The 139,747-nt window shown below is 38.9% G+C and overlaps 16 protein-coding genes, 1 long non-coding RNA gene and 2 pseudogenes across 22 annotated transcripts; 11 read left to right on the top strand and 8 right to left on the bottom strand.

The window, feature by feature from the left end:
* The first annotated feature begins 1,950 nt into the window (after nt 1–1,950).
* On the top strand, nt 1,951–8,453 carry LOC103437848 (uncharacterized). The gene is made up of 20 exons (XM_008376352.4): nt 1,951–2,191; nt 2,299–2,368; nt 2,500–2,542; nt 2,941–3,018; nt 3,151–3,235; nt 3,372–3,454; nt 3,761–3,818; nt 4,257–4,367; nt 4,774–4,831; nt 5,058–5,154; nt 5,403–5,438; nt 5,579–5,715; nt 5,939–6,009; nt 6,096–6,149; nt 6,459–6,601; nt 6,866–7,006; nt 7,101–7,334; nt 7,462–7,521; nt 7,603–7,854; nt 7,965–8,453. The coding sequence occupies exons 1-20, from the start codon at nt 2,047–2,049 to the stop codon at nt 8,091–8,093; spliced, it is 2,085 nt and encodes a 694-aa protein (XP_008374574.2). The 5' UTR covers nt 1,951–2,046; the 3' UTR covers nt 8,094–8,453.
* Nucleotides 8,454–9,654: 1,201 nt separating this feature from the next.
* On the top strand, nt 9,655–13,058 carry LOC103437847 (ribulose-phosphate 3-epimerase, chloroplastic-like). Its single transcript, XM_008376351.4, has 10 exons — nt 9,655–10,086; nt 10,476–10,590; nt 10,799–10,939; nt 11,025–11,138; nt 11,463–11,541; nt 11,876–11,985; nt 12,105–12,161; nt 12,367–12,436; nt 12,531–12,624; nt 12,848–13,058. Exons 1-9 carry the CDS (start codon nt 9,968–9,970, stop codon nt 12,578–12,580), a joined length of 855 nt encoding a protein of 284 aa, XP_008374573.1. The 5' UTR covers nt 9,655–9,967; the 3' UTR covers nt 12,581–12,624; nt 12,848–13,058.
* A 935-nt stretch (nt 13,059–13,993) lies between these two features.
* LOC103437846 (NEP1-interacting protein-like 2) lies at nt 13,994–16,443 on the bottom strand (annotated as a pseudogene).
* Nucleotides 16,444–16,608: 165 nt separating this feature from the next.
* LOC103438180 (putative pentatricopeptide repeat-containing protein At1g74400) lies at nt 16,609–18,361 on the bottom strand (annotated as a pseudogene).
* Nucleotides 18,362–18,895: 534 nt separating this feature from the next.
* LOC103437845 (pentatricopeptide repeat-containing protein At5g66520-like) lies at nt 18,896–20,539 on the top strand. Its single transcript, XM_008376349.4, has one exon. It carries the CDS (start codon nt 18,896–18,898, stop codon nt 20,537–20,539), a length of 1,644 nt encoding a protein of 547 aa, XP_008374571.1.
* Nucleotides 20,540–21,394: 855 nt separating this feature from the next.
* LOC103437844 (protein NEN1-like) lies at nt 21,395–24,376 on the top strand. The gene is made up of 6 exons (XM_008376348.4): nt 21,395–21,792; nt 22,175–22,332; nt 22,502–22,548; nt 22,641–22,704; nt 23,065–23,795; nt 23,923–24,376. The coding sequence occupies exons 1-6, from the start codon at nt 21,510–21,512 to the stop codon at nt 24,155–24,157; spliced, it is 1,518 nt and encodes a 505-aa protein (XP_008374570.1). The 5' UTR covers nt 21,395–21,509; the 3' UTR covers nt 24,158–24,376.
* A 4,447-nt stretch (nt 24,377–28,823) lies between these two features.
* Nucleotides 28,824–33,347, top strand: LOC103437843 (two-component response regulator-like APRR1). Its single transcript, XM_008376347.4, has 6 exons — nt 28,824–29,471; nt 30,001–30,162; nt 30,265–30,398; nt 30,855–31,010; nt 31,686–31,776; nt 32,014–33,347. Exons 1-6 carry the CDS (start codon nt 29,273–29,275, stop codon nt 32,964–32,966), a joined length of 1,695 nt encoding a protein of 564 aa, XP_008374569.1. The 5' UTR covers nt 28,824–29,272; the 3' UTR covers nt 32,967–33,347.
* A 555-nt stretch (nt 33,348–33,902) lies between these two features.
* LOC114825504 (vesicle transport v-SNARE 13-like) lies at nt 33,903–34,591 on the bottom strand. Its single transcript, XM_029104243.1, has 3 exons — nt 34,427–34,591; nt 34,196–34,339; nt 33,903–34,040 (listed from the first exon to the last, which is right to left on the bottom strand). The coding sequence occupies exons 1-3, from the start codon at nt 34,589–34,591 to the stop codon at nt 33,903–33,905; spliced, it is 447 nt and encodes a 148-aa protein (XP_028960076.1).
* A 1,084-nt stretch (nt 34,592–35,675) lies between these two features.
* On the top strand, nt 35,676–37,926 carry LOC103437842 (pentatricopeptide repeat-containing protein At5g61370, mitochondrial). The gene has a single exon (XM_008376345.4). The coding sequence runs from the start codon at nt 36,219–36,221 to the stop codon at nt 37,722–37,724; it is 1,506 nt and encodes a 501-aa protein (XP_008374567.1). The 5' UTR covers nt 35,676–36,218; the 3' UTR covers nt 37,725–37,926.
* Nucleotides 37,927–39,940: 2,014 nt separating this feature from the next.
* Nucleotides 39,941–41,780, top strand: LOC103437841 (probable xyloglucan 6-xylosyltransferase 5). The gene has a single exon (XM_008376344.4). The coding sequence runs from the start codon at nt 40,220–40,222 to the stop codon at nt 41,594–41,596; it is 1,377 nt and encodes a 458-aa protein (XP_008374566.1). The 5' UTR covers nt 39,941–40,219; the 3' UTR covers nt 41,597–41,780.
* Nucleotides 41,781–43,401: 1,621 nt separating this feature from the next.
* LOC103437840 (uncharacterized) lies at nt 43,402–44,833 on the top strand. Its single transcript, XM_008376343.4, has 2 exons — nt 43,402–44,037; nt 44,289–44,833. The coding sequence occupies exons 1-2, from the start codon at nt 43,504–43,506 to the stop codon at nt 44,376–44,378; spliced, it is 624 nt and encodes a 207-aa protein (XP_008374565.1). The 5' UTR covers nt 43,402–43,503; the 3' UTR covers nt 44,379–44,833.
* Nucleotides 44,834–51,283: 6,450 nt separating this feature from the next.
* On the bottom strand, nt 51,284–57,223 carry LOC103428311 (uncharacterized). Its single transcript, XM_008366416.4, has 18 exons — nt 56,923–57,223; nt 55,987–56,088; nt 55,085–55,167; nt 54,854–54,938; nt 54,665–54,751; nt 54,357–54,418; nt 54,034–54,227; nt 53,881–53,941; nt 53,370–53,547; nt 53,129–53,167; nt 52,956–53,017; nt 52,774–52,810; nt 52,624–52,673; nt 52,459–52,525; nt 52,272–52,347; nt 52,077–52,156; nt 51,759–51,827; nt 51,284–51,545 (listed from the first exon to the last, which is right to left on the bottom strand). The coding sequence occupies exons 1-18, from the start codon at nt 56,995–56,997 to the stop codon at nt 51,486–51,488; spliced, it is 1,467 nt and encodes a 488-aa protein (XP_008364638.1). The 5' UTR covers nt 56,998–57,223; the 3' UTR covers nt 51,284–51,485.
* Nucleotides 57,224–76,237: 19,014 nt separating this feature from the next.
* Nucleotides 76,238–77,827, top strand: LOC103437852 (uncharacterized). The gene has a single exon (XM_008376356.4). It carries the CDS (start codon nt 76,599–76,601, stop codon nt 77,556–77,558), a length of 960 nt encoding a protein of 319 aa, XP_008374578.1. The 5' UTR covers nt 76,238–76,598; the 3' UTR covers nt 77,559–77,827.
* A 1,050-nt stretch (nt 77,828–78,877) lies between these two features.
* Nucleotides 78,878–88,346, bottom strand: LOC103437854 (formin-like protein 20). Of its 3 annotated transcripts, none has more exons than XR_003774165.2 (17): nt 87,833–88,343; nt 86,843–87,546; nt 86,542–86,763; nt 83,984–86,466; nt 83,693–83,819; nt 83,261–83,332; nt 82,990–83,088; nt 82,823–82,864; nt 81,918–82,003; nt 81,778–81,828; nt 81,613–81,694; nt 81,006–81,100; nt 80,642–80,713; nt 80,447–80,563; nt 80,257–80,325; nt 80,105–80,171; nt 78,878–79,916 (listed from the first exon to the last, which is right to left on the bottom strand). XR_003774165.2 is itself a non-coding variant. In XM_008376359.4 (17 exons), exons 1-17 carry the CDS (start codon nt 87,903–87,905, stop codon nt 79,765–79,767), a joined length of 4,608 nt encoding a protein of 1,535 aa, XP_008374581.3. In that variant the 5' UTR covers nt 87,906–88,346; the 3' UTR covers nt 78,878–79,764. The 3 variants fall into 3 exon arrangements, 2 of the variants coding, with proteins under 2 accessions (XP_008374581.3, XP_070680281.1); XM_008376359.4 differs by having other exon boundaries at nt 81,923–82,003; nt 87,833–88,346; XM_070824180.1 differs by lacking the exon at nt 87,833–88,343 and having other exon boundaries at nt 81,923–82,003; nt 86,542–86,759; nt 86,843–87,126.
* Nucleotides 88,347–94,036: 5,690 nt separating this feature from the next.
* LOC103437855 (protein IMPAIRED IN BABA-INDUCED STERILITY 1) lies at nt 94,037–98,722 on the bottom strand. Of its 4 annotated transcripts, none has more exons than XM_008376361.4 (9): nt 97,894–98,722; nt 97,026–97,310; nt 96,559–96,876; nt 96,072–96,299; nt 95,883–95,980; nt 95,714–95,801; nt 95,082–95,612; nt 94,698–94,836; nt 94,037–94,546 (listed from the first exon to the last, which is right to left on the bottom strand). In XM_008376361.4, exons 1-9 carry the CDS (start codon nt 98,275–98,277, stop codon nt 94,527–94,529), a joined length of 2,091 nt encoding a protein of 696 aa, XP_008374583.3. In that variant the 5' UTR covers nt 98,278–98,722; the 3' UTR covers nt 94,037–94,526. The 4 variants fall into 4 exon arrangements, with proteins under 4 accessions (XP_008374583.3, XP_008374582.3, XP_017188540.3 ...); XM_008376360.4 differs by having other exon boundaries at nt 94,698–94,839; nt 97,894–98,613; XM_017333051.3 differs by having other exon boundaries at nt 95,082–95,624; nt 97,894–98,613.
* Nucleotides 98,723–111,369: 12,647 nt separating this feature from the next.
* LOC139197131 (uncharacterized) lies at nt 111,370–112,299 on the bottom strand. Its single transcript, XR_011582257.1, has 2 exons — nt 112,155–112,299; nt 111,370–111,640 (listed from the first exon to the last, which is right to left on the bottom strand). It is a non-coding gene; the product is annotated as an uncharacterized lncRNA (long non-coding RNA).
* A 7,549-nt stretch (nt 112,300–119,848) lies between these two features.
* On the top strand, nt 119,849–121,366 carry LOC108170726 (uncharacterized). Its single transcript, XM_029104244.1, has 2 exons — nt 119,849–119,876; nt 120,720–121,366. Exons 1-2 carry the CDS (start codon nt 119,849–119,851, stop codon nt 121,364–121,366), a joined length of 675 nt encoding a protein of 224 aa, XP_028960077.1.
* A 4,994-nt stretch (nt 121,367–126,360) lies between these two features.
* On the bottom strand, nt 126,361–128,171 carry LOC103437856 (uncharacterized protein At5g01610-like). The gene is made up of 3 exons (XM_029104025.2): nt 127,848–128,171; nt 127,556–127,610; nt 126,361–126,858 (listed from the first exon to the last, which is right to left on the bottom strand). Exons 1-3 carry the CDS (start codon nt 128,094–128,096, stop codon nt 126,479–126,481), a joined length of 684 nt encoding a protein of 227 aa, XP_028959858.1. The 5' UTR covers nt 128,097–128,171; the 3' UTR covers nt 126,361–126,478.
* Nucleotides 128,172–129,212: 1,041 nt separating this feature from the next.
* Nucleotides 129,213–132,151, top strand: LOC103438185 (WEB family protein At5g55860-like). Its single transcript, XM_017332726.3, has 2 exons — nt 129,213–129,535; nt 130,287–132,151. Exons 1-2 carry the CDS (start codon nt 129,434–129,436, stop codon nt 132,018–132,020), a joined length of 1,836 nt encoding a protein of 611 aa, XP_017188215.2. The 5' UTR covers nt 129,213–129,433; the 3' UTR covers nt 132,021–132,151.
* The last annotated feature ends 7,596 nt before the right edge of the window (nt 132,152–139,747 follow it).

A 139,747-nucleotide genomic window follows, 5' to 3' on the forward strand; every position in this document is an offset into this window, starting at 1 on the left:
AGATTTGTAGCGGGTTGAGCTTGTAAATTTGACCCGTGGACAATAGTTTTGGATGATTTTTTATTAAACTTTGAGCCCTTTTGGTTAAATAATATTTTTGGATGGTTTTTGGTTAAATATTTGTTGGCCCAAGCCCTTTTCATTAAAACTCCCTTATTTTTTTAGGTACGAGTTATAACAGACATTAATATTGTTTACATTTTTTGAGACTTTTTATCCTTTAAAATTTCGCTCCTCCCCTCATCAATTCTAAACTTCGCCACTGTATATTTAGATTGACCGCAATATGTATGACAATATATAAATCACATGCATCTGTGGATATTTTCATGTATTAATGTTGTCTTTCACCCCAGATACATATGGACCATGCTAGCTATGACTTATGACATGCATATGTGAGCTGACTACATCGTTGATTATTTATTCAACTATGTACGTGTGTCCCGCCATGCATGCCCTGAAATGGTAAACTGTTTTATTTGTTTAGTTAAGTTCTGCCTTGGCCTTCACAAGCTTCAAAATTAAAGCCTTCGTATTGATAAGTCATCTTCATGTAACTTGGCGTACGTAGGGTTCCACACCATCAAATCGCCAAATATATAACACCAACAGGCAAGCATTGTGTCGGTCTATTGCCGTTTCTGATGGGTACAGTTAATTAGTTAATCTTCTTGTGAAATATTATATGGCGGATCAGTTGGCAAACTAGCTAAAGTAATAATATAGATATTGGCCTTCATGTGTTTGATAATTAATCCCCTACTTGGATTGGATCGCCTCTCACAGATGATAATTTTGGGGTGTCTCAGACTTCTTGTGTTTTCTGTGATGTTTGAGTTAGATGTTGGGTTGTTTTTCCTCGTTCTTTACCCCCAAAAGAGAAAAACAATCAAGAAAAATTGAAACTTGAACTTTCAACATAGAAAGAGGAATAACACTAATGGGAGAAGGCTCTTTCGGTTATGTATTCAATAACCAAAATATTAGACAAAAAGAACTTTATCTTACAAGATTATAATAGTAAAGAAGCATCTAAAACCTGTAAAAACGAAAGAGACACATAAAAGAGACAATTGTAAAAGGCAAGAAGCACACATTTGATGTAGCTGCGAATTAGATTGAAAATCACATAGTACATAGTAATATATATGATATATATGATATATATGATATATATTGTTGAATATAATCACCGGTTGAGTGGTTGCACATTACAGCTTTTCAAGAATTTTAGCGGGTGATCCTGAGCCGCTTTAAAGACTATATATTATACTAATATACAATATAACTCGACAATCTGATACATAAGCAAACATAATGCATTAAAATTAAAAAACAAATAAAGTTTATACGCACGCGCCAAACTATTGTTTACAAGCAGCAGATTTCTTAGTCCTTACATGTTAAGAAGCCAAGTATGTTCCGTTAAGGATTGAGATCCTCTCCGGATCTCACACTCTAGAGCCTGGGGATGGTTTAATTTAAATCTTGCGGTCCCCATTAACACATCTCACTGGCCTACTTTACACACAATCTTTATATTCAAAGCTTATATATCTCTCTCTTGAACGTTGCGAATTGCCTGATCTGTGAACTCCAGAATGTGAGATCTAGAGAAAATCTCAATCCTTCAGTTATGTTAATTAGTTATGGCAACGAATACACTAAGCCATGGATGCAAATTGAACTAGAGAAGACATCATGGGCCTAAGCATTATTGGTCGTGATCCGTTTAACAATATAGGCCCAAATAGTTTAGTTTTAAGCCCAAAAGTGGTACTTAGCGTGTATCACAAACATTCCAAACGTGTTCTTCAACCCCAAATTCCGTTGACTCTCCGTCAAAAAACCAATCACCTCCTCACACGTGTCAAGTTCCGGTAAGCAGATCGCTCTCCACCAATGCGCGAGTAGAAGTGGACGCTCCTGTTTGTCGTCACTTGCGCCATAATATTGGGCTCACCGCTACTCGCAGACGGCAGTCTCTTCGTCACTCTCTTCTCTGCAACTGGAACCAGAAATTTTCCGCTACGGTTGAGCTCCATGGCAAAGCCTGCGTCTCCGGCCGCGACGAAGTCGACGGCGTCGGTAATCAAAGCCTACTCTTTGCCTCTGATTCTCTTTGCTGCCGCCATGTTCTTCCAGCTCTTCGTTATTCCCAAATCCTTCCCTCCCTCTCACTACGACAGTAATTCTCTCTCTCTCCCTATCTATCTACACACACACACACACACACACTTATATTTGTATGAATGTGGATTGCGAACGATTGCTTTGTTGATTGAATTGTTGCAGTTCTTGGTATAAGGAGCTATAGCTCCGTTAAAGAAGTGAAAGAGGCGTATGAAAATATTTCTTCGGTCTGGTATGTCGTTTTAATGGCTGAAATTGGTCAATTTGATTGGTTTTGGTAATTTCCGGAAGAAGAAGAAGGCTCTGTGTGTCAAAGTTTGAAAAAGCACAATCTGAAACGCTTCAAATTTTCATGCTTTTCAGGAATTCAGAAGGGCAGGCTCCGGATACTTCTGATTTTATCAAGGTTAGTGAACTCCGTGGTTTTTCCGCGGGGCGGAGTTTTATTGTTACATGTAGATGAAAAACTTCATGTAGCCTGATTTATCAAATATGCAATCTGATGATAAAATTATATGGCTTTACCAAAGAATGAGAGAAAATATGTTGAATTGGGCATTTTTTTATTACTAATATTTTGAATACATTATGCGAAAATGGTTGTTTTCTATATAACAAGGAAAAGATGCATCTTTTACTTAAAAAATATGAGTTTTTTGTTCACTATTTTCGAATAGAAGTAATATGATAACTGCTGTGTCAATGCTTTTAGAATGAATAGTTTTCGTATTCAGTATTTTGGCTTGCTCTCTGTTCTTTCGTTTATACTATTGGTCTAAGTATGACATCGGGATGTATGTCCAGATTCAATATGCTTATGAGTTGCTGACAAATCCAGTGTGGAAAAGAAACTATGACATATTCGGCATCGATGAGCAAATAGTGAGTTCTCCCTCCCATTCCAAGGCTTATCGACATCTTATGTGTCCAGCTCGTAGTTCCATCCATGTTCATTTTTTGCTAACCTATGCGGCGTGCTCAACTGTCCTATTAATTTCCCTTTTTTGACCTTAGGATGTAGTTGAGAAGGTCACAGAGCAATATAAAGGAGAAAGCTTTTCGAAGATAGACCTTCCTTTGCTAGAGTCTGTTGCTTCTGGTTGGAACTTAATCTTTTCATCATGTTAACGTTTCAGTTACATTAACATTGTGTTTTTTTTTTTCTTAGAATAATTATTAAAGGATTTCCATTATTTCTACACTGATTAATAAGTGTAATCTTTTCTTTTTAATAGAAACTGAAGACCATGATGGTACAGTCATGACCTCCAAGGATTTTCAGACTATGTTCGAGGGTAACAAACCATGGCTGATTCAGGTAAAGCCACGTTATAAACGATGCCTTGCATGCCATGACAATTTGTCCAGCATATGCTTATGTCTTCTCTTTGGTTTATCTCCCCTTCCATTAGATTTTTACTTTAAATTAATGAGGGACATGCATAACCTGACAGACAAACCTATTTTGTTATAAAGTTCTAGCCAACACATAACTAGAATGTGCGTACATATTCAGTCTTAAAATAGCCTTATTTATATTTCTTGTCGTATTTTGTTATCAAGATAACTTCTTTTATTTATCTTTTAATAGTATACTGACACTGCTTGTTGGAATTTGGACCAGGTGTGCTCATTTGGGAGCAAAAGCTGCTATCAGTTTTCTGATATGTGGAAGAAAATTGGTACGATTTCAGTTTGGAGAACCTGATTTAAGATTCTTTACCTGTATTTGAAATGGTTTCATGAAAGGTGAATACATATTAAGTGGCTAATTCATGCACTAAACAGAGTGGAGACCGTGTTTTACCAATTGATTAGTTGGTTTTGTCTCCATAAGTTTAACCATTCAGATTGGCTGGGAAAATTTTCTCTCTTCTACGTTCTGATCCAGGATTGTATGTTTAAAGTTGTTTATTCCTTTTAAGAAATAAATATTCATACATTCGAAGCATTATAGTCACAACTTTACAACCCATTCTTTCCCTTCTTTTCTTTGTTTCCCTCTTTAAATTCCAATATTTGACTCACTCTTTAAATTCCAATATTTGACTCAAAATATATTTTTTATTTATGATAATTTTTGTTTGAGAATATGATCATTTTGTTTTGTTACCCTCTAGCTGTTTTTTTGGATGGTGTGGCAAATACTGGCATGTTGGAACTTGGAGAGCTTCAGCTAGCGACACATTTTGCTGAGAGAAAACCAACTGGACAACCTTTCTTCAGGAATGGTAAGTGGTTTGATAATGATCAATGTTACCTGCTGTTATTTTCCAAAGATTCGATTCTTATTTAATTGCAGGTCTTGGAATTTGTGAATGTGAACTAAAAAACTGCTCAAGAATATGCATATTTTGATAAATAAATGGTTGGCAATAGACGAAGTTAGGGGCATAGCAGGCTTTAGAAATAAGATCTTTAAACTTGAGGGATATTCATTACCCATAATACTGCATCTTTTATCCCTTATCCCGGGGCATTGTATCTATTGTGCCAACTGGTACCAGGACTATGGGGCTGCTGAACTACTAAGCAATCGTAAATTTGACCATGAATTTTTTGGCACGGAAACTGTTTCGTGATGAAGTATTTTCATTTCTTGTTTCATGTTTCTAACTGCATATCAATCTCTTACAGGCATTCCTTCTCTTGTTGCTTTTCCACCGGGGTGTAAAACTGCCAATTGTTTTATTAGGTGAGGTTTTCAGTAAGCTGTAAGATTACTACTACATGTAGTAGACATGCACAATATTGTAAAGATTGATTTTTTATTTCCATGGCAGAAGATTTTAGATACTATGCTATATCTACATATAAGGGCAAGTTTTTCTTTCTGTCTTCCTTCTTGCTTGATATGATCAAGCACGTCATGTTTCCTTCATTTGTTATGGAATGACATCTTAGTCTGATTCTTGTCTCAGGTATGAAGGAGATCTCTCTGTTGATTCAGTCACAGATTGGTTTGCAACAACCATACTTGGTTTGCCTCGTATTCTTTACTACTCAAAGGAGACACTGGTAATTCAATGAGAAGATTTCTTTCCTTCTCCTCTCTAACTTAAGATTAAATACAACTTTGTTCAAAATATAAGTTTGATGCAGTATAAGGTTATCCAATCTGTTTTTGTCATCTAATTTTACTTTTGATTCACTGATTTAGGCGTATTATTAATTCACCTTTCATTTTTTTTCACTTTTCTGCTCTTTATTTTCCGTCACCCTTTAACATACCTCAAAATGATATGAATGCATACTTCAATTTTCAGGGGCAGAAGTTTCTAGCAAAAGTTAGTCTTCATAAGGTACACTTGCAGATTCAATATTTTTCTAATGCATTTAAATTGAATAACGTATAAATAGATGCCTCCGCAACATGCTGCTATCTATTGCTAATATTTTTGACCTGCCACTTGGATAATGGTTTTGTTCTTCTGGCTCATAGGTAAGAGTCATTTTCTTCTCAAAAACAGGGGTGCGTGCTGCTCCATTCATACGCCAAGCTGCTAAAAATTATTGGGCTCATGCTTCTTTTGCATTCGTGCTGTGGCAAGAAGAGGAATCTTCCTTTTGGTTTAATTCGTGAGTGGCTAATCTAATAATTTTTTTTTTTGGTGAAGAGTGGCTAATCTAATATTAATCCTCCTGAAAGAGTACAGTTTCAGATTTTCAAAATTTTTATATGAACTGAGTCTATAATAACACAAACACCACTATTGTGAGTTGGAACTTGAACTATTGCCATAAGTTGGATACCAAAATTTATGCATCTGTGATTCAGAAGAACTCTTATGCTTTCCAACAGGTTTGAGGTGGAATCTGCACCTGCTATAGTGATTTTGAAAGATCCTGGTGTCAAACCTGTTGTGTACCACGGTACGTAACTCTCTTAACCCTCTATAACAATTTTATAAACTTTTGTGCTTCATGTGATAACCAAAGCCATATGTTTTGATTTGCAGGATCTGTTAACTACTTACAGTTCTTACATATTATGGAGCAAAATAAACAACAAGGTACTGTTATCTTCTTGCGACATTCTTCATTTAATATGAAAGAGTGCATTACAAAGCTTACATAGGTTGGCATTGACCTTAACCTATTAGCAATATACCTGGACTCTCAAAAAGTAGTTCAGAGAACTTCAGACAATACAATATATTCAATAAGCTGCTTTGGATTCCCTATTCATTTACTAGTGGATCTACGTAACAAAAAATAATGCATCAAATTTTCTGGTGGTAGTGAATTGTACTTTAGAACTTTTTGTAGTAATATGCAGTAAGACTAATTAATTCCCATTTATTTCTCACACATTCTTTCAGAGCTACCTCAGTTGAGGAGTACAACATCCATGGAATTGGGTTGTGATTCTCGAGGTTATTCTCGTGCTGGATATGATACCGTGACTTGGTATTGTGCTGTTATAGCAGGGAGGCATAGCCCAGAACTCAGTAACATGCGTGGAGTAAGTGTCTTTCCTGTCAATTTTTTTTTTCACAATATTGCTCTAATTTTTGGTTTGTGTCTATTGTTTAGAGTTGTTTCAGATGTCGGCTGTAGATCAACAAGTTATGTCTATAGAAATCCTAAACCCAATATGCATGCATTCTAAAAAGTTACTATATTCAGAGAAGCAATCAAAACTTCTGACTTTATGAGTTTTCTATGCAATCTAACCTTCAAGTTTTTCAAAACTTAGCAATTGGTGTGAATGACATAAGTTTGATAGGCCATTCGCAGGGTTCAAGAGAAATTGTCAAATGAAGTTGAGTCAAGGTCAGCTGATGAAGAGCAATCTATAGCACGAGCAGCAGAAGCGCTTAAAAGCAAACGACTGACATTTGCTTGGCTTGACGGAGAAGCCCAAAAGGTGAACCTTTGTGTGTTGTTTGCCTTTCTAACTGTTATATCATTAAGTGTGGTCTTGAAACTTTTGTGTGACAAATGATTTAATTTTTGTTCAGAAATATTGCCTCTTCTTCCTCCAATCTGAAAACAGTCATGAAACTTGTGGAGAAAGGACAGATATGACTGATGTTCCTCAGTTATTTATTGTACGCTATAAGAGGAATGTGACAGAAGAGAGTGAGAAGCCCGAGAAGAAGCCAAAAAGCATATGGGATGCAGTGCAAGACCAGGAATTAGATCCTGCATCACAGCTTGTGGCAAAGTACAATGGTTCAGATGATACTCAGGAGGTATCTAACTCTGTTTTGAGAATTCCTTGAGTTTGCGTAATACTTTAAGCTACAATCGATGCCTCAGACGTCACAGAATACAAATTTTCTCTAAGTTGGTTGCTTCATTTTCACCTTTTTCATGCAGATTACTAAATGGATCTCGCAAATAATCAACGATGGCGACTCCAGAGATCTTCCTGATTATGTAAATATACTTGACCTTCTCATACGAGCAGTTTCATAAACTACTTTTTTTCAGGAGCTTTACTTTATGTTCCCGTTGCAGAGAACAAGAACTCCTCATTTGGTTCCTGAGGATTCAGAGCCAATATGGTCAGCTGGTGTCCAAAGAATTCCTTCAACAAACACGATCATGCAGAGCATCCGTGGAATGTTACGCGGAGTCTATGATCGCATTGGAGATCCAAGGTTTGGTCCAATGCTGCTTCTAGCCGCATTGATGTCTTTCGGTACCATCTGGCTTCGGAGGAGTCAAGCAACTCCAGTGTCAAGTCAACCAAATCAGCCAAATTCCACGGTGAGCATTAAGAGCAAAAAAAATAACAGACCAACTTAGTACTTAAGTACACTTCACCCATGTTTTTGGTCTAGATCATTCCGATGACATGTTTAATCTCCGTCTTACAGGATGAAAGTAGACGAAGAAGGAGAGACCGGGCTAGAAACGTGCTTAATCAAGACCTACCCCCTTCCATCACCGATATGGAACCAAGAGACTCCTATGAAATGCCACTGTCAGGTTCCGACTCCGAGTAGCGGATGCTGCTAGCTTTTTGAAGGTTTGAAAGAAACCAAATCCCTGCTGATGTTGCAGGGTTCAGGTGCAAACATAATCGTTGAACCAAGCTGTCGCGAAATACATGGGAACCATGGCTTGTGATTCTCAAATGCAGGCACGGAACCTCCCTTAAACATAGCCTGCAAGTTATAAGGAAAAAACTCGTAGGTTGGCAAGTAAGCAAAAATAATATTTTCTCAATTCAATTTAGACCGTTCATTTTCTGTACTACGAGGTAGTCTGGACTAGACTTTGAGAGGAGAGATGATGTGAATGCGGGACGAAGTAGGTGGAAAGAAGATGAAGGCCTATAAACCACTTGCTTGTTTGTTTTAACATTTTTATTCTCTCTTTTTTTGTTTATTTTAATTATTCTTTTATTTTTTGTTATTTTATTATGGAGGGAATGGTGGTTCAAACTTTAAACTTAAGAGAAAGAGACACACTGCTCCTCACCGGATGGTGCAACCCACAACTGCAATATTAGATACTGAATTCGTTATCTATGAGAGTCGAACATGACCCCTCTTAGCTTCAAGTGGATAATAGTGCTAATGGCTCGATTACTTGGGCAATGTTTGATGCCAAGTTTTGAACTAATAGATCATAAAATGTTATGAAGAGAGGATTAAAAAAGCCCGCATGATTGAGGCATGTGAGCGAGATTTGTAGATAACACCTCCCAAGTAGGGTATGGATTAGCAAATTCCTCTTATATACATGCACGTAATTATATTTGACGGAGGAAATTGGCCAACAAATTTAATTTGAGTCTTTAATTTTCTCAATAAGTTCATAGGGAAAATCAGACAAATTTTGATAGTTTACTCTTCCACTAAACTCAACGATTTATAACACAAACTACAACTCTATAACTCATCGTAATGATTGGCCATTGAATTATTAGGCAAGTAAATCTAATTAGATATTAACGAAGATATTTTGTTCATAACTAAGAAAATCTAATGATTAATAGTATGAAGAGCCTGAATGGTTCATGGTTTTAAGGAAATTCTAATTTAGGGAGATTAGACATTGCCAAATATACTAATCCATTGTTCAAAGAGTCGTTTTCCTTAAAAGAGAAACATACCTATCGGGTGTTGGTAACTGAGATTAGACATGGACGAAATTGAATCCAAACCAGTCTTATAGAATATCACCCCTCTCAAATGACTTATAAGACACGATATGTTATACTGTTATTCAATTTCACAAGTTCAATCTCAACACTCATAAGTTCATCAAACAAAGATCAAAACATTATTTCGATGTAATTGAAATGGTCAAGTCCAAACTGATCTGCGAAATAGTTATGAAACAACCTAAGAAATGAGTGGACTAACGTTAACAAACTAGGAATGAGGTTCACTCTGGACCTTTGTGTCTGGAATTCTGGACCAAGAGATTTAGACGGTTCGGTCATTCATTTTTTCAAAAAGTGGGCTGGTAAGATGTGTTAATAGGAACAGTAAGATTAAAATTGAATGGTCCGAATCTTTTAGTTCGCAAACTCCAAACACACAGAATTCCATAGTAGATCTCGATCCAATAAACTAAGCCATAAATCCCCACGTAGGCAAAAAGGCCTCTACTTTACTTCAAGAGCCACTTTGAACAAACGTTAACAAACTGTCGTTGCCCACTTGCAAGTTTACACAATCACAAGCAAGCACAATAGAGCGCCAACCATTGCAGATAAGAAAAATCCCCAACGAAAACCGCGAACTACACGTGTCGGCCACGCGTTTTTTCTTCCTGAATTTCTCCGAGATTTTTCAATCCTCTCTGCAGCACTGCGCCACCAGCTGACCGTTGAAGCCAGAGAGACAGAGATTCGGGGAAGGGAAAGATGTCGGCTGCTTCACTTTGTTCGTCAACTCTCAAGTCCCAGCAGATCAGCGGACTCGGCGGAGGTCTTAAGCTTCAAAAACCATCTGTTTCTCAACCCACTTCTCTGACCTTCACAAGGTATTGTTTTTTTTATTTGGCTAACGTTGTTTCGTTTGAATTCCATTTGGGTTTGGTTTTGTTTATCGGGTTTTCAGTTCCAGGATAGAAAAACTCGTGCTTTCGGATGAAACCCAGCTGAGGAAAGTAGTACAACGTTAAGAAATTGTTGGAAATTTGAGATGGGAGATCGTGGGAGTGTATTCATTTGACTTTGTTTGTGAAAAGCAGAGTTCTTTGCTCGAATGGATGTTATGGTCATTGAATTTAGTGAATTGGTATTTGAAATTTGTGCCTGATGATTTGCAATTAAGCTTGGCTGAACTTGAAGTGCAAATAATTATCCGGAAGAAGGAAAAGAATGATCATTTGCATTTCTGATGTTGCTTCTGTTATCGTTTCGGTTTTAGGAGGAGATGTAGGACTCTGGTGAAGGCTTCATCTCGGGTTGATAAATTCTCGAAAAGTGACATCATTGTTTCACCATCTATTCTTTCTGCTAACTTTGCCAAGTTGGGAGAGCAGGTTCTATTTTTTTTTCAATCTTTGTCAGCATGTATTTCTTTTTCGGTTTCTGGATTATAGGCGAAATCACGGATTATGTAAACCTTGAAATGTTTGTATTATGTTTTACTGCAAAAACGTTGTTTAAAAATTGTTGCATCAGATTTTCCAGTGTTGAATTATAAGATTGAAACTCTTAGCATTAGAGTTTGACTCTCACTTGATCCAGGTAAAAGCTGTAGAGTTGGCAGGTTGTGACTGGATTCATGTCGATGTGATGGATGGCCGTTTTGTTCCAAATATTACCATTGGACCTCTTGTGGTTGATGCTTTGCGTCCTGTGACAGACCTTCCCTTGGACGTGCATCTGGTATTTTTCATTCTGCTGGTTTTGGTATCTATTAGATAGGCTTTGAATAAAGAGCAATGGCTAATGTGAAATTGAAGCGCTGCAGATGATCGTGGAGCCTGAACAGCGAGTGCCAGATTTTATCAAAGCTGGAGCAGACATAGTCAGTGTTCATGCTGAACAATCTTCCACCATCCATTTACACCGTTCAGTTAATCTGGTAAGGTTTCCCTCATATCCTCGTAATGGCATACTTGTTAAAGAACTGATGCAGCTGCGTTACTGTTCTGAATTTGGTTTGTGTTATCTTGTCTCTACTACGAATTCATGGGATGTAATATTCCTGTGGTGGTGAGAAGTGAAGAAGTATGATATACATAGATGGTGAAGCAAAGCTAGGGCTACACGATCCAATTTAGTTGCTTTTCCTTTTTCAAGAGAATGCATTTAAGCTTATCCCTGCAATCATGAAAGTATTACCAGAAAATAATATGGTTGTACGACAAGTTCATTTTAGTAATCCTATACTTTTGTTGTAATTCAGATAAAGAGTCTGGGAGCTAAAGCTGGAGTTGTGCTCAACCCTGGCACCCCTCTAACGGCAATTGAGTATATCCTCGATGGTGAGCTTCTCTTTTGGATATTATATACGTTCTGATTCATTTGGGGAATATAATCATGGTGGTGCTTTATAAAATTGATTCATAGTGATATTATATGGTCAAGGATCGTCCCCCTACGTGGTGTATTTTACTTGTATGGGATCACAAAGGCCAACTTATATTCGAAATTCTGCCAGAATACTCCTGTTCTCAAGCAATTTTGCATTTTACATGATGAGTTAATGCATGGGAAGGGAGAGTACAAAAAGAAAAGACGATTGTTGCTTATTGTTAACTCATCTGATATATCATCTCGTGAAATGGGGTGATATTGACTTTCTTTTTCATGATTCAGTGGTCGATCTGGTCTTGATTATGTCGGTAAACCCTGGCTTTGGTGGGCAGAGCTTCATAGAAAGCCAAGTGAAGAAAATTGCAGACTTGAGAAGAATGTGTGTGGAGAAAGTATAATCCCAATTCACCTTGATTCAATCTCTCTCTCCCTCTCTCCCGCTGTGGGATTCCGTTCAGACACTTTATGTGAACGCAAGAGGTATTCACAGTTTTGCTTGTTATTACTGCAGGGAGTGAACCCATGGATTGAAGTGGATGGCGGAGTTGGTCCAGCAAATGCGTACAAGGTATGTGGACCAAGTTTCAATGTACCCCGTTATAAATAATTTGACATGTGTCGTGCTGAGAGCTTTCCTAGGATGTAATTATATCAACAAAAAGAACAAATTAGTCGTGTTGATTAATGGAACACGAACACATTCATTGAGTGTGAAAATAGTTGCACGATTTAGGATGTAAGAATCCGGTTCCAAACATTTTCTGTCGTGGCAGGTTATTGAGGCCGGAGCTAATGCTCTTGTTGCTGGTTCTGCTGTCTTTGGAGCTAAAGATTACGCTGAAGGTACGGATCACACAGATTTCAGAACCTATGTTATTAGTCCAGACGAGCTAATTAACTTGCATCTTAACATTGGCTTTTATTTTCAATCCTGCAGCTATTAAAGGAATCAAGACCAGCAAAAGGCCTGTAGCAGTTGCAGTGTGAAATGACGTCCAAATGATCGTGTTGTTGCTGTTCATCATTGCCATGTAAGCCATCTTCTCGCTCATTCGAGTTTCTGATATACGAAAACCTACAAGCATTTTCTTTGAGTCCTTTCACCGACGAGCTGCATAAGTTGCCTTCTTAAAATTCATATGGTTGATGGACTTGAATTTCCGCACATGATGAACGGCTATTTGAAGCACGAGTTTGGTTTTGTTCTGAAATTTTTTACCACTAACCCAAATAAGTTAATCCACATCTTTGCAGAAATTTACGTCCGACCTAGGAAGCATACTCATCACATCTTCTTCTCCTCGGATGTCCTTTCGGTTCGTGCAATATGTCTTGTACTAAAAAATGCAGAGAAACTGATAAGCAACTAAGCCTGCGGTTCGCCTAGGACACATAGGTTCTGTACCAGTTCCTTGGCTATGTATGTAAGAGATCACTCCAATCTTAATGAAGCATTTTTCTTGTCTTTCTTGCTTTGATCGTTTTCCTTATCCAGTCTAAAATCAAACAAATGGTTGTTAAAATATTTGGACTTGTTTGAAAGTGCTTTTAAAATAACTGAAAGCGTTTTTGGTGAAAATGTTTAAAAGCAGTTTCGGCCGTTATCTGCAAGAGTTTGTAGCTCAAGTAATTAAGAGGAGTATCCTTGCCCCGAAGTTCAGTGTCGAGTCCTCCCTCCCTTAATATACGTAAACCGTTCAGTAGGAGATGTTCTTTAGTCCGGATGTCCGTACCACGTGATTGTTCAATCACGACTCGTAAGTTAACGCTGGATCAAGGAGTGGGTGTGGGTCGGACGGAGTGAGGTGGTATGGCCACCCGTACCTCAGAATTCTCCGTCGACGTATAATGGGCCATGAGCCAACTGGACTTTGAGGGCCCAAAGGAGTCGAAAATGGAGTCAGTGGGTGACTTCATCATTGCTATACACCTTACTAAGGGCCGAGAAGACTCACAAAAATATTTCAACCTCTTTTTGACCATTGTCGCATACAATGCTTCCAACAAGATGAGTTGTTGAGGATATTTTGATGGTCCAATGCAAATGAATTCATGAAATGTTTTATGATAATTAAATCAACATATTGAGCAGATAAGACATCAATTACCTGTTAGGGAATCTCAGATGGATGCAGCAACAAACAAGTTTATCATATAGTAGAGATAAACAAGATACTGTGATCCAATAGAATGAAACACACGACCCCGAGAGAATCAAACACAGGACCTCGTTCTCGATTCAATTCAACGATCAGAAAAGGAATATTCATCACACATGCCAAAAGATTCAGTTTATTATATTTTCAAAAAAAATTTGTTCAATTTTCTTAGATAAAATATTCTTGTTCAATATCCGGTCCATCTCTAAAGGGAGCAAATACACAAGAACATCTTCAATACTCACCACAAACTATGACTAAGCTATTTACAGCTTACACAAATCTAAAACCTGAATTTACATAAACAGTAAGGGGATAAAAACTTGGGAGTTTTAACGAAACACTCATGGTACTATTCACTTTTAACGAAAAATGATATTTTTAATCTAAAAAGTCACTTCTGGTACTATTTACTCAACATTTTTTTGTCTTCTTGATTAAAACTCAAAGTTTTCAAGCTTTTTTCATTAGTTTTTCTTAAAAACTTTACTTCGAAAGACCTTGGTGATAAAAATCAACCTGTGTTTTGTTCACAAATCTCGCCGGCATAAAGGGCACGAACCGTGTCTGCTGAGCCACTTGTCCACGCACGCCAAGTGAAACGTATGCTGACACATGGGCAGCGTCCTCGCAGTTTCTCCTTCTTAAACATCCTGCAGAAGCCACATTGTTGTTGTTATGATTTCAGATAGTGTCCCCTTGAGTTGAAAACAAGTGATTTTTTCGTTGACAAACGATAGCATTAGTGAGTTAAATTGTTAGTTGTTAGGAGGCAGGGGGATTGAACCCGCACCAGGATTCATAAACATGATTGCTTTCCGCCATCAATGAAAACAATATTAAGATTTGAGTATTGATTAACCAGTTACCATAGTTTAATCTTCCAAATATGTGAATGTATCTATCTATTTTATCACAAACACTTTCAAACTAAAACGGACAAAATGTTCAAGTCGTCTTAGAAAGAGTTACGACCTGCAAACATATCGTACAACAGCAACCCCGAGCTGCCTTGGTATCCTTCAAGATCACATCAGATGGTAGTTTCTTCAGAACATCCCTTGACAGCCCTCTGGTTTCCGCTCCTCCATCGACATCATGACGAAGATTAGCAAGGGTAACCTGCTCATTCCAGCTTCATAAAATCAGATAAAAAGCAATTGCGCAAAGGAACATCACAGTTTTGATCACTAAACTTGTTCCATCATTAACTTTCAAAACAATAAAACTGGTAAGATGCACCAGTCCCCGGGGAACCCCTTCCTCTCGTAAGCACAGGACGGAGGCTGAGGTTCTGAATCCAACAACAAACTTGCAAAACCATTTGCTATCATCCAACTAAACTGGAAATTTATTTATTGCTTTGTAAACTAAAGCATGTGGAAAAAAGAGTGGAAACCTGGTTAGCAATTACCACTTCCGGCGGTGCTAAGTTTTCCTCCTCAAATCTCCAACAAATAAGCTCCTCTGTGATTTTTGCATGACCGGAAAAAGAGAAACTCGGTCCACAGATGAAGAGTTAAGACTACTTCCATAAAACTGATACAGAACTATGTAGTTGCAACACTATGCATGCATATCCTTAACTATGCGTCCATCGTTATAGGCTTCAACGGAAATATCATATTTTTAAAAGAAAAACTAATGAAAAAGGTTTGAAAATTTGAGTTTTAACTATAAAGACAAAATAAATGGTAAAATGAATCGTATTATGATTGACTTTTTAGTGTAAAAATATGGTTTTTCGTTAAAGTGAACAATACCGCGAGTTTTTTTGTTGAAGTTCACATTTTTAAAACCATGGATCATTCAATTTAACCAAAAAACGAGATCATCTCCGGTTCTTGGCAGGTCACATTCTATCATAACAGCTACACAGGTGAAATAAATAACGAGAAACGGATACCTCAGAGCTTAATAGCTCACCATCAATGAAGATCTCCGCCAGCCAGGGCGGCCTAGCCGCAGTAGATCACGCGACGCCTCCAAAATCTCGACGGAGAGCACAGCCCCAGCAACAGCACCCAATCCAGCTCCACGTACAACACCTCTATCAGAAGCCTTCCCAGCTAAAGCACCAGCAATACCTCCTGTGAAAAATCCAGCTGCAAGAAAAAAAAAATGTAAAAATGCATATCAAACTCCATTAATTTAAAAAAAAAAAAACATAAATTATTAGCAACGTTGAATTTATGGGAACAATAACATCAATTATATAGACATTTAAAATTATCAAATTCCACACTGGGGCATTTATAATTCAACCAAAATAATTGATCACAAAAAAAAATCAACAAAAAATTATTTCAATAAATTAAAACACCCTTTAAAAATAAACAAAATAAAAATACCAAGAGCAAAAAGCAAAACCAGAGCCCCAGCAACTAAGTTGACGACGAGGAGCGGAAGACGTTGAACGACTCCAACTCTTTGAAGCCCAACGCTCTCCATAGCGGGTCAAAACGGCGGCGGATTGGTCGAAAGTGGGGGGCTTTTTGCTGCTGCTGCTGCAGAGAACCGGTTGTCCGGAATCAAGTACAGGGAACGGAGAGATTATAAAATATTAAATATTTGGGAAAATACCATTTCTGTAAATAATGGAATTGGAAAATTTAATTGCACGGATTTTTTTTTTTAAATTAGGGAGAGAAAAGTTGGAGATAAATGCGAAGGAGAGAGGGACTGAGAGAGAGGAAACGCCAGAGCGGAAGGAGAATTTAGATTTTATAATTAAGGTGGAATTATCTTTTTATTCTCTTTTAAAATACGAGAAGATTTTATTAATAAGTAGTTTAGATTTTTACCGATTTACGGAGCTTCATGCCATATAAAAGTTTTTTGTGGGTGACTTGAGAATGAAGAGTGCAAAGGATGTTTTAAACCATATGGAATTATAGTACAAATGCTTTAAATCTTTGTTCTCTCCCTTCAACACCCGTTTAGGCTTGAAAGCTCCGGAGAGTAGCTGTAAGCTTTCATACTTGCAATCAACTGCCGAAGAATCTGATAAATTTCAGTCCTCAAAGGGTGGTCGACATCGGCCGAAACAAATTCACTGATACTCCTTCCCACCTCAATCAAACTGCAACCCGGCGACCTTCGTTGCTTCATTCGATCTCTAACAATCGTCTTCCTATCCCACATGCCTTTGGCAGCATGGATGTTGGACAAAGTAACATCATCACCAGCATAACTAGGCTCTAACTTGCGAGCCAAGTTTAATGTCTCCGTGGAGGCTGCATGCGCCGAGCAAAGTCCTCCACACCACTGCATTTGAAGGCCCTGCCATCTTCAGAGCAAAGTAATAAGCTTCCTGTAAGAGCCCGGCTCGGCAGAACAGATCCACCATGCACCCAAAATGAGCTTCGCGGGGTTTCAACCCGTATTCTTGGCTCATGCTTCTGAAATGCCGCTTCCCTTCCTCCATCATCCTCGCGTGGCTGCAAGCCATCAAAACTCCTATGAAAGTAACATCGTTAGGGACAACTAAGGCGCTTCCAAACTCACCATTCTTCTTGTTCTTCCTGGTGTTTTTACTTGCTTCTTTCATTCTTCCGAAAAGGGTAAGCGCTTCTTCTGCTTGTCCATGTAGTGCATGCCCCCACGATCATCGATGTACATGTCATAACATCCTTCTCTCGTATGTTGTCGAACAATCTCCTCGCCGTTCCAATGTCCCCGCATTTCGCATACATGTTGACAAGCGCATTGTTCAAGCATAAATCTGTATCAAACCCATGCTTATGACAGACATAAGCGTCAATCCACTCTCCCATTTCTAACGCTCCGAGATCAGCGCACGCTGAGAGAGCCACCGTCAATGTAACTTGATCGGGTTCCACATTGTGCATCTGCATCTGCCTGAACAGCTGAAGAGCTTCGTTAGGTTGTCGACATAAGCAGAAACCAATGTGGTCCAGCAAACTACATTCTTGGAGGGTATTTCATCAAACACCAGGCGTGCATTCACAGCATCACCTGTCGCAGAATACATGTTCATATAAGAAGTTTGCAGGTAAAATATGGATTCAAATCCATATTTAAGCACAAGGGCATGCAGTTGCTTTCCCTCGAGACGGACTTTTGGGTGCAAGCTTTGATGATGACAAACAAGAGAGCGTAGGTATCCGTTGTGGATGGACTTTTACGCAGTACGTCTCGGAACAGCAAGAGAGCTTTGGTGGCGGAGTTGGATTTAAGGTATCTCTTAAGTGTCTGGTTTGCTTTCGGCTGTTTGCGGTTTGTGCGGAGTTGGGTTTTCGGAAGATGAAACCGCGGAGATGGATTCGCTACCCTTGTTTTGCCGCGGCCGAGTTGAAGAGCTCCAGTGCTCGGGTTGCAAATGGTGCTCCTGGAATCGGATGCCGGAGAAGACGAGGAAGAAGAAAATGGTCTTGATATGGTGGTAGTGGAAGTGGAAGTGGAGGAGGTGAAGACGAGTGTGTGTTTTGGACGGAAGAATTGCTTCATGAGAGTGTTGCGTCGTCCCTATAGTTTCAAGTGTTAAACAATATTCTTAAGACTAATGGGAGGGAAAATTGAACTTTTACGATGGAGATTTGAACTTAAGTGCAAGAGATCTCTGAGACATTGGTCTGATTTATTCGCGTATGCTTAAAGTCGAAGCTAAAGGTTTGCTGATTATGAGTATTACATTTTAAATATCACGATTTACAATAAGTTTGTAACTCAAATGATTATTAATATTTTTCCTGCATTGAGATTTAAATGCTAATTTTTTGCCACTTACGTGCTAATTTTGCTGAATGTACTGATGTAATCAAATAAACTACAAAATATAAATTGACACAATTGAAACTACACTGATCAAAACGGAGTTTCAAATATATTACTCACATGCTAATTTTATTGAGTGTATTGACGTAACTAGATAAATGACAATACAACATGGTCTAAATGACATGAAAGTTGATGATTGAATTATTATTTAAGCGTTGATAAACGTGTTCATATCTATTTGTGACACATCATTTAATTTATAAATTTTATCTACAAATTTAATCTCCCTAACATTGGCGGTATTTTTTAACATGTTTTTGCATGCAGAACGGAAAAGTATTTTGCAAAATGTTAATTACATGCCCTTGTTTTGCTTTGCTTTCACAAAACAGAAGGGTTTCAAATGTCAGTTGAGGAACCCCTTCCCGCCAACCCCACAACCTCCAGAGCTCTGCAACAACGCCTCTTCTCTCTACTACAGAGCTGCAACTCGATCAAAAAACTCACCCAAATTCACACCCAAATAACAATTCACGGACTCACACAAAAAAGCTACATTCTTGTTCGGATTTTATCACTCTATGTTGCTTCTGGGTGTCTCGATCATGCCCGCAAAGTTTTCGAAAATGTCGAAAACCCAAGTACTACTGTGTGGAACCAGATGATCAGAGGCCACGCTCGGAGCGAAACTCCGCGGAAATCTGTTGAATTGTATAAACGGCTGGTGGGTTCGGAGGCGGAGGCTGATGGGTTTACTTATTCATATGTTCTTAGTGCTTGTGCGAGGTCGGGGTTGGTGAGAGAAGGGGAACAGGTGCACGGGAGGGTTTTGGGAAGTGGGTTTGATTCCAATTTGTTTGTTCAGACCAGTTTGGTTAATTTGTATGCGACGGGTGGAGGGTCGGCTGGTGGTGTTGAGTATGCACGCCGGGTGTTTGATGGTATGCGTGAGAGGAGTGTTGTGAGTTGGAATTCGCTGCTTGTGGGGTATATAAGGTGTCGGGATGTTGATGGGGCGCGGAGGATTTTTGACGAGATGCGGGAGAGGAATGTTGTTTCATGGACCACCATGATTGCGGGGTGTGCTCAGAGTGGGAGGTGTAAGCAAGCTTTGTCTTTGTTTGGTCAGATGAGGAGGGCCGGTGTGGAACTGGATCAGGTGGCGCTAGTGGCAGCATTATCAGCCTGTGCTGAAATAGGGGACTTGAAACTGGGAAGGTGGATTCACTGGTACATCGAAGAGCAATTGTGGATGAAGTCGCAGCCACGGTTGGTGACTCTGTACAATGCACTCATACACATGTACGCCAGCTGTGGTTTAATTGATGATGCCTATAAGTTATTCAAGCAGATGCCAAGAAGAAGCACTGTCTCATGGACCAGCATCATCGTTGGATTTGCAAAACAAGGTCGCGGGGAGGAAGCTCTTCGTATCTTTCAGTTGATGCTAAGCTCGGGAGTTGATTATGTAAGACCTGATGAAATCACTTTCATTGGTGTCCTGTGTGCTTGTAGCCATGCTGGATTAGTTGAGGAGGGCCGCCAGCTTTTCAAGTTCATGACCCAATCTTGCGGACTCACCCCGAGGATTGAGCACTATGGGTGCATGGTTGATCTCTTGAGCCGAGCAGGTTTTCTAGATGAAGCGCATATGCTTGTGGAGAGTATTCCTATGAATCCAAACGAAGCTGTTTGGGGTGCTCTCCTTGGCGGTTGTAGGCTTCACAAGCACGCTGAACTCGCATCAAAAGCGGCTCAAAAATTAACAGTTACACTTGACCCTGACCAGGCTGCAGGATATCTTGTGCTCTTGTCAAACGTGTATGCCTCCGCTAAAAGATGGCTAGATGTTGCTTGTGTGAGACAGAAAATGGTTAAGATGGGCGCGAAAAAGCCCCCGGGTCGAAGTTGGGTTCAAATCAATGGAGCTGTTCATAGTTTTGTGGCAGGTGATAGGACCCATAAGGATGGATCTTTGATCTACGAGATGCTTGGTGAGATCACTAAACCAGACATATCAGATGTGCTTTTCCATATTGAAGAATAGGAAAAGAGAAAATCCTTAGCTTCCCTAAGACTGGAAGGGTAAATCCGACAGAAGCTCGAAGGGCTTGCATGAAACGGGAGCGCTGCATGGAAAAATTAAAACATGTGGCGACGCGTGATAAGTTTGAGACATTGCCACCTTGATGTCCCCTTTCTCGGAACATAAGCATGTCCTCAATTTTCTCTAGAGGTTTTTACCCTTTAAAGTTAAAACTCTTTGTAAATTAAATAGATTTACCATTCTTTGTATTTGTAATTAGTGGGGTTGCATTACAAAGAATGCAACTAGACGTGGGAAATGGGGCTACATGTGGCTTTGCAGTTAGGGTTTTGTATCAAGCTTTGGTCACACACCAAGGCGAGGAATTAGATACCAAACCTACATTCCCCTATTGCTTCTTTACTCATATTACCTACCTTTATTCATGCATGAAATACCAACGTTTTTATTTGTCATGTGCAAATCACAGTCTGACACGTATACAAATGAATTTTATTAAAATCATAAAAACAAAACTTTATATACATAAGGAGTTGAGTTCCTCTTCCTACCTCACTGTCTGGAGCCTAAGAACCATCAAATCTGAACCAATCAAGAGAGAGAGATTCGAACCCTTGATTTGTGTGAAGTATATCAATAGTATGAGTTAATGGAACTGTTGAAATTAATTTGAACAGTTTAAATTTATTGATCCTCGAGCTATGGACAATAAGTTTCGGAAATGATCTCAACTCAAAATGTCCCTTCAACATATGTAGATAAATGGATGACAAACCCTCCGAACGGACACAAGAATTTCTCCTCGTGTCACTTTTAGATTCGCCCAAAGTTTAATGAAACCAAAACTTAACGAGGAAGCAAAGGCCCTGTTGTACAGCTAGTTTATATAGAAGCGGGGGCTTGGGTTTTGGCATGGCAGGTTATTATTTGTGCACCAAATCAAAACCGTTGAACCGCTGAAGATAAAAAAATGGCGAGTCGGAGCGAGGACCGGTTCGAAATAGCCTTCTTCGACGTGGAGACGACGGTGCCGACGCGACCCCGGCAGGGCTTCGCTATCTTGGAATTCGGGTCGATTCTCGTTTGCCCTAGGAAGCTGGTGGAGCTCGACAGCTACTCCACCCTGGTCCGACCCGCCGACCTCTCCGCCATCAACTCCTTGTCCGTGCGCTGCAACGGCATTACCCGCGACGCCGTTGTCGCCGCCCCTTCTTTTCAAGACATCGCCGATAAGGTCTACGACATTCTCCACGGTTAGTTCCTTGCCTTTAGTTTTTGTTTTCTCAGTTTAACTCTATGCGTTTGGGTGTTTGGCTGCCGAGAAAATTGAGGGAAGAGAAGAAGCTAAATTTTGGACTTTTATTTTAATTTTGTACGAATGATTTGAATTTTAACATGAAGGTTTGATATTTATGGTTGATTGTGTGTCTGGTTGCCGAGAAATGGAAGGAAATTAGATGCAATGCAAGTAAATTAGCTCAATTTGATTTTTGTGGGTTGCTTTGGATTTCATTTCTGTGGTTGTTGGCGATGATGGATAATTTGAGATTCATATTTCATTAATGGTATGAAGAATTTTGGTTGATTTGCAGTTTTGATGAGTGGAATTTGATTTTATGGTTGTTTTTTGTATAGGACGTATATGGGCTGGTCACAACATTCTGAGGTTTGATTGTGCTCGGATTCGGGAGGCTTTCACACAAATTGGTCGGCCTGCTCCAGAACCGAAAGGTACAATTGATTCCTTGGCATTGTTGACACAGCGGTTCGGAAGGAGAGCTGGTAACATGAAGGTATTTATTTTCTCTCCATCTGTCAGTAAATGTTACCGGTTAGATTTTGATCCGAATAAGTTCGTTAAATTATTCAAATCCATATTTAAAGGACAAAAAGAAATATGGAATTGTGATTTTGGTGAATGTTAATCGTTTATACATACATGACACGTATTATTTTGCGCAGATGGCCACTCTTGCAACCTATTTCGGGCTTGGACAGCAGAAACACAGGTATTTCTGGAAACGTACTTCAAGTTTAAACTAATTACTCTTGCCTTCAATTTGGTTTCCTTGAACTAATCTTTTATGTAATGGTTTGTCAGGAGTTTGGATGATGTTCGAATGAATCTTGAAGTTCTGAAATACTGTGCAACCGTTTTATTCTTGGTAATGATTCGATTTTGAAAGGAATGGTGAACCCATTCATTCTTGAATAACAAAGCATTTATTGAATTTCATGTGGTTTTCTAATGGTGGTGAGGAGCTCACACGTGAAGGGGCGGGGTGTTACCATGTTAGATTATAAATCAGTTGTATTTTATTTTCAATTTTGAAATGTGTAGTTTCTTTATTTATAAGGGTCATAATGCACAGTATGAGGCTCGAGATTAGACATAAGACTAATATTCTTAAAACAGTACTTGGCTCACATCCTTTGAGTTAGACCTTTTGAAGCTCAAGTTGAGCTGCTCAACTCACCAAATATATCAAAAGTAAGAACTTAACTATAGTCTGATCTACTCACAGGAGTCGAGTCTCCCAGACATATTCACGGAGAACAGTTGGGTTTCTCCAAATGCTATCACAAGAAGTCGTAGTGATGGGAAATCTTCTGCTGAGGGGGCTCGCATAAACATGAATACTCAGCATGAGAATGGTCAGATGTTATCTTCTACAAATCAAAGAACAGGGGAGAATCATCCAATAATATCTCTTAGGGATAACAATACCGAAGAAGTCTCTAATCTGGTTGAATTGAGCACAGCTCGACCAGATCCCTTTGACATGGGCCCACTTGGCGATGTAGTGATGAAAGAGTTTAATCAGCCAGACATCACATTGAGAGAAATACCTGTGGAGGAGTCTATTGAGAGTTCTCCACCTGCTGCATTGGGGAGCTCCAATGGCACTGTGGAGTTTTTACAGCCTGATGAAGTTTCCATTCCTTCTATCTGTGCTTCCCTTGTTCCGTTGTATCGCGGTAGTCAGAGGATAAAGTTGTTGCACAAAGATGTAACTTTGCAGATTTGCTGTAGGCATATGAAATTGCGGTTTGGAATCAATGGAAAGTATTTTGATCATGCTGGCCGGCCACGATTGAATATTGTTGGTTACGCATCACCAAGTTTGTGCAAAGTTCTTGATGCATGTGATGGCATTGCACAAAAGTTGTCTATGGATTCTGGTAGCAGCTCCGAATGGAGGCGTGCTGTTTTCCGAAACGAGGGTTTCTATAACTGTCCTACAGTGAGATTACAGTAAGTTTCTCTCTCTCTCACACACACACACACATAAGAAAACACAATTTTACTGCAGTTTATTGGCTACTCAAAAGGAGGACTCATCTGATTATGTACTGTTTCTTTGTATAATTTGTTTCTGCAGTATACCGACAGCAGTATGTGGGGATATTGCAATATACGCCACAGAGATATATCAGAAAGAGCCTTCGGGCACCGAGCAGAGGCTCGTCTTCACCAAGTTTGATTCTTCGGAACTTAGCACCCTTTTCAAACCGGGGACTTTTATGGATGCGTTCTTCTCCTTGGATCCGTACGACTATCAGCAGAGAGCAGGCATTAGGTTGGTGGCAAAGAAATTGATTCTTCATTCCAATTGACAATTGAATTTGGATCTCTGATTTATTTGATGTGGGGAAGTTGATCTGTAAATCTGGCCAAGTAGATTGACATATTCAGAAGATTAGTTTTTCAATTTCATAAATAAAAGTGGAAATTAGGGGATGCTGATGGTTGTGACATGTAATTCAAGCATGTGTTAATGTTAATTCTTTGTTATTAAAAATTTATGCTACCATATATGTTCTTTGACTATGCAATCTGATCAATTTATCTTATTAGTATGAAGTTATTATTACGGAAAATATGATTTTCGCACTCAGCTTTTCTCCGTATGCAATCCTTCATTTTGTCCTAGCATTCAAGGATTTGGCTATAATACTTACATGTATTTAATACAATTATGATGGTCAGATGGTGATTATATTAATATATATATTCGCTTGAGTTATGCTAGCCGTTAAATCATAATTGTATCGAATACATGCAAGTATCGTAATCAGTCTCATCATTCAAATTCAATAAAACAACCAAAACATTGGAAATGAGTGCAGAAAGAGAAAACGGGGCGTGAAAATGAGAACTCTCTTATCATTGTAAACAAAGTGAAATGATGGGGCCCACCTTGAGATTTGAGGTTGTGAGCACGGAAAAGGTAAACTTTTATACTAATAAAAGCCAAAAATGACCTTTTAATCAAACCTTCAAAATTCATAATCCTTGTTCTTTAGAACGATCACCAGATTATGAGACGGCTCCTCCTGCATGCAGGCCCTGCCCTGTTTTAATCAAACCTTCAAAATTCATAATCCTTATTCATATTCATATGCTTAATTTGATGGGGTAGGTGGCAAATCAACCCATCGGATTGTTAAAGCGTACCCGTTAAGATCCGTTTAATTTGGTATCACCATAATATAGAAGGAAGATTGATACTGGTGATGATGGTGTAAGTTGAAATCAAACAAAATGAGTCTTAGGGACGGAGGCCGCTGGTAATAATATAGATCCGAAGCAGCCAAAGGACAATTTCGAGCATGCTGTGGCCACTGTGAAGGAGGAGGAGGAGGAGTTAGATGAAGCAACTATTCTTGCTACGAAAAGAAGGATTCTCTCTCTAGCTTAACTCAAGCAGGGACCAATTTCTTTTGGACGTTCAAAAAAGGGTGAACAATGTCGCTGAACACTTCAAATCAACTCTCAAGTGATTGCCCGCAGTGGAGACAATGTCGCTGAACATTCGAGGATGGAAGAGAAACATCAAGCACTTGGTTACCAAGTGGTTGATGATCCGCAAGTACAAGGAAGTGGAGAGGAAGGAGATGACTTGCCGAGCAGTACCAGTGTCGACCTAGATTCTCTTTCGCTGGAGAGATCTCGTTCCCCACCGGGATCAATGAAACTTCAACGTCAAAAGAATTTCGAGGAAGACCAATCCTCACAACTGCGTTTGCATCCAAGAAGAGAAATTCAACATGATGTTTCCAGCTTACCTGGCCAAGCTGCCTAATAAGCAGCTGCATAGTAAGCGCCTGAATGTTTACATATAAGCATCATCAGTTCATCGTCTTAAAACTTGCTCATGATTTTTTATCATATGGACTAGTTGAAATCGGCTACAAATTTAGCAGATCTTTAGATTTATGAGTTGTGAGCAGTGTTTTAAAAAACTTGGCTTGGGACATGCCTAGGCAGCCTTGGAAGCGGGGCTTTAACGTTTTTGCCTCTGTTTTGTGGGAGTCGGTGAAATACTCGTTTAGGCTTCGAGGGGCATGCCTGAGGCGTCCTCTTTTCATTTTTAAGTTGCAGAAATCTAGAATTTTTTGAGCTGTAGAGTCTGCCCAGCGAAAAAGATGAAGATAGCTAGGGTTTTTTTGTCTTTCTACCTTTTCATTTTTCTAAACTTTATTACCCACTTTGTTGGTATTTATTACTCTACTATCTTCCTTTCTCTTCACTTTTTGTTTTTCTATACTTTTTATTACCCCACTTTCCTATCATTTATTATCTCATTTTGCTGATAATTATTACCCCACTATCTTCCATTCTATTCACTTTTTATAAGAGTTTTTGCAAAGCTTTCACTTAGACAGGGTTATTCATGAAACGTTCTTCGTCTTTTGAAACATTGGTTGTGAGCAAATTCGTCAATGTCCGTCACATATTCGCCTACTTGCAATGGTATAAATTTTGGTTAGGCAATGAGACCGATAACATGTGCTATCAGAATGTTGATAAGTAGAGAGTTTGTTGACCGATAACCATAGATACTTCGACAACGCCCTTAACAAACCTTTCCTTACATGTTAGAAGCAAGGACTTATCGCTCAAATGGTAAAGCGCTGCACATATCTCCTACATTTAGCGTAAATGTCCGATTAATCTTATCTTTCTTGGAGTAAAATGGCAAGATCTTTTGGTGCTCTTAGTGGACGAGGGACTGAACTCCCGATAAATAGGAAGGAAACTGAGCAATTCTAGCAAGATCAACTTCTGATCATGTACCGTAACATATCGCGTTAGCTTTGTTGATCGACAGGGAAAGTAGGAAAGCTAGCTACAAATGTGACTGGTTAGGCAATCGCAGCAGCTCAGCTTCATCCATGTCATGGTACTGTAAGATGGTCCCAGTCCCCCCTAACTCTCAGCGTGCGAAAGATTTACGTACGTTGGTTCTGGAATATATCATGTCCTTTGTAATTTCAACTTTTTAGATGGAAATCCATGTGCTTAATGTGCTTGAAACTTGATGTGGTAAAGGATGTGACAGACACCTGCTTGTGCTATCAGTTTGGTAAAATAGCATGTGGAGATAAAATCTTGGAGAAGAAGAGTATAGGCTAGTTAGCAGCTACATCCCCTCCCATAAAGTTGTATGATTCTTTTTCTACTGGTTTCCAGCAATACACATGCAGACATTCTGCTTATGTTTTCTATGATTCCAGCGATGGTCTACATTAAACTAACCTAACTACGGAGAGGGGATTTAAATTATTGTGCACTCAGTTGATGTACAAAGTCGAATCAACCTTAAACCAGCTTAGATCTAACCGTAAAATCATACAAACACAAGAACACACAAGATCTATCGTGATTCACCTCAAGTTGGGACTGCGTCACTACGTCCACATTGGTGTAGATCTGATTTCACTAAATAAGAGTTACATTGTACATGGAGACTTGTTACCTTTAAGAGAGTAGAGAGGCTAGGATTTCCTGGAGAGGCTAGAGATTTTGAATGAGAGCTCTCCTAAGACAAGGGTGACGGATCCCCTTTGTAGGATTAGGGTTTCCCTCCCCTTTACATAGTTCATGGACTAAAGAATGAGGTCTAAATAAGGTACAACATACTCTCTACAAGTATATTTTTCTTTTTAAATATAAAAAATTTAAAATACACGGGAAGAATATTCGAGGGCTAATAATAAGGGAACTTTAACGAAAAGCTCATAGTACTGTTCACTTTAATGAAAAACCACATTTTTACACTAAAAAGTCAATCATGGTACTATTCACTTTACCCTTTATTTTGTCCTTATCATTAAAACTCAAAGTTTCCAAACCCTTTTCATTAATTTTCCTTAATAATAATTCCACTTCTAAATTTTTGTTTGCAACAAATAGGTAGTGCAAGCTCTACCCCTTCATCATTGCATCCCAAAATTCGAGTCGCGCTAAACCAATATAAGACTACAGTTCATATTGACTTAGTTCCTGCATTAAACTAGTTATATAATAGAACCAGACTGTTCGTTCAATTATTGGTTTAGTTTAGTTTCGTTCGGTTATTTTCATTCAGAACATATTACATATTATATTATTTATGTTAGTTCATGCGGAAAACTGAACAGTAGTTGAGAAAAAATTTTACTATCAGAAGTTGAGAAATTTTAACATTCTATTCTAGGATTACATATTTTTTAATGTAAAAATTGAACTATTTAGTTCGTTTTTAGTTTTGTTCTACTGGTGTGAACAATTTAGACAATTTTAGGTCCACCTTAATCAATTGTAATACAATCCAACAACTTATCTTATAATGTGGTCTAATTATCTATAATCTAGTCTGATTATCCACTTTCTAAACTTAAACTACATAATCATATTGGAGCTTAATCCCCACCAAAACTCAAGCAGTTATCAATTCATTGCCAATTTGATGCATGGACAATAAAAGCAAACATATGCCAAATTTCATGTGTTTCATTCACTTTCCCAAAATGGAATAAAAACAGTTTAAGAAATAACTAAAAATAAACAGTTTAAAATATGGTTTTTTTCTCTTGGAAAAGCCAAAAAATAAGAAAAACAACAACAAAGTTTTATCTTGAGGTCGGTTGTATGGATCTTAGAACGCTACTGTGTTAGATTTTATGCCAAGTTTTCCGGCAATTTCAAATGCTCTATATCTTTTTTTAGCAATGTTTTTCTCTGCCCCTTTTGCCTTAGACTTCTATATCATAATCACATCTTCTAATCAGACCATCTGTAAATCTTCAGTTCACATGTCAACACTAAAAAAACAAAAAAACAAAAAAAAACAAAAAAATGAGTCCTCACTGTCTTTACCAAATACGCCCACCTTTTTGCTCTTTTCTTTTCTGTCGGTCCAATCCTCCACGTCTCTCCTCATCTTTATCCTACGCCCACTACACCCCCACGCGCACGTTAGCTGGCGTGACGCGTATCCTCCACTATGTTGATATAGAAGGTGATAGGTGGACTGAGAGTTTATTTAAAAGTCCACTTTTTTCTGCCAACTGTTCTTTTTCGGTTTTTTGTTCTCTTTTTCGGAGGCCGAGTCGGACCGATTTCGGCTGGTGCTAACGTGCGCCGCGGTGGCCGGTGATCCGAACTCGGAACTCCTTTTACTATTTAAGTATCTAATTCTATCAGCTTCTTCCGCGTTCGTCTCAAATTCCGAACCTTCCGATCATCTCACAGTCTCAGCTCGCTTGGAGTCCGTGGTTGTACGGACGGGGGTTTGGGGGTTTTGACTGAGAAATGGAGTCAGCGCTCGGAGTTGGGGATTGGGGACCGGAAAAACCCTGATTTGGGACTCTGATTGCGGCCTTGGAGATGGAACGGTGAGTGTTTTGATTGGAGTTGTGGAGGTTTTGTAGAATCGGAGTGTTTTTGGGGGCTTTTGCTTTGATATGGAGCCGAAGGAGCTGAATTTGAACAGGGACTATGAAACTGGTAGCAGTGGCGGCGGGGGTGGAGGTTGTGGCGGCGGCGGTGGTGGTGGTGCTGATGGGTTCATCGACAGGAGCAGAGTGAGGATTTTACTGTGCGATAACAACGGGTCCAGTTCGGAAGAGGTTTTCACGCTTCTTGTGAAATGCTCTTACCAGGGTATGAACATATTTTATTTATTTTATTTTTGTAAAAGTTCATTACTTTGATCGTATCTTCTGTTTTCGAAGTTTGGAAATTGTTAAAGCTTATCACTTGTTTGGCTTCTAAGAAAATGGAGGGAAAATTCTGTGAAAGATAGTAAATGAATTGATCCGAAATTTAACTTTTTGATGACCTGAGAAAGGAAAAAACAAAGTTAAGAGTTGCTTTGTGGTGTCTCTTGTTTTCAATCTACAAAGATAAGGTGCACCGAGTTGTGCCAATTGTGAATTGATTGTCGTTGTGGATGTTTGATCGTTTCTAACTTTCTCGAGTTTCCAAATGAATCCTTAGAGTTTAGGTGAAAGATGGTGTGAATTTATTCGAATAAGTAAATTTTTTGTGAAGAGTAATGCTAAACATGCCACCTGAACAGTGCGACAAGGTTTAGGAAGGCCAAGATGAGAAGCCAACGCTTGAAGATGTTGTGTATGTTCAATTCTGACTCTTGATTTCTTTGCTGACTCGTGATTTCTTTGCTTTACAGTTATTTCCGTGAAGTCTCCTCGACAGGTGATTGATGCATTGAATGCAGAGGGACCTGATATCGATCTCATACTTGCCGAAGTTGACCTTCCAATGCGCAAAGGCATGAAATTGTTGAAGTACATCACACGGGACAGAGAGTTAAGGCGCATTCCTGTAATCAGTAAGCATGTCTTTTCTTAATACTATTTTCACTTAATGTTAAATATTTCCTATCAGGGAAAATTATAGTCTTAACTTCACTGCTGAACCTTTTTTTGGCCAGTGATGTCGGCAGAAGATGAGGTCTCTACTGTTGTGAAGTGCTTGAAGCTTGGAGCAGCAGACTATCTTGTAAAGCCTTTACGAACTAATGAGCTTCTGAACTTGTGGACGCACATGTGGAGAAGAAGGCGCATGGTTTGTTTGCATGACTTTGATGCTTTTGTTTCTGAGCTGTTCTTGTAATTACCCGCACACCCCTCTTCCATACCAGTCAATCTTCTCCTGCCCCTTGCTTTATCAAAATCTTTGCTGATAGAAATAAACACAGTAGGGATGCCTAGCAAGCTAGCAAGTCAGTAAGTGATCGTCATGTAGGAGTTGATGTTTCTTTTGGGCTGTTAGTATCTTTATATATCCTCTTAGGTGCATCTACTATCTTGGATAGTTCAGAAGAAAGCATGCAACCAAATTACTTGCCTTCTCACTTCTGAAGCTAAAGTTCGTAACCTTTATTTCAAGGGGCCACGTCTATTCATCAGTAATACCTCTTTTTTTCAAGTTCCTCATTACTAACTGATGCATGTGCACTAGGATACTACCATATCCTCTCAAATTAGTAACTAATCATTTTTTATTTACTGTATTTGGCAGCTTGGGCTGGCAGAGAAGAACCTTATAAATTATGTTGATCTGGTGATATCAGACCCTAGCGGATCCAATACGAACAGTACTACTTTATTCTCGGATGACGCAGATGATAAATCTGGCAATCCCGAGACAGGAACCTCAGCTCCTGAGGAAGATAAGGTGACTGTATACTAATTATTTTCTTTTTAAAGTTTTTTTTGGTCGTCATGTAAGATATTTATTAAATATAGAGTTAAGCTTGATTGTTAAGTGTATGCAACTTAAAAAATCTGTTCACTCATCACTGTGAGACTATTAGCTCCACTGACGCCGGATCTGTGTTAAGTCTTTACCGTTGTATTGGTCTGGGAGGGGTCTCATATGTAACACATGCAAAATGTCAAATGTCTACTTTATACGTTGTTTTGAGTTTCATTTGGGAGCTACGGAAACGGTTTTACATGGAATTAGAAGAGTGCATAATTCTAAATGAAGTAGTTGTCGGAGAATAGAATTGTAGATTAAGCATACTACCGAAGCATACATATATGAAGTTATCTGAGGTGTGTGATCCCACTGTTTTAGGGCCGTGTTATCTGGGAAAGCACATTGGAGATGTTATTTTAACCAATCACAATATTTAGAATGTACTTTAATATAAATTTAATTCATTACAAATCTCTTTAGTTGTTATTCTATTTTCCTCTACATCATATACTCTGGAACAACTGACTCATGCTTAACGAGATTTGAGATGAAACCGATATTAGAATCTGAAAACTCATTTAGGACTCAAGATGAATCTTTTCTTCTTCTTTATCATCTTCTTGTTAATTAATTAATTGTATTTTTCAGTCTGCTGCTGTTGCTGCTGCTATGGGGCTTCCGGTCAAGAGAATATCAGAATTTCAGCCTGATGATCCAGGAATAAGTGACCACCAAACTGGTGAGCCACTTGTGACATTGAGAAATTTTGTTATATCATATGTTTTGAACATTTGTTCACTAGAAACACCATCATGTATGGCTAAGACTTTATTGTGTCTTAGCTGCATCATTAATTCGACTTCACTAATCTGAGTAAAGCAAAAACTATCTTTAAGAAGAATAGTTTTTCGGCATGACATTTTTCATCTTTTCCGCTTAAGTAACCTTTTCCATTTTCTCTGATTATATTATTCAGGAAAGTTTTTATCTGCCCCAAGAAAGAGTAAACTAAAGATTGGCATTGGCGAGTCATCTGCCTTCTTTACCTATGTCAAATCAAGCAAACTTAAAATCAACTCCCAGGTGGTTGCCCATGTTGAAGACATTGCCACTGAACATTTGAGGATAGAAGAGAAACATCAAGAATTTGTTTGCCACCAAGTGGTTGATGATGATCCCCAAGTACATGGAAATGGAGAGGCGTGGGAAAGCAACTCACAGGGAGATGACTTGCCAAGTAGTAATAGTATCCCAGATTCTCTTTCGTTGGAGAGGTCTAGTACCCCGTCTGGATCAATGGAACTTCAACATCAGAGAAGTTTTGAGGAAGACAGATCCTCTCAAGTGCCTGCACATCCAAGAAATGAACTTCAACATGATTTTTCTGGCTTACCTGCCCAAGCCGCCTATCAATATTATATGCCGGGGGCTGTCAATCAAGTTATGATGTCATCGTCACCCCAAGTTTATCAAAAGAATCTGCAAGACATGCAAAATCATGCTATGATGCCACAATACAATCATCTTCCGCGCTGCCCTCCACACATAAATGGGATGGCTTCGTTCCCCTATTATAGTATATGCATGCATCCTGGTCAACAAATGCCGAATGCTCAGCCATGGCCCTCATTTGGAAGTTCAGCTTCCACTGAAGTGAATCCAAATAAGGTTGACAGAAGGGAGGCAGCATTGATTAAATTTAGGCAAAAAAGAAAGGAGCGGTGTTTTGATAAAAAGATCAGGTATGTAAATCGAAAGAAACTTGCCGAAAGGAGGCCTCGTGTCCGGGGACAGTTTGTGAGGAAGTTAAATGGTGTAAATGTGGATCTTAACGGCGAACCTGCATCTGTTGAAGATGATGAGGAGGATGAAAGGGACGACGAGGAGCTTGCATCAAGGGATTCCTCACCGGAAGATGGTGCTCCTTAAAGTTCCTGCATAATGTTACCTATGTGGATGAGTGGGGATTGGTGGCTCAGTTTAATTGATGCATACTGGGTGCATCGTCGTATGGGTTGAAGGCCATTGATTCAGGGTTCAAGCTACTGATTCTATTTCGGTAAAATCAAAGAACCGATCATCGTAAGGTATCTCTGTGTCCATCTTCCTGAGGTACAGCATAGCCCAAAAGACACCCGATGTAGAACTACTGAGGTCGGGAAGCTTTCGTCCATGATTCATCTCCATGTCCAAAATCCAAACGGAAATGGGTTCAACTTCCGAATTCTTCTGTAACGTTTGAGATTTTGGATTGTGTGTCAATGGAGAAGTTTTAAACAATGACTTAATCGAGAACGGTGTTTTCTCTTATTACCATGGAGTTTTATGCTTGAGATTTCACACTCTCGTTCTGTTTCCATAATTTCTGTGAATTTTGGAAGATTTTTTGTGCCTATTTGATGTAAAAAGTACAGTTTGTAGAACAAAAGAAAGACACATCTGTGACTTGCCGAAATGAGGCCCTCTGTCTTCACCCGATATACGATATACACTGTTTTTTCCGGCCATCCCCAGCCATGCTGTTCGTCTCAAACAAATCCACGGCTGCTTTCATTCATTCCAACACCAAATTTTGCAAAGATAGAACGAAATAACACACAGAGGATAATGTTAGATGAGGCAGGAGCCATAGCACTGGTTTGGTACTGATGTGCTTTTATAAAAAGTTGGTATAAAAAAAAGCTGAGTTCAAAAAGGTGTTTGTTAAACACTTAAAAACAGTTTATTTTCATAGTTTTGGATGAAAAAAAAAACTGAAAACATGAAGCAGCAAAAATGAGCTTATTCTCATAGAACAGCAAAACCAGTTTTTTTTCAAAGCACAGCAATACCAAACCAGCCCGTAGGCTAGCCAGTGCTTTAATCTTAAGATATAGGATAAACAAGATTGCAACGGCAAAGACTCCGATGATGGAGCCGACGATCCATTTGTTCCCGCTCGGTACTCCTCGTCATGGCAGCCAACACCTTGCTCTTGCTGAAACTTTCATCCACCCCGTGGAGCTGCTAATACAAATAAACGAAATTAGGGTTACCACCTCAACGATCTCATATTCTCATCACCCTAATTCAACGGAGAGTAGCTAATGTAACTGTGGATATATCCCCCTCTTCCTATATCTCTCGTCACGTAAGCAACAAGTGCATGCAGAAGTGACTCGCGTTGCTGATGCAAATCTTGGAGGATTGAGACCCCGAGCTCCTCGGTTTCCAGCATTGCTCTTCTCCTCTCCTTGATTCTGTCCGTCGACTGATTCAACCTCAGTCGTCATCAACAATCTTCCTCGTTGATCGTTCGATGTCTGTCACATAACCAAAACTTCCTATGAACAACAAATCTTGACAAGCTGACATGCATATAGAGGTAAGGTGTGGAGATAATGCATTACCGTCAAGGAATCTGCAATTCCGGGCTCCAACAACGCATGCCGGGCTGCAAAGTTCGCAACAGGTGATGTGATTCTCTTCACCTGGGTCTTCAAATTGTTCAAATCAGTTTTGTATTCTCTTAGCTTGGCAAGAAAAGCTGCCTTCACACTTGGCTGTAAACCCATATTTTTTCGACACGGTATAATCATTAATCTAATATCATAGATAGAAAGAAAAACTTGGGTAAAGGTGCCCGATCATGCCATTTGTAGAGCATTTTTTACAAAAACGTGGGGTCCATGTCCACCTAGTGTGAGAGAGTCATAATTAGACAATCCTACCGAAATTTCTCTTTATAAGCAACAAACATCTAATCAATGAAAATTAATCTAAGCTGGATATTTTTTCGACACGGTATAATCATTAATCTAACATCATAAACAGAAAGAAAAACTTGGTTATAGGTTCCGACCATGCCCTTCGTAAAACACTTCTTACAAAAACGTGGAACTCCAGTCCACCCAATGTGAGAATTGTCCTAATCAGACAACCCTCTCCTTGAAATCAACAAACATCTAAACAATGGAAATTAAGCGGAGTTGATGCCATACCATAGTATCTGCATCCTCTAATCCAGCTTTTTGCCTCTGCAATTATCTGCTTTTTTGGCTCTGCAAAGCAAGATTTCACATTGCCAGTACCCACCACCATTTATGCACCTTCTAAAGTCTCTCCAATTTGCCTAACCTATAACCAATACCTCATGCTTCGATTCACAATTCAACGTTTTTTATTGCACTTGACATTAACTGTTGACCGCTCAGAGACTCGAGAAATCGACATAAAGAAAGAAGTCCAAAAACAAATGCAACTTTTGTTTAGGAATTTACTGCTTTAACCAACTATTCTAATCTTTTTAGAAATGCATATCTTAGTAAAATAAAAGTTTAAAATCACTGCTTTAACGAACTGATATACTTCGCATCTGAAAATGTACGACTTGTTTAAAAGTTCTTCTAAAATGGTTGAAGACGCTTTTGGTAAAATTGTTTTTTGGACCAATTATTTGTAAAAATGCAAGTAAATCCTAAAAGAAACTAATGTAGTGCTTCTTACAAAAAAACATCAATAAAACAAGTTTGTAATTATTATGTTTCTAAAAACGTTTTTTGTCATTTTAAAAACATTTCCAAACTACTCGATAATTATCATGCATTCTACACACACACACCTATAAATACTCCAATAACCCCTTCAAACAAAAGAAATGGAGAATTTAAAAAAAAAAATTTAAAAATTATTAAAAAAAAAAAAAGAAGACAATTGCTTTTCATTATTCAGAGATTTTAATTTTGAATACCTCCTCCATCCCCCGGCGGTGGCAGCCGTGCACTTGCTTGAGAGATTGGCTGAGAGCTCGCAGTATTGGCGCTCGTACCCCTCAAACACCTCACTCATCCTTCTCGATCTCAATTCCACCACCGACCCAATACTCCTGAATCCGATTAGTGCCTAAATTAATCAATTTTTTTGTTAATCAAACTTTGAATTCTGCATTAGAGGTTGAATCAGTGGATCAATCTCGGACAAACTGATGGATTTTTAGGCTTGCAGCTGCAGGTCTGGGAGTTTGCTAGTGTTCCATCATGCCCTTGGTTGTTGCGTTGAATTACACACAAAAGGGCGGGTATTGAACGTGTCGTTACATACATGGGTTAAGTAATCTTTCTGTTTGGTGTCAGCTAGCAGCCCATGTAGGGTTCGAGCGTTTTATAGCGCACTCCAAGTGTTCGACGAATTTCCTCAGAGAAAATGCGTTCTGTATTGCTATCGAAATGGCAGAGGTTTTTGCTGCAAAATGCAGTCAGTACTCAGAAATCTCAATTCTTTTCGTGTTTTTACTACTCTACCATGTTGCCTGCGTCTTCGCCACCCGAGCTGCAAGAGCTGTGTACCATTGTTTCGAGTGCAATTGGCGGTCTGGATGATTTGGAATCGAGTCTAAATGAGTTTTCGGCTTCCTTAACATCGTCGATTGTGACCCAAGTAATCGATTCTTGCAAAAGCGAAGCACCCACTAGAAGGTTGCTCAGGTTCTTCTCCTGGTGTCATAAGAATTTGGGTTATGGTTTAGAAGACAAGGACTATAACTATGGCATTCGGGTTTTCGCAGAGAAGAAGGACCACACGGCAATGAACATTGTACTCTCTGATCTTGTGAAGGCGGGCCGGGTGATGGAAGCTCAAACTTTTGGTCTTGTTACTGAGGCATTGGTCAAGTTGGGGAAGGAAGATGAGGCATTGGGTATGTTTAAGAACTTGGACAAGTACAAGTGCCCTCAAGATGGTGTTACAGTCACTGCCATTGTCAATGCGCTTTGCGCTCAAGGGCACGCTAAAAGAGCAGAAGGGGTTGTTTTGCACCACAGGGATAAGATTGCCGGTATAGAGCCTTGTATTTACAGAAGTCTTTTGTATGGATGGTCTGTGCAGGAGAATGTGAAGGAAGCAAGAAGGATCATCAAAGAAATGAAGTCGATTGGGATTATGCCAGACTTGTTTTGCTACAACACATTCCTTCGGGCCCTTTGCGAGAGAAACCTCAAGCTCAATCCATCTGGACTAGTTCCTGAAGCTTTAAATGTGATGATTGAGATGAGGTCTTATAGAATTTCTCCCAATTCCATTAGTTACAATATATTGCTTTCTTGTTTGGGAAGAACAAGAAGAGTCAAGGAATCTTGTAACATTCTTGAGACTATGAAAAAGACGGGTTGCTCTCCGGATAGCGTTAGCTATTACCTTGTGGTAAGAGTGTTGTATTTGTCCGGAAGATTTGGTAAAGGAAATAAGTTGGTGGACGAGATGCTTGAACAGGGCCTGCAACCGAATCGTAAGTTCTACTATGACTTGATTGGTGTACTCGTTGGCAAGGATAGACCACATTATGCTCTGGAGCTACTTCAAAGAATGAAGGCAAGCGCATTGGGAGGTTATGGGCCGGTTTATGATGTGCTGATTCCCAAGTTTTGTAGGGGAGGGGACTTTGAAAAGGGTAGAGAGCTCTGGGATGAAGCCGTGGCTATGGGCATCACTCTTCGCTGCTCGAGCAATTTGTTGGACCCCTCGATCACTGAGGTTTTCAAGCCAACTAGGAATGAGGAAAAACTCCGCCTTGCAGAATGCGCCAATGCAAAGGCTGAAGAGAAAGTTAGAAGAAGGACGGGAAAGACAAAGCAGACGAAGAAGAAGAAAAAGATTCTAAGGAGGATGCTGAAGAAGAAAATGAAGAAGAAAAAGAAATCCGCCGCAACTTAATTGGTAATTTGACATGGGAAGCAGAGATGGTTTCAGTGGCCAAAACTTATGGTGAAAGCTAAGACAAATTTAGGAGACTTGACAAGGATGTGAATCCAAATGTAAAAAAATTGGTCCAAAATGTTGCATTTGAATTGAGTAAAGATGATTATTATTTTTTTTTTTTTTTGAAAAAAAAGTAAAGATGATTTGGTTGAATTAATTATTAACCTTTTATTTAGAGGGACTTTAACGAAAAGCTCATGGTACTGTTCACTTTAACGAAAAATCATATTGTTACACTAAAAAGTCAATCATGGTACTATTCATTTTACCTTTTATGTTATCTTTATCATTAAAACTCAAAGTTTTCAAATCATTTTCATTAATTTTCCTTTTATTTAGTTGGTTGCCTACTTTTGTTTGCCTGCTTTTACAAACACAATTTTTCAATCCAAATTCCACTTCTTTCCACCTAACTGATAGAGCACTTCTGCAAGATTGCACAAAGTCGTATGTGGTGTTGGCTTATCAATGTTACTCGTGTAGTAAAAATTTCATGACCATACCCTTCATTTTCGACCAAATGTGCACATCGCTTAAAGCGGCAACAAAATGTTCTCTTATGTACTTAATTTACTATACGGCAATCATTTATTGTACAAGTTTTAAACAAGTGACAAACAGTATCAAACGGTACTATTATTATGACTAAAACTTAGGTGCATAAAAGAATTTCAAAGTGAACCTAGGTACCATTGGATTTAATTCAGATAAAAATTTCAACTAAATTGAGACTAAGTTCGTACCACAAGAGCATGATTAACATCATTTTCTTCTTTTTAATTTTAAAATGATTAGCTGGTGGTTTCGTCGCGGTAGTTTATATTTTTTAGGATTAAGAAGACTCAATGAGGCATTTCAGCCTCTCATTAACCACCATCAGATAATTTACCAACACCAAAAATTGAACTTAAAATATACCATCTGAAATACTGACCTGAAATTCGTTCTATGGTCGCCAATGATTTAAGATCATTTTCAAGAGAAGGACAATTTGTGCAACTGCCTGAAAGCCTGCAACGATCAGTTAGTAGAAACATGGCACATGGTCCATGAGGATGAAGACACTGAGCACTGACATGCCTGTTGAGATGGGATATTGTGGGCCCCCCGATCCCGAATCTTGCTCCAGCCTCACATGTCTCCGGAGTCTCCGACGCATGCAACTCAGTAACCCGAAGGTGGTTGTTTCCACGCGCTTTGAGCTGGCGTGGCAGCGAGTGGAAATTCTCCATGCAAAGTACGAGAGGGAAGCCGGCTTCCACTTTCTGATCGCCGACACGCCTTTTCGTGCTGATGTAAACAGGAGTCTGGAGATCACGTGGCATTGTCAATGCCAGCAGTGGCGCGTGGAGGCGTGGTGCATAACAGGCGGGAGACAGCTGAGACAGGCTCCACCTGGACCGTTCACACAAAGATGCGCGTTTTATTATTATATAATAAGACAATTCATAATTAAGTATAAAGTTGAGGATAAAGGATCCCCTTTTCATGGGAATCCTAAGAATTCCGTGATCATAATCATTCATCGTACATCATTCGGTCAGAAATTATTTAAAATTTAAAATTTAAAATTAAATATAAATAGTATCTAACGAAAACTAATCGCATGATCTACGATAAATGGTTACGAACTCGAGATCTCTAGGATCCCGAAAAAAAGAATTCGACGAAGATCATTTTTCAAAGTTGAGTGTGTGCACTACTGAAAAAATTATTTTAAATTTTAGACGAAAAATGTTAAGAAAATTTTCTCAAAAGTAGACTTTGACTCTTGGTTTTTGACACACTGTTTAGTATTATTGACACGTAAGTTAGTGTTATACTATGAGGTGCTAGATAGTCAATAAAGAGTTTTAATTTTGAAAGAATCTTTTTAACATTTCTTATTTCCAAATCCAGCTAAGACAATATAATATAAAGAAAGTTACGAAGACTCTAAAAAATACAACTTTCTTTATTTTCACTGCAAGCATAACATTTTAAAATATTGACAATAAAATTAGGGAACTTTAACGAAAAATATCCGGTATTGTTCACTTTAACGAAAAATCACATTTTTACACTAAAAAGTCAATCATAGTACTATTCACTTTACTCTTTATTTTGTCCTTATCATTAAAACTCAAAGTTTTCAAGTATTTTTCATTAGTTTTTTTTTAAATTAACGTTAAACTTTCTGTTGATAGAAAGTCCCGCACCCCCCTAGCATTTGTCATAAAATATAAGGACATAAAGCCCTACGACAGTCGGTGTTGGGCACGTCTTTCACACTTCCCCCATTTTTCCAAGAGTAATCCCCAAACAATCAGGCGCCAACCCTCCGCCATGCCCTCCTCACTCTCTCCGGCTAGGGTTTTACACCTCCTCACAGCCCTATAAACTCCCCATACGAATTTACAAATACAACCCCAGAAAACACCAAAGACACTCGACGCACTGAGCAACTGGATATGGGGCAAGACAGTCCTTTCGCAGCTCAGAAGCGAACCAGCTCGGGCGGGCTTCCGACAACCACCACTGGAACCTCGGCCAACGGCCGTGCGGGCCGCGGTTACGGAGCCCTGCCACGTGGACGACAGATCCAGAAGACATTCAACAACATCAAAATCACCATCCTCTGCGGCTTCGTCACCATCCTCGTCCTCCGCGGCACGATCGGCGTCGGCAGCCTCGGCAGCTCCGAGACCGACGCCGTCAACCAGAATCTGATTGAAGAGACGAACCGGATCCTCGCCGAGATCCGGTCCGATTCCGACCCCAACGACCCGGACGAGCTCACCGAGACCAACCCCAACATCACATACACGCTCGGACCCAAGATCGCGAATTGGGACGCGGAGCGGAAGGATTGGCTCCGGTCGAACCCAGATTTTCCGAGCTTGGTCAACGGTAAGCCCCGTGTTCTTCTCGTTACTGGGTCTCCTCCTAAGCCTTGTGATAACCCAATTGGGGATCATTACTTGCTGAAAGTAATCAAGAACAAAATTGATTACTGTAGACTTCATGGGATTGAAATTGTGTATAATTTAGCTCATTTGGATAAGGAACTCGCCGGGTATTGGGCGAAATTGCCGTTGATTCGGAGGCTGATGCTTTCGCATCCGGAGGTTGAATGGATTTGGTGGATGGATAGTGATGCATTGTTCACTGACATGGTGTTTGAGATTCCGCTGTCGAAGTATGATAGTCATAATCTAGTGATTCACGGGTACCCGGATTTGTTGTTTGATCAGAAGTCGTGGATTGCGCTGAACACCGGGAGTTTTCTGTTTAGGAATTGCCAGTGGTCTTTGGATTTGCTTGATGCTTGGGCTCCGATGGGTCCTAAGGGTCCGATAAGGGAGGAGGCCGGGAAGATTTTGACGGCTAATTTGAAGGGGAGGCCGGCATTTGAGGCGGATGATCAGTCTGCGCTGATATACTTGTTGCTTTCGCAGAAGGATCAGTGGATGGAGAAGGTGTACGTTGAGAATTCGTATTATTTGCACGGTTACTGGGCTGGATTGGTGGATCGGTACGAGGAGATGATCGAGAAGTATCATCCCGGTTTGGGTGATGAAAGGTGGCCGTTTGTGACCCATTTCGTGGGTTGCAAACCCTGTGGAAGCTACGGAGATTACCCGGTGGAGCGGTGCTTGAGCAGCATGGAGAGGGCATTTAATTTTGCGGATAACCAGGTGCTTAAGCTCTACGGGTTTAGGCACAGGGGTTTGTTGAGCCCTAAGATCAAGAGGATCAGGAACGAGACAGCAGCCCCTCTAGAGTTTGTTGATCAGTATGATATTCGGCGGCATCCAGTGCAAGGGGGCAGTGGATCACACAGCTAGTGAGTAAAACATCCTCATCGCCGTCGAATGTTTGATTATTTCGTAGGTAACGATGTAATACATGAGTTACAGAAGAAGATTTTAAACTCGATTACAGTTCGCGTTTTCTTAGTATTTTGTTTGCTCAGTTGTCTTTCCACTTGTTTCCAACTTTCAAGAGCAATAGATCAGAATTCTTTTACAATCTTGACATCATTTTGTACTGTGTTCTAGTGGGAAAAGGCTTTGTTGTTGTTGTTGTTGTTGTTGTTCTCCTTGTAAGTCCATCCATCACCATAAGCATATTTTAGGTCTAGGGTTTGTCAACTTAGGTTTTAGTAGTCGTCAGTACTTGGAAGTTAATTTGGAAGGAACACTAGTTGGATTCCAGAGAGGGAACTAACTCTGAAATTTTATGTTAAGAGAGAAGCCTTGTTGTGATATGTATGTTGTGCCATGCCACTTCAAGTTTTAAGGCTCATTTGGAAATGTTTTCAAAATTACTGAAAACGCTTTTAGGGAAAATATTTTTAGGTTCCAAAAGCATTTGAAGTGCTTCCTACAAGAAGCACCAATTATGGTTTCTTGCAGGAATTACCTTTAAGTACTTTTAAAGGATTCACCTGCAATCAGGGAGCATTTTGAAAGAGAGATTTTTTTATGTACGGGGAACAAGTCATAATATAAGTAAAAGAGTAATATAAATTTTAATGTTATTCGACTTATGTGACAGATGGTGCACTGGTACGTGCTCAAAATACAATTAAAATCTCTCATACAAAAAGATGTCAAACGTGGTAAAATAGGAAAGATCTCTTTCTCCAAAATCCAAAGATCAAGTGATTCGAGTTTTTGAAATTTGATCAAATAGCTAAAAACAGAAAAGTTAGTAAAAAAATTTAAAAATTATAATAATTTTTTATCATTAGATCAAATTTCAAAGATCCGTATCATTTAATCTTTGGACTTTAAAAGGAGAGATCCGAAGAGGATCTCTTTCCATTAAAAAAAGCCGCAGGAATCAACCCACTTGTTTTGTTTTTTGCCTGACAGCAATGTCTTATTATTTCTTATTATTATTCAATTGTTTTTTTTTTTTTTAAACCATGAGGTACCGATGATGCTTCCTTTGCCGTTGATTTTGTTATTACCAATGAGCCACTATTTTCTTTAATGATATAAAAAACATTTATGTTTTTACATATGGGTGGATGGTGGAATAGATAGTTTAGCAATAAGTCACATTGTCAAGTTTGAATTTGCATGAGAAATTTTTAAATATAAATTTAATTTAACGTTTTAAATTTGATAAGTCTTTTGAAGTTGTTCTTCAGTTTGCATTTACATGAGAAATTTTTAAATTTCGAGATTTAAACACATCTAATAGTACTAAGGTTGTGATGGTTACCAATGCCTCTATGTTACATCAAGGTTGATTATGGCCGATGATTGATTGCTAATCAATTAATAAAAAAAATTGACTAAAATAACCAAAACAAATTTCAATTATTGAACTAATCAAATTAGTGATCAACAACATATTTAACATCATTTCATCAATTGAAATTTAAAAAAAACGATGGAAAAGAAATCATCTTATTAAATCATATTTTGTAAGTCAAATGTAGCGATTGATTATTGAATTTATTTTTTAAATAATTTAAAAAAAAATCAACACTAAAATGGTGTCCCATTTAGAAAATAATAATTTTAGGCAATTTCTCAAAATTATTACCACACTTTTCTACAAGATCTGAGCCGTTGATAGCCAAAGCCGTTGGGATCCATGTTCTACCGATTAACAAAATTTAAAAGGATAATAAAATACAAGAATTTGCCAATTGATTAAGCTGATATCACCACCGTTGGAAGACACGGCGGCGATCCAGAGAGCTTCCATGGAGTTTTCTCGAGGCCCGGCTTAAAAAATGGCGGGCGAGCACTTCGATTCAGCGAGCTTCATATTCAAACGCATCCCCGAAACCCAATTCAAAGAATGGTCCATGGTCGCCATCAGAGACTCTCCCTCACCCAACACTGACTCCTCCGTCTTCCCTCCAATCAACCACGAAAATCTCCACCGTCCATCACAACCTGATCAAAAGCACCCAGACCCATTATCGCCATCCCTGACGTCTCCGTTGCTATCGTCGTCTTCGTCGTCGTCGCTGTCGTCATTCTCACCGTCCGATTCCGATGAACCGGGCCCGGTTTCGCCGCTTCCGTCCGTTGCCCAGGTCCGGAAACCCGGCGAATTCTCCACCTGGGTAGGAATTGGTTTTGGGTTACTGCGTTCCAAGCTTTCTGCCATGGCTTCCCCATCTGTCTTCGATAAAGTTTGGAGCTTTGCCTCCGGCGCAGGAATGGCGGGTGTGGTGTTCGTGTTATGGTCCTTGTTCTTGCGGGCTCGGCGAAGGCGGTATCGAAATCGTTTGATGTTGATTGGCAACGAGAAAGACGAGGTTAGTTTGTCATCCAATGTCTTGAATTTAGCTGCTGCCTACCATTTGTTTGATGAATTGCTTCAAATTTGATTGACTTTTATGTGTTCGATGAAATGCCAATGTGGGTGCTGAAAACTTTACACCGGAAGCGGTTTTCAAGCTTCCTTTTGTTTCTTGTTGGTGTGATTAATTGAAGCAAATGTCTGGTTTATTACTGTGAATGTAGCCTCCTTTTGTGTACTGAATTGTTTGAGTTGATGCATTTGCAGAAAATTAATAAACTGCTGCACCAAATCGCTCAGATGAACGAAGTTCTAGTCGCTCGGCATAGAGTTCTGGCTCCCAAACTGGCTAATTGAATAGAGAAATATAACATCTTTAGGTACTAGCTTGCTATTGAATTTGCGAAATTAGGATTGACGGCGCAATAACAGAGCTGCGAAACATTGCAGTAGACTTGCAATGGCGATCCGATGCTCCAGTCATCTCAGAGGAGGGAGGACCGATCTCAAGTTGAAGCACGTATAACGGAAATGCAAGCACAACTTTGAGCTCTGCAAACTATTTCTGAGTGGAGAAAGCAAGTCTGGCATCCGATTTCCGAAGTTTCGAAGAAATTGCGGAGAGACTTTGATGCATAATATTCTTTATGTATGGAAGTCAGACGGTCTTATTAGTTTGCTTACATTTTAGTTCATGGTTTATGAAACCAGTTGAAATATCTTAGCTTGTGTATATCTGGTTTGGGATCTTTATGTGCATATGTATCCACAGGTTTTCGCATTAGATAAAAGTTCAAGCTCATCTTGTTTAATTTTCCGTTACGATGTAGTTTTTCGTGGAAAAATCATGGTGTTTTTTCATTAAAAAACACGTTGAAACTTCTATTAAGAACCATAATAAGTGCTTCATGAAAAAAAAAACACCTGAAAATGCTTCATAAAAAAAACACCTGAAAAAGCATCTGACATTTGCTTCTCTGAAAAATGCTCCCCTTATCCATGAACATTTCTTTGTTTTGTCATAAGTTAATAAAAAGCGTTTTTGATTGTCGGAAAACATGTTACTGACTCTAAAATGGGTGCATGCGCACTAGAGATTGCAGGCAAACCAAACAATGCATGACTGTTTCCCATGTAGATAGCTAACAACAACAACAACAACAACAAAGCCTTTTCCCACTAAGTGGGGTCGGCTATATGAATCCTAGAACGCCATTGCGCTCGGTTTTGTGTCATGTCATCCGTTCGATCCAAGTACTCTAAGTCTTTTCTTAGAGTCTCTTCTAAAGTTTTCCTAGGTCTTCCTCTACCCCTTCGGCCCTGAACCTCTGTCCCGTAGTCACATCTTCGAACCGGAGCGTCAGTCGGCCTTCTTTGCCCATGTCCAAATCACCGGAACCGATTTTCTCTCATCTTTCCTTCAATTTCGGCTACTCCTACTTTACCTCGGATATCCTCATGCCCAATCTTATCCTTTCTCGTGTGCCCACACATCCCACGAAGCATCCTCATCTCCGCTACACCCATTTTGTGTACGTGTTGATGCTTCACCGTCCAACATTCTGTGCCATACAACATCGTTGGCCTTATTGTCGTCCTATAAAATTTTCCCTTGAGCTTCAGTGGCCTACGACGGTCACATAACACGCCGGATGCACTCTTACACTTCATCCGTCCAGGTCGTATTCTATGGTTGAGATCTCCATCTAATTCTCCGTTCTCTTGCAAGATAGATCCTAGGCAGCAAAAACGGTCGCTTTTTGTGATCTTCGCTAGATTGCTCCGGTCATTAGTGTGGATAAATATATAAATGAATAGAGATAGGAAAGCAAACACAAGATGTACGTGGTTCACCCAGATTGGCTACGTCCACGGAATAGAAGAGTTCTCATTAATTGTGAAGGGTTTACACAAGTACATAGGTTCAAGCTCTCCTTTAGTGAGTACAAGTGAATGATTTAGTACAAATGACATTAGGAAATATTGTGAGAGAATGATCTCGTAATCACGAAACTTCTAAGTATCGGAGTGTGGTATCGTCTTGACTTGCCTTATCTGTCTCATAGGTAGATGTGGCATCTTCTCTGGAAGTACTCTTCCTCCATCCAGGGGTGGTATCTTTAACTGGTGGAGATGCACAAGGTAATGTATCAATTTCACTTGAAGCTTACTTGTAGTTTCAGGCTTGGTCAAGCGCGATACAAACCATGTAGTAGGAGTCTCCCAAGTCGCCGAGCTAGGGGATCTGCTGAAAGAGGTGACAGACAAGGTAAGCAATCAGAGCTCCGGCTGATTGTTCACCTTCTCCCCATCTTGCAGCAGCATGAAGGATAAAGAGAAGAAAGATGAGAAGAGATGATATGGGATACTTTTGCTTTTGAAGAAGTAACTTTCCACAGGCTTATTCTTGAACTGAGCTGGAGGGTTTTCTGGTTTCCTCCAGAGCCGACTGAAGAATTTGAGGGTCAAAACAAGTCCATCAAATCTATAGTACGTTCGACCCTGCTGATATGGGATACTTTTGCTTTTGACAGAGTAATGGATGTATCGGCACGTGTGCTGTTACGCTTGTCTCCACATGCTTCCTTGTATCCTTCGCACTTGCCCTATCTGTTCCTCAAGCAGATGCGGTATCTTCCCTGGAAACATAAGATGTTGAAGATGAGTACTCGAGAGCAATGCCAGGTAAGTAATCAGGTAAGGGGTTCCAGGCAGTCAGTTCCTGGCTGGAAGCTTGATTCCAAGTGCTGACTGATTGCTCTCTTTCTCCTTGTCTTGCAGGGAACAACAAGGCCAAAGGAAAAGACAGGGAAAAAGCATGATATGGGATACTCTTGCTTTTAACCCTGATGATATGAGATATTCTTGCTCTAGTATAGCTTGTTTGCAAAGGTATTATCGGGGGGAAAGAAAGCTGAATATTTCGAAAGGCTTCGTTGGGAGTGCCCTCTCAAATATGAGGAAGGGTTGAACATTTTTGCAGGTCTGCCTGTCCGTTGGGGATGGAGGTCGACATATATAGGAGTCTCCCTAACAACAAGTAGTAATGCTATTCCTTTACCCTGCTTGGTCATAGCACGGTAGTGGGAGCTGCCAGCTTCACATGTTTTAACTCTGTCAGAGCACTTTGAAAAAGTGGTCTGTGCTCTCGAGAAGTCTTCGACAGAATGCCCATAATTTCCGCAAAGCTGAGTGTGCGTGTGACAGGTGCTGACAAGGCTAGAAAAGTATGTGCCTCTTCGATTTCTGAGATCGGCCCTCGTGGTCTCTGAGCAGCTCAGCTTTTGAGAAAGCGAGCGTCTCTTCGATTGATTCGGAGAACGATGCATCTTCGATTTTTAAGAAAGCAATCATGATGGGGGTCTGGCTCTCGAGATTCGGGGAGCAGTGTCACTTCGATTTTTGAGAAAGTAATCATGTTGGGAGTCTGGCTCTCGAGATTCGGAGGGCGGTGCCTCTTCGATTTTGGAGCAAGCAATCTTGTTGGGAGTGTTTTCTCGAATGTGAGTAAAGGTTGGGCATGTTTGCTAGTCTACCTTGCCACGAAGCACAGAGGTTGACACACAGGGATTTTCCAATTATCCAGCAATGGTACTGTTCCTTTACCCTCTCTTCGATTTTTGAGAAAGTAGTCATGTTGGGAGTCTGGCTCTCGAGATTCGGAGGACGGTGCCTCTTCGATTTTGGAGCAAGCAATCTTATTGGTAGTGTTTTCTCGAGTGTGAGTAAAGGTTGGGCATGTTTACTAGTCTACCTTGCCACGAAGCACAGAGGTTGACACACAGGGACTTTCCAATTATCCAGCAGTGGTACTGTTCCTTTACCCTTGTGGGTAATAATATGGTAGCTAGACCTTTAAAATTTATGGGTCTAAACTTTGTTAGTGCTGTTTCTTTGCTATTCTTTTACCTTTCTTGGTCAGAGCGATGTAGTGGGAGCTGCAAGCTTTACGTGCTCAATTTTGGCAAAGAACTTTGGCAAAGTTATCTGTGGTACCCATGAGCTAGTGTTGCGTGTGGGAAGTGGGTGATTGAACAGTAAGGTTCATGTGTTTTCTACTTCCTCAGAAGTCTTCGACAGAATGCCCATAATTTCCGCAAAGCTGAGTGTGCGTGTGACAGGTGCTGACAAGGCTGGAAAAGTAGGTGCCTCTTCGATTTCTGAGATCGGCCCTCGTGGTCTCTGAAGAGCCCAGCTTTTGAGAAAGCGAGCGCCTCTTCGATTTCTGAGATCGGCCTTCGTGGTCTTTGAGCAGCCTAATTTTTTAGAAAGCAAACGCCTTTTCGATTTCTGAGATCAACCCTCGTGGTCTCTAAGCAGCCCAGCTTTTGAGAAAGCAAACGCCTCTTCGATTTCTGAGCAGGCGCCTCTTCGATTTCTGAAGATCCGTCGAGTGCAGATTTTTATAGGGGCTGGCATTAAGTTCCAAAGCACACTTGAATCTCCACCAGTAGAAGCTCCATTCTTGCACTTCTAAGATCTTGATTTGTCCAACCTCTTCTCTCTTCAACACCTTTGAAAATGTCTGGCCCCTCCGACCGTCGTTTTGACTTGAACCTTGTTGAAGAGGCAGCCCCGCCTTCTCCAGACAACATATGGCGCCCATCCTTCGTCTCCCCTACTGGTCCTCTTACCGTTGGGGATTCCGTGATGAAGAATGATATGACTGCTGCGGTGGTGGCCAGGAACCTTCTCACTCCCAAAGATAACAGACTACTTTCCAAACGGTCTGATGAGTTAGCTGTTAAGGATTCGCTGGCTCTCAGTGTTCAGTGTGCAGGTTCTGTGTCTAATATGGCCCAACGCCTATTTGCTCGAACCCGCCAAGTTGAATCATTGGCGGCTGAGGTGATGAGTCTCAAACAGGAGATTAGAGGGCTCAAGCATGAGAATAAACAGTTGCACCGGCTCGCACATGACTATGCTACAAACATGAAGAGGAAGCTTGACCAGATGAAGGAAACTGATGGTCAGGTTTTACTTGATCATCAGAGATTTGTGGGTTTGTTCCAAAGGCATTTATTGCCTTCGTCTTCTGGGGCTGTACCGCGTAATGAAGCTCCAAATAATCAACCTCTGATGCCTCCTCCTTCTAGGGTTCTGTCCAGTACTGAGGTTCCGAATGATCCCCCTCCGGTGCCTTCTCTTTCTGGGGCTCTACCGACTGCTGAGACTTCTCCTAAGCAACCCTTGTGAAGGCTCCCTCTTGTTTGTTTATTTTGACTCATGTATATGTACACATTTGTAGCTTATCGGGGATATCAATAAATAAGTTTTCCTTCATTTCAACGTATTGTGTTAAATACACCAAAACCTTCTTCGCTAAGTTCTTTGAATTTTCTTTTGTTGAAGCTTGTATGTTGAAGCTTTCTGAGTGGAGCATGTAGGTTGGGGTAGTGTTCCCTTAATTTCCCGAGTGAGGAAAACTTCTCGATTGGAGACTTGGAAAATCCAAGTCACTGAGTGGGATCGGCTATATGAATCTTAGAACGCCATTGTGCTCGGTCCTGTGTCATGTCCTTCGTTAGATCCAAGTACTCTAAGTCTTTTCTTAGAGTCTCTTCCAAAGTTTTCCTAGGTCTTCCTCTACCCCTTCGGCCCTGAACCTCTGTCCCATAGTCGCATCTTCTAATCGGAGCGTCAGTAGGCCTTCGTTGCACATGTCCAAACCACCGTAACCGATTTTCTCTCATCTTGCCTTCAATTTCGGCTACTCCTACTTTACCCCGGATATCCTCATTCTTAATCTTATCCTTTCTCGTGTGCCCACACATCCAACGAAGCATCCTCATCTCCGCTACACCCATTTTGTGTATGTGTTGATGCTTCACCGCCCAACATTCTGTGCCATACAGCATCGCTGGCCTTATTGCCGTCTTATAAAATTTTCCCTTGAGCTTCAGTGGCATACGGCGGTCACACAACACGCCGGATGCACTCTTCCACTTCATCCATCCAGCTTGTATTCTATGGTTGAGATCTCCATCTAATTCTCCGTTCTTTTGCAAGATAGATCCTAGGTAACGAAAACGGTCGCTCTTTGGTATTTCTTGATCTCCAATCCTCACCCCTAACTCGTTTTGGCCTCCATTTGCACTGAACTTGCACTCCATATATTCTGTCTTTGATCGGCTTAGGCGAAGACCTTTAGATTCCAACACTTCTCTCCAAAGGTTAAGCTTTGCATTTACCCCTTCCTGAGTTTCATCTATCAACACTATATCGTCTGCGAAAAGCATACACCAAGGAATATCATCTTGAATATGTCCTGTTAACTCATCCATTACCAACGCAAAAAGGTAAGGACTTAAGGATGAGCCTTGATGTAATCCTACAGTTATGGGAAAGCTTTCGGTTTGTCCTTCATGAGTTCTTACGGCAGTCTTTGCTCCTTCATACATATCCTTTATAGCTTGGATATATGCTACTCGTACTCCTTTCTTCTCTAAAATCCTCCAAAGAATGTCTCTTTGGACCCTATCATACGCTTTTTCCAAATCTATAAAGACCATGTGTAAATCCTTTTTCCCATCTCTATATCTTTCCATCAATCTTCGTAAGAGATAGATTGCCTCCATGGTTGAGCGCCCTGGAACAAACCAATAGCATGACGACAGAGATGGAAGAAGTCAGCGTATTTGGGATTGTCAAAGAGGCACAAACCAATGGCATGACGACAGAGATGGACAACAAATTAAAATGTAGGCCAATGTTTGCTTTGGATCTAATTTAAAGTCAACTCTTCAACTTCGTACAATAAAATAGGATTCGTCTGACTTTGTATTCATTAGATTAATAAGTTAGAATAAATAACCTTTTCTAATTGGGTTTTTAGCTAATTAATATTTGGGATTGTCAAAACTCTTTATTTTTATCCTGAAATTTAAAATCGATAGAAATGATCTTTGAGCTTGTCCACTGCCAATCAATTTGGTCATTCCTTAAAAAATCTTCGTTAAATAAAACCAAAATAACAACCCTCAAATTTTGTCAATTTATTTTGCTCATTGTTTATTAAATTGAGAGCATTTTTATCATTTTACTCCTTATTTAATTTCTATCGATTTCAAACCTCAAAGACAAAGTAAGGAGTGGCAATCTTATAGATCATTTTGGCTAAAATACCTTTCCTAATTCAATGTTGATCATTAATTTCCGTACTACGAAGTAGTCCGGACTATTTAAGAAAAATTAATAAGAAAGAAATTAAAATTTATGAATTCAAGAATTAAGAGAAGAACAAAGTTGCACAATAAAAAAAATAAAAACGGAAATTTTATTTTATTTATGGTATTATTAATTGGGGTCAAACCCAAAGTTACAACAAATAAACAAATGATCCACCAACATTTTGTGGATCAAAGAATGTTGAATTTTCAGAGTATGTAATTTTGCTTGTATAACAATTTAATCTGTAAACTGTATTCAATTAAGAATATGAACTAAACCCACTTACAGCTTTCGTCATTGCACTTGACAACCCCGCTCTTCCGCTCGAAGATGTAACAGTCCCCGGTGTATTCTCTGCAGACCGAAAAATGGATAAGAAACCGTCTAACGACACAAACACCAGAGCTTCGCAGCTTTGTAATTCATACGTCATGGCGTTGATGTATGAACTTATTCGAAAAGAGATCTCAAAGAGGATGTGTCTGTTCTTTGTTGAGAAGTAAAATTCATCGCTAGGCCTTACGTGTCCATGAAATCGCTAATGCAGATGGGAGAAAAGTAAAATACCTCTTTTGTATCTTGCAAGCTTAGAAGATCCAACCTTTCATGAGGAGGCCGGTTTGATAAGGAAGCAAGCTGCATCAAATCATACATTAATGCCGTTGATAACGTGATTGTGTGCTCAATATACTAACTGTTGATGAACAGAAAATTATATGGAAAACTAATGAAAAGGACTTGAAAACTTTGAGTTTTAACGAAAATGACAAAATAAAGGGTAAAGTGAATAGTACCATGATTGACTTTTAGTGTAAAAATGTGGTTTTTGTTAAAGTAAACAGTACCGGGAGCTTTTCGTTAAAGTTCCCAAATTTATAAGATTACCCAAAAGCTGAAGCGTTCAGGATCTTGTAGTGAAGGCATCATTGCTTCCACACCGAGAAGTCTCTCAAGTCGTCTTCGATCTGCAAATAGAAAGAGGGGCAGAAACCATTTTCATGTGCACTGGCATGCATCACATGTATACTAAAAACTTTCATGGCTTCAATAGAGACTAGACGTCATCCCTGAGCGTTTTACCTTGACGTGCTGCCCTTTTACCCCGCGCTATCCATGATCGAGCATACTCTGCTGCATTACTTGCCAATTCCTGCAACTGTACGGATACAGAAGTTAAACCAATATGCATAACCAAAATGACAGGAAAACAAGAGACGAAATTATCTCTATCTTCCCATTTCCGGAAACCAAATTATCACAAACTTACTTCTTCTCTCGCTTCACACCCTTCTGGTGGAGTGTCTTGTACCCATTCAATCTCTGCAACACGGTACCTGAAGAGGACATTAAAAAGACAAAAATACTGAGCAAGATGCCAAGAACAGTTACTGGAGATTGAATGAATAGCTAGACAACTCATAAGACAACTCACCCATCTTGGTCCCGAGATCGAATTATGCGAAACCTTCGCCGACTTTCAATCTGCATGAAATTTTATTATCATAAATATATGATTGGTTCTTTGAAAAAAGAAAATCACAAAAGACAGTACAGTTTAAGTAAAACGGCACTAGTATCTAACCTCTAAATAAAAACGACCATCCGGAAGTGGCTCACACCTACATAGATAGTAATTAGTAAAATAATTATAAGAAAAAATCTATAAAATAGAAGTATTAAGAGGCAGCATTCATGGTGGAGTTTACAAATGACATTCTGCATACTATAAAATTAAGAAGGAAAGAAGGATGATGAAAGACGTACTCGGTAATTTCCACTTCGCAAGCAAATTCAGCTATTGAACCTGTTGATGAATCAATGATAACCTATAAAATACAAGAAAGCCACAATCAGCGAAAGTTATACTTCTGCGCCAAACTTTATATACGTAAAAAAAAGTTAAAAGGGAAAGAAAAGGACCAGTGACAATAATCTACCATTCCCATCCGACGATTGCCTTCCATTATCCTCCTTACCTGTTGTTTTTCAGTAACAAGTTAAAAATAAATTCTATAATTATTCAAAACAAAACACATGGACCATACAAATGTACCAAGTCGATAGACAAAAACTTTGCCAGATAAGTTTGTCAAATAGTTCTTTTGCATAAAATGTCAATCCAAGTCTCAATATTTTATTAATGTCATAGGTGGAAAGTATAAATGCTAAGCAACTTACCATAAGTCTATACCGTGGTTCAAAAATGTGCAGCGGAAACTTCTGGAATGGGAGGACAACATCCATTACAAAGAGTGGCATCAAATCAACACCAAAGTTTGTCATTTGGTCATTTTCTAACTTCCTTTCGGCAAATTCTTCTGGGAAGTTCTTTTGTATAATGTCATTGAGTGTAACACTGGCAAAAATGAAAATAAAACATTCCATGATGAACGTAACAATTTGAACTGCTCCAACAATGATTTCCTAAATACAGATTGACATTATTAATTTCACAGTACTTGAATTATTTTTTTCGTTTATTGGACAATGTAGAACCATAAATTTACTAATTGTTATGCCCTGTATTAGGCACAATGCCAGTCTCAATATTATACAAGGTAAAACCATGAACCATTGTCTAGATGTGCCATTCCCCAATAAAAAAAAACATGGGTAGAAAAAACCATAAAGCAATAATTCCGATGTCAAATGATACAACTCATTCAAATATTATAAATCAGCACTTTACCTGATTGCACACGTTCTAGGACTAATGAAAAGAACTGTGCGGCACAAAGGACATTTGTTACCTAAGATAATTAACAAAAGGCAGAGACAGAATAAGGGAAAAGAAGATATATACAAGTGCAATTAAATAGAATAATACCAGCAAAACACTCACCTCGATCCATTGACTGAAATAGGCATGAACGACAAAAGGAATGCCCACAAGGAGTTGTGACAGGTTTGTATAGTAATTTTAAGCATAGTGTGCAATCAAAGTCATCACTGCGTTCTGCTTTTCTATGGCTTCTCATCCCTGTGAAATTAGATTGTATTCTCTCTAAATTCTGGAAAGATTCCTGAAGATAATTGCTACAGAATACCACATAAAAACAAATTAGAAATTCACAAACAGAATCTTGAACAGCCAGTGGGTATTGAATAACATATGGTTATATCCATTTATTTAGTAATCAGACAAATGAAAAGCATTATATTTACCTAAAAGGATTAACCTGAAGACCCGAAAGAATAACATCACGGGCCATTTCATATTTCTCCAGCTGCCAATTCAAATGAATGCATACTTTAAACTGATGGACAATCAATCACAAGTAAAAAGGTGCAGGGGGGAAATAGTCATTGCAGATAAAAATAATAATAAATGGTTGTAACCTCATATTCAATATTTCAATATGATAAAAATTATGAAAAGGGGCCACATAGCCTGACCAATTTACAAGTAATAGACCCCCGGGCACCTCGTCCTAAAAGAATAAAGGTAAAAACAAATAGCAACATGTCCTCACCAAAATGAGAGCTTCGGCCTTTAATATGTACGCCTTTTCTGTATTACTTCGAAGGTCGATTAGCTTCTCTGCATCCTTTAACGCAAGCTGAAGAATTTTTTAGAAGTTCTTTAGAATGATACCAACGGCTATCTGGTTGAAAAAGACTCTGGTTTCCTAAAACGTAAGCAGTGAGCCAATAAGACATACTTCAGCAAGTGTTGTGGGATCCAATCCAGTCCGTGCTCTATATTCAGAAGCTGATGCCAGTAAGCGTTTAAGGAATTTACTGATCCTGCTTGAAATAAGTTTAACAAAACATATTACAAATAGTGTACAAAATTAGGTCAAAATTCATCTCGAAGATGCTTGAGAAGAGCACAGCCTAGACAGTGAATGGAATAAAAATTAAGGTTAAAGAATATAATTGATAAAAGTAACCTGATATAAGCAGCACATCGGTTGGCAAGAATAATTGGATCACATGGTTTAATGTTATTGGCTCTGGAGTAACAATTAATTGCCTGATGAAATGAACTTACTCATCAGCAATGAATAAACAAGATTCAGAGCAGCTAACCGAAAATATTTCAGCCAAAAACTTAAAACTCATGAAATTACACAAAATATTAAGCAGAATGATAAAGTGCTAATAATCATTCCAGTCATCAAGAAAAATTTATCACTTGATGTAACATATTTAATTTCCTAAAGAAATAAGCATGGCAATAGTGGCAACATAGTATAAAGGAATCTGATGATAATAACGACAACCACGATAATATTACTATAATAAACCTTCCCAAACTGACAACCCTTGGTGACCCTTAACACTAAACACGGCAAGAAGGAAACCCCCAAAACAAAAAGGTTTAAAAACCAAATGTTACATGTCCCTTCAGTTGTTGATGGAAGAATGGCACTGATGAAAATTGAAACACCGTGTCTTCTTTTGTCAAAACTCGTACAGCATATAATTACCTCTTAAGGAATATAATCAATAAACACTGGCTCTCTACTTCTCTTATACTCCTCTAAGAATCTCATATCAACAACATCTACCTGATCACAATCACCATTTCCAATAAAACTAAGGTTTCTAAAAGCCTTGGTCACTTAAGGAAATCCACAAATACAATGGAAGAAAATTACAGTCATCCCTCATAATGGTCCTTACAACTCAAATAGTTAGGCAACACCTACAAGGTAACTCCAAAGACAAGGTTTCCTAGGATAGCTGCAGCAAATTAAGAACACTTAAAAAAGATATCCTGTGGAGTTTAAAATTTAGAAGCTCGCAAAAGAAGATAATATGCACACAGTGATTGATGCTAAAATATAACCTCCTCAAAGCGATTCTCTCGAAATGCCTGATTTCCATTCTTCACAATGTCAAAAACGTGACCAAATATGTCCCAGGGCAATGAGGGCTCTCCTGCATTCGCCTGCATTCCAGACATTACCATAGCATCAGATTCACATGCACGGTCTTCAAGTGTCAACGGAAAAATGTTTTCTCGCTTAACAAAACTTAACACTTGAATTGGTTTCGGACAAATTTATAGCAGTAAAACTAGTAAACACAATGACAACGAGACTCGATCTCATATATCCTTGACTTGAGTTACATAAATTAGGAACTCCACCAAGCCAAATCAGAAAACTTTATTAATCGTTCGAGCTCAAAATAGATTGCATTTTATTCTTTATTTTGTTACAAATACTGCACCGAATGAAGCAGCTATAAGCCGTGAAGAAGTCACATACACAGGCTTTAGTTCAAGTTCTAACACTCCGATATACAAAAACTTTAACATGGCTAATGTTCCACAGTTTAAATTAAGCTCAATAGATCGAAAAAAAACGAGCAACCAATCAAATGCACCAGCTATATAAAAGAATGTGAATTTGACATGATACTTTATTCAATTGAGGATACAAAGGAAAGAAAATAAGCCAACTAAATAATCAGCTTGTTTTTCCGTAAAATCTTCGCAGCAGCCAAACACTACAAACTAAGTTCCCAAATTACATCTACCAAGCAGATTTCAACTAAAACTTTCTTGTTTCCTCCAATCCTACAGCTTTAAATTATTGAAAGAAATCATTTTGCCCACATGTTCTTGTTCTATCGATCAAATTATCAACAGAAATCACGTTTCCATCAGAAATATAAACATAATTCCAACAACAATACTTAAATTCTCCTAATTTTCCAACATTTTCTCAGCAACCAAACAGGCCAAACAAAACTAACAAAAAAAAAAACGCACACTCACCGAAATGTAGTCCTCGACGTCGCTAGGCACGTCGGTGCCGAACCCGGACGGCGACGGCTCGGCCTCGCTGGACATGAAGGAAGCCGATTCCAAGAATCCGCGGAAAGAAGCTTGAAAGTTGGAAGCTTTGAGAAGACCGAGGCTTTGAAAGCTTCGGGGGAAGCGGAAGCGCTTATAGAGAAGCCAAACGGGTGAGAGTGTGAGTGTGCGTGCGAGTCCTGCATGCTTCGTGTTCGTTTCTGTATCGCTTCATTTCACTCGCGGACCACATTGCACTACGTCCTCTCCGCGGCTTTTCGCCAGAAGCGCTTTTTTACTACGTGCTTTTCTGCTTCTTCGTTCCGGATCCTCTGTGGCCCGTTCTATCTGTGCGCGCAATGGCATCCCATTCTATCCAGCTGGATTTAAGTGAGGGAGTCGAGTTGTCACCATTTCAGCACACCTGTCTTGAATTCATTACACTATGTTTGGATGAGAGAAATAAACTTGAAATTTGAGTAAAAGTCAGAATTTATAAATTGACATGCACCAATTCTTTTGTTTGGATTCATAAACATAGAAATTTAGAATTTCCTTGTGAAAATTTGGGACCTCCAATTCTCAAGTTTTAATTCCATGTAAATAGGTGTCATTTCCCAATTTTCATGATTGAGAGTTTAAAAATAACAAATTCCGTAATCAATTCCATTGTCCTTTTAGGTTAACCAAATAAGAAAATTCATAAATTCTAGAAAATAAAATCCCGTCATTTTAAAATTCCTTAATAATCTTAAATTTCTTCATCCAAACATAGTGTTAATTAAATAAGAGTGCATTTTTGCTCACCATGGTGTATGTTCATCAACCTATTTATCACCGTTAGATGAGTTTGAATATTGAGATTTGTGCTTATCCACTACACGAATCTCAAAATTCAAATTTATCTAACGATGATAACTAGGGTAGCGAGCAAAAATGCTCCCGTTAAATAAAGGGGTGGGCACTTGAATCCAAAAACCTAAACCGAAACACGAACCAAACTGAACAACACATGACTGTCGATTTTTGCCGTTTTGGATGGTTTTGGTTTGAAACCGAACTGTAGTCGGAAAAACCAAATAGTTTGGTTTCGGTGGACAAGGTTTAGTTCAGTATTGTTTTGAGTGAAATCGAAATCAAAACAGAGAGATTTTGCAGTTCGGTTTTGAAGCTAAAACGGACTTGGAACCAAACTATTTGATTTTGGTTTAGTTGGGTTTCAAATGGTTTTGGTTGGGTTTCAAACGGTTTTGGTTTGGCTTCAAACCATTTGTAAACAAAATGAATATAGCTTCAGTTTCAGATAGCCAAAATGAAACCAAAACCGAAAGTTTTTACATTTGGTTCAGCACGATTTTGAAGTTATAATCGAAATGGAACTAAACCATGTGATTTTAGTTCAGTACGGTATCAAACGATTTTGGTTCAGTTTTAAACCATTTGCAAACAAAATGAATATAGCTTCAGCTTCACAGGGCCAAAACCGAAACCAAACAATTAGAGCATTGTGAGTGGTTATGTTTGAAACGTTTGGAGGAACATGAGTGTGCTGGATACAGAGTATAAAAGCCGTCTTGAACCTCTTGGTCTTGATACTGTTGGTTGGTTGGTTGAAACGGCAACCGTCTTAAGAGCCCAAAGAAGTTTGCTTACAAATAACATGAGACAAAACTCGTGTTTAAGTCCACTAACCCTAATCTTAATCCTTAATCATTATATTAGTTAATGTGAATGGGAAATGTGAATCTATGTGAGTTGGAGTGATGACCAAGAATTTAAAAACCAATAAAAAAAAAACTAATTAAAATGGTTTGAAAACTTTGAGTTTTAATGATAAGGATAAAATAAAAGGTAAAATGAATAGTATCAGAATTGACTTTTTAGTGTAAAAATGTGGTTTTTCGTTAAAGTGAATAGTACTGAAAGCTTTTCGTTAAAATTTTCTAAAAAAAATATGGGTCAAAATGTAAATATTAAAATAAAAATTAATTAAAAAAGATGCCCTAACAAGAATGAGGAGTACGGCCTATGACAAATTTGGCTAGGAGTGATTGAGATAACGCCACGTTGACTTGGTTATGCCCACATTATTTATTTAAGTCTTTTTTATTTTATTATGCATGTGTTTGGACCCAAAATTACACTATCGGTCCGAGTAATCAAGATCGTTGGATGAGCAAAATTTTAAACAGTTGGACGACAAAGTTGTTGAAATGATTTTCAATTATTATTGAGAAATAATATTATGATTTTATCATAATAATTATTTCCTAATAATATATGGAATTATCTAGAGCACAGTTGGATAATAAAGTCGTGATGATTTGATCAATGCGGTGCGGTTTAATAATGCTGCAATTTCGTGGAAAGATCTTGAATAGAGTCCGAGTATGGCAGGAAGATGATCAAGTTCAAGGACTAATAAGATAATGGAGATTTCATGCACGGATATAAATGTGAAGGAAGATAATGATTATATTTTTGGTAAAAGGTAAGGTGATGGAAGATAATAATTACATCTATGACTGCATACGAGTTTGCAGTGATGAGACAAACAATAAGGGAGCATTTTATGGTTGCCATGTGGAATAATGGTGTTGATGTACAAAACCGGAGGTCTTGGAACAACGTAAATCCGGCCGTGAATCTGCAAGAAATGTAAATAACACAAGATGTATCGTGGTTCACCCCAAGGCTTGGGTTACGTCCACACTGATTGAATTTTTCTAAGATTATTTGTGAGGGAGAGAGTGTGAGAGCTTTGCTTTAGATAAAAGAGACCTAGGGTTTGTGAGGGTAATGAGGCCCTTTTATAGAATAAGAGCCCTTCCCCTAATTACATAATTGCTCATTCCTTTATTACATAATTACATTTGAGTCCCCCGATTATTTATACGATGCCTAAATACGGAGGCCCTAAGTATGGTATAAACACTAGTCCCCCAGTCTTCAGTCAAAAGAGTCTTTTGGTTGGAGACTTGAAATTCAGTCCATGTGTGGGCCAAAGTAACTAGATGTTGTCTTGAACTGATGCTCGCGGCAAGACGGTTGCTTAGCAGGCGGCGATGTTCTCTAATGATGGTGAGGGAGTCCCTTTTATAGAATAAGGGTTCGTTTCTCAAAATATAAGTGATGGGCTAGAGTTGATGCTTACAGCGAGGCGTTGCTCAGTAGGCGGCGATGCTCTCTAATGGTGGTGAGGGAGTCCCTTTTATAGAATAAGGGATTGCTCCTCAATACATAAGTGATGAGTTATGAGTGATGCTTGCAGCGAGGCGGTTGCTCAGCTGGCGGCGTTGCTCTCTAATGAAGGTGAGGGAGTCCCTTTCATAGAATAAGGGCTCGCTCCTCAATACATAAGTGATGGGCTAGAGTTGATGCTCGCGGCAAGGCAGTTACTTAGCTGGCGGCGAGGCGGTTGCTCAGCTGGCAGCGATGCTTTCTAATGATGGTGAGGGAGTCCATTTTATAGAATAAAGGCTCGTTCCTCAATACATGAATCATGGGTGATCTCTTAATGAAAGTGAGAGAGTCCCTTTTATAGAATAAGGGCTCGCTCCTCAATACATAAATAATTGGCTAAGTCCCTCAAGTATTTTTCATAAAACCTAGTTGAGGCCCAATATATGGTACATAATGTAGTCCCCCAAGTCTTCGGTCAATAGAGTCTATTGGCTGGAGACTTCAAATTGAATCCATGTATGGGCCGAAGTGGCGATTGTTCGGAGGCGGTATTTGTATACCCTGCACTGAAGCTTTGTAGGTGAAGCTTTGCAAGTGAAGCTTTGAAGTTAGAGCTCTGTAAATGAAGCTTTCGAAGTTGGAGCACTGTAAATGAAGCTTTTGAAGCTAGAGCTCTGTAAATTAAGCTTTTGAAGCTGTTTGACATGAGTGATGCTCATGAATGTTTATGTTGATTGGCATGAGTGATGCTCATGGATGTTTGTCATGAGTGATGCTCATGAATGTTAATATGAGTGATGCTCATGAATGTTGACATGAATGATGGTCATGAATGTTTATGTATGATTGTTATGAGTGATGCTCATAAATGTTTATGTATGAATGACATGAGTAATGCTCATGTATAATTTGAAGTACTGGACGTACTTTTGATCATCTGGTTGGTGGCATAAAGGAGAATACGGGTAATATTAGAGTACGGGTTGTACATTTCATTAGTTGGTTGTGGCATGAATGACTAGTTGCCAAATGATATTAGAGTACAGGTTGTACATTTCATCACCTGGTTGGTGGTAATAGCAGCAGGTTGCTGAATAATTTTGGAGTACTGGTGTAATTTTGATCACCTGGTTGGTGATAATAGAGGGTCACCTGATTGGTGATAATCGAGGGCCTAACTCTTTTGGGCATATGGGCATTCGCCATCCATATGACATTGCAGCCCATTTATTTTGGGCTTGCCTTTTTTTTTTTATCCTCTGATGGGGTTTGTACATATTACCGTCTGATTGGGTTTATACAGATGTCTCCGAAAGATAAAATAAATTACATCATTCTGGTGGGGTGTTTATTCCTTGCTTTTGCTTTCTCTTTTCTCTAAAATGACAGCTGCTTTGGACAGCCTTTCTAACATCGCCCATTTGCCTTTCTCTGGATTTTAAAAGATAGGAACATGCATCCGTCGACAAAAGCAAAAGTATAATCTTTCTCTTTTAGCTTTTGCTTTTACTCTGCAGAGTGCAGATGGCACTCAAGTTCTCTGTTTCCCCATGGTTTTCCTAGCCGTCGGTGTCCCAAATCTAGGCCTTCTCCGTGGCCCACTCGAACGACGCCATTCTTCAGGCCAAAGTACAGCGCGGTACTCACCGCAATTGGAGACGACTATCTTCTCCGGGGTAACAACGGCCACAATAGCCGTAGGATCGACGGCCACGTGCATCTTTTACACCAACACCATCTTCCACAACCAGCACCGTAGCACTAGGCTTCGACTCTTTGAGTCAATTTATTGAACTTTTGGTTGTGTTTTACGACGACGGTGCACTTTAAACAAGCTGGAGAGGGAAGAGAATCTGCTCCTGCACTTGGAAGATCCCGGGATCCTGCGCAGCGTGGAGCGCGTCCGCTCTTAAGGTAAGACGTAGAAGCAGACACGTCAGTTGGGGCTGTCAGCTCCAGCGGCATCGGAGACGATGCAGTGGATCTCAGCACCGGTGAACTGGGATTTTGTTGTCGGGGGTGATGGTGTCGGTCTGAGCAATCATGACCTTAAGACCACTGCCAGCCAAGACATTCATGGTCGACTCCTCTGCATCGAAAAACTTCACCTTCTGAATCCCACTGTCCTTTAGCATCTGAACCACCATCTCCGTCGCCAACTTGTGGATTGCCATTGTTCCCCAATTCACACCAAGACCTTCCACACCACGAGAAAAAAAAAACGACCCCGTTTGGGCAAACAGACATTGCAATGCTTGAAAATTATACAAAAGTAATTACGTAAACATGAGCATTTGATCAAAAGTACGCCCAGTACTCCAAATTATACATGAGCATTACTCGTGTCATTCATACATAAACATTTATGAGCATCACTCATGACAATCATACATAAACATTCATGACCATCATTCATGTCAACATTCATGAGCATCATTCATGACAAACATCCATGAACATCACTCATATCAATCCACATAAACATTCATGAGCATCACTCATGTCAAACAGCTTCAAAAGCTTCATTTACAGAGCTCTAGCTTCAAAAGGTTCATTTACAGACCTCCAGATTCGAAAGCTTCATTTACAGAGCTCTAGCTTCAAAGCTTCACTTGCAAAGCTTCACCTACAAAGCTTCAGTGCAGGGTATACAAATATCGCCTCTGAACAACCGCCACTTTGGCCCATAAATGGATTCAATTTGAAGTCTCCAGCCAACAAACTCTATTGACCGAAGACTTAAGGGACTACATTATGTACCATATATTGGGCCTCAACTAGGCTTTATGAAAAATATTTGGGGGACTTAGCCCATTATTTATGTATTGAGGAGCGAGTCATTATTCTATAAAAGGGACCCCTCACTTTCATTAAGAGATCACCCATGATTCATGTATTGAGGAGCGAGCCCTTATTCTATAAAAGGGACTCCCTCACCATCATTAGAGAGCATCGCTGCCAGCTGAGCAACCACCTCGCCGCGAGCATCAACTTTAACCCATCACTTATGTATTGAAGAGCGAACCCTTATTCTATAAAAGGGACTCACTCACCTTCATTAAAGAGCAACGCCGCCAGCTGAGCAACCGCCTCGCCGCTAGCATCACTCATAACCTATCACTTATGTATTAAGGAGCAAGCCTTTATTCTATAAAAGGGACTCCCTCATCACCATTAGAGAGCATCGCTGCCTACTGAGCAACCGCCTCGCTGCAAGCATCAACTCTAGCTCATCACTTATGTATTGAGGAGCGATCCCTTATTCTATAAAAAGGACTCCCTCACCATCATTAGAGAACATCGCTGCCTGCTGAGCAACCGTCTCGCAGCGAACATCAGTTCAAGACAACATCTAGTTACTTCGGCCCACATATGGGCTGAATTTCAAGTCTCCAGCCAAAAGACTATCTTGATTGAAGACTTGGGGGACTAGTGTTTATACCATACTTAGGGCCTCCATATTTAGGCCTCGTATAAATACTCAGGGGACTCAAATATAATTATGTAATAAAAGAATGGGCAAATATGTAATTAGGGGATGAGCCCTTATTCTATAAAAGGGCATTCTCACCCTCACAAACCCTAAGTCTCTCCTATCTAGAGCAGAGCTCTCACACTTTCTCCCTCACAAATACTCACAAAGAAATACAATCAGTGTGGACGTAGCCCAAACCTTGGGGTGAACCACGATACATCTTGTGTTATTTACATTTAGATTCCCGGCCAGATTTAAGTTGTTCCAAGACCTCCGGTTTTGTGCATCAACAATGCTCATGAATGTTGACATGAATGATAGTCATGAATGTTTATGTATGATTGTCATGAGTGATGCTCATGAATGTTTATGTATGAATGACATGAGTAATGCTCATGTATAATTTGGAGTACTGGGCGTACTTTTGATCACCTGGTTGGTGGCATGAAGGAGAGTACAGGTTGTACATTTCATCACCTGGTTGGTGGCATGAATGGCTAGTTGCCAAATGATATTAGAGTACGGGTTGTACATTTCATCACCTGGTTGGTGGTAATAGTGGCAGGTTGCCGAATAATTTTGGAGTACTGGGTGTACTTTTGATCACCTGGTTGGTGATAATAGAGGGCCTAGCTCTTTTGGGCATATGGGCATTCGCCCTCCACATGATATTGTAGCCTATTTATTTTGGGCTTGCCTTTTTTTTTTTTTAATCCTCTGATGGAGTTTATACAGATGTCTCCGAAAGATAAAATAAATTACATCATTCTGGTGAGGTGTTTATTCTTTGCTTTTGCTTTCTTTTTTGCTTTCTCTTTTCTCTAAAATGACAGCTGCTTTGGACAGCCTTTCCGACATCGCCCATTTGCTTTTCTCTGGAATTTAAAAAATAGGAACATGCATCCATCGACAAAAGAAAAAGTATAATCTTTCTCTTTTAGCTTTTGCTTTTACTTTGTAGAGTGCAGATGGCACTCAAGTTCTCTGTTTTCCTATGGCTTTCCTGGCCGTCGGTGTCCCAAATCTGGGCCTTCTCCGTGGCCCACTCGAACGGCATCATTCTTCACGCCAAAGTACAACGCGGTACTCGCCGTAATTGGAGACGACTATCATCTCTGGGGTGACGACGGCCACAACAGCCGTAGGACCAACGGCCACATGCATCTTTTACACCAGCACCATCTTCTACAACTAGCACCGAAGCACTAGGCTTCGACTCTTTGAGTCATTTTATCAAACTTTTGGTTGTGTTTTGCGACAACGGTGCACTTTAAACAAGTTGGAGAGGGATGAGAATCTGCTCATGCACTTGGAAGATCTCGAGATCCTGCGCAGTGTGGAGAGCGCCCGCTCTTAAGGTGAGACGTAGAAGCAGACGCGTCAGTTAGGGCTGTCAGCTCCAGCAGCATCGGAGACGATGCGGCAGATCTCGACACCGATGAACTGGGATTTTGTTGTCGGGGGTGATGGTGTCGGTCTGAGCAATCATGACCTCAAAACCACTGCCAGCCAAGGCACTCATGGTCGACTCCTCTGCATCGAAAAACTTCACCTTCTGAATCCTATTGTCCTTTAGCATCTAAACCATCATGTCCGGCGGCAACTTGTGGGTTGCCATCGTTCCCCAATTCACACAAAGACCTTCCACACCACGAGAAAAACAAAGCGACCCCGTTTGGGCAAACGGACATTGCACTGCTTGAAAATGGTGCAAAAAGGCTGTGGCGGAGGACATGCAGAGGTGGAGAGCTGCGATGGCCGTTCGGTTGTGGTGGAGGTGAAGCTGTACTCGAAGAATAGAGAGCTACTGACGTGGGCTCTGGTCAAGGTGGGTCAGCCTGCTGACGTGGGCGTAGGCATGGTCAGGGGGTGAAAGATTCCCTCGCTGCCGCCATGGATGACCAAGGCGCTACCTTTGGTGGTGAATCTCTCAGCGGCGTACTTGTGGACCGATGCCTCCGCACTCAAAACGCAGAGCAGAAATGCAAGGAAAGCAGAAGCTGGAGAGCATCGCATTATAAATTCAAATCCCTAATTCCCAATTCCACAAATCTCGAATCTGAGAGACCTCGAGGAAAATGAAGTAGAGGTTTCTCTGTGTGTAGGTCAGAGGCTGGCCAACGGGAAGATCGCTACTGGGCACTTCATGTTTAAACTCCACGGGCAAACCCAAGAAGGAGAAAAGGGCGAAACTGAGTCTTTGAAAAGGACATTGAGGAAGCTTTAGAAAAATTTGGGTTGCTCGGTCAAGAGCATAGTTTGCAATCTCTCTTCCTCCATTAATTTCCATGAAATCCACATAACGCATCCAAAACTCGGGGTAATTAGCACGGGGAATCAAGCATCTCTCGTAAAGTTTTACAGCCGAATCAAAATCCCCTTGCATCTCAACAAAATCCAGATAGGAATGCCAATTCTCCAATCTGACAGGGTTTCATGGGAGACGTTTATATTCAACAATTTGACAGCTCAAAAGGGATTTATTCTTCAATTTTCCCAAATTTGGTTGTCCCCTATTCGTTGAATGAGCAATTAAATAGAAGGTTGAGGCTTTTGGGTTTGATTTGTGGATTTAAAGTGTGAAGGAGATGCAATTGATATTGCTGCTGTTGTGTTTGGGGAAGTGAGAGAGAAGGAGTCGGAGGGAAGAAGAAGGTGAAAAGTAACTGAGGAACAGAGATGCAGTGAGAGAGAGAGAGAGAGAGAAAGCTAAAGAATAACCATTGTTCAACTCACAATTTGGAAGAAAGTGAATTCTTCTTGTACTCCAAATACTCGGCATAAATCCAAGTTGATATTATCGGAATAACTCCAAGCAAGAACGAAGCCTGGCTAACAGTTACAGGGCTAAAGATCATCATCTTTGGAAGGCCGCAGATCGGACTAAGATGAGAGATCAATGAGCAAGCATTTCACAGATCCGATTCGATCAATGACTGAAATCTGAGGACGCAAATGCAATCCACGTCTGAAGAGACTGGCAGAGGAAGATCACTTCTTGTTTTTCTCTATCGTCCATACCTTGCTGAGGTGCCGCTGCAGCTGCTCGTCCAAGCTCTTCAGATCTATCTAATCCGCCCTCACATACCCTCTTCCGCTTCCGCCGTCGTCGCTCTTCTCCTTCATTTTTTTTTGTCCTCAGCCACAACCAGCTCAGCAACCTCCATGCCCCTACAATTATTATTACTGTTATCCCTACCAAAACAGCACCAATAGTAGCCACTGATACTTCCATTGGTTTGTGTGTTTCAGACAGAGAAAGAAGAGAGAGAGAGGAATCGCAATATTGCGGTTTTTAGCTTTTTCTGTTGTTGTTATTGGGTGGGGGAGTTGAAAGAGTGTTGCAGATTGATTTAGAAAACAAGGTTGCTAGGTTTTTGCAGATTCACGGTGGAGGTGAAAAATTGATAGAGAACCGACACAACTTTTCATATCGATTCCCACAGACGGCGCCAAATGTTGATGCACAAAACTGGAGGTTTTGGAACAACGTAAATCCGGCCGTGAATCTGCAAGAAATGTAAATAACACAAGATGTATCGTAATTCACCCCAAGGTTTGGGCTACGTCCACACTGATTGTATTTCTCTAAGAGTATTTGTGAGGGAGAGAGTGTGAGAGCTTTGCTCTAGATAGGAGAGATCTAGGGTTTGTGAGGGTGAGGATGCCCTTTTATAGAAAAAATGATCCTCCCCTAATTACATATTTGCCCCTTCTTTTATTACATAATTACATTTGAGTCCCCCAAGTATTTATACGAGGCCTAAATACGGAGGCCCTAAGTATGGTATAAACAAATGGGATAAGGGAAAATCATGGTCTTGGATAATGATGACATAAGGAACCTAAGTAGGCTAGGCCGTTTTCTATGGTGTTTTGATAAAGCATGGCTACTAATGGGTTGTTGATGAAGAGAAGCCTAGGTGGGCTAGAAATGTGATGTGATAAGCCTAGATGGACTTTTATTAGGTTTGAAAAGTCTTGGAACAAATCCCACAGCTCAGTTTAAAGAATATGCCTTGGTTTCTGATGTGGATCAATTTTAATTCCACGAATTAGAGTTGTAGTGGAACTTTACAAAATTATCCGGCCATGCCAAGCAAAAGATACATCCTTATAAATACAGAGGCGTTATGCAACGGGAAAGGCCCTCTCCAATTCAACACACAAACTGCCCTGTGCAAACCCTCACTCTATGCGAAACCTCTCAATAACCTTGAGATTTTTTTGTTTCCTTTTCGCCAACACATCTTCAGTTTGGATAAACATCACTGTGAAGGCAACTGGCGAACATCTTCAGTTTGGATAAACAACATTGTTGTCGTAGAATCATCCGACCGTGGAGCACCTTCAGTTTGGATAAACAGCATTGCGTCGAGGCCGACTGGTTATCTATCCAAGTCTTGGTCAAGAAGGGTTTTCGAATCCTTATTGGCAGAGATCATTTCATTAGCATTCTCGGCGAAATGAGGTGTTACAGTTTACTAGGGCTCGGCACATTGAATGCTAAGTTGTTTTATGATTGGATACTCACAAGTAGGCTTTAGAGTTCGGCATTCTGACGGCCGAACCACGTTTACCATCAAGACATATATCTGTTTTGAATATATGTGCTCCTATACTCTGGTGTCAATTCGGCGTGCTTATACTCTTACGAATATAATCACTGTGGCCGAATCCGGCGTCGACAATTTGTGAAATTCGCATAACTAGTAGTCTTGTCTTCAGGCTCTAGAACCCAAAGGCCGAAGCGTGTTCCTTCCTCGGCCACAGTCGCGAGATTCAGAAGTCAGCAGTGCACTCTCCGGCCGAGCTCGGTCGATGAGTTGGCACGCCCGCATATAACCGAATGACGTAGTTAGCTCATTAGTTACTCGGCATGCGCTCCACGTAGGTTTGGTAGTTTTTAGGGTCAACAGCATGATCGAGAGATTTTTCAATGTGCAAAAAACATGTCATATACGTAATTATAAAAGTAAGGGGACATTTGAAAATAAATTTTTGACACTTGTATAATGACATAATTACTCTGTGTTCCAAACTCATTAAAAAATTGATATGCAACTAAACATATGTCATTATCTTATTTCTCACCTGCTTTTTTCACTCCAAAAAACACTTAGGGTTGGCTGGAAATTGTTATTTTGAAAGCACTACCGTTTTTAAGCGTTTTTAGATGGTAAAAGAGTTTTTAAGGTTTTTTGTGTTGTTAAATATATTCAAAGAATCAAATGTACTTCTAAGTTTTCTTAAAGCCGTTCCAAAGGTCTTTGTTAATTAGTTCTGGTTTAAATGGCATTTGGGTAAATAATGAGGTAAAGATCCTTTGATTAAGGAGAAGAATCCAGAGACTCTGGATTCTATCTGATTGTATACATGTCATTTGTTCTTAGCAATATCCAGTTTTCGTTTTGTTTGTTAATGTTTTAAGTTTAAATTTCATGACTGATCGTTATTTACTAGTTACACTCTTAAAAAAGTGAGCAGTAAACATTGATTTGAGCAGGATTGGAAGAGTAATAAAAATGCGAACCAAAATGCTTAAAACAAATGAGCAAGATTGGAAGCTTGCATGGGATTGTATTATCTTGTCTTTATCAATTTGGAATCAATGAAACTTGGTCTACATCAAGTGTGCCCTAACTGCCCTGTGGGTTCTTCTCAGGGTTTTCTGCATAATTTTAACAAAAAATCACTATGGAAACAAAACGAATCAAAACCAATATTGAACGCTTTGGTTCGATTTGATTTGAGCCTTGTTAAATAATGTGAAAATTCCATCCAGTTCGACTTTTTAATCTACATGGTCTTTGAGATTGGTATAACTTCTTACTTTGGTCACTAATAAAAATCGATAAAAGTGGTTCCTGAGTTTGTCCACCGTAGCTCATTTTGATCATTTTGTGAAAAATATGTCAATATTATTGTTATATAGTCACGTGAATGAGGAGATTGACAAATTTTTTACAGAATGACTAAAATGATTTACGGTGAAAAAAACTCAGATACCACTTTTATCAACTTGCACTGTATTTTATTATGACACATATTGTCAGTGGTGGAGCCGCTAAGGGATCAGAATGGTCCCTAGCCCATCCTGCCTTTTTTTCTTCTTGCTACTATAACAAATGATGTTGCTGCATATTAATCTAATTCTCTAAAATTCAAGTGTGTTCTAAATCCAAACATTTTTTTGGTTCCAGGTCAGACCTCATTTTTCTCTCCATCTCTCTTATTGTGGTGCATTCTTCACTTCCCCTCCTTATTCTATCAACTTTTCTTGGGCTTTAAATTATATTTTAAATTTCTTGCTTATATATCTTTACCTCATATTCAGGTTTCTGGGTTTATACACTGTTTTTTTTAATTCTCTCTACTAAATTTAGGATCTTCTGATTTTTATGCAATTACTCAAATCTCTCATGTTTTGAGTTCAAATTATCATACATATGTAGAGGCCCTCCCACACATGAAATCTTGATTCCGTCACTACATCTTGTATAAGATACATTGAAATATTTCTCCTCTCTAAGGAGGCTCACTCACGCGAGATGCCCATGTGGAAAAAAAAAAAAAAAAAAAAAAAAAAAAAAAAAAAAAGCTGAAGTAGAAGAATTGGTAGATTGGATCAAGATTGGAATTGGTGATTCAAACTGCACCAAGTATTGTTGCAAGCTTATTTATGAGTCCTTTGAAATTAAATTTAGCCTCACCTAATGATCTGAAAATCAACCATCACATGGTAACTTAGTGGTAGAGGACAAATTTCATACCTATATTTCACACGGCACGTTCTAAGTTCGATTCTTAGCATTAGTGAATCACATAATGGTAGTCAGAAGGAGATTAAAATGCCTCTGTGAATCTTCTCAATCCCAAAAATGAAAAACTACCATAACAAAACCACAAGTTAGTCTTATTTTTTAAGAAATAAAAAAAAAATCTGAAAATCGAATCCCATTCGACACCATCTTTTCACAAAGCCGAATCTACGTAAAGTGACAAGGAGGAGGCATATGCATGCCATAAAGATACGTCCATCTCCCATGCAAATACTGAGTAGTTCGGGCCTAACCCAAAAGCTATCCTGGGCCTGTCATTATCAGCCCAATAATCAGCCAGAGGCCTTGAAATTATCTAAATTTGCTCATAAGGCTTTAGTCCGTGATTCACTCAGAGCAACTCTATCTCTAAAAAATGAGCTGACCCAAAGTTCATTTAATCCATCCAAATGAATAATAATTGATTTCAATGAACAGTAATTGGCCAAGTGCATCTCCACTCCTAAAAAATGAGATGGGCAAGAGTCTAGTCAATTCGTATTAAAATATTATTAATTTTTTTTATAAAATAATTAATTTTTTTTTAATTTCGGATCGAATTTTTAACCAATTTTATCACCCCAAATGTCATTTTCCAAAAATACAATTTTTGTGAAAGATGGTTAGGTGTTTACATATATATATATAATCTTTTTTTTTCTTTTTTTTTTAAACAATTTTTTTATTAAGTTAATTAATTTGGATCGTTGGATTTAAAAAAATGAATCCAACAGCCCTTAATTAATTTGGATCGTTGGATTTAAAAAAAATGAATCCAACGGCCCAAAAGTTGACACGTGGCCCTTGAGATTCTGACTTTTTTTTTAATGTTGAAACGTGCACCCACGTGCGCATGTATCCCATGTGCCAATGGCAAAAATAAAATAAAATCACATGGCTGACGTCAACTTGATATCATGTAGGGCAATCTCTTGCTCAGTCCATTATGTGCTGGGCTTAAAGTTGGCCTCCACTTTGGGCCAGCCTATTGGGTGGGGTGAAGTGGGGTTTTGGGGGGAGGGGGGCTAGCCTAGAAAATAAACCTTGGGCTAGCACATTTGTTAGAGGTGAAAGTGCTTTAATATTCATCTTGAACCCACTTTTTTCACTTAGACATATAAATCTTTGAAACGGTGTCATGTCATGACAGATGAATTTAACGCTCTTCTCCGAGTCGGCACATGGATCCTTGTACCCTGAAGTCCCTCCATGAATGTCTTGCCCAACAAATGGGTCTTTCGTATCAAATGAAATTCTGATGGTTCTCTTTAGCGTCAGATTATAATTTGATGATTTTTTTAGGATTTGAACTACATGGATTATTGTCATTTTGTTTTAGAAGCTATTACTAGATTGGTTTTTTTTACTTTCTGCAGAATCAGCTTATTACTTTCTGCAGAATCAGAGATTTTGTTCTCTATATGTCGTCAAAATTTTCCGTCAACTTAAAAAGTAGTGGAAGCTTTACTCCCGCTAATAAGTTGAACATTTTCATCACATTTCCAGCTAGTCCATTTTTTAAGAAGAAAAGGTCAGTTTACTTAATCCATTGACACTTAAGTTCCAACTAATCTAATCAGTTAGCTAGATTGTAGTACTAACTACTAAGTGGCTATATTTACACTTTTTAACAAACCCATTCAAATTTTCGTCTTTTTTTTCTTGGTGCAATTTTCGTCATTTGATTATATGTATATTTAGGGGCGGATTCACTTTGAGATAAGGTGGGCAACTGACTCCCACCCAAGCTCATAAATCTTATATGGAAGAGTTCGATGTTGCCTTTTGAAAATCTGAGATGCTCTTGAAAGCTGTCTTCCAATTGCTAGCCTCACATCTTTGTATGCATTGCTATGTGCTTCTGTCGATAGGCTCACTCCGCATATATTGGTTCTCGAAATGCTCGATCAAAAGCTGACATCATTCAACATGCTTGTTCAGAAGTTGGCATCTGTTGACAGTTGTGCAATATGACTTTGCAAATGACTTCAGACCCATCAAGACTCGATGAAAATGTTAATTTGCATGCTATTCTGTCCAACAAATTTTGCACGATACACGCACTATTCTTACTAACCCCCCAATATTTTTTTCTAGATCCACCACCGTTTATTTTCATATAATCATTAGATGATGAAACTAATACATTCTATCATTGAAGAACCAAATATCAATAATAGGGCTGTCTTGCTGTTTATACGCAGATTACAACCATATGTGGTCTTTAATTTTTCACAATAAGAAAATGAAACAGGAATTGATCCAATAATTTGGTAGATTCAACAACTCCAGGCAAATAAAGTTCAGAATCAAAATCATTAAAAACAGTCACTTGGTGTGTATTCTTGATTAATGGAATAATTAGATAAAAAGACCAATTATGTGGTCATTTATTAGGTTTAATGTTTGAGATTTCGCTTCAGTTTTGGTCCATTTATTTTGAATACAATTGAATAACTTTTCTATTTTATAGTGATGAGATCAGCCTATTTTTAAGAATGTATGTTTACAATTTTTTTGACAAAAATATTAAGGAAACTCTTTTAAAAGTGAAATTATCTGCCACCTTGTTTTTGTGTGACACAATAATATTGATATTAGAATTCACGTTAAATTGTAAAGTGACAGAGATTCCATAAAAAATCTCACTTTGAAAGAGTCTCGTTAATATTTTTTTTTTCTTTTCGGAATATCGTGTACCCTCTCCACAATAATGCATCCTTAATTTTAGCTATGTTTCCATATTACACCATTGACCGTTACTTTTATTTCTCTATTTGCTTTTGAGAAGGTATATGTATTGGTTTGTATAAATTTATAAACCACATGGATAAATTCATAAACCAGCATAGGTTTGTTAACATTACAAAGTTACAAATAGTTAAGAAGCCAGAAGGGATGGGCGAAATTTGAAAAGTCAAAGGGTATCTACATAAAATTTAGACAACCAAATCATTTATTAAAAATATTAACCAAACTACTAACCGTTTTAAAAAAAGTGGCAACATCCTCAACAACGTTGTTTTGGCCTAAGTTTAAAAAATAATAATTGGCCGCGAGCTGAGTGCAATGCAGTATCGACAATAGGCTTGAGTTTCATTCAAGCAATTTTGTCAAACACCTTTCATGCAAGTTCAGAAGAATGGATTCCTCAGTTTTCATGTAGTTTCCAACGACTGGAGGGCGCAACCACCCCTCCTTGCTCTTATGTGGCTTCGCCATTTACGAACCTAGTTAACTAAGGATTCACCACCCTTCATCAGAGGTTCATTAACATCTTAAAGCCATATATTTGTGGTGAAGGTTCACCACCCTTCAAACCTATGGTGAAGGTTCATTACCCTACAGACGGTAAAGGTTCAAGAAGGGAACCAAACTCCAACAAACGAATAATACCAACGACGAAGTTTATTAAGCTTGAGGGAGAAATGTATTAAAACTAGAAAGCCTACGAATACCGACGATGAAGATCAAAATCCTATATATTAAAAGGGATTTTATTACTGTGGACCGAAGGCACATAGTCTCACTAAAAGCGTTTTTAGAGAAAATTTTATTTGGTTCTAATTTTCAATAGCGCTTAAAGTGCTTATGCAAGCCTTATATAATTATGAAGATAAACCCAAATCCTATATAGTTATGAAGATAAACCCAAATATAATGGTTTAAGAATTGAAATATTACTATTTTCATATTTTCCATGATTAACCTACATTTTTATTAAGGACATGGTTTCAAAAATATTTTCTCGAAAAACGCTTTCTATCATTTAAAAACACTTACCAAACGAGTTATTAAATTAATTAAATTTGTTACTAATAGTCCTTTAAGTATACAGCATATTTTGGTTTAAATATTTTTCAGTTCGAAGGTCACCATAAACACAGACACTTCACCTAAGCAACGACCACCTTTTATATTCCATTGAAACTAAATTAAAATTTTGAATATTGCCTTATACAGAACTCTCTAAGTTTATCGAGTGAGCAGGCAAGTATGCACCCAACCAAGTCAAAAGTCTGAGCACCAACCGCACATCATGAAGATGATAATCCCTCATCATCTTTGTACTTATTGGACCATGGGATTAGGGTTCCTCACCTAAATATACCTAATCATACTGATTAACTTAAGCAGAATTTCACTAATATTATCTCCACAAAACTTTAGTAAAATTATGCTTGAGTTAATCAAAGTACAGATAATATTAGTGAAATTCTCTCCTATCAACAAAACTAAAGATAAACAATTAAAATAAAGTTATAAGCAACATAGTAAATTACACACAAAATATTTTATTGTTTTTTTTCTCTCTCCCCCATAACGATGTAACAACATCAGTTGGCCCCATTTTTCTTTTCACCTCCCTCTCTCTTTGACCTTTTTCCACTTGCTCTCACAGTAACACAAATTCTCCATTAAGATTAACAACAATTATTTCGAAAAGTCAAGTCAAGTTTATCGACAATATATTCATAACATAAATTATATATACAATTGAAAAGTTGAGTCATCCACAATATAAATAATATTCAAGACATATTAGAGAAAAAATTATTATGCTAATGTGGATGTAAACGTGCAGAAGAAAATTACAATTAATCATGACAAAATGGATGATGTGCAATTGTTCAGAAATTCAAGAAGTGGAGGCATCCATCATCATTGGATTTAATTAATACGAATATCGACGGTGAGGATTATGTTTCTATTATTATGACCTGTCATAAATAATTGTTGATAGAATAAGAAGGTAACACATCTGAATCTAAACCAATTTGTATTTAATATTTTCGACATTTCTTTTTCCTTTTTATTTCGTACGTAGCTATTATTATAATTATCTTGCAAGCTAAGAATTATACCCTTCGCACGTGAAACATTACATATAAGGAATCAAGGGCCTACTTAACACGTGGCGTGAATGGGATTACTATTATCTATTTATCTTAGAATAATAGAATTTGCTAATTATCAGATATATTGCTAATCAATTGAGGATCAGGAACCAATCAGAAATAATTATGAAATTGTTTGAAAGTATTTTTAAAATTATCGAAATCGAGTTTTTGATGAAATTGATTTTAAGTCTCAAAAACACTTCAAATGCTTTGTCAGGATCTACTCGAATTTTTATTAAGATTGATTTGAAAAACATTTTCAGTCATTTTAAAAGCACATCCAAACAAGTTCCATGCCTTTAACTTTTTACAAAATAATGCTTGAGGTTTGAGATGACTATAAAGAATGCAGAATCGTTATTAGTATTTGGAAAGAATGCAAACTGATTTTTTTCAAACTAATTAATAAACGTTTTTCCAAAAAAAAAATGTGGGATTGACATTTTCCCATGATTTATATCCAAATCAACAACAATTCTTTGAAGTTAAGTCAAGGGTTGAAACCCCACAAGAAAATTAAAATTTCCAATGAGTAGTAATGAGGCTTTATAAGACAGAAATTCAGAATAAAAAGAGGTAAATGAAGACTTAGAAATACTTGAAAAGAGACTCTAAGAAAAGACATGAAGTAGTTGGAGCTGAAGAAAGACTTGGCGCAAAGCCCAGCGCAATGATGTTTTATGATTCATACAACCGATCCTACTTAGTTGGATAAGGCTTTATCAATGGTTGATTGTCTTAGTTGTAATGAGGCTATAGCCTTAATAAGAAAAAAAAATAACGATATCATCATGAAACAAAAAAAAAAAGCAAAATGTAAGAAGTGTAATTGAAGCAAATCCAAAACAAAGGATTGTTTCTACTCATAATTTTACTCAAGAAATTGCCACAACAGCCTCCTTTGGCCAACTACATTGTTGGGAATTTGGAGATTACAAAGTCACCAAAAACAACTAACCCCAGAAGAGTCCAAATCAATTTCTTTGATGAAAACAATAGCTTTCCCAAACAACTCCAACTCTCCAAATTTGTTAGTTTTCAGTTGTTGGCCAGTCCTTCCATCCAAAACACCAACCTCCTAATCCTCTCCTCTAACCCACCAATTAAGAGAGAGAAAGTGAGAGAGAGAGAGAGAGAGAGAGACCATTAAAAAAATTTGGAAGAGAGGAGAACCAAACCTTTCTCTTCTAATACACACCCAAATTTGTGATTCACACACCCAATTTCATATCAATTTCCTCTCCCTTGGAGTGCAAGAAGGCTCAAAAAGTTCTTGCAATGGAAACAGCAGGCAAAATTCTCAGAAGATCAGTCCACACATTTCTTCTAAACTACCAATACTTCACCTCAACTGCTGCACTCATTGCCTTACCCTTCTCAGCCTCAGTTCTCATCTCTCAAGCACTTCTTCCTTCAAGCTCCGCCCTCTTGGCCGCCGTCTACAACCGCCTCCACAGTCTTTTCAACGCGGCTGGCTTCCCTCCCTCCTTGGAATTCTTCAACATTCTCAACCACAAGCTCTCCCAAACCATCACCTCCTCAGTCTTCACATTCCCATTCTCCCTCACCTTCCTCCTCATAACCAAATCTTTTGTAATCCAAACTCTCAGCCGCCACCAGAAACCGAATTCCTCATCGCACCCATCATTTCTTTCCACAATTTCTCTCTACACCCCACTCCTCCACACCCATGTTTACAACTCGTTTTTTATCATCTCTGCCAATGCAACCGTCTTTTCTATCTTGTTCATCGCCTTCAATGTCCTCGAAGGATCCGGGTTCTCTTCTCCGAACACCCTCCTCTTCTTATCGGCATCTGGGGCAGTTTTGTACTCCATTGTTCTTGCCAATGCACTCATAATATGCAATCTTGCATTGGTTCTATCAGGTACACAAAATAGTGGCGGCTACTTGGCAATTCTCAAGGCTTGTCTTTTAATCAGAGGAAGAACTTCAACTGCTCTCTCTCTTGCTTTGCCTGTCAGCTTAACCCTAGCTGCAGTTGAAGCATTGTTCCAATACCGCCTCGTACGAGCCTGCCATTTCACAGGACAGCTCGGATCTTCCATGGCCATGGAGGGTGTTTTCATTGCTTATTTGTACTCAATTCTTGTTGTTCTTGATACAACTGTGAGCTTTTTGTTCTTGCAAAGCTGCAAGCCGAGTTCTCGAGGGATCGAATACAGAGACGACGAAGAAAGTTGTGGAGATTTGAAGGCTGTCAAAGTGCTTCCATGAATTTTGGTTCAAGAAATTGAAGGGAACCCTTCAAAGTTCAAACCAATCCAGTTTTAGTTCATTCCTTTTGTTTTTTAGAGGAAAGAATGTAAAAAAGGCATTGCCAAAGAAAAAAAAAATAGTTTGTATCTTCAATTCAAAGCATGATTTCTTTTGCTTGGTAATCACTCACACCAGGCAACTTTCTTGACATAAAAAAAGCATCCTCTCTAAAGTAGGAGAATTGTATACACAACTTTGCTTATGATTATTATATTCCATTTTATTTAGCTGCTTTGTTCCAATCTTTTTTTTTTTTTTAAGGGATTACCGGGTGGCTTTGCTACACCAATTCATTTTTTCAGGAGCTGGCTCACAGAGGCATTTCAACCTCTCATTTACCACCATTGTGTGATTCACGAGCGTTACATATTAAACCCAGAACATGCCGTGTGGAATATAGACCTGAAATTCGTTCCCAACCATTGGAATTTGGCAACTTTAGCAGTGTGGATGTTACATTTTGGTCTCTTTGTTTCTTTTTCCACTTGTTATTGAAGTTAGTTTTGTGTTGGTTTAGCATTAGAGGGATAATATTGGTCAAATTCCAATGAATTGTACCAGAGTGATTGAGCAATATAAAATTGACATCTTGCAGCGGTTTATAAACTCATGCATGAAATTTCAAAGATGTTCTATTGTGTACGCAAAAGATATTTTGAAACTCAGTCATCACATTTTTCACAAAAAAAAAAAAAAAAAAAATGTAGCTCATAGTCTTATATTGATTTTGCTAAAAACTGCAAAAATCATTTTAAAACATATTTTCGTGAAATTTTCATCACACCATATGGTTTTTTAAATTCATACATGATACACGAGATATTTATGACATCACATGACGATGTTACCAACATTCAACAATTACACTTTTCACAAAAAATGTGAGCATTAACTCACTAGTTTTAATTGATGGTCCAAATTTCATGTTTAATTGTGGGACTCAATTTATTAATTTGAAAAGGTTGCAGGTGACTTTGGAAATATACAAGGTCTGTTGAATGTGCGTTTTTCCCGTGTGGCATAGCAATCTAACTTTGTTACTTACGTTGAGATGTTCGTACTGTGATTTGTCGTTGTATTATTATAATCGTATTTTTGTTTTCTTCTGATCTTTTAAATTTGTATTCATAAACAGGAAACTTCAGTCATCAATTAGTTTGATAGTTAAAACTCTTTGAGAAATTGATAGAGGATGCAAATCATAAATTTCTCTAAAAATATGGAAATTCTGAAATTTCATGAATTTAAGTATATACTTTTTGACTAACAACCACAAGGAAAAAACAGTCAGTTTCTTAAACCAACCTATATTTATTTTACAATTACAACAACAAAGCCTTATCCCATTAAATGGGATCGGCTGTATGAATCCTAAAGCACTACTGTGCTCAGTATTTATTTTACAATTACCCTAAAAATTAAAAAAAATCCCTGTCGTCGTCTAGTTTCTTTCTGAACCTGATTCCCTATACAACGCCTATCACGACGGGGTCTCCTATCCAAAATTTCAATGTGACGAGGAACTAAATTATATGTTACAGGAAAATGAATTGAATTCTAAACTACGGAGAGAGGGTTAGTGTGATTTACAGGAGTTCCACGGCACAGCAGCGATGTGGGATTTACAGATCCCAACGGCATCTTCCTTGGCGCTGTACATTTTATGCCAAACGAATGATGAAAGCTGAAACCTGATTGTGAACCGAGACTGAACTTTGCTCTCCCAAGGATGCCAGAGGGGCCATATCCGACATCATGGTGGAAGACGAAGCCAGATTGCCTCGGGGAACCCTTGCTTCTAAATGAATGGTACACAACTGTAGAGTGAGAGCCAAGGTCCGGTCTCTTTGTATGATATCCCACATGACTGATCAGTTGGCCGTGATCGTCTGATTGAACATCTTGTCAAGCATGTATAGTTAAAGATTCATGCATAGTTCAAAACTTCAAATGCTGCAGGACTCGACTAGTTGCCCTTTCCGCCCTCATCCAAATAATATCTCGAAGGGCTTTCCTTTGCACTAGTTCTGAGAAGGGGATTCCGACCAGGATCCTAAAAGCATATGCTCCTTGCCACTAGTTAGCAACACTGCGACTGAACACTCTTCTGTATGGCGGGAGAGCTCGATTTCCCATGTAGCGATAGAATGACTATATCCTTCACCTATTTTGGTGCTTTTTTTGTGAGGTTAATGCCCTGGGCCTTTTCCATTTCAGCTTCCTTTTCGGCTTTCTTCTTCTCCAATTCAGCCTGTTTGATATTCTCTTCGTGTGCTTTCCGAAACAACTTAACAAAGTTCAAGAGAGTCACAGTAACTGCAGTCATCAAAACAGGGTTTTAATACGGTTTAAGTCAGCTCCATTATTACTGCATGAAAAGAGTGCATTTGTAGGCATCCAGAGAAGCCCTCAGCCCCTAAAATAGCATAAAGGTCCCAAAACTATCTTACAAAACTCAAAATCTAAAAAAATTCAAAAACCCCCCAACCCCACCCGCAACTAACCTTGCTCAAATGGACAGCGGGCGGGATCCTCACCAAAATATAATGCAAGAGCATCTGCATTTCTACCCTGTCCACCAAAAGCAAATGACAAAATTGAGATCACAAAATACAAAATAAGACAGGCGACAAGGAGACGATAATTAGCATATTACCACTACAGAATATAGGTTCGTCACAGATGCCACTTCGGTCTCAGCAACAGTAATGAACTCTTTCAATGTCTAGAAATTCAACAACAAAAACAAGTACAAAGAAATTGTTAGGGAATAGGAAAAAACAGAAGAAGAAAGGAAGGGCCTTTCAAGAAAGCTTTATAAACTTTAAAAGAGAAAGATTACATACCTTACGGAAAACTTCTGACACAGGGCCATCATTTTCTGATGCCGTCAGCTCCTGCTTGAGCTTTTCTAACCCCTTGATTAAAGCTTGCATTTCTTCAGCTAAAGACTTCAATTGTATCTGCATGGAAACAAGATTTGTCACATTCAAAATCTAACTACAATGCTTAGAATTAGCACCAAGGAAACGAATGAGCACCTTTGTTGCAGGCTCCAGGCTGACAAGGTCCTGGTAAAAATCAAGAAGTCCTGGCGATTTAGAAGCAAGGATCTAAGACACAAGAAAGCCAAACATGAGACTCCAAATATGATAGTTATCTTGTATCTCAAAACATTTGGCAACAAAAACATAAATTTTGCAAGCAGTCATCTCTTATTTGTTAGTTCTAGATCATCTCTTATTCCCCACTTTGATTATTCATTAGGTCGTACCCAATGCACAAGGCTCCCGCATTACGCAGGGTCTGGGAGAGGTGAATGTCGGCTAGCCTTACCCCCATTTATGGAGAGGCTGCTCCCAAGTGATTATTCATTACATAACCAAAAATATTTAAGAAACGTACCTTACAAAGATAATGCATGAGTGTCATCTTACTAGTAGAGGCACGCGTATCATAGAGCTTCAGTAGACTGTCCAACTTGAACCCAACAGCAGCACCTGTACAAAAACATTTGACAATTCATATTATTTTGGAGGCTACCTAAAATAAAGCCAAGTGCACATAGGAATTTAAAATGGAACATGAAATAGCTGGTTTCAAATATAAAGGTTGCTTCTGCCAGTAACTCTTAATTCTCCAGGATAAATTCTAAGGCCCAGATAAAAAGATCAATTCTAAGCTCCAGCATGTGAAGCACATGCCTCAGAATAAAGTGTCGTTAAAATTAATTAAATCCTCCTCCTTGAACCCAACAGTGATCATAATTTTAAAACAGAAGCACAATGTTCCGAAAGGACTTGCCTATGGTTAAATCAAATGGTACTCAAGCGTCTGAAAGCCATTTGGAGATATGAGGCAGTTGCTTTGCATTCATATAATTTATCTTAATACTTCCCACCTCCCAGTCTACAGTAATAGATTATCTAAAGTGCTTACTTTAAGCAACATGTAAAAGAACCTTCCTACATGCTCTAAGTCAACAAACATAACAAATTCCAATATAACTTACCCCTTGCAGTTCCTTGGTTCAATGTGTTCCCCAAAAAAAGAATCTTCTTCATAATTTCCTTCAGCTTAGAAGAGTTCCGAACCTAATTTATCAGTAAAAGAGTAGCTAAGTTAAAATCGGTATCTATATACTGCAGGAAGCGATTCATTAGTAGTGCTGACATACCTCCTCACATGCAGAGTTTACTGTGTTCAAACTTCTTTTAAATTCTGAGACCTGCAAAAAAGGTCAATAATTAGATATGATGCAAAGAGACATACATTAGGTCCCATTTACTGCATTGGGAACAAAACAGCAGATACTACCAAACCTGAGTGTTGAACTGAATCTTGAAAGAAAATACTCTCATCTTTGACTCCACCCGAGGCACTTTCATCAACTCCAAAAAAAACTGAAACATTACAAATATACAGAGACTTTATATATCTGACAATTAGTTATAGCTGTAAAAGTATTTAAGGGACATTACAATCCAATATGCACTCAAAACATCTAACACATAATTGCTATTATTAAAATTCTCTGAGCAACATAAAATATTTTTAGGAAAACAATATTCAAAAACTCAATAAAACTACAACCACAAAAACTAATCTGAAATGACTCCGCCTGAATTAACATCACTTCATATAACATGCTATGGTGCCTCACTAAATGTCTGGGTTTTTCCTATGTCTATTTAACACACCAATTAAACCAGTAGCAGTGCAACTTAGCATCTTAAACAAGGACAAGCGAAATATATCCCTTAGAATCTTTCATTTTTCAACAGTCCAGGGAAATCCTTTATTGATGTTTACCGATTATCAGCCCATCTTCAAGTCTTCCATTGCCGCCACATTTATACGTGTAGTAATATTCGAGGAATATATGAAAATTAAACTGAATAAGTAGTGAATGGACTGATCTGTGTCTCCTTAATATTATAACTTCATAGAGTACAGGATAAGGGGCCCAGTATAGAATTTAAATCATAATCAATATCCAAAATCTGGTCAAAGCTTTCGTACATGACACAGAAAGGGCCAGCGACTTAGAGCATCTCCAATGGGAGATGCAAAATCCCTTGAAATGTGTAATATACAATTTTGGTTGGCCAGTCAACTTTCCAACGGAGAGATGCAAATATTAATCCTACCATTGAAGATGCTCTTATAGTAATTAATCTACTACGACAAATACTTCAAGAATATATTTGATCTGGTCATACCTGTTCACACCTCCCCAGGGCCTCCTTGTCACCAGTGTAGTTCTAAACAACAGAAATCACAAGCAAGAAAACATATGATTAATGAGGGGATGGAGCCATGTCAGATTGTAAAAAGAGTAAAATAACCATCAAAATAGTAAAAATAAAATAAAGAAAAAAGGCTACACCTTGAGAAGTTCCATCTCCTCTTTAGTAGGACAAAATTTAATTAAATTTTCCACCTGATCAACATCTAATACTGAGTCATCCATTTTTAAAACAGCAGCCTGAGAATGTGCATATAAATACATAATTAGCTAAGTATGAAAAGCGTTCATTTACAACATCAGCATTAAAATATTCGGGAAGCAAAAAGCCAATTGAGAAGACTCATCAGATATGCAAATTATCTATATTCACAAATCATGAGTAAGAAGAAATTCAACTGTATCAGTTTACCATCATATCAGGAAGTGGCATCTTAACTTTTGTGAGCATAATTTCTGTGTTGTATGCCCTTCTCAGGTCAACCTACAATGTGGTTCAAAGAGAATCACAGTAAGAAAGTAGAGAAGTAATAGCATCTGAAATTATATGGAAAAAAGAGAAAAAAAAATATTCATCAAAATAAATCTCTGCGTTAACAAATATAGCCAGCATCGTGAACAGCCAACTTATCAATATAAGTGCAACTCTACAACAAAAACTCTAGAGACATGGAGAGATGGTTGACAGATAGTTACATTCTAACAGAAGAATCAAATCCCATAACCGGTAGGAAGAACAGGGAAAGAATCACCTTTAACAAGCATAACTTTTTTGTTCAAAAAAAACAAGCATAACTTTTAGAAGGATGATTTTACAGTAAAATAACCAATTGCATAAAATTACCAGTTGAACTTTGTCAGGTTTAGAACCAGCAGGCTTGCGGCGCCCTCCTTTATCTCCTGAGTTTGAAGATTTTGGAACTGTAGCAGAGAAAAGGCTCTCTATCTCTGACACATCAAATTCCTGCGCACTAGATTAAAAGAGAAGCATATTAGTGATTTGAAATGAACAATCCTGAAATAAAATACATGGTTGTGTGTGTTGAACATGTAAGATCCATCAAATCAACAACAAAACTTTATGGCAGAAAACAGCTATAAAAGCAATAATAAGTTGAAAAATAAGATGGAATACTTTTGAGTCTCTCCATGTCTTTGCAGTTCCTCCCACAGGCTTCCTTGCAACGCCCTTGTCACCTTGTTCCAATGTAGTGGTTTCAAGGAGGAGCGTCGAGGCGCTGTGGCAGGTATCCCACGTCCGCGCCCTCTGCCAGCAGCAGGTCCTCTGCCACCTAATGAGGGTGGTGGTGGAGGAGCACCACCAGGAAGTCCAGGTGGAGCAGGAGGCCCTGGACCACGACCTCCTGGAGGTGGTGGTGGAGGTGGTGCTCCAGGCTGTGAGGGAGCGCAGCCTCCACCGGGAGGTGGAGGAGGAGGTGGCACACCATGCCCTGAAGGTGGTGGAGGAGGTGGAGGCACTCCCCCACACATTGGAGGGGGTGGCGGAGGTGGTGCACCACGTCCTGAAGGTGGTGGAGGTGGCCCCCCACGCATTGGAGGGGGCGGTGGAGGTGGGGCCCCATACATTGGAGGTGGCGGCGGAGGGGGGGCACTGTGCATTGGAGGTGGCGGTGGGGGTGGGGGCCCACGCATTGGAGGTGGTGGTGGAGGTGGAGCTCCTTGCATTGGAGGTGGTGGTGGTGGTGGTGGAGGAGGTGCTCCATGTACTGAAAATGGTGGTGGGGGTGGTGGAGGTGGAGTTCCACGTAAAGGTGGTGGAGGTGGAGCCCCTTGCATTGGAGGTGGTGGGGGCGGGGGTGGCTGTGGAGCTCCATGTAAAGAAGGTCGGGGCGGTGGTGGAGCTCCAAATAAGGGAGGTGGTGGCGGTGGATGTGGAGTTCCTTGCATTGGAGGCGGCGACGGTGGTGGGGGTGGTGGAGTAGATGAAACTCCCGGCAAAGGAGGCGGCGGTGGAGGAGGAGGTGGAGTACCACGAGTAGGTGGTGGCGGTGGAGTAGGTACTCCAACTCCAAGAGGTTTGGATACACTTGCAGCAAGAGGAGGTGGAGGGGGAGGCGGTGATGGTGAATTTTGAGAACTTGCCACCATAACATGAGCAGCTGAAGAGTACCCAACCTTCCAAAGGGACGAAGAAGGCTGTGGAGGCATTATGGTGCCACTATTCTGCCCACCAGATTGCAGCGGAGGTGGAGGGAAAGGGGGAGGTGCAGGGACCGAAGCTATACCAGTATTCTGCGTGATAGATGACGAGGCATAAGGAGGTGGAGGTGGAGGTGGAGGTGGAGGTGGTGGTGGTGGCGGGGTAGAAGATGGAAACAAGCACGAGACTGGAGAGGGCTTTGAGAAGACAGAATTAGAACTTAGCAGAGGAGGTGGCGGCGATGGTGGAGGAGGAGGAGAAGGAGGTGCTGTTGCAGCTACTTGTGACAATGGTATAGCTGGTGACAAAAGCTTTGGAGAAGTGTACAATGAAGATATTTGAGACATAGGTGGTGGAGGCGGAGGTGGAGGTGGAGGGGAAACTGCTTGTGCATCAGTATGTTCTGTTGTAATAGAGGAAGTCTCTGTCTCTTGGATTGGTGGTAGTGTCGATGGCAGGCAGGATGTGGACGTCTCTGTTAGTGTCTCTGGTGCAGACTTTGAATGCTTCAAAGGGTCCACTTTACTATGTTTCAGTTCAGTTTCCACATCCTTTGAAACCACAGTTCCAGAAGAAGCTTTCAGTTTATCATTTGCATTTGTATCTTTTGAAGAAGCAGCACCGGCAAAACCAGCTGGTGCACTATTATATCTTGATGGTGGATAGGAAACGTGCATTGAATTAGTATAAGAGCCTTTGTTAGGGGGAATCCACCTAGACACCGCATTTGGTTTTGCTATTTTTGCCGAAGTTCCCTGAGTTTCTTGTTGTTTAGACTTCTGTTTTGCTGTCGTAGTTTCTACACCTACTTTTGTGTTAAATGAAGGCTGTCTCTTATAGGCAGGTGGCTGCAATTTCTCAGCTTTTGGTCTAGAGACCTCAGCACTCAGTTTTGATTGTGCAACCTTGGTCTCTAATCTCTTTCGTGTAGCCAAGTCTTCTTCATTAGTTATATCTTCCATCTCTTCCAATTTCCGGCGCACCTCTTCTACCACTTCCTTAGTTCCAGTATGACTCCGCACATCAGCAGCAACTGGGATGGAATTTGACTTCATATCTCCATCATCCACAGCAATGTCTTTCACAGCATCGACATTGGAATCCACCTCACCGAGCTTATACTTCACATCATCAACGGCAATGTCCTTCACTGCATCATTATTAGAATTTGCCATTCTGTCCTTTTTGTGCTTTCCATCGTCTGACGTACAGTCTACAAAAGCATGACGATCTAAATCCTCCTTCCAGACTTTTTGCTGATCTATATGTTTACGAGTATTGTCGTGAACCATGGAAGAGTCGAAATCCGCCTTCACTTCCTGTGAATCCAATGCATTGCTAAATATCTCTTCCACCTCAAAAAATTCCTCGGGTGAAGCACTCCCTGTCTCGTTTTCTTCACTTGCCACAACTGTGGTGATATTAGGCACAACAGCATCAGCGTCCAGAAAAAGTACCTGATACAGATTTGAGTATGCATTCAACTCCTATAGCATCAGAAAAGGACATCCACACAATAAACAATAACATACCTCTGCTCTGAAGTCCTTTGGAAATTGATCCTTGGCATCCCAAAGAATATCAATATCATCACGACCAAGCATCAATATATTTGACCGTACAAATGCTGTGTGGAACATAAACCTGAACATCATCTCCTCGCGAACAAGATCTTCATCCAGGTGGATGCATTCAAGAACCACATCCCCTCGAACACGGCAACGAATATCAATTTTCACCAGCACACACTCTGCCTGTGATTAGGATTCATAAGAATGCTTAAAAAATATATCATCTTATACATCAGATTTCGTTGCATGAAGTAGACATTACCTGTACATAGAGGTGGGTATTCTTTTCATTCCTTAAAGTTGAAAAGAGAAGCTTAGAGATCCTGTTAGCTGGTGTAGAAGGGTCTTGACCAAAAACACGTATGAAAGGCCTACAACCTTTTCCATCATCAAAAAGTGGAAGGTTTCGAAGTATCAGACAATCCAAAAGTAAAGGTGTATCTGATGGAGGCCATTCAGAACCCAAATTTCGTCGCGAAATGTACTGAAGATATCTCATCTGCGAAGGCTGTGGGTTTAAAGGAGACAAAAGATGGAGAAGTTCCCTAGGAGCCTGCTTGTAAACCATTTCAAGAGTCTTCTGCTCCCCATTGTATTGTTTACGGTACAACAGAAGACCCGCAAGCATAAATGCGAGAACAGGCCATCCTCCTCTTTCACAGTGCATCAGTAACACATTCTGTTGCCCCTCCAATGACAACCAACTTTCACTCGAACGAAGGAAGTGATGAATCATCTCTAGTGGCAACAAAGGACATCCCTCATATTGCCGAGGGTAATCCATTACTGTCATGTCATACTGCGAAAGCACGTCGGAAATTTGGCTCCGCCTATCCCCTTCTCTGAAGTTAAACACCATGAAAGAAGCATCCGGGAAGTAGTCTTGCAGCTGTGCTACAATGCCACCCAAGTATACTTTGTACTCATCTTCTTCCAACACATCGGTCGAGAAGCAGCAGTCAAAAACTGCATAATTTGGAGCCAAAACAAGTTAAAATCAATCCACATTACACTAAAAGGTTCACAATTTTGAGCTAAAAGAATCCCCAAACATACAAAATGCACTAAAAAATACAAAATTCAATCGATTTCGAAGCAAATTCAATCGCATTTCAGCAAGAACCCCAAAAAAAGACTCTGAATTTCCATCAAATTCAATCGCATTGGCCCAAACACGGACCAAACCTCAACAATTGAGCACCAAAAAACCAGAATTTCTCAAATTCTCAAGAAACAGGAAACGGCAAATTACCGTACACCCGCTCGGAGATCTCAAGAAGGCGGTCCGGCGGCTTCCGGTAAAAGAATCGTCTGAACAGCGCCATCAGATGGCGCTGTTTCTCCCCCGATCGGATCCAAAACGGTAATCCAAACCAGCTCCAATTAGATCACAATTCCGATCCCTAACAATATACCCAGCCAGATCTCGCCCTTATCCGATTCTTCAACGGTCCAAAACCCGACCCGAACGAGCCGAACCCTTCCGGCGAAACGAAAATCACGAAAGAAATCGCCTATTGAGAAAAATCAAAAGAGGGTATTGAATTCCCGAGACGAAGTGAGGGAGTGGGGGTTTTGGGAATGGAAAAGCAAAGGGAATTGGAATTCGAGGGAATTCTAGAGAGAGAAAGAAGAGAGGAGAGAGAGAGAAGAGAAGTGGACTGAGAAGGAGAAAGCAGCTATTAGGACCCGACCCGTCTTCTTCTCCTTGGCTCCTTCGGCACCTGTGTGTCTTCTGCAACTCTTCCTCTTTTTTTTTCTTTTTTTTTTAATTTAATTCTCTTCTTTTTATGTTTTTCTGTTTTTCGGTTGGGCAGCGCGGGGAGCGATCGGGCGGGCAGCTGTCCGACGTGGCAAATACGACACTGGTAAAATAATTGATCAATGAATTAAATTCGTTATGAGGTAATTAAGACCACTGTAACTGCCTGAAAAGGAAAAAGATTACGTTTGTTTCTTTGGTCTTTAGGTAAAACCTCTGTTTAAAATATCGATGTAGGGGTCATCCATCTTCGTTTAAAAGTAAGATGTCTTAAATTCGAATATCGTGAATGGTGAATTCGATATCAAATTAGGCTGTTCATTGTGTAACTTAGCCGAATTCTCTATTCCCTAGCATAAAAATATTGATATACTAAAAAAAAAATCAATGTAGGTGAAAATATTAATACAGTGAAATTACGATATTCAAATTAATAGATAATATCGTTTAGGTTTAATTTTCACCAAAGATGAATTTGAATCATATAATTGCTAGCTCATTGTGATGCTAAGTTCACCAATTTCCCTTTATTATAATATCGTTTGTTCAAAAAAAAATTACCAATATATAAATTTATAAAAATATTAATGGTTATATCAATATCGCTTGTCTTCGACGAAAGTTATGGAAAGTTGTAATAGAGTGTGTATATCAACTCATTCAGATTTAATCAAAATTAAAGAAAAATTCTTTAAAAAAAATTCAAAATTCGAAATATGCAGTGGGTTTTAGAAAAATATAGATATTCATTCATTTTCCTATATATCGTCAATATAGGGTAAAGTTTGCATTTCACTCATTTACATATCGATCCTTGTTTTTAGATATCTCACGAAAAATATCGACACTTTCGTGGATATTTTATACTCTTGTAAAACCGTAAAGGGAAATAGTGAAAATACAAAGTTTTTTTTCCCCGTCAAACTTTGTTTTTCGTATTGGGAAGTGATATTCACACATTCATTTTACCTCCCACACACCCTGGTTATTTTTTTTTTGAAATTGATCTTTTTTAATTCATTTGATCTGATAGCTGAGAATTGAGAGGAGTGTGTGAGAAGTAAAAATAAGTGTGTGGATGACACCACCCTTAACATTTAGTTAAACTTATGGTGATACATATTAAACTCATCGTTTGTATTTTCCGTTTCATGATTGATAAGCATTAAGCAAGTTTACTTTCTTTTAATCACAAAAAGTTAGAAATTGTTAGAAACTTAAAAGTGTTGCAATAGTAGCGACTCAAGTTCATTTGAAAACAATTTATAAAGGGCCATTCTCAAGATATTTTTACTTTGATCGTTGCACGAGTCACAGACGTGTAATTCGAGTTTTGTCTAGCATTTATTTTTTATTTTTTCAACTATAATGCTGCTTCAAAATATACAATAACAACGACGATTTATCATGAGATTTTCAAATTTCTATATTAGACAAAATAATAAAATAAGTACTCGTTAATGAGTACCTAAGTAATATTCTCGATCTTAGGCTATATCAAAAGGCACTTTATTTTGATTTGCTTTGATTTACAATCCAAGAATTCAAATTTGAAGTTCCAATGTTCATCCTTTGAGGATAGTGGGGCCAAGAAGTTATATAATCATATTGCATAACGTCATGTCGTCGCGTGTGTACGTTACCCGGAACGTCTTTCGCTCGTTACCGGCAATACGACAGCTTTGCAGCGCTGAGTGATGTCGTTAAGCAACTGGAACCACCACGTGATTGCTCTCACGTGTGGTCAAAGTTTGGGCCGCCTAATTTGGTTTTCTTCAGGGTCAAAGTTTGGGCCGTCGCTTTGCTTCGTATAGCAGGTCAGGTTTCTTACGGCAGCAATCACTGCCGCCCATTTACCTACTTTTCATCCGACTCAAGCAATGGACGGTAACAATTTAATGTAGGGCGATGGGCAAGCAACCTCTTTATGTTTTTGGTTTTTGGTTTTTTTTGTTTTTTAACAATCAATAATATCTACGCTAAGAGAAGAAGTGGACTTAACATCACGATGAATTATCAATAATATAGTTCAAACTCACATTTGACGAGAATCGAACCTAAGACCTCTCACTTACAAGTGAAGAAGAATACCATGAGACTGTAATACTAAGTGGCAGCAATCTTTGTTATATCCAAACGATTAATTTAAAATAAAAAAAAAGTTTGAATAAAATTGACAACAACAAAAAAGATTAATTAAAAGGAAAACTAATGAAAAGGGTTTGAAAACTTTAAGTTTTAATAATAAAGACAAATTAAAGGGTAAAGTGAATAGTACCATGATTGACTTTTTAGTGTAAAAAAGTGGTTTTTCGTTAAAATGAACAGTACCGGGAGTTTTTCGTTAACGTTCCCTTAATTAAAATCATTGACTAACGAGTAAGTAGCCTAATCCCATTTACAAGTGCAAGATGAAGCAATTTTTCTCCACGGACAAGATGAAGATCGCATGCCATTTTGGTTTGCGGGTTTTAATTTTTTTTGGGTAAAAAAAAATTTAGGGGGAGATCCGTTACTCTCATCACTAGCATTAGGGAATATCTGCAATCTCGAGTTTGAATGACTTACGTGTGACACTTAACTGTCAGTTGTCACCGTTATGAATTTACGTAAAAATTTACATATTGCGCATTGACGATGACTGCTGGCAGCAGGACTCAAACATTAATGGAGTCGCCACTCATCATACGTGTTTTATACAACTAATGAGATAAAAAAAGAAAGCCAGCAAGCAAGCAAGCAAAACAAAGCAAATTTCTCATAGCATGAAATGCATTATTGGATTGGTTTTAAGTAAGGAAAACTAACAAAAAGTCTTCAAAATTTTTAGTTTTAATCAAAATGACAAAATAAAAATGTAAGTGAATAACACTAGGAGTGATTTTTTAGGCTAAAAATGTCCTTAACGTTACAAGTAAACAATATCAGAAGTGTTTCATTAAGACTCCCTTTTAATTACCATACAATACCAATGAGGATCTTAAGTTGTTAATTACTTTGTTAATCTCTTTAAATATCCTTGTAACCAAAGAAACATTGTCATTGCAGAAATCAGAGGCACATGTTGGGGGGGGTGGAAAGAAGATAGGACCACAAAGTCAATCAGATCTAGATCCACGTGGCGTGCATGCCATGCAGGTGATTCGTCATAAAGTCAACAACATGAACGGTGCGATTAGTGTTATCATCTTAAAACGGGACCCACGAACGATTCCAGCCACTCCATGCATGCCATGTGCAATCCCAGCATATTCTGAGAGAATATATATATCAATTGGTGAGATGATCATGAAAGGGAGATCTCACCTGCCACATGGACAGATTTTTCAGTGGACTATAGACACGGTCTGATACATTAAGGGCTGGTTTGGTATTGCTGTGATTTGAAAAAAAAAAACTGTTTTTGTTGTGCTGTGAGAATAAGCAGCTATAAAATAAAACAGCAGAATGTTTGGTAAACTTTTTTGTAAAAGTGCTTTTGAAAAAAAAAAAGCAGGTATTGTAGTGTTTGATAAACTTTTATGTAAAACAGATGTGAAAAAAAAACTGGTTTTTCAAAGCTGGGTTTTGCAACTTTGTGTTTTTGGCTTTTTTTTCACCAAAAAATGTGAAAAAAGCTAAAGCTAAATGTTTACCAAACATAAAAAAACTGGCTTTTTTTTATAGCCATTTTTTTCAGAATCACTTCAGTACCAAATCTAGGCTAAATGTCATAGTATAAGTAGTTGTATACTTAAAATAAAATTTCAATAACTTCAAGGAAGCTTTCTCTCATTATGAAGTTTACTCTTACAAAAATTCATATCTTTTTTGTATCGATTTAAATTGTGTTTTCGATACACTAAAAAATTTCTTCCGAATATGATATTTGTGGAAAACTGAACTTCACCTAGCTTCACCATCATGTGTTTTACCAAGGTAATTATTATGGTAACAGTAATCTCAATTGCTTCAGTCTTCAGACAACTCTTTTGATTAAAATGTGGGACTCCTTACTTTAATTAATTTGAATGGTGCTGACAAGTACTAGTTATAAGGTTGTTAATAATATTTGGAATTTATCTAATGAGGGTTGTTATGGTGGACTTGGATCCTCTCCTGAGCCCAAGGAGAGGATCCTCCTGACCAAATGACTTGGACCGTTGGATGAAAATCCAACGGCTACAAACAAGGGGTCCCTTTAAAATTATAATAATTATAGCCGTTAAATTTTCATTCAATAGTCCAAGTCCTTTGGTCAGGAGGATCCTCTTCTTGGGCTCAGGAGAGGATTCAAGTCCTATTATGGTGTTCATCAAGAGCGGGTGTGAGTGCCGCTTGGTCACTCAGTCCCGCACCTGATGCTTACCATGGAAGACTGCATAAGAGAACTTTCATACAATAAGAATGTTATTGTAATAATATATTTAGTCAATTACACACGGTCAAGTGAGAAAGTTAAAATGTAGAATGTAATGAGTAATTAACTTGAAATATTATTATAGTGACGTTCCAATGTAGAAATTTCTCATGCAAAATGTGATCCTAACTAATGCTGGCCAGCAAATGTGGGTGTGAGTGGATGGTCCATCAACCCCGCCCTTCTTGCGCACCATTAAGATTTGTATAAAAAGAGAACTTTCATTGAAACTAAACGTCATTGTAGCAATATTTCAAGTTAATCACGCAATGTAAAATTTAAAACATATAACAATGTGTCATTGACTTTAGGTGTCACCACAAAGACATCAATGCAACGTGAATATCAATGTGGCAGTATTCCAAAGGAATCATGCACCATCACTTAGAAAAGTTACATACATAATAATTCATGATTGATTTAAGATATTATCACAATAGCATTCCGAGGTATGAAGATTGAGTGGAGGATAACCATGCAGATAGACCCATGTTCTGTGGCAGTGACAGATTTGGGCCATTGGTTCCTTTTCATGTTCCCCATTACATTACAATCATGGAGGTTGGAGAGCCCTTCACTCCACCCATGCCTTTAATTTCCATCTTAACGTTGTTTTTTTATTTGTTTTCATCCAATTGGTGCAAAGCTGGCCAACTAATTAGTTGCTGATGCTGATGCAAAGCCAGCCGTATGATTCTCTGACATGAGAATCCAACACTAAGCTTACAAGGTGTAGTTGCGGCTAAGGTTTTGAGATATCCGATAGAGACTTACATAAGACGAGGACGCCAACGTGACATACTAAATGGTGTTCCAAATTTATCATGTGTCGTCATAAATGTTTTAACTTTTTTACATGATGTCACGTAATTGGTTTGGGATACTGCCCTTTGTCACCTTAACATCCTTATTTCATCTAAGTTCTCTCAATCACAGGTTAAAAGTTACATGAAATCGAGTGCACTCCCTAGATATTGTCTCTCTTCTGTCTCACAGCTCACTTTCATGTCATGACACAAATACTCGAGCCACCATGACGTCTTGTGGAGAATACATCATCATGTATACGTTTTTCTCTACACGCTGTTGTTTTATTAACATGGGACATTACAGTAACAGTATACTCGTACCATCAATTGAATGACTTTCTAATTTCTCAACTTCACATGGACTTAAATGTGAAGTTAGATTGGACTTAAATCTGAATGTGAAGTTGAGGTTTGTCCTAAGCTCTCAGATTTTGGGCCTCAAAATGTTCTATATGTGCAACAATCTGGGCTTGTCTAACGTTCAAATATGTAAACCTCCTTCCATTTTTGCTATTCTTTCACTTCAAGACTCTTCTGAAAAGTAAGTAGTTTGGAAGAACCAAACAAGAAACTGATGCCCTGGCCTACGAGGCTACGAAACAAGAAACTGTACACGGCTTTTCCTCGGAAACCATCGCTACTAATCTACACATTTGCCCAATGGGACTTGACAAATATAGGAAACCAGGAGCTAATCAGGCAACAATCAAAAAGTTTCGAACAAGAGAGAAAGAACATTACTCTAGACAAGAGATTCAATCATTCTCGCGCTTTCCTCCCCTCCCGGATACTCTAAAGTGGAAGGGTAGTTCTTCGCTTTGTCACCGAGCTTGTGGCGGAGATTTTCAATTCCTCAACTAGTGGATGAAGCCACCTAGATGGAAATGCCAGCTACCAGGCTGAACTCTTGCATAATCTGTTTCTCGTCGAGAACTGTTTCCTTTTCTGGTTTACTCAAAGTCTCTCCATCAGACGATTACTTCCCCTGCTTCTTGCCTGCAATTCAAAAGTCACAATATTTAGCTAAAGACAGCCACAGCAATTATCACAATATTTAGTCGGCTACACGTTTATGTATCGTCAACCCACTAGGTATGGGGAAAACACTTTCAGAAGAGATACGGAAAAATTAGTATTAGTCCTGTACCTCTATGGAACCATGAGTTCCGGGTTGCTCTTCTGATGTGGCGCTCATGTCTTTCTAAAAATTCATCAACTCTATACGGTTGAGACAACAAGGGTCCGGAAAATTCAACCTTGTCTTCTTGATCTTGAAGTTGAAACCCCTGCTACAAAACCAATATTAACGAGGTTAAATACGTTAGGTGAACACACATAACATCATAAAAAAAGAAAACTTGTTTGCCTTTTACTTGTATTTTCAACCCAACCAAACAAACGAATAACTAAAGAAAAGCTACAAGATATATGAGACAGTACTCCTTGTGGTGTTCCAGGTAATGCGAAAACTGGGAGTTCTACGTCGAAAGTCAAATAATGATGCATCTGATTTTTGTATTTACAAACTTACCATATCACCGTGAGCTGCCATTTCCTCCCTTTGATAAAGTGCCAACGATAATTCCTGCGAGTGGTACCCATCGCAAGCATCAAAGGAATCTGGATTTTCAAGCTTGCCCCATTGTTTCAGCATTGCGAGCTTTGCAATCTCATACGAATCATGCCCTCTTGAATCATTGCGCCCCTTATACATAAGCTCCGCATTTTCATGCCTTTTGGAGTCAAAGTTACTCCTTGTATGCACTGTGATTGAAGATTCTATTGAGTTAAAAATGTGTCCTCTTGAAAAAGACCGAGTATGAGATCTTCTGGCCTCGTCTTTTCGTCTCCTTGCCCATGCAAAGCCACTTGATGTAGAAACCTCTAATGGACCGGAGAAGGGAATGTCTCCTTGAGATGCATTCTTTACATGCGAAGAGTCTTCTACTTTACCAGCTGACGGCTTTGGAAGCTCCCTACCCAGAACTGAATCATCTTCCTTAAGAATATGTCCGTTAGTACCATTAATTTTATAAGAACCTCGAGACTGTACTGCCAAGTTCTGCAAGACAAGCTGAGTGTCAACAAGAACCTAGTGGTTACCATTATAACACGCAGATTCACAAACATACATGAAAGGAAGAGAGAGAGAGAGAGAGAGACCTCTGCTTGTGCCAATTTACTAAACCCAAGTGACTTCCTTGTTGGCTTTCGTGTTTCAGATCCACGAACTCGCCCACCAATTTTTTTCCTGAAAAATCAGTGGCCACATGCTAAATTTCAATTTTCATATTTTGGTGAGGACTATACTAAATTTTCGAGAACCACTCACCTCTTTGCCTCCTCCCGATTCTTTGCATCAATCTCTTTGCTAGGTGGGTAAACAGGCAAGCTTGACGGATCACATGCATGAGGCTTCATTTTGAAATACTGAAGTGGTAAATGAAGAATACTGTATTAGGAAAATCTGAATGATGCGAACCAATGTTTAAGGTACATATTACATTATTTTGCGAGTTACCTCGGATGCAAGAGCAGAGGAGGCAGTCGCACGCTTGTGTGGTTCTACAGAAAGGAGAGTCTCTAGTAGGTTAAAAGTGGCTGCAGGCAAATCTTTAAAGGTCTCCCGCAGAGAACTATCGTAGGGTTGTTGTGGCTTAAATAGAGTTGCATGAGGAAGTTTGGACTTTTTCCAGTATTCGTCTGGCGGGGAGCCACAAAGCTTGAAAATCTTGTGTAATTGTTCAACCTGTGGAAAATGCTTATAAGAACTTGAATTGGAGAAGTCAAAGCAAAGTATGACAAATAATCTAACGCATCCTAAGAGAATCAACCAGTTTGTTCTTGTAAGCATATGCCTTAAGAGAATCAGATACTTAATTTCGTGATTTATGCAAGCATAATTAGAACGGGGAGGACTCCGCAATTAAACTGTCGTGTTGGTAGACATCCAGACTATTATAACAAGATTGATAACGGGAATTCATGTATTATGGTTAGTTAATTACCTCTGTTCTCCCTTGAAGAACAGGTTTCCCCATCAGTAGCTCTGCAAATGCACAGCCGACACTCCATAGATCTATTGAAGCTCCATAATCAGTCGATCCAAGCAAAAGTTCAGGAGGACGATACCATAGAGTGACAACACGACTCGTAAGGGGTTGCTTATTCCCAGAATTACAGAAGTTTGCCAACCCGAAATCAGCCACCTTCAAAATCCCTTCGTTGCTCACCAGAAGATTTGATCCTTTTATGTCCCGATGCATTACACCCCGCGAGTGACAATGTTCAAGTCCAGATAACAACTGCTTCATGTAACATTTAATCTACAAAATCAAAACCAACATCGCCAATGTCAGCTTGATAGTGGATGGATAAACAGATAACTAAGAGTGAAATAGAACATCACAAGAGATGAAGCCTATGAAACTAGCATGATAACAGCAGCTACTCATAAGGGCATTGGCAAGCATACCTGTGCCTCACTGAACTTGATGTCAGGGTTAGACAAGAGTCCGGTAATATCATGTTCCATATACTCGAACACAAGGTATATGCTACATGATAATCGGGAAGTTATTAAGCCCTCCAGCTTAATGACGTTCGGATGGTCAAGCCTTCTAAGAATCAAGATTTCTCGTGCCATAAACCTGACGCTCTCAGGCTCAAAATTGTCAAACCGCACCTTCTTCAGAGCAACTATCTTCCCAGTTTCAAGGTCGCGTGCTCGGAACACACTACTATATGTACCCTGTCCAATCTGTTCAAGGAATTGCGATCGAATAAGAACAGAGTTTTAACAATTCACAATCAATTAATGCTTGCAAGGAGGAATACAAACAATAACAAAAGCACTAGATTATGATCCTATCGAAAAACTTATCATGTACATATTCCGGGCAGCCAAATTAATCATGTCGAAAGTTTAGACAGCAGAAAAAGCAGTCACAGAAACACCAGTTTGGATTTGAAGGCCTTACATTGTACCAAACAATCTGAAAATGGTAAGTTGTTGTAAGCTTACTCTGACGCACGCCGTCGATTTCAAGCAAGTGCTTAAAGTTTCTAGCTTTTTAACCAGTCGATATTCTAAACTCCTCTAATTTACACGGTACCAAACTCGGGTTCAAAAACTACTCTAAACAAAATATGCCAACTTTCTACACAAAAATGCCAAGTTTCTAAAAAGGTGTAAGCAAACGTTTGTGCTCAACATTTCTGTAAAATCCAAAACCTTTTAAACAAAAACCAAAAAATCAGTATCATCACACAAAAAGACACAAACTTTGCATACAATATCTCCAAAAAAAAAAAAAAAAGGAGGGAGAGAGAGAGAGACTCACTTTCTCTAACTTCTCGTATGCATCGGCACGGAGTGGGACCCACCCTTGAATGGCTTCGCCTGCGACGGCGCTGAGCCACGCCGGCCAACCAGCCGCCACATGCTCACCCTCCACATACTTCTGCAGATTGCTCAATCTAAAACTCAGAGACTCGGGATAACTATTATTACTCTTGTGACAATTACCGCCGCCGCCATTTGAACTCGATCTGCCCGACTCACCCAACTCGTTCCCGCTCAACTCAGCCCCCTTCTTACTCTTCTTCTCCACCTCCCCCACCCCGACCCGACTCCGACCCGAGTTCCCCACATTGTCCCTGAAGGCGCCCGAGTGGTCGATCGCCGGCGTCACCGACACCGCTTGCTTCGAGCTCACGCAACCCATCCCCGGCCGCCGACCCAATGACCATGCACGACCCACCCGCCGAAATTCTGGGTCGACCCGGATCGGGAAACCACCGGCTCTGCTGGGGTCGGAAGTCCAGAGCAACCAACCAACCAACGAACCAGCTGGTAAGCTCAAAACATCAAAAAATGGGAAAATGCAGAGCTTGAATTGAGGAGGAAACAGAAATTGGGTTTTTATACAAACAATCCAAAGATAGAATGTTTGTTTGTAATTATCTCAACGATCCATTTCATCACTCGCTTTCTCTCTCTCTCTCTCTCTCTAACTTTTTCTCTTCGCTTTTTTGAAAATTTACTTTCTATTTTTTGCGGTAATCGCGGCCGATGGAGGATACAGGATTTTAATGCGCGGTCTTCTTCATGCAAACAGAAAAGAACAGAATTTTAAAAACACCGAAATCAACGGAAACGTATTTGAGCCCGTTTCAGTGCTGGACACGGCGATAATATAATTGGTTGAATTTTTTTTTTATTTTAATTTTTAACTAGTTGTATTATTAGATTTAGGATTGGTTTGGATGTACTTTTAAAATGATTGAAAACGCTTTTAGATGAAATGATTTTGGGTTTCAAAAGTACTTGAATTGCTTTATGTAAGAAGCACCAGTTATCTGCTTTTCCAGGATTCACTTGCGTATTTACTAAAGATTAGTTGTAAAAATATTTTCACCGAAAACACTTTCAGTTATTGTAAAAACACATTCAAACGAGCTCTTAATATACTGAGCCATGTACCTCACATACTGAAAAATTTCTTCTCATGGTGCTAAAGCTTAAGTTTCTTTTTTATTTTTTTTTCCAACACAAACTGTATACTATACTAATCTATATTAAGAATACTAATATAATATTAAAAAGAAAATGACAGTTTGAAATCACAAAGACTCTTAAGTACAGAGGAATTCATACAGTTTTCTTTCGTATTTAGATGGCACTTATAAGTGGTATTGCTCTTCACTCCTTTAGGAATGAAAAGGTCTTAAATTTGATTTAAGTTGACGGAGAGTTTCATGTTCATATATTATGACTAATTTATTATGTAGTTTCACACAAACCTCTCATCATTCTTAAATGTAAATATATAGTTGTCTGAAAAAGAAAAGACACTAATCTACATTACGTTTTCAAGAACATTTCTCTATAGTTGTGAATTCAAGTTCCATAGATGACTAGTTCTATTCTTTACTTTTTGAAAACAAAATGAGAATGCGTCGCGCGATTGCCGACGGACGTGCGGGGACTGTTGTTGTTTTGTTTGCAGCCATTTTATTCTTTGTTTTTGTTTGCATTGCTATTTTCTTTTGTTTCCATTGCTATTTCGTGTGCTCAAAGTTAATGAGGCTGTATTATTTAGGCACCATTAGGCAACTACGTGGGGATGGGGTTGCTGCATGAAAGATATTTTTCAGTGTGTCGGGAATACGGTTCCGGTACCAGGTGTCATAATAGAAACGGTTGGATGCTTTAAAAAAAAAAAGAATTTCTAACAACTGTATTATGATATTTGGTGTACATAATCATGTTTTAGGCATAGACTGGCATTATACAAGTGGTCCCGATCAAGTTTGGTGATTTTGAACTAGTATAGTGGTTGGGTCATGAGTCATTAGTCATGAGGACTCAGATATGGGTAGTTGTTGTAATGTTGACTAATGATATGTAATTGGGTTGTGATTATTTTCTGAATTCAGTTTTGGGTTATAAAAATTTGATTTTGAAGCAAGTAGTTCTTGGTTGAATGGTAGTTGTATTAATATAGTCGGTAATGTCTTAGGCTTGATTCTTTTGGATACAAGAATAATCTAGTTAGCAGTTTAATTTGTTGTTATTTCGACTCATTTGGGTTATTAGCTGTTCTTTCTACTCATATCATGCTCAATTCACTTGATTATTAACTTTGTTGTGGATTCAATTCACTTGGTTTATTGGCAGCTATCTCCACTCATCTTAAGTTCGATTAACTTGCTCTATTTGTATTTATGATGAATTCAATACCTATATGTAACTAGCTCAAATAAAATAGCCTCTTAGCACTTGTCTTCACTCATCGCAGATTCGACTCATTTAGTTTATTAGGACTTGTAACGAAATCAATATCTAGTTGTGATAGGCCAAATTATAATGACGTAACTTTGTTGTTGGTGTGATGGTAATATGTAATACCCTGAAATTTTAAATATATGAATTAGATATTCATAATTATGAATATGTGGAGGAAATCGAAAACAAATCAATTTATAGCTATAAAAAAATGTAATTGGAAAATTTTAAAATTTTGTTTCTAGGAATTATGTTAATGTACGTCGTAAAATTTATCGATAAATGGGAAAAGAAAAAAATACCCCTAGTCGGTTTAACGTAATTATACGAGGTTGTATTTTATCCTCATATATTTTATCATATTTCTTGATATATTTGAATAGAGGACGACCCTACGAGCGCATATGTGAATACTGTTCATGAAATGGAGTTATAACGAAAGAGTTATTAACGTTTAAAGTTAGGGACGTTTAGGTAATTTTGGCCTTATCTAGAAGACTCCAAATTTTCTGGAGTTTGAGATGTGCCACATGTGTGGCTGGGATGAAAGGAAAAGAAGAGATGGATGGCTGTGATGGAAAGGAGAGAAGAGAAAGGAGAGAAATGAGGGAAATGATGGGGGAAAATGATGAATAGGGGGGAAGAACCGGGAGGGAAACAGAGAGAAGGGGGTCACACTAGATCACACTGGGCCCGACGAACCCGTTTCCTTCGTCTTCACCTGTGGTTTTCATCGGTTTTCCGGCGAACCATATCAATCAACCCCTGGGAAATCACTCCACGACTTCCCTTCTACCCATTCCACCCTAAAAATTGATGGGAAAAGAACCTTGGAATGGTGAATTTCACACGGTGGGTTCACCAGAGCTCTTTGGCGGTGATCCACCGAACCGATCACCACCACCATCAATAAACTCCTTGTGAACCCAGGAACATGTCCCAAGCCTTGGTTGGGCGGCGGAGCACTGGAGGTGATGAATCGAGGACACCCAAATTCAAGGGTTCTGACGGATTTTAGTGAAATTGGAGCTTTTCCTGGTCAAATTGGCCTTAGTCACAGGTATAAAACTTGCTCCACTCATTGCGATCTACATTTCTGTAAAATTTGGTAATTTTTGGAGATAGTTGATTTTTTCTGCGACTCGGGGCGGCCGACCGTCGTGTACGGCGTTGCATGGCCAGTGAACCAATGTCATCTTTCAAAGCTAATTTTGATGTTCTGAAACCGAATTTGGTGTGATTCACTTGTTTGAAACTAGTTGGTGATTGTTAGGTACTTGTTTGAATATTCGGAATTGAATTAAATTTGAGTTGGTGAACTACAAATGGCTTGATCCCTATTTTGGATACGTAGATAGTTTAACGAGAAGTTAGATGCAGTCATAAAATAAATGGGGTTAAATAATCGAGATAAATGTTTTGTTGAGGAATTGGACTAAGAAAAAGAATTGGGTGATTAAATTGAGTTTTAACCTTATGCTTGGTAAATAAATGTTGGATATAAATTTTGAGAGGGTTTAAGGGATTTAATTAAAGAATCGTGATTGTTGATATTTAACTAAACAAGAGTTAAGTTTGGGGCCTATCATCGATTTTATTTTTTGAAATAAATATTTCCGAGGCGGAGCGTTACATAAATTATATATATAAATTTCAAAATTAAATTTATTTGATTTTGTAAAGTCTGTTTCAAGCCTTGGCATAAGAGTAGGGGTAGGGTTTGTGGAAAGATACAAGAGGGGGGAATGGAAGAAAAGAAAGGGAGTTGATTAAAGAAAATTGGAAAGCAATAAAGGAGAATGGAAAACTCAAACAAAAGACCTTTCCTTCTCCTTGCTGTTCCTTTGCCCATCTCCCACTTCTAAGTTTCTGACATTTCTCATGAGGGCTTCAAACTTCATTAGTCTCATGGCCCCACATGTTGGAAAAAAAAAATTCACGTGTCTAGAACACAACTTGTTAGATTAATTATAATAATACGATTGGTTACAAATTTGAAAAAAAAAATTTCCAACCAATTATATTATTACACTTAATGTACTAGATCCTGTGTTTCCGGAACACTAAAAATTTTCTCCACATGTTGAGTTTGATGGTGGGGTCCATTTAAAACAATGGGACAAAGCATCTCTATGCTTAATCTTAGTTTAGCAGTTTTAGCTCAAGTTGGTTTGCTGCATCTGCCCATTTTAATGAAGAAATAAACATCTTAATTATATTATCTGTTTTCACCGAAGTTTGGTAGGAGTATCTAAATCCCTAAATGTAAATCTAATCTCATAAATTTCTAAATATTGAGTGACATTTACCACATTTCATTTCTTGAAGGAGTACTTTTTTAAGATGCTGAAAATAAATGAATAGTGGGATTTCACAATTTGACACTTTCATATGATGGTTTTGGGGACATGCAATTGATGATATATGTAAAAAGTAGTTAGCTAAAAACTAATATATTTAAGGGCATGTCTGAGAAAGTGAGGAGCAATGCATAAATGTAAAAGTTGTGATATACTCAAACGACATCTCAATTTTGACAAAGTAAATTCAAAGCAATTATGCATACAATTGATGTTAAGAGGAATTTTTGTTAGTTTAATATGCATTGTCAGCTTATTTTTTTGGTGGTTTAAAGTTTTGAGTCTAATATGTTATCAAAGTTTTAGTTTCATGAGGTTTCTTTGTGTCGTGTATTTGTCTTTACTTAAGCTTTTGGGACTTAATAGTTATCTGATATGGCATTAAATCTTGGATTCCATGAGGGTTCGTTGTGCTGTGCTTCTTGTGATCCATGAGGGTTCGAGTTTGCAGCAGTAAATTTACAGCGGCGCGTATCGGGTTGTTTACAGCAGTGATTGGTGATTGCAGAAGACAGGAGAATGAGAAAAGTGGGTAATTCGGAGGATCCGGATAAAATGGATCCTGAGAGAATCCTAATCCAATTTTTAGTACTTAGTGGTTGTCTAATATACTGTTAGAGTTTATATTCTATGAGATTTTGTACGTTGTGCCTTGTATGTATTTCTGCTTAAGCTTTTGGAGCATGATAATTGTCTAACAATGCTAATCCTTCACCTTAATTAAGCTTCCCAATTACAAAGATATCTAAATTAGCTGACCTCGTCAAGTCAGTTTAGCTGAGATTTAACAATTACATGTTGTTGGGGTGTGCTTTGTTAATCTACATGCAAAATACGCAATATGTCAACTTCTTTTTTGGTTTCCACAAAACAATATGCATGAAGTTTCGTACGCTCATATGACACACAAAACAATATTATAATCTATATCTTTGGTTTTTATAAAAGGGGACCAACATGTGCTATCTGAAATACTCACAGAAGTATTTTAGCCATTCTTCGAATCACTATCTTGTGATTCACATTCGCCAATCGAACTCAGGACATGATGTAAAATACGGGTTTGGAACTCGTCCCTATTCACTAGGTCACTTTGTAGTGGTTATTATTATAATTTATTACAAATTCACTAGTTGTGATACTGCAACAGTGCAACTTGAACCAGTCCATGAATTGGGTACATGTATTAGCTATATCTAATGAACCTTCTAATTAGTTAGTTAATAAGACAACGATAATCCAACTTTTACGTACTTTAATTAAGAAATTGGCATGTGATGTGTGTGCATGCCAGTTGCCACCACTACTTGAACCCACCCTTTATGATTGCTGCTTCCTATGATCCAATCAAAGATCTCTCTAGCTACTCATCGATAGCACTCACGCACCAGAAAATATAAGAAACCTTCTTTTGATGAAAAGAAAACATAATAAATTAGTTGATATCATTTTTTTTAATTTATACAAAGAATTTGTTATCATATTAATTTGTTTTTATTAATTATATCACATTGCAAAAGAGGATCAGAAACCCTAGATCACTTTCTGAACCTAAGGCTTACTTTTGATGACCTTGAAACCTAATTATCATAAGAACTTAACCCTAAATCCTAATTCCTAAAACTGAAAGCTTCCTTTGGATAAATAATGTAAACAAAAATCTAACCGCTAAAACACTCGGAATAACTCATACTCATTGCAAAAGATCTCATGACACAAAACTGTGCGATCTGCAGAAACCAAATTGCCCAGTTAACCTTAAAGAAATAGGGACATTTGATGGGGTGGTTGAAGGTAGGTCTGGTTGCATGTGTGTCACAAACGAAGACCATTTAGTTGAACGACTTCACTCATATATAATTAAGATGAGTATATATATATAATATATATTGAGATCAACTAATTAATCAACAGCTATATATGTCTCCTTGGTGAATACATTTTTTAATATCTTATTTATGAGTTAAAGATAGAAGAACAATGCATCTGTGCGCGGTTTAATAGCTTAGTGGATAAGATGTTGAGTTTATACTCATGCGTTTTGAGTTGGAGACTTTCACACTCTCCTAACTTTCAAATCATCCCCTTCTCTAAATAATAATATTAAGAAAAAAGGAGTTTTAACGAAAAGTCCACGGTACTATTTACTTTAACAAAAAATCATATTTTTACACTAAAAAGTCAAACCTGGTACTATTCACTTTACCTTTTATTTTGTCCTTATCATTAAAACTCAAAATTTTCAAACAATTTTCATTAATTTTCCTTAAAAATTAAAAAAAAAAAGATAGAAGAACAATACATATTATAACACACTTGCAAGGACAGGTCACAGACTCTCACAAGGCAAACAAATAAGATATTTTGGTTCAGTTATTTAACTATCGCAGGACAGATGGATTTTTGACCTTTGAGACTCTTGCACATTGTTCGTCTCAGAAAATATCTTATATAAGAACACTCACAAAACAGGAAAAATAAAATAAAAGAAAGATATAAATTCTTAAATCCTTCAAGAATAATGCTTTCAGGTTTGGTTGCATGCACTACCATATAATAATATGCTTTTAGGTTTTTAGGTTGGGTTAATTATAATAGTTATAGAGTTTGTTGGAAAGTATATTTAAAATAATTGAAATTATTTTTAGAGAAAATGTTTTTCCTATAAGAATAGGTGCTTATCGCAGGAAGCGTTTCATAGTGTTTTTCTATGATTCACTTGCATATTTACCAAATGTTAGTTCTAATAATATTTTCCCCAAAAACGCTTCACCATTTTTAAAAGCATTTTCAGATGAGCTCATATTTAAAAGTTTAAAACTACTTTATATAATGTCAATATCAGTAGGAGGAAATGAATATACATCCCTCTAAAAATACAAGTTTTATAACTAGATCGGATTAACTAAATAACTATATTTTATGCGCAATCATGAAGAACATACAAGTTTTATAACTTGGAGATTGATGCCTAAAATTTATCCGCACATATCAGCTTGAAATGGTGAGATTAGTAAGAATAAGTTTTAGACATCGACTGCCTACGAGGGTAGGAGTATTCCTTCTTAGTCCCCAAGCTAGAAGACAACTAAGTTAAAAGACAACTTTCAAATTCTTAGGGCATAGTTTGTGGATGTAAAAGATTGATATGAGATAAACAGCTCCCCTAAGTTATCATTTTTTGGGTATCTCCCACCCAAAATTAACAAGACACACATAATTAATACTTTTTACAAGTTTTAGTAAATGCAAAATTAAGAGAATCATACCTATTCATTCTTATTCTCATATATGATAAACAAATGTGCCATTAAATACGCATGAAATCAAGTTATTTAAGTAGTCTAGTATAGTACAATCTAGTATCAAACTTGCCAATACAGGGCTTATTTAGAAATGTTTTTAAAATAGCTGAAAACGTTTTTGATGAAAATGTTTTCTGAATAAATCCTTAATAAAAATGTAAATGAATCCTGAAAAAACACTTGAAGAGCTTTAAAACTCAAAAATATTTTTACTAAAAACGCTTGAATTCATTTTAAAAGTATTTAAAAAAAAGTCTTACACTAGTCTTTCACAAAAATGAGCTTTAGGGTGCGTTTGGTACGCAGACGGAACGGAACGGAACGGGACGGGACGGGACGGGACGGGACGGGACGAGACGGGACGGAACGAAACGGAGGTTCGTGTTATGTTTGGTACGCGTAGGACGGAACGGTTTGGATTTCGTGTTAAATGACTAACTTAGCCTTGTTTGTACAATTGCTGAGTGCGAGTATGAACTCAAACAATCAGACCCCAGTTTTCGTTTTCCTTCGTTTTCTCGGCAACCAATCCAGTTTCAGATCTCGTCACCAGCAAACCCTCCAATCAATTTCAGATCTCGTCACCAGCAAACAATTACAAGAAGAAAAAAAACAGAAAAATCCCAAAATCAAACACAGAAAAATCCCAAAATCAAACACAGAAAAATCCCAAAATTCATTTCAATCAATTTCTGCAGCTTCGTCATCGTCCTCCCTGCAGCGTCGTCATCGTCTTCCCTGCAGCGTCGTCATCGTCTTCCCTGCAGCGTCGTCATCATCCTCCGTGCAGCGTCGTCGTCGTCGTCGGCCTGCAGCGTCGTCATCATCCTCCGTGCAGCGTCGTCGTCGTCTTCCCTGCAGCGTCGTCATCATCCTCCGTGCAGCGTCGTCGTCGTCGTCGGCCTGGCTATGGTGACGGCGCCGGAGAAGAAGAGGGGTTGCTGGTGACGGCTCCATGGTGACGGCGCCGGAGAAGAAGAGGGTTTGCTGGTGACGGTGGTGACGACGCCGGAGAAGAAGATGGGTTTGCTGGGATTGGGTTACTGGGTTTGTGGTGGATGAAGAGGGAGGTTACGGGAAAGAAGGGATTGGGTTACTGGGTTTGTGGTAGAACAGAGGGAGGTTACGGGAGAGAAGGGAGGTAGACAATGTAATTAATGAAAAATAAAAAGGGTATTGTTGTCCAAAAAAAAAAAATTTGTGTCCCATGGGATGGAAAAACCTGTTCCAGGGGGGAGGGGGAACCAAAATCTGACCCTTTTTCGTTCCGTGGGACGCGTGTTCCACACAATTTTAAGGCACCAAACGTGGGACGGAACGATTCCGTCTCACTCTGTTCCGTCCCATCCCACGTACCAAACGCACCCTTAAGGTTAATGTTTGCTTCCGGCCAGACTTGTACCGCAGTTGGTGGGTCAATCAAGAAGGTAGGTCTACTTTGTCAATGGAGGTATGACCCATTCTTCTCTTTATGTCCCCTCTAGATAGTGTTCCTATTCTTTATTTACTTATTTGATTTTAGTCCAACCTTCAATGATTCGACGGTGGTGCAGCATCAATCATGCATGCCTAGATCTTAGAAATGCTAGAATTAATAATGTCCCTTTCACCAATCATGTATGCTAAGATTTTATTTACTGAAATACGTCCTCATCATCTCATGTACGATAGTTGTACAAAAATGTAAAAAACAAAGAAAGTGGTTTGTTTTTTGTCAACCAATGAAAATGATTTTTACATGCCCAGCTTCTTTTTTGCACTCTTGATTATTTCTAACATTTGTAGTGAATACAACAACAATAATTATCATAACAAGTGGATCGACTATATGAATTCTAAAATATTATTATGCTCAATTTTGTATCAAAATTTTTGTTAGCTTCAAATACTTAATGTTTTTTTTAGAGTCTCTTTCGTAGTCTTTCTAGGTATTCCTCTACCCTTTTGCTTTGAGCTTCTGTCACATATTCGCATTTTTTAATCAGAGCATCTGTAGGTTTTTGGTCACGTGTCCAAACCACCTTAACCGATTTTCTCTCATCGTATCTTCAATTGCGGCTACTCATATTTTACTTCAGATATCCTCGTTCTTAATCATGTCTTTGTCTTTTTTCATGTACTTACACATTCAACAAAACATTCATCTCAGCTACACTCATTTTTTGACGTGGTGATGCTTTACCACCAAACGTTTGAATTGAATAAATAAATAAAAATTTAGAGACGTACTATACACATGAAGGAGAAAAAAGATGTGTGGTAATCATTTTCGTGAAAGTAAAACAATAAATCATACCTTTACCGTTTCCATTGACTTAGCACAGCAGGTTAAGAAAATTGCTTTGCATGATTGCTTTTTATAATGGGGAAGGTAATTTCCAAACATTATGTCAATGGCCATGATGGCACAAGGAAAGTTAAAATTTGATTAACATGTCTAACCAGACATTAATCAAGTTGACCCAAATTTGTGGGCTGGGTTACCCTTCTCAAAAACTATTTAGAACCTAGCAATTGGTTGCTGAGGAGCCTAAGCTATTGCAACTTGCAAGCAGCTGTTTGGTCCTTCGACTTGTGCTGGCCAAGCATCTCGGCCACAGTTCTGCATCGGCATTGGTTTCCTGGCCGGATCACGTCACCATACACGGCCATCTCGATTATGTCCAGCTCCTTATCTGCAAGTTAAAGAGATGCATGTGTGACCGGTTCTAGTTACTACTACAGGAACAAGAATGTGAAACGTTTGTGCATACATTCATTTCATATTCGGTATTCGATAAATGAAAGCATAAGATTCACAGAAAAATGAACAAATGTTATAAATCATGTCAAATCTAGGTTTATGAATATATTTCAAGAACGAGATCTGATGCAATTATGGCAGGAACAAGCAACGGGAAGTCAAGGTTCTAAGGAAATTTCAAGTAAACAGTTCGTTATCGGAAAGTTCAGAGCGAAGGTATAGCTTAAACGAATATAAGCTAGAGATAAATGTACTTCCCTCCCTGCTGTCTGCTACTCAGAACTCTTTCACAAATAATCAAAATGCATACCAGAACCTAAGAAAATTTGTATTTCCGTGACATCCTGACCCTGATATTCCCTGAATACTAGGATAGACACGTGCTGGCTAACACCCGAGGATGACGAAAGTCATTAATTGATACAAAAGCTAAGAATAAGAAATAAATAAGGGTTATGAATTTAAAATACGATGAATTAATAAATTAGGAAAGTGTTCATAATATACAACTAAACCTAGTCACTAACAAGAATTAAGATAAGATTGAATGAACAAAGGAGTGGGTCCTACCCCGAAAGGACAAGATGCTGCTGCGGAAGTGCCTTGACGCCGGGATTAGGTGCCTTGATTCTAAGTCCTGAATGGGGGCGCAAAACAAAGGTGGGTGGACCAAGTTCATATATAAAATAATAATAAAACAGTTATCAAGATACTAACCCCTACAGTTTATATAATGAAAACTACTAGCATAATAAGTGATGGATTTAATCAAAATCCTAGCATGCCAAAAATATCTCAAAAGTCATATCGCGGAAATCAAAAAAGTAAACGTATAATATATCGTCTCATAAGCGCGGTGTGTTACTAGAAAGATCACCGAATAAATATAACTCCCGACCCAATGTCTGCACCTAAGTCTCTGTGCCTGTAGCCAGAGATAACTCTCTCATGGCCCAGTGCCTGTCACCGTGTCCCTCAGCATTTCGCTAGGGATTATTTCTCCCGGCCTAATTGCCAACACCAGATTCTCGCCCCAGACGGCATAGTGTCTACTAGGTACGCACAAATAGTTACGCCTCTCATAAATAACCACTTCATAGTATAAAGTCATCCATCGTCTATACTATAAAGAGGGGGTTTCGAAAACATGTTCTAGCATCCTATCGTCATCCATCGGATAGTCTACCAGTTCATGATTTTTATAGAAAATTCGATATATCAAACTATAGCTCAATATAGGCTAACAATTAATTCCTCACCAAAAACACGAGACGAAAATCAACATATTCAATAAACAGGCTTAACATAAATCGAATCATAAATTCGTAGGCATGCTAATTATTTATGCAATTAAACTATAAAATCATGTAATTTTAGAAGGGGTCCACCCACAGTACTTAGTTGCCAAAAGCTGTGCCACTAACGAAGACGGAAACGTCACAATAATTGCCCCTAAGCACATAAAGAGTCTAATAAATAAAACTATATAATAGAAATTGAATTTGGGAAAACGTACATCAAAAACGGATTCAGAATGTTGAATTACTCTAAGAAGGGTTCTGGACGAAAACCCGAAAAGTCAACCCTAAAGTCAACGTTGACCGGGGGGTCAACGGTCAAATTAAGTCTAACGGGTTTCAGGCTTGAATCCGGATTAGGGTTTAAAGTTTAAATAAATAGGGAAGTGGGTTTTAGGGTTTGGGCTGAAGAAATGTGGTTTGGGCCTAAGCCCAAACACACACGCACCACAACTACACACACACGGCATGCGTATATACACACACACACCCACGGCACATGCACAACACACGCACACACACCACAAAACCCACACACACACACCTAGCCCAAAACACACACACGGCCCAAAGGCCTCACAACCAAAAGAGTTGGGCTCGGCAGGGAAGGCCCAAGGGGTTGGGTTTGGTGGGTCGCCGGACCCAATGGGAGGGAAAGCCGGAAAATCGGCCGGAAAACAACTCAACTTTAAACGGCAATAACTTTATCACTACTCAACGAAATCAAGCGAGAAAAAAACGAAAGTTGTAGCCCTTGAAGAGACGAAGAGAATGGTACCTCATACGACGTATAAATCGCCGTGGTTTGGCCGGAAAATGCCTCGAAAGACACTGAGGTCGCCGGAAACTGGGTAAGATTCAAATAAGTATAACTTCTTCAATACTCAACGAAATTGAGTGAAACAAAAAGAAAAATTGTAGGTCTCAGCGAGACGAAGAGATTGATACCTTGCACGCTGGCCAACTCGCCTTGGTTTGGCCGGAAATGGCCTCGAAAGGGGCCGTCTGCGCCGGAGCATCGTGTACGGGAAGGAGATAGACGAGGGAGAGAGAGCTAGGCTTTAAAACAATTTTTAAATAAAAATGGGGTTGGGTGTTTCATTCCGACGCCCAAGTCCCAACATTGAATCAACGAGGATATGATATGATATGATAATCATATCAATATCTATGTAACTCAAACGAAGACCAAAGCCTACCAAATTCAACCCTTCAGTTTGTCCCCCGAAAACTAACCACAACCCTCTTAGCACGTCTGCATTGTGAAAGAACGACCCCAACTAGAACATTTACAAAGCACTGGACATATTGAGACATAATTCATGTTACCATGACCAAAACAAATATTCTTATCCCAAATCTTTGCATCTTACATCAGGAAGACAGTTCATAGGCATTCTTCAACCGGTGATAAATGATTTTGGGGATGGCACCCACAATAGTTATCAGTGGAACATAAGAGCATTGCGTCACACAGATTCACGCAGCGATCCCTCCCTTTCAACTGAGTTGTGTCGACTTTGTCTTTTGTCTCATTTGTATCCGTTCACTCTTGTTTGAGGAATGTGACAATTGCCTTCAGTGGATTCACCACCTACAACACAAACCCAAATCTCAAGTAACTCAAACACCAAAGTCCAAATTGGTTGCAGATTAAGGCCCTTATTTTGTGTAACCAGTGATTAGGACAGAAATGAAAAAAACTTTCCTCCATAAGGCCATGGTTTGAACACTTCAAAAGTCCAAATGAAGTAAATTACATTGTCAATTAGGATGCCACTCAGCAACAATTACAGAAAAGTTCAACACTCTAGGTTCAAAACACTGTTTCTTTCCCACCATTACTCAGCAGCAAAGAATTAAGTAAATGAGAACACAAATGAATTCACAAAAGCCCGTAGTGAAATCGAGCTCAAGAAACTAGTATATGCATTAAAAATGCTAAAATTCTAAATACCCTGTTCAAAAATATCCAAAACCAATCAAAAGATTGAAACTTTACGATACAATTGCGAGATTCAAAATACCCACTTCAAAATTCATCAAAAGATTGAAACTTTGCAGAAAGAAATTTAAATTATCCAGTTGAAAAGAGAGGAAACTGAGACCTTTGGAGAAGAGGACGATATGATCATACTCGAAGCATAGGCAGCCCTGGCTGTTACAGAAGCGCTTACAGACTACGTTTCCAGCGGCGTCTTTGCGCCACCGCTCAGGGTGTCGGCCCGGCACTACATCCGCATTTGGCTTTTGTCACCCTTGCTCTTCGGCGAAGAACTCATCTCTCTCTTTCTCACTCTCTCTCGTTGGACCGGAAGAGACTAATTTGGGGTGCGGTGTCAGATTAGATTGTAACACTTCTGATTCCTCTCCCGCCACTTTCTTACTTGTGATTTCATTACAACCGTTAAGATCATATCGATCTGATCCAACGCTTAAGGATGACTCTCTCAGCCCTTCTTTTTGCTTGTTCACTTCTTTATTGGGTTTCAATTTCTTTTGATAGTGATTTCTGCACACATTTTTTTGTTATCTACCCATTTTCTTTTAATTTTGGCCCTTAATTTTTCTTTTATATCTATTCAATGCAACGGAAAAATATGCACATGATTCATTTCCCTTTCATTTCATCCCAAATTTCGTTCTATTACCTTCATTATGTCACATGATTTCGTTCCAATCTGCGTTCGATGGAAATTGAATTCAGTGATGATCTTTTTGTTGCTAAAGCTCCTCTAAACCTCAGTTGTTTTTGCTGTCTTTAATTAAGTGGAAATTTCCAAGGGCTTTTTCTTATGGTTTCATGTCCGGCGTATTGTGTGACCGCCGTATGCCACTGAAGCTCAAGGGAAAATTTTATAGGACGGCAATAAGGCCGGCGATGCTGTATGGCACATAATGTTGGGCGGTGAAACATCAACACGTACACAAAATGGGTGTAGCGGAGATGAGGATGCTTCGTTGGATGTGTGGGCACACGAGAAAGGATAAGATTAGGAATGAGGATATCCGGGGTAAAGTAGGAGTAGCCGAAATTGAAGGAAAGATGAGAGAAAATCGGTTACGGTGGTTTGGACATGTGCAAAGAAGGCCTACTGACGCTCCGATTAGAAGATGCGACTATGGGACAGAGGTTCAGGGCCGAAGGGGTAGAGGAAGACCTAGGAAAACTTTGGAAGAGACTCTAAGAAAAGACTTAGAGTACTTGGATCTAACGAAGGACATGACTCAGGATCGAGCACAATGGCGTTCTAAGATTCATATAGCCGATCCCACTCAGTGACTTGGATTTTCCAAGTCTCCAACCGAGAAGTTTTCCTCACTCGGGAAATTAAGGGAACACTACCCCAACCTACATGCTCTACTCAGAAAGCTTCAACAAAAGAAAATTCAAAGAACTTAGCGAAGAAGGCTTTGGTGTATTTAACACAATACGTTGAAATGAAGGAAAGCTTATTTATTGATATCCCCGATAAGCTACAAATATGTACATATACATGAGTAAAAATAAACACACAAGAGGGAGCCTTCACAAAGGTTGCTTAGGAGAAGTCTCAGCAGTCGGTAGAGCCCCAGAAAGAGAAGGCACCGGAGGGGGATCATTTGGAGCCTCAGTACTGGACAGAACCCTAGAAGGAGGAGGCATCAGAGGTTGATCATTCGGAGCTTCATCACGTGGTACAGCCCCAGAAGACGAAGGCAATAAATGCCTTTGGAACAAACCCACAAATCTCTGATGATCAAGTAAAACCTGACCATCAGTTTCCTTCATCTGGTCAAGCTTCCTCTTCATGTTTGTAGCATAGTCATGTGCGAGCCAGTGCAACTGTTTATTCTCATGTTTGAGCCCTCTAATCTCCTGTTTGAGACTCATCACTTCAGCCGTCAATGATTCAACTTGGCGGGTTCGAGCAAATAGGCGTTGGGCCATATTAGACACAGAACCTGCACACTGAACAGTGAGAGCCAGCGAATCCTTAACAGCTAACTCATCAGACCGTTTGGAAAGTAGTCTGTTATCTTTGGGAGTGAGAAGGTTCCTGGCCACCACCGCAGCGGTCATATCATTCTTCATCACGGAATCCCCAACGGTAAGAGGACCAGTAGGGGAGACGAATGATGGGCGCCATATGTTGTCTGGAGAAGGCGGGGCTGCCTCTTCAACAAGGTTCAAGTCAAAACGACGGTCGGAGGGGCCAGACATTTTCAAAGGTGTTGAAGAGAGAAGAGGTCGGACAAATCAAGATCTTAGAAGTGCAAGAATGAAGCTTCTACTAGTGGAGATTCAAGTGTGCTTTGGAACTTAATGCCAGCCCCTATAAAAATCTGCACTCGACGGAGCTTTAGAAATCGAAGAGGCGCCTGCTCAGAAATCGAAGAGGCGTTTGCTTTCTCAAAAGCTGGGCTGCTTAGAGATCACGAGGGTTGATCTCAGAAATCGAAGAGGCGTTTGCTTTCTCAAAAGTTGGGCTGCTCAAAGACCACGAAGGCCGATCTCAGAAATCGACGAGGCGCTCACTTTCTCAAAAGCTGGGCTCCCCAGAGACCACGAGGGCCGATCTCAGAAATCGAAGAGGCACCTACTTTTCCAGCCTTGTCAGCACCTGTCACACGCACACTCAGCTTTGCAGAAATTATGGGCATTCTGTCGAAGACTTCTGGGGAAGTAGAAAACACATGAATCTTACTTTTCAATCACCCACTTCCCACACGCAACAATAGCTCATGGGTACCACAGATAACTTTGCCAAAGTTCTCTGCCAAAGTTGAGCACGTGAAGCTTGAAGCTCCCACTACATCGCTCTGACCAAGAAGGGTAAAAGAATAGCAAAGAAACAGCACTAACAAAGTTTAGACCCATAAATTTTGAAGGTCTAGCTACCATATTATTACCCACAAGGGTAAAGGAACAGTACCACTGCTGGATAATTGGAAAGTCCCTGTGTGTCAACCTCTGTGCTTCGTGGCAAGGTAGACTAGCAAACATGTCCAACCTTTACTCACATTCGAGAAAACACTCCCAATAAGATTGCTTGCTCCAAAATCGAAGAGGCACCATCCTCCGAATCTCGAGAGCCAGACTCCCAACATGACTACTTTCTTAAAAATCGAAGAGAGGGTAAAGGAACAGTACCATTGCTGGATAATTGGAAAGTCCCTGTGTGTCAACCTCTGTGCTTCGTGGCAAGGTAGACTAGCAAACATGCCCAACCTTTACTCACATTCGAGAAAACACTCCCAACAAGATTGCTTGCTCCAAAATTGAAGAGGCACCGCCCTCCGAATCTCGAGAGCCAGACTCCCAACATGATTACTTTCTCAAAAATCGAAGAGACACTGCTCCCCGAATCTTCGAGAGCCAGACCCCCAGCATGATTGCTTTCTCAAAAATCGATGAGGCATCGTTCTCCGAATCAATCGAAGAGGCGCTCGCTTTCTCAAAAGCTGGGCTGCTCAGAGACCACGAGGGCCGATCTCAGAAATCGAAGAGGCACCTACTATTCTAGCCTTGTCAGCACCTGTCACACGCACACTCAGCTTTGCAGAAATTATGGGCATTCTGTCGAAGACTTCTGGTGAAGTAGAAAGCACATGAATCTTACTGTTCAATCACCCACTTCCCACACGCAACAATAGCTCATGGGTACCACAGATAACTTTGCCAAAGTTCTCTGCCAAAGTTGAGCACGTGAAGCTTGCAGCTCCCACTACATCGCTCTGACCAAGAAAGGTAAAAGAATAGCAAAGAAACAGCACTAACAAAGTTTAGACACATAAATTTTGAAGGTCTAGCTACCATATTATTACCCACAAGGGTAACGGAACAGTACCATTGCTGGATAATTGGAAAGTTCCTGTGTGTCAACCTCTGTGCTTCGTGGCAAGGTAGACTAGCAAACATGCCCAACCTTTACTCACATTCGAGAAAACTCCCAACAAGATTACTTGCTCCAAAATTGAAGAGGCACCGTCCTCCGAATCTCGAGAGCCAGACTCCCAACATGACTACTTTCTCAAAAGCGAAGATAGGGTAAAGGAACAGTACCATTGCTAGATAATTGGAAAGTCCCTGTGTGTCAACCTTTGTGCTTCGGGGCAAGGTAGACTAGCAAACATGCCCAACCTTTACTCACATTCGAGACAACACTCCCAACAGGATTGCTTGCTCCAAAATCGAAGAGGCACCGCCCTCCGAATCTCGAGAGCCAGACTCCCAACATGATTACTTCCTCAAAAATCGAAGAGACACTACTCTCCGAATCTCGAGAGCCAGACCCCCAGCATGATTGCTTTCTCAAAAATCGAAGAGGCATCGTTCTCCGAATCTCGAGAGCCAGATACCACAGACCACTTTTTCAAAGTGCTCTGACAGAGTTAAAACATGTGAAACTGGCAGCTCCCACTACCGTGCTATGACCAAGCAGGGTAAATGAATAACATTACTACTTGTTGTTAGGGAGACTCCTATATATGTCGACCTCCATCCCCAACGGACAGGCAGACCTGCAAAAATGCTCAACCCTTCATCATATCTAAGAGGGCACTCCCAACGAAGCCTTTCGAAATATTCAGCTTTCTTTCCCCCCGATAATACCTCTGCAAACAAGCTATACTAGAGCAAGAATATCTCATATCATCAGGGTTAAAAGCAAGAGTATCCCATATCATGCTTTTTCCCTGTCTTTTCATTTGGCCTTGTTTTTACCTGCAAGACAAGGAGAAAGAGAGCAATCAGTCAGCACTTGGAATCAAGCTTCCAGCCAGAAACTGACTGCCTGGAACCCCTTACCTGATTACTTACCTGGCATTGCTCTCGAGTACTCATCTTCAACATCTTATGTTTCCAGGGAAGATTTCCGCATCTGCTTGAGGAACAGATAGGGCAAGTGCGAAGGATACAAGGAAGCATGTGGAGACAAGCGTAACAGCACACGTGCCGATACATCCATTACTCTGTCAAAAGCAAAAGTATCTCATATCAGCAGGGTGGAACGTACTCTAGATTTGATGGACTTGTTTTGACCCTCAAATTCTTCAGTCGGCCTTATACTCTGGAGGAAACCAGAAAACCCTCCAGCTCAGTTCAAGAATAAGCCTGTGGAAAGTTACTTCTTCAAAAGCAAAAGTATCTCATATCATCTCTTCTCATTTTTCTTCTCTTTATCCTTCATGCTGCTGCAAGATGGGGAGAAGGTGAACAATCAGTCGGAGCTCTGATTGCTTACCTTGTCTGTCACCTCTTTCAGCAGACCCCCTAGCTCGACGACTTGGGGGACTCCTACTACATGGTTTGTATCGCGCTTGACCAAGCTTGAAACTACAAGTAAGCTTCAAGTGAAATTGATACATTACCTTGTGCATCTCCACCAGTTAAAGATATCACCCCTGGATGGAGGAAGAGTACTTCCAGAGAAGATGCCACATCTACCTATGAGACAGATAAGGCAAGTCAAGACGACACCACACTCCGATACTTAGAAGTTTCGTGATTACGAGATCATTCTCCCACAATATTTCCTAATGTCATTTGTACTAAATCATTCACTTGTACTCATTAAAGGAGAGCTTGAACCCATGTACTTGTGTAAACCCTTCACAATTAATGAGAACTCTTCTATTCCGTGGACGTAGCCAATCTGGGTGAACCACGTACATCTTGTGTTTGCTTTCCTATCTCTATCCATTTATATACTTATCCACACTAATGACCGGAGCAATCTAGCGAAGATCACAAAAAGCGACCGTTTTCGCTACCTAGGATCTATCTTGCAAGAGAACGGAGAATTAGATGGAGATCTCAACCATAGAATACGAGCTGGATGGATGAAGGGTAAGAGTGCATCCGGCGTGTTGTGTGACCGTCGTAGGCCACTGAAGCTCAAGGGAAAATTTTATAGGACGGCAATAAGGCCAGCGATGTTGTATGGCACAGAATGTTGGGCGGTGAAGCATCAACACGTACACAAAATGGGTGTAGTGGAGATGAGGATGCTTTGTGGGATGTGTGGGCACACGAGAAAGGATAAGATTGGGAATGAGGATATCCGAGGTAAAGTAGGAGTAGCCGAAATTGTAGGAAAGATGAGAGAAAATCGGCTCCGGTGATTTGGACATGTGCAAAGAAGGCCGACTGACGCTCCGGTTCGAAGATGTGACTACGGGACAGAGGTTCAGGGCCGAAGGGGTAGAGGAAGACCTAGGAAAACTTTGGAAGAGACTCTAAGAAAAGACTTAGAGTACTTGGATCTAACGGAGGACATGATACAAAACCGAGCGCAATGGCGTTCTAGGATTCATATAGCCGACCCCACTTAGTGGGAAAAGGCTTTGTTGTTGTTGTTGTTGTTGTGGTGATTGGTGAGCGTCTTGCTACAAAAACACCTTGCGATCTTCTTTTGTACAAGTAATGTTCTGATATATGAAAAACGGGTGAATGAATGTGTGAATGAATATTGCAGTTCACCCGATTAGACCAGAGCTTGGCAAGCCTTCTGATATGAGCTCAGCTGCTCGGATTTCTCTCTTGATATGTGTTGACATTTACTTTTTGATTAGTTTCTTTGGCGACGCAGTTTGGTTACTCAACAAAACTTTGATCAAAACCCTGATTTCCGCTTTGGACCTCAGATCTCAACGACATTGTTCGATTAAGCTACGCAGCTCGTCTCCTGCTCGTGTTCTGTGTTATTAACTTCTCCTTGACGGGGAGCATAGACGCATTGCTTTTCGTAAAGAAGCCTAGTTTGTCCCGGGACACCTCAAGATTTGTATCCCTCACTTGCGCCTTGCTCTTCTTTACTTACACAATGGCAATTGTTATCCCAAACATATGGTGTTTCTTTCAGTTCATGTGATCAACTACTATGGTTTGTCTCTTGTTTATATTCTCGGCCACTCTAATCTTAGGTAAGAAAAATAAATAATTTTGACCTTGTTTACTTCTCTAGATTGCATTGCAAGCATATTTTATATGGAGAAATGATTTTCACATACTCATTTTCTCTCTATGAACATCCTTGTTTATTTTGAGCCTTAGATTGAATTAAATAAATAAAAAAATATCAAGGAATAGAAATAAACCGGAATGTGCAAAAGGAGAAAAATGATGCATGGAATTTCCGCTTTATATAAGGCAGTTTATAGTTTCACATTCTTGACAAGGATGGAAATCGTATAACAAGAAGAAGGGACAAGATATTTGCAGTTTTGGTGATGATTTTGGCTGTGGGAACAAGCTCAATTGCATTATCCACCAATTTGTACAGTTCACTTCTTTGACATTCAGACTGCATTTCTCAAAGGCATCGGCGCGAAGTGAACCTGCCCGGCGCCCGCCCCTGAACTCGCTCTTTCCGAGAGGACTCACTCGCCCCAACTCATTCCAACCCAACTCAACTGACGGAGTTGTGGAGGTTTTATCGGTTTAGTTTTTTATCATAGTTGTTGTAAGAATGTGAACATGAGATAAGATGATCGGATATTAGTTGTTTGAGTCCAATCCGAATAAGAAAGCCTCTAAGAAGATGGAATTCAGTTCTTGGCAGTAGAGGACTCTATTGCAGGGAAAAACTGATTTGAATTAGGATGGCTTAAGTAGTTTTCCATAAGGATTTTAATAGGGAATCCATATTCTAATATGAGAAGGATATGTGTGTACATATATATATATATATATATGGCAATCTCTTCTCTCACATGGGTGTGCTCTTTTGGAACTAAGCCCTATTCTTAGTTTGAGTGATAAATACCCTGACAGAGAGAAGAAGAATTGCTGTGCTTTTCAGGTTGATCGAGATCCACCATGACTGCATCAAACGGGAGTTCTACAGGTTAGTATAATTAGGTTTTATTTGGATTGATGTTTTGTGTCTACTTGGTTGTAGTTTAAGTAACTGAATCTTGCAGCTAGATTTTGGTTTACATGTGGTATCAGAGCCATAGATTCATGTTCTTAAATTCAATCGATAAAATTGATTGAATCCAAAATAAAATTCCGGTCTTCAGACTTCGAAACAGGTTCTGGTAGTTAAAATTAGGAAAAGAAGAAACGGTGCGTTTTGATTAAAATATGATGATTAATACTTGACCGTTAAGAACTAATAAACTATCTTCTCTTCCGAATTGGGAATACAAATCGACATCTATCGATTTCGATTTCGGGGTTTGAAAAACTGGGTTATATGAATTGTTGTTGAGTATCCACAATTTATATTAATTGCTTCCGCTGCTGGGTGTTGATGCTTATAGAACAAACGGGTATGTCTCCTGAACATTGAATTGAAATTTGTTTTTTAATCAATCTTATCTTGAATTTCATTATGTTTTGCAGCATGATTCGAATAGTGAGCATAAAAATATGCTTATTTATGCTGATTAGTCCTATGTTTATGCGTTTTTCTCTAACCATCTATACAGGGAGTTCTTCGATAAGAACCTCTGCAGATTTCACTTGTTTTATGCAGAAAGTTTTATGAAGAACTGTTCATTTGATAAAGATCTGCTAACACTGTGTTCTTAAAAGGAAAAATCTTTTATTCTATATGTGCTTATCAATTCTTCATTGTTAAGATTATATATATGGATAAAAGGTTTTGATGATATGATGTACAAAGGATTGTGAGATGAAATCTGGAACTCTAAACGTTCTTCTATGATTTCATTGTCTTCTACAGTGTCTGCAATATCAATGAAGACTCTGAATTTGGCTAACATCCCAATTCTTACTGGTGGGGGAAATTACAAGAAGTGGAGAAGGGAAATCAGTTTGCTGTTGACTCTAAACGAGTTTGATATAGCAATCGAGAATCCCAAACCCGTGGTCAATGATCAGAGCACAAGGGCTGAAAAGGCAGATTTTGAGAGATGGACAAGGGCTAATAAGGTAGCATTGTCCATCCTTGAGAGTGGCATGACTGATACAATCAGAGGAGGAATTAAGAAGCACGATTTGGCTGCTGATTACCTAAAAGCTATTGAAAAGAAATTTCAAGAATATGAAAAAGCTGAAGTGAGTCAGTATATGTCTTTATTAACTACTTACAAGATGGAGGGTACAAGCTCTATAAGGGATCACATAATGAAGATGACAGATGCTGCAGAAAGACTCAATGCAATGGACATAAACATAGGTGAAAAGCAGTTAGTATTCATGATTCTTCAAGCACTTCCCAGTAAATATAGTCAGTTGAAGATCTCCTACAATACTCAAGACAAAAACTGGGATATTGATCAGTTGATTGCACAGTGTGTGCAAGAAGAAACTCGTCAAAACAAGAAAGAGGCAAAGAAGTTGAGGACATCAACTTTGTGCAAACTATAAATGACAAAAAGTAGTTCAACAACAGAAGCTTTTCTGGTTCTGGTAAGAGTTCTAAGCCTTTTAAAACTTCTAATAAGTTCAGTAATTCTGCTAAAGTAGTTGACTCCCCTAGAAAATCTATCAAGTTTAAAGCTAAACCTAAAGATGTGTCTAAATTAAAATGTTTTTGGTGCAAAACTAAGGGCCATTTAAAAGTTAACTGTGAAATTTTCAAAGATTATGTAAAGAGCAAAGAAAAGGAACAAGTACTTGTCTGTATTGAATCAAATCTTTGTGAAGTACCTGTTGATTCTTGGTGGTTTGATACCTGATGCTCAGTGCATATAACTAATTCTTTAAATGGTTTTCAAAAACAAAAAGAATTTGGAAATGCTACATATAATGTTTTTGTTGGGGAAGGAACTAAAGTTGCAGTAGAGTCAGTTGGGATAGTCAAATTAGTCTTATGTTCTGGTTATGTTTTAGAGTTGAAAGATGTGCTATATGTGCCTAAGATGAGAAGAAACTTAATTTCTGCCTCTAAAATTGTAAAAGATGGTTTTTCTTTTCTTGGTGATGATGAGTGCCTCAAAATTTTCAAGAAAAAACTGTCCTAACACTATTTTAGGGACTGCCCTTTTGTCTGATAATTTATGGAATCTAAATTGCACTGTTAAGGCACTCAATCACACGATTTTCAGCATTAGTACTAAGAGAATGATAGGTCAGGATACTTCATACATTTTATGGCACAAAAGACTAGGACACATCTCTAAAGAAAGGATAATTAAGCTGTCAAAAACTGACTTGATTCCAAAATTAGATCTTTCTACTGCAACTGAATGTGTTGACTGCCTCAAGGGTAAAATGACCAATTTTAGAAAAACAGATGCCAAAAGGAGCCATGGGTTACTTGAAATCATACACACTGATATCTGTGGTCCTTTTCCAGTTAAGACAATATGTGGAAACAAGTATTTCATTAATTTCATAGATGATTTTTCAAGGTTGGGATATACCTTTCTGATTAATGAAAAAGCTGATGCCCTTAAGTGTTTTATAATTTACAAAACTGAGGTTGAAAAACAGTTAGGCAAGGTTATTAAAATTGTTAGATCGGATAGGGGAGGTGAATACTTTGGCAGGTACACTGAATCCGGGCAGCAAAAGGGACCATTTGCTCTCTATCTCGAGAAGAATGGTATTGTGGCGCAGTACACCACACCTGGAACGCCTCAACAGAATGGTGTTTCTGAAAGAAGAAACATGACTCTTATTGGTATGGTTAGAAGCATGATGTCCAGATCAAAATTGCCAGGATTCTTGTGGGGAGAAGCTTTGAAAACAACTAATCATATATTGAATCGAGTTCCAAGCAAGGCAGTATCTACCACACCCTATGAGTTATGGCATGGGAGAGTTCCTAGTTTTGCTTATTTCCATGTTTGGGGTTGTAAAGCAGAAGCTAAGTTATATAATCCTAATGAAAGAAAGCTGGATTCAAGGACTCAGTCATGTTATTTTATTGGTTATCCTGAGAAATCAAAAGGATACAGGTTCTATATCCCTCAAGGTCACACTCGGATCCAAAAGACACACAATGCAGTTTTCCTAGAAGATGAAGATGTCTCTCATTTGTCAAGGGAAAATTTCATATTTGAAGAGATGCATTCAGATGGTGGGGACCATGTGACAATGGATTATAATCCGGTCTCATTGTTTCCCAATCAATCATCAATTGCCATTGAAGATATGAGTGAAGATTTAGGAGTTCCTGATGACAACTCTGTAGGAGTTGATTCCACAACACAAGCTGCAACAATTCCTTTTGCAGAAGCATGTGAACCAGTTGCTGTTCCACCTCCAGTTGAAATCAGAAGGTCCACAAGAGCTCGGAAAACCACTGCAAGCAATGACTATGTGTACTTACAAAAGACTGAGTTTGATATTGGTGACATTGATGATCCTCTTACATATACTCAGGCAACTGAAAATCCTCTTCATATTTGAAGAGATGCATTCAGATGGTGGGGACCATGTGACAATGGATTATAATCCGGTCTCATTGTTTCCCAATCAATCATCAATTGCCATTGAAGATATGAGTGAAGATTTAGGAGTTCCTGATGACAACTCTGTAGGAGTTGATTCCACAACACAAGCTGCAACAATTCCTTTTGCAGAAGCATGTGAACCAGTTGCTGTTCCACCTCCAGTTGAAATCAGAAGGTCCACAAGAGCTCGGAAAACCACTGCAAGCAATGACTATGTGTACTTACAAAAGACTGAGTTTGATATTGGTGACATTGATGATCCTCTTACATATACTCAGGCAACTGAAAGTCCTCAAGCAGTTCTTTGGAACAATGCAATGAAGGATGAGTTAGATTCAATGTCCAAAAACCAGGTTTGGACATTGGTGGAATCCAACTCTGAAATTAGGCCAATAGACTGCAAGTGGGTATATAAAACCAAAAGGGATGCTGCTGGAAGAATTGAAAGATATAAAGCAAGGTTGGTTGCTAAGGGGTTTACTCAAAGGGAGGGGATCGACTATAATGATACTTTCTCTCCAGTTTCCTCCAAAGACTCCATGCGAGTTATCATGTCTTTAGCTGCCTACTTCGATCTTGAATTACATCAAATGGATGTAAAAACCGCTTTTCTTAACGGAGACTTACAAGAGGCTATATACATGAAACAACCTGTTGGATTTGTTGAAAAGGGGAAAGAGAATTTGGTATGCAAGCTCAATAAGTCCATATACGGCTTGAAACAAGCATCAAGGCAATGGTACCTAAAGTTTGATCAAATTGTCTCTGCACAAGGTTTTGTAGAAAACAAACTGGATGATTGTATATACATTAAGTTCTCAGGTTCCGAGTTCATCTTCTTAGTACTTTATGTTGATGACATTCTCCTAGCTAGTTCATGTCCCCAATTGCTTCATAGCACTAAGAGAATGCTAAGTGATAACTTTGAGATGAAGGATCTTGGAGAATCACATTATGTACTAGGAATAGAGATTGTTCGAGATAGGAAAAGGAGGCTCCTTGGTTTATCTCAAAAGGGGTACATTGACAGAGTGTTGGAGAAATTTCATATGGCAAGTTGCAATTGTGGTCAGGTTCCAGTCAATAAAGGTGACAAGTTTTCGAAGATTCAATGTCCAAGATCTGATTTGGAGGTGAAGAAAATGCAAGCTAAGCCTTATGCCTCGTTGATTGGAAGTCTTATGTATGCAACTATCTGTACAAGGCCTGATATTGCCTTCATAGTTGGTATGCTAGGACGATTTCAAGCAAATCCTGGAGAAGCACATTGGGTGGGAGCCAAGAAGGTTCTTCGATACTTGCAGAGAACCAAAACTCACATGTTAGTATATGGCCGAACTGATTCTTTGGAGCTCAGGGGGTATACAGACTCGGATTTAGCTGGAGATGTGGATGACAGGAAGTCCATAGGGGGTTATATCTTCATACTCAATGGAGGGGCAGTTTCGTGGAAAAGTGCAAAGCAAACTATTATAGCCACATCAACTATGGAAGCTGAGTTTGTAGCCTGTTTTGAAGGCATGAAACAGGCAGCATGGTTGAAGAATTTTTTGACAGATTTAAAGATTGTGAATTCGGTTCAGAAACCAGTAACAATGTTCTGTGATAACAACTCGGCTGTGTTTTTTGCTAAGAATAATAAAAGGACTTCAGCATCTAGATTGATGGACGTGAAGTTTCTTAAGGTCAGAGAACAAGTCAAGAAAGGAGTTATTGAAGTACAGCACATTAGCACTACTATGATGATTGCTGATCCCTTGACTAAGGCACTGCCAATTGGAGAATTCAAGAAACATGTTTCTTCAATGGGAGTACTAGAAGGTTTTGATCAGTGGGAGTAATCACGTGTGTGTTAAAGGCTTGGGATTGCAGAAGTATATGTGTTTCAAGAACTGTATGTGCAATTCTGACAAGCTGAACTAAGGATGCTTTATGTTTTAACTTGCTTTAGTTAGTTTGTTAAGGTTGTTTGTGTTTTAATAAGTGTCCTTGTCTGCTACTCGATACTTTGGCTTTCAGGTGTTGAGGTACGGATACTGGACTGAGTTAGAATTTAGTTTCATTAGTAACTTTGAAAGAACAGTTTGTCTGTTTTTAAGTTTGTGGTTAATGATTTTATATAGTCAATTACTATGTTGCTTTTCTGTGAAGATTAATGTGTGTTGTGATCTTTTGAAAAGTGGGAGCATAATGTTTGACGGTTTATGTTAGTCATGAGTCATATTTACAAATTGAATATATGTGAGCCTTGAATTAATACTACAATTTGGTTGTGGTCGGAGATTCTTGGTTTCTATATTTTGAGATGTAATGGGACAGTGGTCATGATGGTTAAATCTTAGATGAGGTTATGTGATCACTTCTTATGATTGGTGACGGCAAGGTTTGATCTTTGTCTCATGTTCAAGTGGGAGAATGTAAGAATGTGAACATGAGATAAGATGATCGGATATTAGTTGTTTGAGTCCAATCCGAATAAGAAAGCCTCTAAGAAGATGGAATTCAGTTCTTGGCAGTAGAGGACTCTATTGCAGGGAAAAACTGATTTGAATTAGGAAGGCTTAAGTAGTTTTCCATAAGGATTTTAATAGGGAATCCATATTCTAATATGAGAAGGATATGTGTGTACATATATATATATATATGGCAATCTCTTCTCTCACAGGGGTGTGCTCTTTTGGAACTAAGCCCTATTCTTAGTTTGAGTGATAAATACCCTGACAGAGAGAAGAAGAATTGCTGTGCTTTTCAGGTTGATCGAGATCCACCATGACTGCATCAAACGGGAGTTCTACAGGTTAGTATAATTAGGTTTTATTTGGATTGATGTTTTGTGTCTACTTGGTTGTAGTTTAAGTAACTGAATCTTGCAGCTAGATTTTGGTTTACAGTTGTTTGTTGTGAATGATCATTTTTTTTCTTTACATCTTTCAGAAATATATTATATTGGGAAGATGATCAAGTCGCGTGACAATTTCTGCATATTGAATAAAAGAAAACAATTGCGTGCACAATTATTTGCTTAAGATTTTCATATTCCGAAAATATAACGAGTGTAAAAACGAAAAACCTCACATCCTTAGAATTCTTCGACTATAATGGCATCGCGAGGCATTTCATAAGCATCTTTGGGTCGTGATTTCTTCATACCAGCGGTGAACCATACTTTTTCAGACTTATAGCCCTCGACAGAAACGCTAGTGACTTTCACCCACACCAGAACCCTTGTCTTCATTCCTTCGATTCCACTAAGCTTTCCCCTCGACAATGTTCCTTTGATGCGAATGCTGTATCGTACAACAGATGAGTCCTTGAAGCTCACCTCACAGGGAGAAGGCAAGTAAACAATGAGCTTGCCCTTTGATTCGTCAAATTCGTAACATGTTATGTTCCGGGGAAACAGGCCCGGTGGAAGGTAGTACTCTCGGAGAAGATCAGGCAACGGTTTTTGTTGCTTACCTGTACAAGAAGATAGACAGAAGGGTTTAAGTATGAACTTAAAGAACCATAAAGTCGTACTTCTGATTAATCAAGTGAATTGCCATGTGATTAAAGAATAAATTGGATCAGTTCAGCTGGGTACCAAAACCGTTCATACATAACACACAAAATTAAGGCTGTATTAGGCCGAGAACATGTTTTGAGAAATCCAATTCGTTCTCATTCAAACCAACTCATGCTCCATAACTAGTTAAGGATACATGCATTACCATATTTACTAGTTGTTGATACACCATGTTAGTTTTTCTGTATGATGCCTAATTATTTGATGGATAATGCGATTCACACACCTATTTTTACCTCCCACACACCTTTCCTTTTTTTCTCTTTTCTTTTTTTGTCATTGATCTTCTTCAATTCATTAGATCGCAAAAATTTGAGAAAAGGTGTGTAAGAAGTAAAAATAAGTGTGCGGATAACACTACCTTATTTGATTTCATCAAGCATACATCGTCCATCAACTTGCATGCATCTTGCCATTAGCACAATATAATAGATGTAGGAGTTTTATTACAAAAAGCGGTAGTCTAAGCAAAAGTGGAGCCACTCCAAATAAGTCATATTTAATTTTGTCAAATTTTTATATGACATTCAATGTATTCTTATAGAGTAAAATTACAAGGAATGAGGTTAAAATAAAAGGCTCCATATGTACCTTTGAGCTTGTTGAATATCCGTTTTGCTTTCTCCTCAACAGTGTTTGATAATGACTGAAAATTTCAATTGAAAGAAGAAAAAAAAAGCATTAGGAATTGTGAAAGATTTAGTAAAAGCAAATATAATTAAACACAATTAATCTTAGACATAACAAAAAGATCTCAATTAAGCAGCATTAATCCAAGATTAATTCCAACAAAAGAAAACAATATAATCAAGATCAAGAACAATGCATGCAATAGAGGGTGAGAGAGTGTATGTGTGGAAGTTAGGGTGGTAGAATTACATACAGAGAGATCTTGAGTGATGTTGGAGATCTCTTCCTTAGCTTTCTTGGAAACCCAAAAGCTCCCAACTCTTGTCAGAGTTTTCTCCATTTTCCAACTCTTCACTAAAACACCAGATTGCAAGAAGAAAGAAGAAGAAGAAGAACAATGCCTCAGCCTCTCTCTCTCTCTCTCTCTCTCTCTCTCTCTCAATGTGTGTATTTGTTGGAGAAAAATAGAGTTAAGAGATGAGAGATGATGAGACATCAGCATATGAAGTATGAGTGGCAACTGCCAATCTGCCAAACTCACATGAGGCTACTGCATGAGAGAAAAAATAGTTAACCAAAACGATTCAATAATTCATGAACAAAAAATATTCTCAATATATCGAAATTTGAAAACTTTAAAAGAAAGGATGTGTCGCGGCTTGAGTCACCACCTTATTTATTACATTTGAATGAGTTTAAATTTTAAGATCTGTGTAGTGCATAGACACAAATCTCAAAATTTAAACTCATTCAATGGTAATAAGGGTTGTAAGATTGTGAACAATACCACCAGTTAAGGGTGGTGAACAAAACTGCACCCCATAAACCATATCCAAGCCTATGTAGCTCAAAACAACCAAATCTATATGGGGATGACCTTAATTCGTTTTTTATTAACAATCCCATTAACTATGCTTCCAATTCAATCAAGCGAATAATAATTGTTAATTATTTTGTACGTTAAGGGAGACAAGGACGAAGCATCTTCACCATTTTCTCCATTCATAGATTCAATAATAGTTCAATCATGGTTGGGCATATGGCTTATATATTGAGGCCATGAGACAATTAAAGATCATCCATCGGAGTTGGTATATTCTCCATTCTCAAGTGACACAGTATACAAGTCGGCTCGTTATTAAGATAGTCTTTATGCACGCGCTCATGATCGTGCAAAAGATCTCTTTTTTTTTTTTCCAGTCACGTGCATTTATTAAATAGCTTTATAATAGTAAATATATGAAGATGTTTTTGTGTAGTGCTTCTCATACATTTACTAAATAATCTCTCATTGGAGGAGATTTTAAGTTTGACTTACATAAATAACAATAACGATAACGATATATATTTGAGACAAGTTTCGAGCATTGTCTTGCCCACGTCGAAACTACAGACGTGGATACAGAATATGTGAGTCATATGCTGGAAAATTTATGGTATATACCATAATTACGAACAACAATTTGGACTTAATTAGCACACAAGAGCGCAGGCATATTTTTGTTGTCTATGTATATGTCACATAGTCCAACTACTACAAACATAGTCCAACTACATTTATTGCTCCCAATCTTTTGAACCAAAGAGGATTTTGTATTCTGCCGTTTTTGGTGATCAATCCAAAGCACTGGCGGAACATACACAGGTAGGACCTTCACCTTAATTTGTAGCATACTCCAAAGCAAATAAAACAGTGTTTCATTCTATCGTTAATTCCCAGAATTCACATCAAGTTTCCTGTGACTTATTTCTCCACTTTCACTCACTCAATTTCCCTGTCAGGTATCAATAATTCATCAATACAATTTAGCCCATATATGATTTAACTGACCGGGAAATATGGGAGAGATTGATACCAAACCAATTGAATCAGTCCGGGCTGCTTTGTCCTTGTTTGAAGAGAAGACTGATCACCGGAAAACCCGGGTTTCCGGCACAGATGTAAGCGATCTAACTTTGTATGTGTACACCTGAACAGCATAACAGCTCAGTTCTATTGGAAGATCCTTCCTTTAAGTTTGAGTTGTGATGTATGCGTATGGTTTTCTAGTGTAACTCATATTTTCATTTTTTCTGTTTATGCAATTATGCCGTTTATTTAAAGATGTGATGTATGATGGCATAGTAAAATTGGCTAGAGCTGTCTGCTCATACTTTTGCATCCAAATTCAAATCTCACTCTTCGTAAACCGTAATTTAGATTACATTAGAATATTGCTCGAATAAAAAGAAACAAATGATGCACAATCATTATAAGGTAATTTCTAGGATTTCTAGGGTTCCAAATGTGAGGATGTGAAAAACTGATTCACATTGGAAAGTTAAAAGACTTGCAAGAGTTTATAAGGAGTTGAGCTACTCCTACTATTGCCAATTGTTTTTAAGGAGTTGAGCTCTATGTCACCCCATTTCAATTGTTTATATTAGACTTGAAATTTTGCTACACGTAAAAGGAGATGTGAACAATTGTCCCACATCGCAAATTTAAGAAACTTTGCAACAATGAAACCTCCACTTTCTTCACCAAATTTGATTTGGTATAATGCATATGGAAATGTATATTTGAAGATGCTATACCAAAAATTTTAACTAAATAAATAATCTGGTAGTTTTATGTAACCATACTATTGATAGGCTGTTTTGGCATGCAAATAGTGTTCTTAAGTTTGTTGATTCCCACTATTTTTTGCAGAAGGATAGTGAGAAAGAGAGGGAGCTTGAAGGTGTGTTGAAGGATTTGGCCAATTACAAGGTGCAGCTGGAAGCAAAAGATGCTGCCTACATGCAAGCCCTTCTCAAGCTGCAACACCACCAGTACACAGCAGTTGAACTCTCCGCTCTCCTTGAAAACATCGAGTTTGAGAGAGATAAGTACGTTGAGGAATGTAAAGAGGCTCGGGTACAGATATACAAACTCGAATCCAAGGTAACGGAGATGGCAGATCAGTTGACGGAGACTCTGAAGGTGAGAGAGCAGCTCATGCATGTTTTTAGTGAGTTGAAGGCTACACAAGCAGAGCTGCTTAGCATGGAAACAAAACTCGCGTACGCTAGAGATTCGGAGCTAAAAGCTCTATCGCAAGCAGAGCTGATGGAAACAGCTTTCGTGATGGAAAAAGAGAGGGCAGAAGAGCTTCTTAAACATGTCTCGGAGTTAAGTGAAGCCATGGTTATGTCAAAGGTTGCTGCTAGTGAAGGAGAGAAAGAGAAGTTGGCAATCTTATCTGCGAAAGATGCTGAGTTTGAGGTGGCTATACAGGCTGCTCTTCTAGCGCAGGAGCAGCTTGAAGATTCAAACAAACAAAAGGCAAAGATGGAGGAGTTGGAGGATCAGCTCCTAGCCAAGTCTTCGTTCATTGAGATGCTTCAGTTGGAGATTAAACAGGTGAATGAAAACCTTAGTTTCTCTGAGATGGCGTCTTCTGATGCGATGAATGACTTGAAGCAGCTGGAAAAGGAGTTAGAAGAGAAGGAAAGAAAGATCTCGGATCAGGAAGGTTTCATCAAGGCGCTAGAAATGGAACTGAATCAATTAAAATTGGAGCTTATTGATGCAAATCAAGTGGCCAACAGCCTGAAGCGCGACGTTGAAGTTCTTACTGAGGATTTACAGAAAGCTATTATAGAGCTTGGTGAGATGGCAGAAAGGGAAAACAATGCTCTGGTTGAGATAGCAATGCTGGAATCTGAGCTTCATAGAGGGAGGTCAAAAATTGCAGCAGCAGAGGCAACTGAAGCAAGAGCTGAAAATGTGAAATCGGGGTTGTACCTCGCGATTCAGCAACTAGCAATAGAAGCTGAAACTGCCAAGAACGAAAACAGAATGTTAAAGCAAGGAGCAGATAGCGTAGACGAAGAAACGGACGAACAATCTCCCCTTGTTGATTTTGTTGAGGTTTCCGAAATTGGTGAACAGAAGGAAGAAGCTGAAGAGCGAAAGGATGAGAATGATTACCAAGTAACAATTTCGTTGAAGGAGTACGAGTCCTTGGTTAAGAAGGCTGAGCAGGCTGATCAAATTCCTTTGTCATTGGCGGAAGGCTTTAGCCGTCAGTTCAGCTTCAGCGCCGCGGAAGACAAGTCAGAAAATTTGAAGAAGGAGTTGGAAGCTGCAATGGAAAAGGTTACGCAATTCAGGAACCGGGCTGAGCAGGCTACTACTAGGGCTGATCTCGCTGAGAGAGCGAAGGAAAGACTAGAGGACCAGATAAGGATTCGGCGGGAGGTGAAGCAAAGGAGAAAAGCTGCTCTTGCCGCACTTAGGGAGGTATCTCTTCCTAAACAATTTAGCCCTCCCGAGTACGAATCTCCAGATGAATTTAAGCCTCCTGCACATGAATCTGGAGAAGAATTTATGCCTCACGCATCAGAAGAAACACACAAAAAACGTCTGCAATTGCGTGAGGTACTTAAAATGAAATTCTAGTTGCGATCTTTGTTAAGTTGAGGCCAGTTAATAATTGTTCATGTGAGTAAGGCATAATTGTTCATGTGAGTAAGACATACTGCTTGTTGAATTAATATATTCGGTTATTAATACCAGTTCTTGTTATCTAATGTGTTATTCCTTTGCAAATGTATTCCTTATGCGTTCCGGATCCATTACACGCGTTCGTCTTGTTCATCTTCCTTATTTATATGATATCATTTCCTGTGCTACAAATTTCATTCAAACATATTGAATGATAAGTTTCAAGGGGAGATTTCTGTTCATAAATCTGCATAAAAGCCTTAAAAGAGTGAAATTTGAGTAAATGTTTTCGAAACATGTCGGTTGGAATAGTTGCATTGCTGTTCAAATTTGTATAAAATCATTGAAGAACATGATTACCATCTAAATCATACTTTTTACTTGAACTCGCCATTCTCTAAGTCCGACTAGAGGTTCATGTCCTTGAATCCAAAGTATTTGCCGAAAAAGTTTGTAACATTGTAACAATTTGTCTCGATTTTATCGGAACCAATGGGGGTATTTTCATAAAATTTCACCTTGGGCTAGATATTTTCCTTTTAAAATTGGTTTTTGGATCTTAATTGGTGAGCCCAAGGGGCCCATCCCCTGTTTTGTCCCCCGGTTCCCTTTCCCTTTATTTTATTTTTTTCTTTCTTCTGAAAAGTTTCTTTCTTCTGAAAATTGGTTTTTAGGTCTTAATTGATGAGCCCAAGTGGCGGATGCATTGAGGGGCAGGGAGGGTTAGCTAACCCCCCAAACTTCAGTGAATGTCCATGGATACCTTTGGTGCTGAATCTCTGAATTCGGTGAATGTCCATATATACCTTAGGTGCTGCCCTTTTGAAGATTAGAGTTGGCTTCATACATGCCCTCCAACTGACTTCAGGCCTACCAAGACTCGTGAATGTCCATGGATACCTTGGGTGCTGCCTCTTTCATACATTAACATGTGTGCAATATGTGTTTCCAAATGACTTTAGGTCTATCAAGACTTGATGAAATGGTGATATGTATGCTATTTAGGGTAAAAATTTGCCCGCTATTCTTACTGACCCCCATAATATTATTTCCTGAATCCGCCACTGCCTCGGAGGGCTTTTCTCACTAACAAACAACAACACCATCCTCGAGCTCCCTTCCTGCATCATTGAAACTGGACGAAGGCGAAAGAGTTACCGAGCTTCGGTATGGAGGATGAGCTCCGAAGTCTTTTATCGAATTCCCGTCACAAGGGTAAGTTTCTAAACCCTTTTGATCGTCTTTCCCTCGTAAATGGTTGAAAACTAACCCATTTGTACTTGCTTTAGACGTCAAAACCAAGAAGAACTAGTTTGTGGATACTTCCTCAGTTTTTCGACTAGCATCGACTCTTTCGAGGCAATTTTTGGCCAAACCACGATGAGTTGGCGGCGCGCAGGGTATCAATCTCTTCATCTCGTCGAGTACTACAACTTTCATGTTTGGATCACTTGATTTGGATGAGTAACGAAGAAGTTATGGGCGTTCGAAGTGGTGCCCAGAAACCGGCCAATTCATTGGCTTGAAAACGGGTCAACCTAACCCAAGTCCTTCGAAACCAGCCCAAAACTCATGGGCATCTAGCCCAACCCATGACCCTTTTAAGCCCAAACCCAATTAATTACTCCAGGCCCTTTTATCAACTCAATTCCCTAACCCATTAACCTAGAAACCCAAAACCCTTTAGGCCTAAACCCCTTAGCCCATTTACCTAAACCAACCCAATTTCCTAATTCTAAAACCCAACCCAAAACCCTAAGTGAACTAAGGCCCTTGGGTTGTGTAAAGCATGGACCCAAGCTCAAAAACCCAAGGGCCCTTCAGCCCAAACCCTCCAGCCTATCAAACGGAATATTCTTGGAATATTTCCCTGTTGACTTATGTTGATTTTTCAAAAATTTAACCGGGACCTTTCTTAGGGTAATTCGACTTCCTGAATCCGTTTCTGAAGTCTGTTTTCCCAAATTCAATTGTTATAATATAATTTTATTAATTGGACCCTTTATGTGCTTAGGAGCAATTATTATAGCGTTTTCGTGTTTGCTAGTTTGCGTGGCTCTTCGGTGACTAAGTATCTGTGAGTGGACCCCTTCTAAAATGCATGTTTTAATAGTAGAAATGTATATATGGAAAATCATGATTTAACAATTATGTTCTACGAAATGCTTGGAGATAACATGCTTACTGAGGCTAGATTGAATTACTACTATTTTTCCTATAACTCGTGTTCTTTATAGAATATCTGATGGATGACGATATAATATTTAGAACATGTTTCGAACACTTCTTTATAGTACAAATGATGAATGACTTTATACTATGAAGATGCTTTTCATATATATATGTTCAATGGTTTTGTATTTACCTAGTGGTCCTAATTCCTCTACGGGGCGAAGGATAGATTATGGTCAGTCCCGGGCGACGGTTATGGTGTTGGCATAGGGCTTGAAGTGTTTTTCCTCTAGCAATTTGCACAAGGATGGGGAGCTTGCACGGGGCCTGGGGGTTATTTTCCTCTAACAACTGGCTCAAAGACGAGGAGTTGGCATGGGGCCTGGGGGTTATCGAACATTCACTAGTGATTACTATATATACAAGATATGTTTTGAGACATTGCACGACATGCTAGGTTTCGAAAAACCTATTTTTATCATGATATATGAATTTTCATAAACCCTGGGGGTTAGTATGTTGATAACTATTTTATTATATCTATATCAACTTGGTCCACTCATGTTTGTTTTGCGTCCTTTTCAAGACTTAGAATCGAGGCATACAATCCTGGCGTTAAGACACTTCCGCATCGGCATCTTCGAGTCCTCTCGGTGTAAGACCCATTCCTTTGTTCATTCAATTTTTATATTAATTCTTTTAGTGTTGTAGATTAGATGTGTGCTCTGAACACGTTCCTTAAATGCATATTCTTTATTCTTTTATATTTATATGTCTTTTCTATCCCTTATTTTCAGCATTGGCGCTCAATAAATGGTTTTCGTCACCCTTGGGTGTCGGCTAGCTCATGCCTATCCTGGTATTTGGGGACCATCGGGATCGGGGCGTGTCAAACATACTGCACAATGTGTCGCATTGAGCAACCCTAGCACATGATATTTTGAAACCATAAGGGATTTTCTTTCTTTCTTAACAAACGATATTATCTACATTAAAGGGGAGGAGGGCTAGCAATAATGTGGTTCAAATTCGTATTTGACGAGAATCAAACCTAAGACCTCTCACTTACAAGTGAAGAGGCATACCACTAGAGTCTAGACCGTAGTACTAAGTGACAACCCCATAAGTGAAATTTAAGCACGAATAGATTCAATGTGAGGAATACGAATTATCAAAACTTAAAACCGATGTGGCCAGGTTTTAGGTTTCTAGCTGTAAGCTTAGCACCACATAGTTGATAGGAGTAATGCTTAAATATTGATATTCAAATTTATGGAAATATCGATGAATATATCGATATCGGTTGTTGACTTCTATAGAAATTTGCAATGGGTGGGTATATCAACTCGTTTAAATTTAGTCGAAATTAGAGAAAAATTTCTCAAAAAAAAATTCATAAGTTCGAAATATGTAATGGGTTCCAGTAAATTTTGTATTGAATCAGTAAATATCATTGATATTTATTGATTTTTCTACATCTCGCCAATATAGGATAAAGTTTGCATTTCACACCCTCTGTCCATATCGACTCTTGATTTTTCAGATATTTCGACAAAAATATCATCAATTTCGTAAATATTTTTAACACTGAATAGGAGAAATAGTGGGAACCTGTGAGCTTATTTTTCCCCACATACTCCTATTGACGTCAAGTCTTTAAATAAAGTTTGAATTTGAAGGATTTGGAGTGCATTTTCCAGACCAGAAGAAGGGTCTGAAGTTTCTGTACACGGGTGGCGTGGGAATTGTTATACATGCTTTGACCAGAGATTAGCATTAATAATCTTATAATTAATGTACTAATTGTATTGTATTTGACTGGAATAGTCGTAACCCTGCTATCGTGGTGAGGACTAAGGAAAAAGAAAAGTCTTTGAGTATAGCTTTGAAGTCGAATATTTGAAAGTGAGGTGATTTTGCACGTCTTTTTGAACTTCTTACACAATTCTTTCATTTTTAATCATTAAATTGAATAAAGTAAATAAAAATGACGGGGAAGATTAAATAGTGTGAACGTTAAAAAGAATGTATGTTATCATTTCCCTATTTTGAAGCAATGCATTTGCATCTGCCTTGTATTGGTATTACTCTTTATAGGCAAAAAGTCAAAAATTAATTGGTCCATTTCTACCCAAATTCTCACTTCTACTGTGATATTTAGGAGCTAAAATTGTCTGCACTCAAAATTCTCTATGGTATCTCTGTGATCTATGTAAGATTTAAATGAATGAGATAGGTCACAAAAATGCTACATATAGAGTTTTGAATGAAGAATATTTGAACTCGATAGTTAGTCTAATATTTAATTTGAAGTCGGTTTGAATCCAGGAGTGAGTTGCTAGCCATTATAGTCTTTATGTTCATTCTTCCAACTTGATCAATTGCAATAAGCGTTAATTAATTAATAGTTTCAAAGAACTTAATTTGTTGCAAGCCAGTAGTTAAGACTTGAGCTTGCATGGTTAATTACCTTGTAATTTCATTTTACATAATTAACTAACAAATACCTGCAAGTTGGGGGTGCATGCACTCCCTATAAGCGTGTGAGATTTTATTTTAAGTATAAATAAATTCCCTTTCTATGCATCTAATTACTATGATCTTGTTGGAGAGATTTTTAATGTGCTCGAAATATGACGCGGTATGCTATATGTTATTATACAAGTAGAGAAAAATTCTTTCAAGCATCCATCTCCTTGTATAATGACATACAACGTATGTGCCTGTATTTTGAGCACACTGAATTTTGTTTTCTTTCTTTGGTTTTTATTTTTCGACCTCAGTCCAAAATCCCATTTTTGCATGCGAATAATTAAATGGCCAACAACCATCCAAATTCAAAACCCAATTAAGTATCTTTTAGAATATTTGGCTGAGAGCATAAAAGTAAATGGAGCTCCAAATTTTATATGATTAAAATCTCTAAACTCATCACAATGATTCATATAAATATAAGAGTTAAAGAACCCATTTTATGTACGTCCAAATTCGATTACATCATCACTAGTAAAGGATAAGTGTTTCAATTTTGTTTTCATTGTGTTGATGTCACGCCCTTGAATTATTTAGTTTATATTTGTCAATTTATGCAAGCAAATTAGAAAAGAGCTTCCTATTGTGCAACAGATGGGAGTGTTCATTTTCCCTACCACTACAAAAAAAAAAAAAAAAATCCCTTGGCAGATGAAATAAATTTGTCAGGTCAAATGAGGTTTCGTCGCTTAAAATTTGAAGTGACGAATATCTATCGGAAAAGGTCAACCCAAAAGTCGTCACTCGAAATAAACTTATTCGTCATGCAAACTAGTTTGCCCAACGAAAAAAGTCGTCAAGTAAAGGAGCGTCAACTGACTTTACCCGACAATGCATCTTGCTCGACGAACTGTATTTCGTCACACAAAACCTTTGGGAAAACCATATTTGTTGACCAGTTTTGCCCAACAAACACAAAATTTTGTCGGACAAACTCACTTTGCCCGACAAAATATAGTTCATCAGGCTAAATTTTGTCATGGTAAATAGTATTTTCTGGTAGTATTGTTATCAAACTTATTATATGCTTGAGCTTGACTCTATTGTGCTTGCCACTTTCTATTACTTATCTTATTTATTTGTATGATTTGAAAGGTTCTTTTCATGTTCTTTGTTCCTTTGCTGCGATAGGAATAGTGATCACAACGATACATTCTCACCACAACAAAAATGGCCATTGCGCACAATAAATTATTTATGCCCTTTGAGGCAAAAAAAGAACCAACAATTGTGCTCATAGACCCATAGCAACAGTGCAGCTGCTATCTTTATGTATGTGCCCTCTATGGGCATCATTATTACTGATAGCACATAATATGATGTTTTGTGCTCAAAGAGGCTGGCACAAATGGGCCACTATTTGTGCCTCGTTTCTGGCAACTTTCAGATAACCTTTTCCAAGTTGGCACTTCATATTGTAATTGTGCCAACATGAATTAAATATTAAAAAAAATTGAGGAAATGAAATTTTTTAATTTTCTTAAAATGAAAAGGCCTACAACACATTCCCAATCTCACAAACATAATGTGATGTTACATATTTTATCTCTAATACAATAAAACTTGAAAGCACATATTTTTGGACATATGCATTTTCCCCAACAAGCCTTGCACCTCATCATAGCCATAACAGATATAGTCGAATTCAAAACAAAATTAGTCCACAATTAACACCTAAAAAGGAGTTAGTTAAAATCAATATGTACGAGTTCCAGATCTGCCATATCAAAGATTCATATTCCTCACTCCAGGTTGTAAAAGGGTTTGAGACAACACATTTCTTCAGCTTATAGTCACCTAAATTGAAAAAATATGCAAGTTTGCATATTATTTAGGGTCAAAGTGAGTTGCTTATTTTAATGACATATCTAGTATACATCATCAATAAACCTGCAATTTTAAAGGAGAAAATGAATCTTAACTGTTGGAAACAATGGATAAATAGAATATTCACAAATATACAACTAAACAATGGAGAAAATGAGTCTTAATTGTCGGTGATACTTAAATCTTCAAAGCGTGGAACGTCGAAATAGGGAGGCCAGCTTGCTGGTACTTCCAAATCTCTGGTAACAAGACACACAAACAAAAGCCGATACTCTTTAGTCTTTAGTAAGAATAATTAAAGAAAAAAGTGCATCTTATATACAATTCCAAGAAGACATGGTATAACTAGAATGCAAAACAGTAAACCCCTCAAGCCATTTCTCCTTGCAGAGATTGATAAAAGCATTTGCATATCTTCTAAAGATACCATCCAATCGATCCACCAAAATATCAATATCTTGTAGTTCAAGCAATTAAACTATGGGTAGGGCAAAAACAAGCTTTTATGATTTAGTTCTACAAACTGATTCATACAGATAATGAAACCAATAATTCCTAATAACATTGCATTTGAATTCGTCGGAAGCCAAACAACCTTCCACCACCACAGATAACACAGTATTGACATCCCCTGCTCTGACAGCCTCTAAAAAATGACCATGAGTAAGAAATATATCAAGCAGCAAAATACATTATCACATTGGATATCACTGAAAAAATGAACTATAAATTTAGACTACCAAGAAGCTCTTGAAAATGAAGGTGACATCATTTACACAGAGCAACAAGAATGAGTATGTAATGGCTTCCAAATTTTTAAATCATGATTCCTTTTCTTTACCTGATCAGATGCTATATATCCTTCACCCCACATATGAATTGGTGTAATTCTGCTATGTATACATGCACTCGTTCGTGATTGAAACATAATGACTTTTGCCAGACACTTTAGTAACATTTTTAATTTCTTCATGCATGGCAATCAATCTTCACACAGATTAACACATGAAAAAAGCAATCCACAGTCCCAATAATGCGATTCTACCTCTTTCGAATGTAGAATAAAAGAGAAATGCAAAAAAAATATCTCAAAATAGGTCATTTCCTACAACATATAACAAACAAGAATTTTAGGAACTTAGGAGATAATT

The sequence above is a fragment of the Malus domestica genome, chromosome 06 (assembly GCF_042453785.1).
Source record: "Malus domestica chromosome 06, GDT2T_hap1".
NCBI lineage: Eukaryota > Viridiplantae > Streptophyta > Magnoliopsida > Rosales > Rosaceae > Malus > Malus domestica.

Excerpts from the sequence above, each read along its gene's own strand:
- LOC103437840 (XM_008376343.4), top strand. The coding sequence starts at position 43,504 with ATGGCGGGCGAGCACTTCGATTCAGCGAGCTTCATATTCAAACGCATC. Across the intron at positions 44,038-44,288 it reads TTGGCAACGAGAAAGACGAG|AAAATTAATAAACTGCTGCA; the intron begins GTTAGTTTGTCA and ends ATGCATTTGCAG.
- LOC103437845 (XM_008376349.4), top strand. The coding sequence starts at position 18,896 with ATGTCAGTTGAGGAACCCCTTCCCGCCAACCCCACAACCTCCAGAGCT.
- LOC103437855 (XM_017333050.3), bottom strand. The coding sequence starts at position 98,277 with ATGGGTTGCGTGAGCTCGAAGCAAGCGGTGTCGGTGACGCCGGCGATC. Across the intron at positions 94,840-95,081 it reads TGGCAGCTCACGGTGATATG|CAGGGGTTTCAACTTCAAGA; the intron begins GTAAGTTTGTAA and ends TTGGTTTTGTAG. Across the intron at positions 94,547-94,697 it reads GAACTCATGGTTCCATAGAG|GCAAGAAGCAGGGGAAGTAA; the intron begins GTACAGGACTAA and ends TTTGAATTGCAG.
- LOC108170726 (XM_029104244.1), top strand. The coding sequence starts at position 119,849 with ATGACTGCATCAAACGGGAGTTCTACAG. Across the intron at positions 119,877-120,719 it reads ATCAAACGGGAGTTCTACAG|TGTCTGCAATATCAATGAAG; the intron begins GTTAGTATAATT and ends TGTCTTCTACAG.
- LOC103428311 (XM_008366416.4), bottom strand. The coding sequence starts at position 56,997 with ATGTCCAGCGAGGCCGAGCCGTCGCCGTCCGGGTTCGGCACCGACGTG. Across the intron at positions 53,548-53,880 it reads CCTAGAACGTGTGCAATCAG|TGTTACACTCAATGACATTA; the intron begins GTAAAGTGCTGA and ends CATTTTTGCCAG. Across the intron at positions 51,828-52,076 it reads CTGAACGCTTCAGCTTTTGG|CTTGCTTCCTTATCAAACCG; the intron begins GTAATCTTATAA and ends GATTTGATGCAG.
- LOC103437847 (XM_008376351.4), top strand. The coding sequence starts at position 9,968 with ATGTCGGCTGCTTCACTTTGTTCGTCAACTCTCAAGTCCCAGCAGATC. Across the intron at positions 11,542-11,875 it reads AATTGAGTATATCCTCGATG|TGGTCGATCTGGTCTTGATT; the intron begins GTGAGCTTCTCT and ends TTCATGATTCAG. Across the intron at positions 12,162-12,366 it reads GTCCAGCAAATGCGTACAAG|GTTATTGAGGCCGGAGCTAA; the intron begins GTATGTGGACCA and ends CTGTCGTGGCAG.
- LOC103437841 (XM_008376344.4), top strand. The coding sequence starts at position 40,220 with ATGGGGCAAGACAGTCCTTTCGCAGCTCAGAAGCGAACCAGCTCGGGC.
- LOC103437843 (XM_008376347.4), top strand. The coding sequence starts at position 29,273 with ATGGAGCCGAAGGAGCTGAATTTGAACAGGGACTATGAAACTGGTAGC. Across the intron at positions 30,163-30,264 it reads AAGGCGCATTCCTGTAATCA|TGATGTCGGCAGAAGATGAG; the intron begins GTAAGCATGTCT and ends TTTTTTGGCCAG. Across the intron at positions 30,399-30,854 it reads TGTGGAGAAGAAGGCGCATG|CTTGGGCTGGCAGAGAAGAA; the intron begins GTTTGTTTGCAT and ends TGTATTTGGCAG.
- LOC103438185 (XM_017332726.3), top strand. The coding sequence starts at position 129,434 with ATGGGAGAGATTGATACCAAACCAATTGAATCAGTCCGGGCTGCTTTG. Across the intron at positions 129,536-130,286 it reads CCCGGGTTTCCGGCACAGAT|AAGGATAGTGAGAAAGAGAG; the intron begins GTAAGCGATCTA and ends TATTTTTTGCAG.
- LOC103437854 (XM_008376359.4), bottom strand. The coding sequence starts at position 87,905 with ATGGCGCTGTTCAGACGATTCTTTTACCGGAAGCCGCCGGACCGCCTT. Across the intron at positions 80,172-80,256 it reads CGAACCTATATTCTGTAGTG|GGTAGAAATGCAGATGCTCT; the intron begins GTAATATGCTAA and ends TTTGGTGGACAG. Across the intron at positions 79,917-80,104 it reads CCGCTGTCCATTTGAGCAAG|TTACTGTGACTCTCTTGAAC; the intron begins GTTAGTTGCGGG and ends TGATGACTGCAG.
- LOC103437844 (XM_008376348.4), top strand. The coding sequence starts at position 21,510 with ATGGCGAGTCGGAGCGAGGACCGGTTCGAAATAGCCTTCTTCGACGTG. Across the intron at positions 22,549-22,640 it reads CTTGGACAGCAGAAACACAG|GAGTTTGGATGATGTTCGAA; the intron begins GTATTTCTGGAA and ends ATGGTTTGTCAG. Across the intron at positions 23,796-23,922 it reads TGTCCTACAGTGAGATTACA|TATACCGACAGCAGTATGTG; the intron begins GTAAGTTTCTCT and ends TTGTTTCTGCAG.
- LOC103437842 (XM_008376345.4), top strand. The coding sequence starts at position 36,219 with ATGCGTTCTGTATTGCTATCGAAATGGCAGAGGTTTTTGCTGCAAAAT.
- LOC114825504 (XM_029104243.1), bottom strand. The coding sequence starts at position 34,591 with ATGGGTTTACAGCCAAGTGTGAAGGCAGCTTTTCTTGCCAAGCTAAGA. Across the intron at positions 34,340-34,426 it reads GAATTGCAGATTCCTTGACG|ACATCGAACGATCAACGAGG; the intron begins GTAATGCATTAT and ends GTTATGTGACAG. Across the intron at positions 34,041-34,195 it reads GATTTGCATCAGCAACGCGA|CTCCACGGGGTGGATGAAAG; the intron begins GTCACTTCTGCA and ends TTGTATTAGCAG.
- LOC103437856 (XM_029104025.2), bottom strand. The coding sequence starts at position 128,096 with ATGCTGATGTCTCATCATCTCTCATCTCTTAACTCTATTTTTCTCCAA. Across the intron at positions 127,611-127,847 it reads ACATCACTCAAGATCTCTCT|TCATTATCAAACACTGTTGA; the intron begins GTATGTAATTCT and ends TGAAATTTTCAG. Across the intron at positions 126,859-127,555 it reads GATATTCAACAAGCTCAAAG|GTAAGCAACAAAAACCGTTG; the intron begins GTACATATGGAG and ends CTTCTTGTACAG.
- LOC103437852 (XM_008376356.4), top strand. The coding sequence starts at position 76,599 with ATGGAAACAGCAGGCAAAATTCTCAGAAGATCAGTCCACACATTTCTT.
- LOC103437848 (XM_008376352.4), top strand. The coding sequence starts at position 2,047 with ATGGCAAAGCCTGCGTCTCCGGCCGCGACGAAGTCGACGGCGTCGGTA. Across the intron at positions 2,369-2,499 it reads GAAAATATTTCTTCGGTCTG|GAATTCAGAAGGGCAGGCTC; the intron begins GTATGTCGTTTT and ends CATGCTTTTCAG. Across the intron at positions 7,855-7,964 it reads CAAATCAGCCAAATTCCACG|GATGAAAGTAGACGAAGAAG; the intron begins GTGAGCATTAAG and ends TCCGTCTTACAG.